The sequence below is a fragment of the Miscanthus floridulus genome, chromosome 8 (assembly GCF_019320115.1).
Source record: "Miscanthus floridulus cultivar M001 chromosome 8, ASM1932011v1, whole genome shotgun sequence".
Taxonomy (NCBI): Eukaryota; Viridiplantae; Streptophyta; class Magnoliopsida; order Poales; family Poaceae; genus Miscanthus; species Miscanthus floridulus.
The window spans coordinates 57,667,185-57,809,383 of NC_089587.1; the positions used below are offsets into that span (position 1 = coordinate 57,667,185).

At 49.3% G+C, this 142,199-nt stretch overlaps 9 protein-coding genes and 1 long non-coding RNA gene across 17 annotated transcripts in view; 2 read left to right on the forward strand and 8 right to left on the reverse strand.

The window, feature by feature from the left end:
- Window positions 1-1,433: 1,433 nt before the first annotated feature.
- LOC136472179 (berberine bridge enzyme-like D-2) lies at window positions 1,434-3,171 on the reverse strand. Its single transcript, XM_066469914.1, has one exon. The coding sequence runs from the start codon at window positions 3,110-3,112 to the stop codon at window positions 1,466-1,468; it is 1,647 nt and encodes a 548-aa protein (XP_066326011.1). The 5' UTR covers window positions 3,113-3,171; the 3' UTR covers window positions 1,434-1,465.
- Window positions 3,172-20,103: 16,932 nt separating this feature from the next.
- LOC136469132 (berberine bridge enzyme-like D-2) lies at window positions 20,104-21,699 on the reverse strand. Its single transcript, XM_066467448.1, has one exon. The coding sequence runs from the start codon at window positions 21,697-21,699 to the stop codon at window positions 20,104-20,106; it is 1,596 nt and encodes a 531-aa protein (XP_066323545.1).
- An 8,198-nt stretch (window positions 21,700-29,897) lies between these two features.
- Window positions 29,898-31,799, reverse strand: LOC136472180 (berberine bridge enzyme-like C-1). Its single transcript, XM_066469915.1, has one exon. It carries the CDS (start codon window positions 31,628-31,630, stop codon window positions 30,005-30,007), a length of 1,626 nt encoding a protein of 541 aa, XP_066326012.1. The 5' UTR covers window positions 31,631-31,799; the 3' UTR covers window positions 29,898-30,004.
- A 139-nt stretch (window positions 31,800-31,938) lies between these two features.
- On the reverse strand, window positions 31,939-60,812 carry LOC136472181 (uncharacterized). Of its 8 annotated transcripts, XR_010762288.1 has the most exons (6): window positions 60,232-60,812; window positions 59,904-60,119; window positions 57,387-57,431; window positions 42,789-42,833; window positions 32,143-32,233; window positions 31,939-32,059 (listed from the first exon to the last, which is right to left on the reverse strand). It is a non-coding gene; the product is annotated as an uncharacterized lncRNA (long non-coding RNA). The 8 variants fall into 8 exon arrangements; XR_010762293.1 differs by lacking the exon at window positions 57,387-57,431; XR_010762291.1 differs by lacking the exons at window positions 31,939-32,059; window positions 32,143-32,233 and adding an exon at window positions 39,177-39,775.
- Window positions 60,813-65,171: 4,359 nt separating this feature from the next.
- LOC136472183 (uncharacterized) lies at window positions 65,172-65,516 on the reverse strand. Its single transcript, XM_066469916.1, has one exon. The coding sequence runs from the start codon at window positions 65,514-65,516 to the stop codon at window positions 65,172-65,174; it is 345 nt and encodes a 114-aa protein (XP_066326013.1).
- Window positions 65,517-100,254: 34,738 nt separating this feature from the next.
- On the reverse strand, window positions 100,255-101,977 carry LOC136472184 (berberine bridge enzyme-like D-2). Its single transcript, XM_066469917.1, has one exon. The coding sequence runs from the start codon at window positions 101,918-101,920 to the stop codon at window positions 100,298-100,300; it is 1,623 nt and encodes a 540-aa protein (XP_066326014.1). The 5' UTR covers window positions 101,921-101,977; the 3' UTR covers window positions 100,255-100,297.
- Window positions 101,978-107,775: 5,798 nt separating this feature from the next.
- LOC136472185 (uncharacterized) lies at window positions 107,776-110,379 on the reverse strand. Its single transcript, XM_066469919.1, has one exon. The coding sequence runs from the start codon at window positions 110,212-110,214 to the stop codon at window positions 107,776-107,778; it is 2,439 nt and encodes an 812-aa protein (XP_066326016.1). The 5' UTR covers window positions 110,215-110,379.
- A 963-nt stretch (window positions 110,380-111,342) lies between these two features.
- Window positions 111,343-113,391, reverse strand: LOC136472186 (berberine bridge enzyme-like D-1). The gene has a single exon (XM_066469920.1). It carries the CDS (start codon window positions 113,349-113,351, stop codon window positions 111,612-111,614), a length of 1,740 nt encoding a protein of 579 aa, XP_066326017.1. The 5' UTR covers window positions 113,352-113,391; the 3' UTR covers window positions 111,343-111,611.
- Window positions 113,392-133,152: 19,761 nt separating this feature from the next.
- Window positions 133,153-138,076, forward strand: LOC136472187 (uncharacterized). The gene is made up of 9 exons (XM_066469921.1): window positions 133,153-133,403; window positions 133,506-133,752; window positions 135,499-135,648; window positions 136,387-136,444; window positions 136,540-136,698; window positions 136,864-136,896; window positions 137,124-137,215; window positions 137,308-137,367; window positions 137,456-138,076. Exons 1-9 carry the CDS (start codon window positions 133,264-133,266, stop codon window positions 137,705-137,707), a joined length of 1,191 nt encoding a protein of 396 aa, XP_066326018.1. The 5' UTR covers window positions 133,153-133,263; the 3' UTR covers window positions 137,708-138,076.
- A 3,026-nt stretch (window positions 138,077-141,102) lies between these two features.
- Window positions 141,103-142,199, forward strand: part of LOC136472188 (uncharacterized) — a 2,989-nt gene continuing 1,892 nt past the window's right edge. Inside the window, exon 1 of the mRNA XM_066469922.1 lies at window positions 141,103-141,814. Within this exon, the coding sequence (XP_066326019.1) occupies window positions 141,272-141,814 (543 nt within the window). The 5' untranslated portion in view covers window positions 141,103-141,271. The remainder of the gene's footprint in view (window positions 141,815-142,199) is intronic.

The window sequence follows — 142,199 nt, forward strand, 5'->3', positions numbered from 1 at the left end:
CACATAAAGGTCAGAAAGACGCCGACGGGTCAAACCGTCAAAGTCAGACACTTAGCCTCCAAGATTCCACATCTGTCGTCGTCACAGGGCTATGATACATGGATTAGTTTACTTCTAGATTCTCTCACTAAGGGTTGAGCCAGAAATTATACAGAGGTGGTGGCCGAAAAAAACAACCTGTAAAAATTGAGTGCCGCTCAACCGATTATGTTTTTCATAATGATCATCTTAGTTAATTCATGGACTTGACACGGTTACTCTTATTTTTTTATATGTATTCTAGAATTAAGGGTCTATTCTTTCGATGGTAGACGACATATCCATCGAAGGCTCTATGGTGACTTCATAAATCTGAGTCTTTCGGAGATCTACCGGTTTAGTCTTTCGGGGATCTACCGGCCTAGTCTTTCGAATGTGTTCGTAGGGATGATCTAGTTGTGTTTTGTTTGATTTTATTATCTACTCCCTCCATCCCATAAAAAGTGATGCCGGAATTCGTGGTGGTTTAAGTTTGACTAGGTCTATAGAAAATATTAGTAATATTTATATCTCTAAATAAGTTTACTATATAAATATATTTAACGATCTATGTAATGATACTAATTATGTACCATAAACATTAATATTTTCTTATATATATTTGGTCAAACTGAAAATATTTGACTTTTAAAAAATGAGAACTACACTTTTTATTGGACGAAACAAGTAGAGGATATTAATAGGTATATATGACAATAATTTATTGTATTCTTCCACTAAATATAAATAAAAAATATAAGATTATACTAATAAAAATACTTCTTGTCACATGTTTTTTTTTTGGGGGGGGGGGGGGGGGGGGACACTACCCTGGCCGCAAAGCTCCGGTGAAACCCTACCGCGCCTGTGGCGGCCTCCTTCCCCCCTCTCCCCGCCGCCATGGCCATTCTTCGCCCTAGCCCCAACTTGGCCCGGTCGCCTCCTTCGTCGCCCGCTCCATCGACGTCACCGCCGCATCCACCTCATCGCTGTCTCTCCCGTCCCCACCGCCTGGCCTGCTTGCCTCCTCAAAACTCTTTTTTTAGGATGCTAGAAGTGGGGAAGAAGAGAGGGAGAGCTTGGGAGCAGGGTCGCGTCATCGCGTTAGAGCGTGACGAGTCGCGTGATAGAGTTTGCGTAAAACTATGCAATCAATCTAGGAAGGCATAAATAAACTACTCAAAAAGTTATTTGAGTAATTAACCATGGAAGTCATAACACGTTATGCAGGTATGCTTTGCCAATGTCGTTACTATGGCCTCTAAGACACAACATCTTCCTATGCTGCCATTTTCCTAAATATAATCCAGAGATGTTCACGTAGTTCAAGCAACAGCAGTGACATGTTCAAAACTGACTCAACTGAAAATCCAGAGATCAGGCAGAAATTTTGCACTTTATTTTTGGCATGCGCACATTGTTAACTACGTGACAAATTATGTACAGCTTACAAAGGAGGAATGCTTTGTGCATTGTTGAACACATTGCCGGGGTCCACCGCCGTCTTTGCCCTGACCAACCGGTCGAAATTGTCCCCGAAGTAGGCGGCGCCCCACGAGGAGCGCGCGCGCGCCACCGCCGCCTCCGACGACCCTCCCGCGGGGGCTGTCCAGTTGTCGGCGCCGAGGTCGAGGTCCAGGTAGTTGACGTACGCGGCCCGGGGGTCCTTGGACACGTGGGGCGCCATGAACGCGTAGAGCGACCGGAGCCACCCCACGCAGTACTCGCCGGCGGCGGCGGCGCGGCCACCGAGGTCGTCGTCCCAGTACACCTGGTACTGCACGCCGTACAGGGTCCCGGCGCGGTGGGGGCATGGCGTGTCGCCGCTCCCGATCCGGGCCATGGCGCCGCCGTAGGGGTCCAGGATCACGTACCCGCCCCCCTGCCCCTGCCGCGGCGGGCCCGTGGAGAGGTACCGGACGATGCCCGCCATGGCGCGCCGCGAGATCGGCGACCGCACGTAGTCGGACTTGCCCTTGGAGTACTGCTTCGACCCCAGCAGGCGGTTCGGAAGGTCGGCCGCCGTGTCGAGGCCGGCGAACTGCGCGGTCGCGTCCAGCCAGCTCGTTTCGGCGACCTCTGACTCGGTCAGCCCGAGCTCTGGGAAGCTTTGACGCAGCGCTGACAGAGCACGGTGCTTTGGTCCTAGCACTTGTCCGGAGAACGAGACGGAGACTTTGCCATCCGACGACGACGACGACCCGAGGCCGCCGGTCGGGAGGTACACGGAGAGGTAGAAGTCGTCGGGGAGACTGGGCGCCACGAACTGCCACCTGTGGATCAGCCCGGCGACGAGCTCGACCGGACCGGACCGGCCCACCGAGAAGACGGTGACGTTGCGAGGGACCGGGACGAGCCGGAGCTTCCATGCGTACACCACGCCCCAGCTCCCGCCGCCGCCGCCTCGGATGGCCCAGAACACGTCGGCGCCCATCGTGATCCGGTCGAGGGCCCTGCCGTCCGCGTCGACGAGCACCGCGTCCAGCACGTTGTCGGCGGCGAGCCCGAACTTGCGCGACAGCAGCCCGAAGCCGCCGCCGGAGACGATGCCGCCCAGGCCGATGGTCGAGCAGGAGCCGGCCGAGAACGCCAGGGACCGGCTGGACCGCCCCACGGCGTAGTACAGCTCGCCCAGCGTCGCGCCGGACTCGGCCCACGCCGTGGCCGAGCCCGCGTCGACGCGAACGCGGTTCAGGTTGGCGAGGTCGATCACCACGAAGGGCACGCGGTTCTCCGTCGTGTACGACAGGCCCTCGTAGCTGTGCCCGCCGCTGCGCACGCGGATCGCCAGCGAGCTGTTCCGCGCGCAGAGGACGGCGCGCTGGAGGTCCTGCTTGGACGCCGGGAGCACCACGGCGGCCGGCTTGCCGACGTCGGGGAGCGCGAACCGGAGGTTGCTGATGGAGGAGTTGAGGATCGCGGCGTAGCTCGGAGACGTCGGGAGGGTGAAGTTGGTGACGCCATGGGAGACGAGGCAGGAGGAGAGGCTTCGTGATGCGCCATCGTCGGCGCCAGCGGCACAGCACGATGTGCTTCGATGGAGTGAAAGGAAGATGGAAACCAGGACCAGGAGAGCTGCAATGGAGCAGCTCATGGGGAGAGAGCTGGGAGAGTGAGCTTGAGAGTGAGTGAGAGTGACTTGATGAAGCGTGCAACGAAGACTTCACTGAATGAATGACTCCAGTACCAGTATTGGAATTGCATATCAGCATAAAGCTCGATCGTGAGGCCATGGAGGTCGCTCTCATGGAAGTGGGTTTGAGCCGTGGTGGCAGCTTCCTGACCAGTTTTCGTGTTCAGTGGAGTTCAGAACATGCAGAAGCAAAACACAAGCTGCTAAAAATCTGAACTTGGGAGAGATCGATAGTGGCACAGATCAGACATGCAAATTGCGAGCTGAAATTTTGGGAGAGGTTGTTTGAGCAGTGCTGCTGCATCATCAGCCACACAACAAAACACAAGAACATTCATGTTCTCTGCCTTTCATAGAGTGGCCGGAAGAGGCAGTCATGGAGAGCTGCGATGGCGCGGTCATAGGAGAAACAAGGGAGTCAACATCAGTGAAAGTGATATGGTGAACCGTACGTGCAACAAAAATATTGTATTACTAACTGAAAATTTATTTGTGAACAAGGTTTTAAGGAAGATTTGACCTCAGTATATTGGATCTGTGCAGCCCGTGACGCCCGGGCCTCAAGGGCTCAAGGAGGTCACTCATGAAAATGGGGGATCGTCTCTTTGATTTGAGTGGTTGCGGCTCTCTGCTCCAGGACTGGCGTGTGCGTGTGCGTATTCAGTGGAGTTCAGAAAAAAAGTTCTGATTTGCATATCCAACATTTCTACCAGACCAGGATATTTGAACCCATATTTGAATGCATATGCCTAGTTTTTTTTTGTTTGCAGTTTTGGTTTAAAGATGAAACCTGAAAGAAAAGAGAAAAGAAGTGCACTTGCTGGGTTGGATGCTGATTACGTAGATGGGACATGCATCAAAACAATTCCTTCTTGGAGTTAAAAGGAGATTTCCCTCCTAATTTAGTTTTGTTATTAGCTTTAGTAGATGATGACACTTCTCTCGCATTACGGCCTGTTCGGGAGGCCGTAAACGATCGTGGATTATTTACTGCTGGCTGGTTTGGTGTGAGAGAAAAACACTGTTGCCAGCTGGAAATTTACGATCGTTTATGAGCAAGCGAACAGGCTGTAGTAGCTCGTGCATCAAAGACAGAAATATTTTGCTAATAACATTGTTTAACTCAAGTTCTTTATTTTAAAACACATCAAATTATACAATACTAGTCTATCAACCCGTGCTCCGCACGGGCTAGAATGTTAAGAGATATATATCATTTAATATATTTGACTAAGTATTTTTATATTAAATTACATGTTTTATCATTATTTCCTTTCTATAAAATAGACATAATAGATACTTCGTAGTCTATATACATTTATCATAAACTTATTAATTACTTTTTTTGCAAGGGACTGACTTAAACATTTTTCATTGGTCTCGTTCGGCTTGCTAAAACTTAGCTGAAATTGGCTGAAAAACACTGTTCTGGCTGAAATGTTGTGAGAGAAAAATACTGTTTCGACTGAAAAAAGAAGTCGAACAAGCCGGATTTAAGGTAAGCCGAACGGGGCTATCTCATATTTTTACTTTGCATGACACTTCTGGATATATTAAATATGGAATTCGTTTGAATCCTTGCCATTAACTACGATGGCCCTTGTTGCGTCACATATCTTATGAAGTCATGAATCTAAAATTTTTATTTTTTTAAAAAAATATTCTTAGTGACTGCTATAGTTTTTATCCTGAAATTAAAACTCTTATGCTTATTGTATCTTTTATTACTCTCCTTTTTGCACTTTTTAAAACTAAGGATTTTAGTCTGTAGTATGTTCTTAAATACTAAGAAATCATTTAAAATCTGCACCATGTCACTTAAGATAAGCGATAGAGCATGAAGTGAGATCTTGGATGGGGGTAGTAGGGCTAACCTCAAGAGAAATTTAATACTTGAGTCTTATAATGATCTCCGGCACTTCTCAAGATGATTGAAGTTTCCTATCAAGAAATTAATGTGTAGTTATGGTTATACTATCAATATAGAGGGATCACACATTTAGTTAAAACATATAAATATATCTAAACTAGCAGCCTATAATGTATGTGGTTAGTAATATGGTTTTAAACAATTTGTTAGTATCATTAGTATATGAGTTGTTAAGGGAATATTTTATTTGTGATGAAATATAACATAAATATTTACCGCTCATGCATGCTAGCACGACTTGTATCCTTACTTCAATCAAATCTTAGTATATTAAAATTGATAGAAGTGGCAACGTAGAAACATATACATGATCTATGGTTATTTAAATAATTCTTTTAATAGAAGACGTTGATAATTTTAAGATGTAGATATGAGAAGTTAATTATTTTTTCTGACAATGAGATGAAAATTGGGTTACATAGATTACCTATTGTAATAGGAGTACATGGGTAATTAGATGCAAATTTAGATCTACTTTAGATCATGTTTCTTAATGCATATGTGGGTGGTTTAAATATAGAGTGATGGGTTACTTTATGTTCTTTTACCCAATAACAAATGTGGGTAATTATTTAAAAAATATAATAGATCCGATAGCTATTATTACCATCAATAGTGATTATTAGGTTATATCAAATTAATGGTCACGTGTTTCTAATTTTTGTGAGAACTTCTAGGATGATCTATCTTTTGTTTTTTCTATCGTGTATCGTGAGGATTAATGTGGAGGCACTTTTAGTTAGAATTCTAGTATTTATCTTTTTTTAGCATGATATGTATTTAATCTTAAGATATATAAACTCTTGGTGCATCATCTCTCTCTGTGACTTCATGAATCATAGTTTAGATTTTGACTTTTAATTGAGTTGTGCAATTTTTCCACATGTCAAGTAGAAACTCTAGTATTTTTTTATCTTTTATTCAATTTTTTATTATAAAGAGTTTAGACCCTAGTATTATTATTTTCCACATGTTACTTAAGTTGAAACTCATATTGCACCCTGCCAACTGAACTTGTTGAATTGGTTATACCACGTGATTATATGAGTGTAGTATTGTTTTATATATCATAGAGTTTTAAAATCAAATTAGCAATATTGATATGACACAATGTTTCAATTAAAATGTCTAAACTTATTTATAGTAATCACGAATGAAATTGATTATCATGGAGTATTAATATAATTTAAAGTGAATTGTCAGAGTTATGTTATTGCTATGTGGTTTGTTAATTAAATATTTTCCGTTCTTCATAATTATTAAAACAAAAATTTATTCTGATGTATATATGTTCACTTGGTATACATGGTGAAACATAACATTATGGTAATTTTATGGTTGTGAAGTTTGTAATTTGTCTCGTACTTTATGGATGTTGATTTATTTTTTGTAATAGCATATATTAGTATTTACATGTAGACGTGACAGATATTTTTGTTTATTTTTTATAATGGCTGAGGTAGATACAAATATAAAGGTAATACTTTGTGTCGGTGCAGAAAGTGACCAACACGTAAATATTTGTAGTTCTGTCGTACGTTGTGATTGAAGATGGTCTAGCACTAAATGACACAGGGTTTATACTGGTTCAGGCAACGTGACCTACGTCCAGTTTGAGTCGGTCGGTGACTTTATTCCTGAGCCCAGGTGCTCGAAGTTTGCAGTGGGGTTACAAACGAGAAGGAGAAAAATAGGGGGTACAAGAGGTCCGGTCAGACTCTGGTTAGAGGGACCGAGAGCGACGGGAGCCCCGCTATGTGCTAAGTGTTCGAGCTGTGCTCGTGGTTTGAACCTGGCGATTCTGCTGTTGTGTACTAGTGAACTTGATCGATCTAATGAATCTAAATGATTTTTTCTGTTGGAAGACAACGCATCCCTTTTTATAGATGAAGGGGATGGCCTTACAAGTGAGAGGGAGGGAGTACGTTCGCTGCTAAGTCTTGCTGCCCACGCCGGCGGGTACAAGACGATGGTAGGCACCCATAATACTGTTGAATGTCAGATGCACGTGGGAGATTGCATCGTCTTCTTCGGGTATGGCAGACGTCGAAGCCTGCCACACTGTTGATACTTGGAGACATGTAAGGGGTTTTACTATGTTCACCTGGTACGGTTAATGGCAGCGCCCACAACACTGTTGATGCCCAGAGGCATATGGGGGAGCCTTACCGTATGGGAGTTAATGGCGCCCATAATACTGTAGGGGAAAATGTCGGCGCCTACAACACTGCTTGATTCTATCATGCTAGGAGGGTCGTAGGATACTGCCTGGCAGGTGCGCAGGGTACGGTCTCTGGTATTGCGGCTTGACTTGTGTGCCCTGCCTTACTTACTCCGTCCGTTCCCTGGTTCTTACTGAGCGGGCGTCCCCGATCGGTTGGTTCTAGTCGGCTCTGATCGTGCCAGTCAGAGAAGAGTAGTGAGCAGGGGTTTGGAGCATGCCTGGTCGGAGACGCGGGTCGGAGTCAAAAGCGGTGTTTGGACCAGGCCTTCCGGTCGGAGAGGCCGTCCAGAGGTGGGCTAGAGACTGAAGTAAGCGCTCCGTTCGAAGAGGCAGGCCAGAGTCAGAAGCGGGCGCCGTTCCTCCTCGGCTTGGCCTTCCGGTTGGTGATTGGATCGCCCTTCTGGCCTATCGTTTAGGCTCTTGGGCCGGCCCAAGAGCTGCGTGTTTGTTCGTAGCATTTGTCTGCGGGGCCGAACCTTTGCAGGAAAGCCGGTTCATGAGGGACCCTGGGTTTATGAATCCGACAGGAGCCCCTGAGCCCCCGGCGATTCGGGTAGAATCGCTAGGGGGATTTTTTTGTTTTCATGGCGGGTGCGCACGAGCGCGCCCATGGGTGTAGCCCTCGAGCCCCCGAGTGATTCAGGCAGAATCATCTGGGGGGTTTCGTGTTGCTAGCGGGGGAAGTTTTTTCGTTTTGTTAGTGGGTGCGCGCGAGCGCACCCGTGAGTGTAGCCCCCGAGCCCTCGGGTGATTCGGGCAGAATCGTCTGGAGGGTTTTTTTTCAACGGGCGTGTGTGCGTGTTTTTTAGTTGAGACAGAGTCGTCAACCAAGGGGTCATTGTGCAGCCAAGGCGGTTAGTTTTGGTATCGAGCGAGGTTGAGCTCGTGGATCTTGGCGTCGGTGCGCGCCGTGGGATCGGGCGAGGTAGTTAATTTAGGGATCGTACGAGATGGAGCTCGCGGGTCCTGGCATCGGTGCGTGCCGTGGGATCAGGTGAGTCAGAGTCATGGATCCTGGCCTCGGTGCAGCCCGCGCAGCCGAGGTAGTTAGTCAGTTAGTTTAGGGATCGGGTGAGGCGTAGCTCGTGGATCCTGATGGGGCGAGTTTGGGGTCGCAGACCCAGGCGTTTGGTGTGCAGTTGAAGCATAGCCGAGGGATGGGGCGAGTTCAGGATCGTAGACCCTAGCGTTTGGTGTCTTGAGCCCCTGAGCCCCGTTGGGCTTGGTAGGGGTTGGTTTTGAGTTTTGTGTGTTACCCCATCCTCGGTTTCTCATAACCAGAGGGGCTGAGTTTTGTCGCTTGCCTCGATCGCTCGGGCTTGAGTGACACGCTCGGTGAGCTCGCTAATAGGTATGATCGAGTGGAATCTAGGTCCGTCGTTCATGACGGGGTCGGCATAGTCCTCTTGTGACATTCCACTGCTCCTTTACCTATGACCCGACAGATGCCTGGGTCATTCCAGAGACTGACCCGGGTGGCCTACTGGTCTCCCCTCGATAGAGATTCTGTGGGCTTGATAGGAGGTTTAGGATCGAACGAGAAGGTTGAGATGACCCTGTCTTCTTTGGGGCAGACTGGGCGAGGGTCGCACGGGGTTCATCTGCGTTTTCTCCCCTAGCTCTATTTGACGTAGGCCGGCCTTTGAACCCTGGTCGGTCATTGCTCATGTTGAATGAGGCAACTACCACTTCGTGATGTAACACGGAGCATTGTGATGCATTTCGCTGCATGTGCGATGCTTTAGTTCCTGAGCCCCTAGGCGATTTAGGGCCTGAATTGTCTGGGGGCACGGGCATATGGAATGAATGCATGTATGAATGTATGAATGATTATATAAAGAAATAGCTAGGGTCGGTAGTGTTACCTTGATGACTCGAGTGACGGGGTTTGAAGAGCTCCAATCAGAAATGTCCGACATGGACTCGTGCTCATTGTTCATGATGGAGTTGGCATGGCCTACATGGGGCATCCCTTTGTTCCTTACCTGTCTCTCGGTGTGTTTTTCTAAGCCGTTCGATCGACTTAGGAAGCCCGATGGTCTCTCCTGGGGGAGATCCTGTTGTTTTGGTTTTTTCCAAGTCCCGCCTGGGGAGGCGGAGAGCCACCTGCGCATGGTGATGCTTTGGTTTTTGCGCCCGACGTGTGGTAGTGGTGGGCCATACCCAGGCCACATCCTGTCTGACTAGGTGTTGTTTCGTCTGACCAGGCATCGTTCTGTCGGTCAGTGTGCGTCCCATTGGTCAGGGTGCATCCCATCGTTTCCCATCCACATTGAATGGGGGAAGGGAGAGAGTTTTTTCGCTCTGATCCTTTGCCTTTCTTCGGCTGTCGCATTTCCTCTTTAAATAGGGGGAGGTAGAGGGCTTTTTGTGGCAGTCCTTTGCCTGTTCTCCAAATATTGCCTATCCTCCTTGTTCCTACTCACCGAGAGTGCCTGTATGCAGCGGTGGTTCCTAAGTGAGAGAGAGGGTAAGCGAGGGGGAGGACTTACAGATCCTTTCATGAATTCAGAGCGTGATGTCGAGATGGAGGCTGCCCGAGGTGGCGCTGGCCGTCTTTGCCTGTGATGGAGTGGCTTCTACCAAAGGAGGTGGCATGCTGGATTCATCTGCGAGGCCTTTTTCAGGATGGAGCCGTGTGTGGATTTCTTTCGGTGGATCTTCACCGGGCGAGCCTTATCGGAGGGGAAGTTGCCCAGGATCATGCTGGTGGAGGGTTCCATGCCTGTAGCTGCTCTGGTTGGCCAGTTCATATAGTTTGATGAGATCTCTTCCAGCCATGGTGGCCATACCTCGGTAGCGGCGTCCCTACCCAGGAGCTACCTCGACTACATGAGAAGGTCAGGAGCTCGATGCTCTTCTACTGAGCATCTATGGGTGCGACGCCCTTGAGGTACCCGTTGTGCTCGCTAAAGTCAAGGGAATGGAATCGGGTGGGTCCCTTGAGGTACCCGTTGCGCTTGTTGAAGTCAAGGGAGTGAAACCGGGTGGGGCCCTTTGTGGCGGTGGTTATGTACGACGGTGTGTGCCGTGGCCTCTCCTTTGGCGTCAGGTGATGTCATCGAGCGGCTGCAATAGTATTTGGAGTAGAACTAGTTAGAAAATGTAACAGTTGAGTTCGTGGGTGAGCCCTCGTGTGAATAGTGTTTGTATCAATGAATATATCAGTTCTATTTTTGTGGCAGAACCACTATCCGTTCCTTGTTTTTTATCCTAGCATAGCTTTTGTTTTTATCCTTTCTTTTTCGCACCTACCCATTAGTTTCGTAGGCTGCAATTTTTAAGAACCTGGGCATGGCCCACCGGGCTCGGCTGCTCATAACCGTAGGTCGTGGTGGGTGCGTTCGGTTAGGAGTAAGAACAAAGTTACGTAGGGCAATCAAAGGAATGGAATGCCCTTTTTTTGGGGACAAAGTTGTTACCATGTGATAGTAAAAGAGAGAGGTAGTATTTAGTATTGTACCCTCATGGAGCCCCCAAGCGACCTGGGCTAAAAGTGTTCGGGCTGGGGTGCTTTACAGGAGCAAGTGTTGACTAAAAAGCGGTAAGACCAAATTTAGGGGGAAAACGACATAGTTGTTCAATGTTCCAAGTGTTGGTGAGAACGTTGCCATCGTCCTCCTCTAGTCGTTAGGTGCCTGGCCGGATCACTTCGGCCACCATATAGGGTCCTTCCCATGGTGGAGAGAGTTTGTGTTTTTCCTTCGTTGATTGGGTCCTCTAGAGTATGAGATCACCGACTTCGAGTATCCTCCCCCTGATCTTCCTTTCATGGTACCTACGGAGAGTTTGCTGGTAGCGAGTGGAGCGGATGACGGTTGTCTCGTGGGCCTCTTTGAGCAGGTCAGCTGCGTCTTGTTTAGCCTCCGTGGCTCGGTTGTGGTCGAAAGCCTTCACTCTTGGGGCACCATGGTCGAGGTCAAAGGGTAGCACTGCCTCAGCTCTGTAGGCCAGGAAGAAGGGTGTGAACCCTGTGGATCGGTTTGGGGTTATTCTCAGGCTCCAGAGGATCGCTAGGACCTCTGCAACCCATCGGCGTACTTGTTGAGTCGGTCGAAGATGCATGGCTTAAGTCCTTGGAGGACCATGCCATTGGCACGCTCGACCTGACCGTTAGTACGTGGATGTCCGACTAAGGCCTAGTCGATCCTGATGTCGTATCCATCACTGAAGTCTAGGAACTTCTTTCTGGTGAAGTTAGTCCCATGGTCAATGATGATACAGTTAGGGACGCCAAACCGATAGATGATGTTGAGGAAGAATTTGACCGCCTCTTCCGAGCGGATGTTGGTGATGGGCTTGGCCTCTATCCATTTGGTGAACTTGTCGACTGCTATGAGTAGGTGAGTGAAGCCATCTAGGCCCTTTTTGTGGGGTCCTACCATGTCGAGGCCCCAGACCATGAATGGCCAGGTGATGGGGATAGTTTGAATTTCCTATGCTAGTAGATGAGTTTGCCGAGCATAGAATTGGGATCTCTCACACCTGTGGATGACCTCCTTCGCATCTCGTAGTGCGGTGGGCCAATAAAAACATTGGTGAAAGGCTTTTCTAACCTGCGACCTCAGGGCCGCATGATGTCTGTAGATCCCGGCATGGACCTCGAGGAGGAGCTGCTTCCCCTGGTTGGTGGGGATGCACTTCATGAGCACCCCCGATGGACTCCATTTGTAGAGTTCATCACCGAGCGCGACGAAGGTCTTGGTGCGTTGAGTGATCCGTTGGGCTTCAATCCTTTTAGGCGGAAGAACCTACTCAAGGAGTTAGGCGAGCAGCGGCGCTCACCAGTCGGTTTGATTGAGTGCCAATACAGCGACGACAGCGAGTGACGTCGTTATAGAGGCACTGGGGTTGGAGCCCCCGAGCGCCAGCTTGGCATCGGAGTCGGAGCCCCCGAGTTCTGGCTTGGTGTCATGGTGTGTCTGGATCGGTCCTTCTAGGACATGGGCGGACGGCTCGTGGAGATCGTTGATGAAGACCCCACTTGGGGACGGATCCCGCCTGGAGGTCAATTTTGTGAGAAAATCGGTGGCATCGTTGTCCTTTTGGGAGACGTGAAGCAGCTCGATTCCCTAGAATTTGTCCTCGAGCTTGCACACCTCTTGGCAGTATGCCACCATGAGGGGGCTTTTGCAGGAGGACTCCTTCATGACCTGATCGACGACCAGCTCTGAGTCGCCACGAACGTAGAGTCATGTAGCACCAAGTTCGATGGCGTTGCGTAGTCCATTGATGAGGGCCTCATACTCTATGGTGTTGTTTGAGGCTAAAAAGTGGAGGCGGATGGCATAGCGGAGCCTACTCCCATCTGGGGAGATTAGAACCACTCCAGCCCCCGATCTGGGTGCCATGACGGACCCATTGAAGTACATTATCCAGTACTCGTGGGTGACGTCTGTGGTCGATAGCTAGACCTCCGTCCATTTGGCAACAAAATCCATGAGAGCTTGAGACTTAATGGCGGTACGGGGGATATACCTGATGTCGTGGCCCATGAATTCGAGTGCCCACTTTGAGATCCATCCTGTAGCGTCACGGTTACGGATGATGTCTCCGAGCAGGTATGAGGTGATGACCATAACTTTGTGATCGGTGAAGTAGTGCAGGAGCTTTCGGGTCGCCCTCAGCACGGCGTATAGGAGCTTCTGCGCCTAGGAGTACCAGACCTTAGGGTCGGTGAGTACCTCCCCGATGAAGTATACAGGCCGCTGGACCTTAAGGTGGTGTCCTAGCTCCTCCCTTTCGACGACCATGGCGGTGCTTACCATGTGGTTGCCGGCCGTGACATAGAGGAGGAGGGGTTCTCCTCGTTTGGGAGCGACGAGGATTGGGGCCATCGTCAGGGACGCTTTGAGGCTCTCTAGAGCCTGCTAAGCTTCCTCAGTCCAGACGAAGGTGTCCGTCTTTTTGAGGAGCTTGTAGAGTGGCATCCCTCATTCGCCGAGCCGAGAGATGAACCAGCTCAGAGCGGCCAGACAGTCGATGAGCCTTTGCACGCCCTTGACGTTGCATATGGGACCCATGTTGGAAATGACCATGATTTTTTCAAGGTTGGCCTCGATGTCGCGCTTAGACACAATGTATCCTAGCAGCTTCCCCTTTGGAACCCAAAAAACACATTTCTTGGGATTCAATCTGATGTTGAACCTTCGGAGGTTCGCGAATGTTGCGGCCAAGTTTGCGATTAGGTCACAAGCTTGAGCCATTTTGACCACTATGTCATCAACATAGATGGCGATCGTTGGTCTTGGCCTCTTGGCTTGATCAGGCTGATCGAGCGAGTCGATTTGGTCGGCGAAGCATTGCTGCATGCACCTTTGGTAGGGGGCGCCAGCATTTTTTAGGCCGAAAGGCATGGTTACATAGCAGTATGAACCATATGGGGTGATGAACAAGGTTGCGAGCTGATCAGACTCTTTCATCGCAATCTGGTGATAGCCCGAGTAGGCATCTAGAAAGGAGAGGATCTCACAACCCGAGGTGGAGTCAACTATCTGGTCTATGCGCAGCAAAGGAAAGCGATCCTTTAGACACGCTTTGTTGAGGCCAGTATAATCAACGCACATTCTCCATTTCCTAGTCTTCTTTTTAACAAGAACAGGATTGGCAAGCCAGTCAAAGTGGAATACCTCTCTGATAAATTCGGTTGCTAGGAGTTTGGTGATTTCTTCATCTATGGCCCTGCACCTTTCATTGTCAAAACGGTGCAGGCATTGCTTAGCAGGCTTTGAGCCTGGAATGAGGCGTAGTGCATGCTCAGCGATGTCCTGTGGTATGCCTGGCATGTCGGATGGCTTCCATGCGAAGACATTACGATTGACGTGCAGGAAATCGATGAGCTTGCATTCCTATTTGGCTAGGAGCTGGGTCCCGATCCACACTATTTTGGTTCGGTTGGTGGGGTCGATTCCCACCGCCTTGGTTTCCTCGAGTGGGCAGAAGGCCGTCGAGGAGTTTGGTTTGTTGCAGTCTGGGACTGCTAGGGTTGATGACTCCCCGAGCCGCGGAAGCTCGGACGAGTTGATGACCGCGGTGGCAAGCTTGAAATGCTCGCGGTCGCACTTGAAGGCATGCGAAAAGGCGCTGCTCATGGTGATGACGCCATTCTATCTTGGCATCTTCAGCTTGAGGTAGGTGTAGTTGGGGATCGCCATGAATTTGGCGTAGCATGGCCGCCCCAAGATGGTGTGGTAGGACCCTGGAAAGTCCACCACTTCGAAGGTGAGGACCTCCAAGCGGAAGTTAGCTCGATTGCCAAACATGATGGGCAGGTCGATCTGCCCGAGCAGGTATGCCTGCGCTCCCGGGATCACCTCGTGGAAGGGAGAGCCCGCTAGGCGAAGTTCCGACCGGGGGATGCGCATGGCGTCGAGGGTGTCGACATAGAGGATGTTGTGGCCACTGCCTCTGTCCATCAACACCTTGGTGAGACACTTCTTATGAACGATGGGGTCGACAACGAGCGGGTAACATCCCAGTCTCATGATATGGGAGGGATGGTCCCTCTGATCGAAGGTGATCAGAGATTCCGACCAGCTAAGGATGAAGGGGACGTCCATCTCGGCGGCGCACGCCTCCCTATAGCGCACCTTGTGTTGGCGCTTGGACCAGGTGGTGTCGGATCCGCTAAAGATCATGATGCATTCCTTAGGGTTGCGGAAGCCATCTTCGTCCTTGCCCGCCGCGCCTCCTTTCTTGGTTGTCGCCTCTTTGCCATCTCCTTCTTTCGGCCCACCGGTCTATCATAGGAAATGTTTGAGGAGCTCGCAGTCCTTGTAGAGGTGTTTGACGGGGTAGGCGTGGTTGGTGCATGGGCTATCCATGAGCTTATTGAAGTGGTCAGGCAGTCCCTGTTGGGGCTGCTTGCCCGTGCGATCTGCCGCGGCGACCAACGCGTTGTTGTCCGATCGACGCTGATCCTTTTTGTTCTTCTTGCCCCTCTGTGTGGAGGGGCCCTCGTCTTGGTCCGTGCGCTTGGCATTGCCTTTGTCTCGGCCTCCATTGAAGACCGCTCCGATCGCCTCCTCGTTGGAGGCGTGGTTAGTGGTGACGTCGAGCAGGTCTCGGGTGGTATGGGGCCTCAGGCAGCCAAGCTTGTAGATCAGAGACTCACAGGTCGTCCCAGAGAGGAATGCGCTGATGACGTCCGCGTCGACGACATCAGGGAGGGAGTGGCATCATTGGGAGAACCTGCAGATGTCATCCCGCAGGACTCGCTAGGCTCCTGTTGGCAGCTCTTGTGGTCCTAGGTATTTCTAGGTCGGACATACGTCCCCTGGAAATTTTCGACGAAGACCCTCTTGAGGTCCGCCCAGTCGCGGATGCTGTCGTGCGGGAGGAATTCAAGCCATGCCCAAACATGTCATATGGGGAGATACTGAATGATGAAATAGACATCATCCACCCCTTTAGCTCGGTAGGCGAGCCAGAAATCTTTGAGCCAAATACCAGGGTTTGTCTCCCCGGTGTACTTGGTGATGTTGGTGGGCGGTCGGAAGCGCTGTGGGAACGGCACTCTCCGGATACGCCAGTCAAAGGCCCGTGGTCCTGGACCCTCAGGGCTGAGACTCCAGTCATCTGGCCGGCGACCATGCCTGGGGCATGTTTCACCGCTCCCCTCGATGGTTCGGCTAGGACCCGTGTCACCTGCCCTCATCGCCGCCCGGTGGATGTTATCATCATGCCGGGCCTGATGTCGGTTGCTGATGACGCTGTGAGCATCTTGGTGTGGACCGGGCCGTTCGCGTACTGGCGGTTGGTGTAGAGCAGGCGCTAGGTCGGACTGCGGCGTGGCCGCTGCCTCCCGAGCCATACTTGGTGGCTGTAGCGGCGAGCGGATGGAGCGATCCATCTGGCGCATCCCTACTCCTGTGGTGGGGAGAGAGGGCCTGTGTCGGAGTCGCGACGCGGAGCTTCCACCTATTGAACGGCGGTGGCTTCTACCAGCACCCGGAGGTTCCGGTAGACCACCCGCTCCTAGGGGTCGATGGGCTCGGGAATGCCGCACAGAAGCATTGTCGCAACAGCGATGTTCTTGCTAGCCCGAGCGAACTATGGGGGATCGTTCCCCTCGTTCATCATGTCGTGTTGGACCTGGCGGGCTCGACCCCAGGCGTCGCCCACCGGGTCATGCGCATGGGGCGCAACGTGCCGCACAGAGCACATTGGCGCAGGCGGCGACTGTTTCTGCCACCGTTGTTGTAGTTCCTTGGCATGCTCCTGCGCAAACGCGAGGGCCCCGCACGTGGGTCCAGAGGGGTGTGAGTCTGCACAGACTCCACAACCATAGGCGGCTGTCCTAGAGCGTCCACCATAGCGCACTCTTAGGACAGACGGTGGCTAGGTGCCACATCAACGATGCTGGAGCCGTCGCTCTCACCCTCGTCATTCAGGAGTTCGTGGAAAGTGCTAGGAGCATAGCTCGTCATTCCCACGAATTCGGATGTGAGAGGGGATGGCGCCAGCATCCTTTGGAGCCCCTGAGCGCACGCATCCGCAGGGGACACGAGGTCATAGGGGAACCGATCGTACGGTGTTCGTGGTGCGGTCAATACGGTCCCTCCGGATAATCGGTGGGAGATAGTAAATAGAGAGTTAATAACAGTATGCATATTACTCACAACGGGGTTTGAGCAGAGAGTTTGCTTGGAATGGAGTGCAGATGCCTCATCGTTGAAGTCATCATGCATCCCGGAACCGATGGAGGGCGCCCCTCCGACGGGCGCCGGAACGAGTGCCTCCTCGCGGAGATGTAGTATGCCGAGCCGGTCGGCTTCAAAGTCCAGGCTTCCGAAGAGGAAGGCCTAGGATGACTCGAAGACGGGTGGAACCCACATACCAATAGGTGGGAGTGCGGGAAACTCTAGTGAGCCAAAGCGAGTCGTATCGCCTGAGCCCATGATGGTGAAGGTGGCAGAAAAGTGGGCCATCCGATGACCAAAAAGTGTTGAACGTACAACATCTTCCCCACGGACGGCGCCAACTGTCGGTGCAGAAAGTGACCAACACGTAAATATTTATAGTTTTGCCGTACGTTGTGATCGGAGGTAGCCTAGCACTCAACGACACAGGGTTTATACTAGTTTAGGCAATGTGCCCTACGTCCAGTTTGAGTCGGTCGGTAACTTTATTCCTGAGCCCAGGTGCTCGAAGTTTGCAGTGGGGTTACAAACAAGAAGGAGAAAGATGGGGGGTACAAGAGGTCTGGTCGGACTCTGGTTAGAGGGACCGAGAGCGACAGGAGCCCTGCTATGTGCTAAGTGTTCGAGCGTGTGCTCGTGGTTTGACCCTAACGGTTCTGCAGTTGTGTACTAGTGAACTTGATCGATCTAATGAATCCGAATGAATTTTTATGTTGGAACAGAGCGCATCCCCTTTTATAGATAAAGGGGATGGCCTTACCAGTGAGAGGGAGGGAGTACGCTCACTGCTAAGTCTTGCTGCCCTCGCCGGTGGGTACAAGACGATGGTAGGCGCCCACAATACTGTTGAATGTCAGATGCACGTGGGAGATTACGTCGTCTTCTTTGGTTATGGCAGACGTCGGTGCCTGCCACACTGTTGATACCTAGAGACATGCAAGAGGTTTTACCATGTTCGCCTGGTATGATTAATGCCGACGCCCACAACACTGTTGATGCCCAGAGGCATGTGGGGGGAGCCTTACCGTATGGGAGTTAATGGCGCCCACAATACTGTAGGGGAAAATGTCAGCGCCTACAACACTGCTTGGATTCTGTTGTGCCAGGAGGGTCGTAGGGTACTGCTTGGCAGGTGTGCAGGGTACGGTCCCTGGTATTGCGGTTTGACTTGTGCGCCCTGCCTTATTTTCTCCGTCCGTTCCTTGGTCCTTATCGAGCAGGCGTCCTCGGTCGGTTGGTTCCAGTCGGCTCTGATCGCGCCAGTCAGAGAAGAGTAGTGAGCAGGGGTTTAGCGCATCCCTGGTCGGAGACGCAGGTCAGAGTCAGAAGCGGTGTTTGGGCTAGGCCTTCTAGTCGGAGAGGCCGTCTGGAGGCGAGCTGGAGACCGAAGCAAGCACTCCGGTTGAAGAGGCGGGCCGGAGTCGGAAGCGGGCGCCGTTCCTTCTCGGCCAGGCCTTCTGGTTGGTGATTGGATCACCCTTCTGACCTGTCATTTAGGCTCTTGGGCCGGCCCAAGAGCTACGCGTTTGATCGCAGTGTTTGTCTGCTGGGCTGAACCTTTGCAGGGAAGCCGGTCCATGAAGGACTCTGGGTTTATGAATCCGATACTTTGTATTATCTTTCATAATGACATATATGAGTAGGTTGAATGCAAATTTTTACTTTGTATTTAATTACAAATATGGACAATCTATAGAATCATTATGGTGTATTTTAAAGTATCTTTTATAATGGTAGATGCGGGTAATTTATAGATACAAAGTTAGACGGCTATTTTAAATTATCTTTCATAATAGCAAATGTGGGTAATTTAGATACAATATGAGGGGTTAATTTGAATTATATTTCAAAATGATAGATGTGGGTATTTTATATACAAATTATGGGGTAATGTTGAATTATTTTATATATTGGCAGAGGTGGTTAATTTAGATGCAAAATTAGGGGTTACTTTATGTACTTTCATAATGGTAGATATGAGTAATTTCTTTATATGAATTACAATAGATCCAATGGTTATTATCCGCAATGATGATTAGAGTCTAGCAAATTAAAGTCTAGATGATTCTGATTATGGTGAGAAAATCTAGGATTTATCTTTTTTCCTATCGCGTCTAGTGAGAATTAACGTGGTACTTCTATTGGGGCCTCTAATTAGTAAGGGACTTGCTAAAATTCGAATTTTAGCTTCATTTCAGGTGACGTTATTACATTTATTTTATGCTAAAATTATACCTTTAGTTTGTTGCAATTTATGTAGGCATAATGTGCATTTTTTTGGTTCTGAGAATAAAAAGCTGTTAGACAAAACCATAAACCCAACAAAATCTAATCTGTGTTGGCATAAAAATAATTAACGATTTACAATTGTTTCTGTAGTCAGACAAAGACAAAAATTCGATGTGTTATGATACAAAGACAAATAACAAATTATAAAAGTAACAATTTATTTGTACTATGTGGTTGTACAAGAGTGTTGCTTAAAATTTTCTTAAAATTCAGGACCTTGAAATATAGGAGAAGTGAACTAGTAGTAGTAAGATTCGTGTGGGTAATGTAAGAGCATCTTCACCAGATTTCTTATACTCTCTCTATCCCTTAAATAGGAAATATAACAGCCGCAACAAATCTGCTATCACATCTCATATCGCTAGGCCATGTTTGGCTTACCCCATATTCGGCTTGTTCGGCTTCTTTTTTCAGCCGGAACAGTATTTTTTAGCCAGTTTCAGCCAAGTTTCAGACCAGCGAACGGGGCCCTTTAGGAGATCTCATCAGTCTATCGCCATCTCTTCTAAAGAAAGGGAAAACCTCCTCTCCTAAATCAGGATGATGTTTTGGCAATCTGTTGGATCAACGGTGTCTTATATCCTAAAGTTACTTTTGAGAGATCTAGGTTATAGGGGCGAAGAAACAGAAGATCTGAAGGAGAGCAAGAAATTTTTGAAAAAAAAAGGAGAGCAAGAGTGCTCCGGCAGCAGTAACGGCGCACATGGCAGCAGCTCAGTGCCATGAAAACCAGGAGACAAGAACTGCAGCAAAATCTATCTGAAATTTGTAGACGAAAACTTAACTAACATAAACAACAAAATTGATCCATTCCTTTATGTTACCTTCTTAGTTACATGTCACTGCATTGCATATTTTGTGTCCTCTCTCACAAACTAGGAGGAATGCTCTGTGCATTGTTGAACACGTTTTCTGGATCGACCTTAGCCTTGGCGCGAACCAGCCGATCAAAGTTATGCAAAAAATAACGTTGGCCCCAGGACGCCGCCGCCTTCTGGCCCACCATAGCGTTATACGAGTAGGACGCTCCAATGCCCGTGGGCTCCGTCCAGTTGTCGGTGCCCAAATCGAGGTCCACGTAGTTGACGTAGGCGCCTCGCGGGTTGCTCGACACGTGCGGCGCCATGAACGCGTAGAACGCCCGCAGCCACGCCATGAACTCCCCGCCACGGCGGCCGTTGTCCGCCGCCGTCCAGTCGATCGCGTACTGGATGCTGTACAGGTACCCGGCGCGGTGCGGGAACGGCGTCTCGGTGCTCCCGATCCGCGCCATGACCGCGCCGTAGGGGTTCAGCTGGACGGACCCCGTCGTCGGCGCCCTGGACATGTACCGGGCGATCTCCACCATGTGTTCCTTCGAGATCGGCCCCTGCGAGTAGTCGGACTTCCTCTTCGCGTACTCTCCCACCCCGATCTGCCGGTCCGTGAGCTCGGCGACGGACTTGAGCTCGGCGAACTTCGCCGCCGACTCGAGCCAGCTCACCTCGGATAGCTCCGACTCGGCGAGGCCCAGCTCCGGGTAGGTCTGGTTCAGCACCGACAAGGCCTGCTGCTTCGGCACGAGGAACTGGCCGGTGAACGTCATGTTCAGGTTACCCGGGAAGTAGATCCTCGTCGAGATGTAGAACTCGTCGGGCAGGTGCGGCCCAACGTACTGCCACTTGTGGATCAGCGGGGCAATGAGGTCGGCCGGGCCGGTCCGTTCGCCGCTGAACACGGTGATCTTGTCGGGGACCGGGACAAGCCGGAGCGTCCAGGAGTAGACCACGCCGAAGCTGCCGCCGCCGCCGCCGCGGATGGCCCAGAACACGTCGCCGTCCATGGTCGCACGGGTCAGCGTGTTGCCGCTCGGGTCGATGAGGGTGGCGTCCAAGACGTTGTCGGCGGCGAGCCCGAACTTCCGCGACAGCAGCCCGAAGCCGCCGCCGGAGATGATGCCGCCAAGGCCGACGGTCGAGCAGGTCCCGCCGGGGAACGCGAGGGTCCGGTTGGACCGCCCCACCGCGTAGTAGAGCTCGCCGAGCGTCGTGCCGGACTCGGCCCAGACCGTGGCCGAGCCGGGGTCAACGTGGACACGGTTCAGGTTGGCGAGGTCAATCACCACGAAGGGCACGTGGTTCTCCGTCGTGTAGGAGAGGCCCTCGTAGCTGTGCCCGCCGCTGCGCACGCGGATCGCCAGCGAGGTGTTGCGCGCGCACACGACGGCGCGCTGGAGCTCCTGCTTGGACGCCGGGAACACCACGGCGGCCGGCTTGCCGACGCTGGGATTGTTCTCGAAGCGGAGGTACCTGATGGAGGAGCAGAGGAGCGGCGTGTAGCTTGGGGACGACGGGAGGGAGAAGTTGCTGACGCCGTTGGAGGTGAGGCAGGAGGATATGTCGTGCGGCGGCGGTGGGGGGCCGGCACCGGCGCCTCTGGCTGCAGTTGCAAAGAGATTGAGCGCAAGGACCGCTGCAGCCACCATGGTATGGATCATATCCATGATGGCAGCAGATACTCTGGTCGATCGATGCAGCAGGAGATGGATACATTTGGAATCATGGATGTGTATATAGTGCCCGTGTGTGTGTGTGTGAAGAAATGTGTATTTCGATGTTAAAGCTAATGCTAATTACTAGTGGTTTACGTTTATGACCCGTTCGCTTCACTGAAAAAACAAGCCGAAACACTGTTCTAACTGATTTGTCGTGTGAGAAAAACACTGTTCTACCTAAAAAAACAAGCTAAAAAGTACGTATTATAAGCGAACTGATCGATGCAGCATGAGATGGATACATGCATGGATGTATACACTCCCTCTGTCCTCAATTAACTGTCGCAGGTGGTTTTCACGGCAAAAAGTTTGACTCGATTTATAGAAATTATGTGCAACATTTATATCTCTAAATAAATTTATTAAAAAACTAAATTCAAATATTTGTCTAATGATATTAATTATGTACCATAAATATTAATATTTTTATATATATATTTAATCAAAGTTGTTTCTCGGAAAGTGAAAACGACAGATATTTAGAAACGGATGGAGTATATAACAACGCCCCGAGTGTTAGTGTGTGTGTGAAGAAATATGTATTTAGATACTAATTAAAGCTAATGTTAATTAATAGCGGTTTGTGTTTATATGCCAAAGATACACCTAGATATCTACTCTCTCTGTCCCATAAAAAGAGTTATTTTCGCTTTTTAAGAAGTTAACTATCTTTAACTTTGACCAAATATATATAACAAAATGTTAATATTTGTGTTACATAATTAGTATCATTGGATAAACATTTGAATATATTTTTATAATAAACTTATTTAGAGATAGAAATGTTGCTAATATTTTCTACAAATCTAGCCAAATTTAAGAAAGTTTGACCAGCACTGAATCCCATAGGAACTCTTTTTTATGTGACCGGAGGGAGTAATATCCAAATTGGCCTGATTGCATTAAGGTTGAAATTGATGCCTATGGACTCTGACTGAATCAGAACGTTTCCAAGATGCCATTTTTAATGGGGTTTAAATAAATCTGTTGCAGAATACACGGTAATAAATGCACTTCTCACTGAAGTGCAGAGGTAGTAATTTTACAAACTGTTTGGTTGACATATTTGTAACGTGATGGGTAATAGACGACGGTTAAATTATGTTTGTTTAAGTCCAGCCATAATCAGATATCACGATGGGACTGATACCAGCCTATTCAAACTTGTCACCGCTGGCACTCTCGAGTGCGAATCATTACCGTTGCCATTTACGTTACAGTTCATGAAGCAAACAGTTCGTTAGTGTGCTGTTTTCTCACCAAAATTTACTAGGATAATGTTTTGTGTACTCCTAAAGAAGCATGGATTGGCAGTAGACAGTGACGAACCCAGAAAAAAATTTAGAGGGGGCTGAATAAAAGAATATAGACTTTTTTATCTTCTCTTAACCTTAGCCCCTCCTACCTAATAATACATGTATGCATAAAATTTTAAGAGAGGACTTAGGAAAACTTCATGTGCTCAGGATCGGTAGGGGGGGCTGAAGCCCCACCGCTGGATTCGTCCATGGCAGTAGATGGATCCTTGCCTAGCTTACAAAAGAGTGAATTATATATGAATGCATTTGCTAACTCCAGTTTTAAAAATAATATCTTGTGATGGATACCATGGTATGGATCATATCCATGGTGGTAGACTGACTGATCGATGCAGCATGAGATGGATACATGGATGTAGCTATAGGAAAAAAAAACAAACTCATTTATAAACCTTACCGGGCAGGTTTTGTAGATAATCGAAATCAACCACACCAAACTCGTCTAGTGGCAAGTTCAAATCAAACCCTGTCCAAAAAAGAAGAAAGAAAATGAGAAACATTAGCACACGTTGTTGCTTTGAATATATAAAAAAGAACAAACGAACTGAGTACATTACCATATGTGGTGTGATCCTCCAATATTGCCTCATTGAGATCGAATGGAAGATTGTTGTCGTCATCTTCTTCTACACGAACGTTCAAATTGAATGGATTAGGTGGAGAAGAGGTAAGCCATGTCATTTAAGCAAGCAAGCAAGGAAGGCAAGGGAGGATGAAGCACTTGAAGCGTCGGACCTGCTGAGCATTTAAATAGATCAACCAAGGAACGAGGCGTCGGACCTGCTAAGCGAACATGCTGAGCGCACGCACAGTGGAAAAAACGAGCGCCAGTGCACTTAAACGCAAAAAAACGAACCAAACTAACGAGGCCAAACGCGCCTCATCGCGGCTGAACTCGCGCCAACGGCGAAAATCGAACGCTGGAACGCCTCCCTACCGCGAGTGCAAACGGCAAAATCACGCAGAAACCGCCCAAACGCAAGCGCCACGCCCAGCCGCAAACGCGAAAAAAACCGAGCCATGCAGCCAAAGCGCAAGCGCCACGCAGCAAATAGTGCCATGCAAAATCAAGCCATAGCAAAAAAAAAGGCATCCGTCAAGTTTTGAACTCGAGGCGCTGGACTTATGCCTCGATGCACTAACCGTCCGAGCTAAGGAACTTTCTCGTATGGAATGCACCCGTAACCCTATTTAATAGGGGCAGATAGGGAAAAATATCCCCTAATTAATCACTCCTTGGTAAGCACAATCATGTCCTAAACGACTTCTAAATCCTATACGGAGGGAGTATATATAATGCTCATGTGTGTGTGTGAAGAAATATGTATTTAGATACTAAAGCTAATGCTAATTAATAGCGGTCTGCGTTTATATGCCAAAGGATGAACCGAGATATCTAAATTCCAAATTAGCCTGATAGCATTAAGGTTGTGAAATTGACTCAGAACGTTTCCAAGATGCCATTTTAATGGGTATTAAATCTGTTGCAAAATAATAAGTGCACTTCTCACAGAAGTGCAGAGGTAGTAATTTTTAGTGTGCTGTGCTGTTTAATTTCTCACAAAAATTTACTAGGGTAATGTTTTGTGTACTCCTAAAGAAGCATGGAATGGAAGTAGATGGATGCTTGCCTTACAAAAGAATGAACCCAAATGCTTCATTACGAGTGTGCACGCTCGCGTCGTGCGGCACGCACACCATCTGGGCCGTCCGATGTTGTCTGGGTTTGGGGTTTGGGGCGTCCGATGCACGGGTTTGTGGGAGAACAGTGGAAGCCAAAACAAATTGCAGATGAACTCACCTGCCGCCGCCGCCAAAGAAGAAGAGAAGAAGGCCGCGACGTTAAGGTTTGGGATTTCAGGGATTTCCATGTTCTCTGGGCTTAGAAGGAATCTTCTGGGGAGGATGCTGGACCGGCGGTGGTGGTGGTCGAGACGGCGGCGGAGGGCTGGGCGGCGGGGGAGCCACCCGCCGAGCAGTGGGAGCGGTAGGTTGGGCGATGCCGGCGGTGAGGGCGTCCATCGGAGAAGAAGGGGAGAAGCTTGAGATTAGCATGGTGGCGGTGGTAGAGGTGGTGGCTCGCGCCGGAGCCTGGGAGGTGCTGGAGGTAGGGGCACTCACGCCGGATCTAGAGGAGAATCTTGGGATTAGCATGGTAGCGGTGGTGGAGGCGGCGACGCGTGCCGTCGGAGCCTGGGAGGTTGTGGAGGGGGGGGGGAAAGTCGCTCTGGATCTAGAGGTGAACCTTGGGATTAGCATGGCGGCGCACTGCTGGAGCCCGGGAGGTGGTGGAGGCGGGGGCCCTCGCGCCGGATCTAGAGCAGAAGCTTAGGTTAGGGTTGGGCATGGTCGAGGGTGGCGGCGGAGGCAACGTGGATGTCACCAGAGCCGGGTGGGGGTGAGGTGGCAGCGGGGGAGCGCGAGAGGAAGAAGAGAAGGTGCACACGAGGAAGAAGGACGCGTTCGGGTGAAAGAGGAGGCGTGCGGGCGTAGCTTTCTACGCCTAGGCACACGGGTTGTAGTAAGGTCCAAGAATGAATTATATATGAATGCATTTACTAACTCCATTTTTTTAAAAAGAATATCATTTATTGCATTCTACTAGCTAGACACTCTACAGTACATCACATGGATCCTCACTTTGATGGATAACATGGATCTCAATTCTTGTTGTCAACTGTGAGGAACTGAGGATGCATAATCTCAATGAATGGAAAGCAAGGATACCACTTATGCTATGGTAACGGTTTCACGGACTAGGATCACATTATTAATGTGCGATTGAACATGCATTTAGGGGAGTTTGTGACTTTTTCAATCTTTTCTTAATCACAAGTAGACAATAAACAAAATTGTTTTAGTTGTCACAACATGTATAGAAGTCTAATGGAATGACGTTCGTGCATTGTAGTTGTTGTACAATCATTTTATTTGGGCACTTTAATTGATGACAACCGTCACAAATGGTGTTTGTTTCTTGATTTCATTGTACCGTGTTCTACGCAACGGCCAACATTATGATCTCTATGTTGCATGTGTTTTGAAAGCGTTAATACGTTCTCCAACTTACATGTAAACTTTCTATTAGTGCCATAATATAAATTGCTACCATGCACTTAGTACCAAAAACATTTCATGAATTATTATATAGTTGGTTTCAACATGATAAGAAATTGTTGTTTGTGAGATTTTAGTTATTAGTAGCAACTTTGTTGAACATGACAATGAAAGAACAAGTTTCTAGAGAGAGACTATGTAGATTGTGTAACAATTTGTTCATATTCCATAACAACTTGTGTTGCACATCTAATACAACTTTTATGTAACAGCTTGTGTTTTTATATGTTGACGAAGCAACTTATTTATGCAGATATGGTGTAGCAAACTACTTTATATGTTTGGTAATTTGTAAATGAAATGTTAGCAATAAGTTATATTTAAAGTCAGGAAGCAATTTACATGGGAAATTTATTATCAACTTTTTAACATAAGCTAATAGTACCGATACACATAAGCTAATAGTACCGATACACATAAGTTGTTAGTGCAAATAAAATGACTCAAAACATATATAAAATACTTGTTTTGAAGATCTGGACACGAGGAGCATAATGGCCCACAGAGAAATGGAAACACATATTAGATGAGAGAGTAATGGTCATTATACAATGTCAAATTGAATTGACTAGAAAATGTCAGCTACATGATGTCCACTATGGAGTCTTAACTACGATCATGTTAGGGGAGGGTGTGACCCTTTTGTCTTTTCCTAGTCACAAGTAGACAAAAAATATATTCTTTTTGAGGTTGACACAACACGCAATAGGGAAGTCAGGTAGAATATGACATTAGCACATTGCATTTGTTGTACAATTATTATTTGGGCATTTTAAGTGATGACAACTTTCATATGATGTCCGTTCTCGATTTCATTGTATCGTTATGCGATGAGGCCAACATCATAACCGTGTTAGAAATTGGGGTACCCACAATGGTATAGATAGCTTGCTCTCTATAATTTTGTCCACATCAACTATAGAGTACACAATAGATTAATCCTCCAATAGGTTGACTGTAACAAATATTCCAATGTTTTATGGCCCCCACGTGTCAGTTTGTTTTAAAGGGTGGTTAACAAACATTCCAATATTTCTAGTGTTTGTTGTTTACGTACTGAACAACTTAGTTCTTGGTTCTATTGATCACCATTTGATCCGGTGATGTATATGAATAGCACATCAGAGCAATGCTATAGTAGACCTTTTGGTATGTTGAAGATGCTATAAGTCCTCACTGGATGATTAGGTGAAGGATTTATTCAAGGCACCAAATCATCCGATGTTGCCTACGCTTGCACCGCGTTGCCTAATGGCTAGCTCTTCTTAGTGGCTTATTATATGTTCTCTATTTCATTTTGATCCATCTATGATCCCTAGCTTGGATAGACACATCTTGGATATTATTTTGCTAGAGGAGAGCGTATTAGTGATTTGCAATTTCTTTGGTTGAAGATTAAGACGTGTTTAGTGCAAGTAGGTAGCAAGTGTGCATCTTTCTAGGGTCGTTCTTGATCAAGTGAAGCTAGAATTATTTTACTCCTGGTTATTTCCATCACCTAGATAGCTTGTTGATTGTGGCTCGACGATCTTCCTCTTGTTAGAGATGGTTAGAAGGCCCAAAAGGCTTTGTGCTTAGTTTGGGACCCACCAATCTAGGGATGGAGAATGGGTACCCTTGGTGGAGCTTTGGCCTTGGTGACCCAAGGGAGCTTAACCCTTAGTCAGTGCTATAACACAGACTATTTTTATTGCTAGTTTATTTTGTGCTTGTGTGTGCTTGAAGTACATGATTGAGTATTGTAGCTCTTTGTTCTCAAACTAACATTATATGTTTACTTTCTTACACCCAAGGACATAATGCTAGTGTGATCTTTCAATCAAGGACGTAGCTTAGTATATTGGACCTATGAACCTTGTCTTAGTATGTTTTTATCACAAGTACTATATCTTAATATAAGATAGGTTTGGACGAAGGGCGAAGTAGGTTAGGTTAAGGTTCTAAAAAATTGTGCTTTAAATTTTAGAGCACAATCCAACCCCCTGGCCATTTGATCCTTTCACACATATTATCTTATACCGTGAAGTAAGATGATACAAAACTCCACAAATACGAACATTCAGTCACAAATAGAAGGCAAGCATGCATCTAAAGTATCTCACATGTCTCTAAAAGTCTGCTAATTCTAAAGCATCTCACATGTACCTGAAGTCTACTAATTCTCCATTGGTAGCGCTCCATGAGACGCTCAGCGTGTGTGACAACCAAACGCCCCCACTCCACTCTTTTGCAAAAGCCCCAGGAATCCCATTGAGAGAAGCGGGGGGGGGGGGGGGGGGGGGCAGGGGGACCTGAAAATAGTAGCTTTACCCGTCTCCCTCTCGATCTCATTGGTCCAGTGTGGCTCCCTGTTTGATTTTCTCTGGCACTGGCAAGGTTGGCGTGGTGCGGGGTGATGGTGGCGTGAGACGAGAAGGAGAGAGGAGAGACAGAGCCATGGCGAAGGCGACGGGGGATGGGGAGGGTCGTGCCGACAGTAGCCTAGCGTGACAAGTACCGAGCGTATGGTGGAAGAAGAAGGTGGAAGGAGGCGTGCACCCGGTGGAGAAGAAGACATGTGGTGGAGAAGATAAGTTGGAGAGAGAAGACAAACCAGAAGTAAAATAAGTGAAGAAAAAATAAAGAAAGAAAAGAAAAAAGAGAAAAAAAGAAAGAAAAAAAATATAATGGTATTAAAGACATTTCATCTTTTTTCAACAACTAGGGAACCTATTTTACCAAACATTTTTCTAACCAGTGAAGCTGGAGCCAGAAAAAAGATTCCTTTGGTTGGGCTTCCCAACCTGCTTTGGCTTCCTAAAAAACCAAAAGTCAACCAAAGGCACAAACTTTCTCCTATGTTCTACAAAGAAAGCAACTTTTCCATAGTACAAATGTCACATAACCTAGTTACCTGCTTCTAGCGGTTGTGGAGTTCAAGTTTTCTAAAAAATTACCCACCTGCCGCTGGTTATAATGTCTATCGTCTCATTTTTTCAATCCCTCCCCCAATCCGTGTGAGAAACAACGGCCATCGGCGGCGATGGAGAAGGACTCTGTGCGGCGGATGAGGTTGCGCTGCGAGGAGGTGAGGAACGAGTCCTAGTCGCTGTCCACCGCCAGCAGCATGTGGCTGGAGGAGCACGCGGAGGCCGCCTCCACCACCATTGGCGGAGGCATGGTCACGAGCATGGGCCTTGTGCCGGCACCTCTAGGGAGGACGCGGCGGTGGTGTTGTAGGTGAAGCAGAGCAGCGAGCCGGAGCGAAACATCCTAGGTCCCAGAGCTAACTGCTTGCAGCGGGCTCATCTAGGCATGGATGACAGACGGGAGCACACCGGAGAAGATGAGGGAGAGAGAAGAGATTGAAATGTGGGGTCACGAATGACATGTGGGGCCACTAACAACATTTTTTTTTGGAAGCCACAATTGTTCAACCAAATCGCTTTCAGCTTTCTCACAGCCCACAATCAACAAGAGCTTTTTCACAGCCCAAAACCGCTTTTTTCATAAGCCGTAGTTCAACCAAACACACCCAAAGTTGTTTCATGCTAGATGTTGGTTTAGCTGGAGTTAGAGCACTACCAAATGGACCCATACATAATGTCTAAGGCTATGCTTCAAACAGAGGACACGACATCACATACACCATTGTGCCGGCCTGGCACCAGATCGACCAAGGGTAGATAAAACTAGTGAAGTTCGGAGAACATGAACATCTCAACAACCGCACCAATATGATATTTGAAGACCTGAACCGTACCATTCTCCAACCAGAAAATTATTCATCCAATTATTGTCATAATAATCACTGCTATATATTACGAGTCTAAAGGAGGAATGCTTTGTGCATTGTTGAACACATTTCCAGGATCAACCTTAGTCTTGGCCCGAACCAACCTTCCAAAATTCAATAAGAAATACCGCTCGCCCCATGACGCCGCATGTCCCACAGAGCCATAGGACGTTCCACCGGTCGCGTTCATCCAGTCATTGGTGCCCAAATCAAGGTCCAAGTAGTTCACATACGCAGCCCGCGGGTTCTTCGTCACGTAAGGCGCCATGAAAGCATAGAACGACCGGAGCCATCCGATGTACTCATCCGCACGATCGACATCCGACGCTTTCCACGAGACGCCATACTGGATGCTGTACAGGTACCCAGCACGGTGAGGGAAAGGCGTCACGGTGCTCCCGATCCTCGCCATGGCGCCGCCGTAGGGATCCAGCTGGATGGACCCCTCCGGCGGCCCGGCTGTCGCCATGAACCGCAGGATTTTCACCGCGTCCCGCATCGAGATCGGTGCCTGGACGTAGTCGGACTTGCTCTTCGAGAACTGCCCCACTCCGGGCTGACGGCTCGTGAGGTCGGCGACGGTGCTCAGGCCGGCGAACTTCACCGCCGACTCGAGCCAGCTCACCTCGGAGAGCTCCGACTCGGCGAGCCCCAGCTCCGGGAAGGTCTGGCTCAGCACCGCCATGGCAAGACGCTTCGGCCCGACGACCTGGCCGGTGAACGACATGGAGTGGTTGCCGTTCGACGATGACCCTGTGGGAATGTACGTCGAGAGGTAGAACTCGTCGGGGAGGCTCGGCGCCACGTACTGCCACCTGTGCATCAGCCCGGCGATAAGCTCGGCCGGGCCGGTGCGGCCGACGCTGAACACGGTGATGTTGTCGGGGACCGGGACGAGCCGGACCTTCCACGCGTACACCACGCCCCAACTGCCTCCGCCGCCGCCGCGGATGGCCCAGAACACATCGGGGTGCATGGTGTCACGGGTGAGCGTGTCGCCGCTCGCGGTGATGAGAACGGCGTCCAGCACGTTGTCGGCGGAGAGCCCGAACTTCCTCGACAGCAGGCCGAACCCGCCGCCGGCCGTGTGCCCGCCCATGCCGACCGTGGCGCACGACCCGGCGGAGAAGGCTAGCGTCCGGTTCGATAGGCCAACCGCGTGGTACACCTCGCCCAGCGTCGCGCCGGACTCGACCCAGGCCGTGGCGGTGCCCGGGTCGACGTCGACATGGTTCAGGTTGGACAGGTCGATCACCACGAAGGGAACGTGGTTCTCCGTGGTGTAGGAGAGGCCCTCGTAGCTGTGCCCGCCGCTGCGGACGCGGATCGCCAGAGAGGTGTTGCGCGCGCAGAGGACGGCGCGCTGGAGGTCGCGCTTGGTGGACGGGAGCACGACGGCGGCCAGCTTGCCGACGCTCGGGAGCGCGAAGCGGAGGTTCCGGATGGAGGAGTCGAGGAGCGACGTGTAGCTCGGGGATGTTGGGAGGGAGAAGTTCGTGACGCCATTGGAGAGCAGGCACGAGGAGATGCCTGCTGCTGCTGCTGCTGCTGCTGGTGACGACGACGACGACTGAGCGCTGCTGGCGCGTGTGGCTGAAACTCCAAAGAGGTGGAGGAGAGCAAGGGCTGCTGCAGCTGCCATCGTGTTCATCGTCAGGGCGCGGATTGTTGCAACAGCAGACGGATACGAGGGTGTAATATATACTAATAATAATGTAAGAAATTTGTTGCCCAGAAAGAGAAAGCCATGATCGAGTTGTCGACGTCAATTCTGGCGGACTTTTCCTACGCAACGATTCACCGGATATCTGGATTGCTGTTCTCGCTGGAATGCACATGCACGTCGCAAACCGCAGCCTCTGGTCAAAGAAAAAGGCTTCCAAGATGCAATTTTTACAAGAGAGACAGAGATACCATTTATTAGCGTACTGTTACATAAAGAGCCATGGAAGAACTAGTTGTACATACGTTCGCCAAAATATGAGAAAATACACGTGAATGCATTTTGTGTCTTTATGCCGAAAATAAACAAAGCGTTGACTTCTAGCTCCAGTTTATGTGTTGTGTCATCACGTTCGTCCTTATATCAGAAATGAAATGGAGTTAAAAGTGGAGCAAATAATTACTGCGAGACTAGTAGCATATATGTACATGATAAAGTACCTTTGCAAAAGCGCCTTAAGCAGATGGGGTGGTCTCTCTGATCAGATGGCAAAGCACCAGCAGTAATGCAAACGCACCAAGTGCATGTATCCTGGGCGAGTATTTATAACACACTATGAGATTCCTACCATGAGATGCTGAGTAAGTGCACAAATTAAGCATGAAGTAGAGATCGCTATTGACGGTTGCCTTGTGTTCGCAGGAAAGGCAGGTTTGGGAGAATGGCCCCATGGCCTTGGCCTCCATGTCGGCTCCCCCGCACCACCATCGTCCATGATCGTGCCGACCTCGCACCACTTGCTACGGTGTCGGCCATCCCAGCGCGACTTAGTTTTGATTACGTGGAGGCGGAGGACCTTGTAGTCGCCGGACGGCACGGCACGGCCAAAGCTGTAGTCATTCACGGCGGTCGACGACGACTCGATCGTCCCACCAGGGGACGAGGGGATAGTTGGTGCCGACGACGGTGCACTACGCCAGATTTGCACATCACTACTGGCATCATCACTGTCGGATTTGTGAAAACCGACAATGATGTACCTTCACTGTCACTGCTGGTTATGAGCTTAAAAATAAAAAAATGATTAGGGTTGCGCTAAAACTAGCAGTAAAGGACCACATCACTGCCGGTTTGTGGTTTGAACCGGTAGTGTTTTGACGGCCACTCATCACTGTCGGTTTAAGCCAAGAGCCGACAGTGATTGTGCTCTATCACTGTCGGTTCTAGCCAAGAATCGACGGTGATAAGCCTATAACACAAAAAAGGCTGCAGCCGTCCTCTCCTTCCTCCTCTCTTCCACCCCGAGAACAGAGGCGCGCGTTTGGACCCTTCCCTCTATTATTGCGGCTGCTTTTCACCATGAAGCTAGTGCTTGGATTTTGAAGAATAGCTTGATCTTTTTACTTTAAGGTTAGTAACAAACATCCACTCCTTTGATTTTGTTGCTTAATTAGCTTTGTTGTGATGGCTATATTGCTTGATTCTCATTCTAGTTCTTTCTCCATTCTAGAGAGCACTTTTCCAATTGAATATTTGTGCAAGGCTCAAATTGTGGTGAATCCATCGTCCAAACGGTTGGCGTCTATGAACACATTTAAATTCCTAGCTAATTATTTAATGGTGGTCAAGATCATCATTGTTAGTATGTGATGCTATAATTAGTTCTTAGAAGTAAAGTAGAATAGATGTTCTTCATTATTGCGCAATAATTGTTTTTTACTATGATTTTCAATTTACAGGACCGGGGCTACCGATTTCAATTTTTCAATAATTAGTGTACAATAATGTTTTTCAAAAATGGTACTTTCCAGCTACAATTGTTGTTCATGAAGCTCGATTTCTTATTAATTCTTTATAATTACTGTCTCAGTATTTTTTTGTGCAGAGATGGATCGAGAATGGATGCATCTGTCCCGAATGGACAAGCGGTACATGCATGATGTCAGCCAGTTTATCACCGATGCTAAAGCCCATGTTGGGAATGGGAACCCTGTCTTCTACCCATGCAAAGATTGCAAGAATCATAGAAACTTTCATCAAATTGAGTCTATATGATCGCACTTGATTACCAGGGGGTTCATGCCAAACTATACGATATAGACTATGCATAGTGAGGTTGGTGTGAATGTTCTGCAGGAAAACGATGGTGATGTGGACATGCCTGACGTAGCCATCCACGATGCTGACGAGAAACCAGGTGTCAATACGGAACCTATGGCCATAGTTAATAATGTGTTTAGGAACACGCGAGCTGACGACACTGAGGATAACGATGGTATTTCTCAGCTGCTACGTAATGTAGAGACCAGATGTCTTAGTGAAAGACAGCTGAGAAAGCTAGAGAAAATGAGACAAGATGGCAAAACACCATTGTATATGAATTGTCCAATGAGCAAACTGAAAGCCGACATCATGCTGTTAGAGTTCAAATCGACAAAACGGATTGAGCGATAAAGACTTCGATCGGTTGCTAGGTATAATAAGGAAAATGCTCCCAGAAAAAAATGAGTTACCAGAAAAGACAAACTTGGCCAAGCAAATGATCTGCCCCATCGGCCTCAAGGTTGAAAAAATCCACGCGTGTTCTAATGATTGCATATTGTACCGTGAAGAAAAATACAAAGACTTGGACAAGTGCCCCAAGTGTGAAGCTCACGGTACAAGAAAGGGCTGTCAGATGAGGGTACCAAGACCAGAGGAGGTCCCGTAAAGGTCGTTTGGTATTTCCCTATAGCTCCCCGGGTGCATAGACCGTTTGCATGTGCAAAGTCAGCCAAGCTGTTGTGCTGACATGGCGAAGAGCGTAAGAAATACAATGATGAGGCACCCCGCCGATGGGCATGATTGGAGGACTATCAATACTATGTTCTATAAGGACATTGGTGGAGAGGTAAGGCACCTTTGGTTTGCTTTGAGCATAGATGGGATGAATCCTTTTGACCAGGTTAGAAGCAATCATAGCACCTGGCCAGTGACGCTCTGTATATACAACCTTCCACCTTGAGTCTATATGAAGCGGTCGTACATCCAGATGCCACTACTAATCCAAGGGCCAAGACAACATGTGAATAACATCGATGTGTTTCTAGAACCAGTGATCGATGAACTAGTGGAGATATTTGAAAAGGGTGTGCCGGATGTTTGGGACGAGTACAAAAAGGAACATGTTACAATCAAAGGAGTACTTATCGCTACAATCACCGACCTACCAGGTCGAGGTTTGTTGTCCGGAGAGAAGACAAAAGGCTATACTGGATGTGTCGAGTGCTTGGACGACACTGATGCGGTAAATCTACCAAATAACTCAAAGATATTTTATATGGGACACCGTAGGTTTCTACCTAAGGATCACCCTTACCGCAAGAACAGAAAAGATTTCAACGGTACTATTGAGAAACGCTTAGCTCCAAAATATCGAGACGGGCCTGCGATACTTCGAGAACTCAACAAACTGGAGGTTGTCCTTGGGAAGGGGGACAATGCAGTAGCAGCGCCTGATGGGAGCGTTTGGAAGAAAAAATTGGTTTTCTAGAAACTACCTTATTGACCATTTCTGAGTGTACGCCACTGTCTTGATCCCATGCACATCACTAAAAACATGTCCGCTAACACTCTTAACACCTTGATGGACACCGGGAGGATATCGAAGGATTCACTAGCCACACGCCTAGACATGCAACACTTGGAAATCAAGAAGGAGCTGCATCCCATGGAGCTAGAGAATGGCCAGTTTAAACTTCCAGTTGCATCATGTACATTGAAGAAGGGAGAAAAGCGTGTGCTTATTTCTTTCTTCAATGAACTCAAAGTCCCGACGGGCTACTGTGGAAACCCGAAGAGGCTAGTGAACATGAGAGAACTCAAGTTAAACTATAGCCCTATGAAGGCCCATGACTGTTATGTCATTATGACTCAGCTGCTCCCTGTTGCCCTGTGTGGTATCCTCCCCCTAAAGGTCCACGCCCCAATCATAAAACATTGTTCGTTCTTCAACGCGATCTCAAAAAAGGTCATTGATGTGTCCACGCTAGAGTAGCTGCAATGGGACATAGCCGAAACTCTCGTTAGGCTTGAGATGCATTTCCCACCGACTTACTTTGATATCTCATTACATCTGCTCATTCATCTTGTTGACCAAATTAGAGCCCTTACCCTAATGTACCTGCATCAGATGTTCCCTTTCGAAAGATTGATGAAAGTTTTCAGAAGGTATGTTAGAAACAGATTCAGGCCAGAAGGGGCATGGTTGAAGAATGGTCAACGGAGGAGGCCATTGAGTTTTGCACATATTATATGGACATCAAATGGGTCAGAGTTCCAGAATCTCGTCATAAGGGAAGACTACGCGGCAAAGGAACGATTGGGGAAAATCTGTTACAATAGACGACCCTGTTTCTTTTAGACAGGCACAGTTCGCTGTTCTCCAGCAAGCCGAGGGTGTGATGCCATACATTGACGAGCATAGGTAATCGCTGCAAACTCTGTATACGAGCAGGTCATAGGTTTGGCTAGATAAAAAATTTAAGGAGGAATTTGTCAACTGGTTGTGACGTCGCTTGCTTGAAATAAAGTTGGGTAATCAATTGGATGCCTTAGCCAAGGGACCTTCGAGTACATATCTTAAGTACCAAGGGTATGAGATCAATGGATTCACATTTTACATAAAAAAGCAAGATGGAAAGAGCACATACCAAAATTGTGGTGTTTGTTTTGATGCTCACGACGAAAACGGCAACGTGCAGGCGACATACTATGGTTTCATAGAGGAGATATAGGAGCTAGCCTATGGTCCATTGAAGGCAGCTCTTTTTTGCTGCTAGTGGGTCTGGCTCGAGGAAATCAACACTGACAGCGAAGGGTTCACTACCGTTGATCTCACTAAGACCGTATACAGAGACGACACCTTCGTCCTTGCAAGAGATGTTATGCAAGTCTTCTATGCAAGGGACAACAAGACAAAAGGGAGGCTAAAAGTAGTCCTAAAAGGAAAAATGAAGATTATCGGTGTCGATGGAGTGACGGACGAAGAAGACTACAGGGGTTATCAGGAAATGCCTCCATTTAGGACGAACGTACCCCTACCTATCCTTCAAGAGGGTGACGAACCTGCTTACATACAGCTTGATCACAATGAGGCTCTCATCGTTGATACACCTAAAGATAGTTAGATTATTATTAACTATGTAATCATTATGCATTAAACATATTATATATATAAACTATGTAATCATTATGCATTAAACATATTATATATATATGAACATACGCTATTAGTAGTTGTCCGTAGCCAAAACTAACCACGATCATGTCACAGCCATGACTCATTGTCGCCTGTTACCCCGTCACCGAAGAACAGATCGGCAACAAGAAGCGGCTGATATCGCTGGGATGGGAGAGCCGCATGATCCGACAAACGGTGATGGTGTCAATCAGGACAGTGAGAACGAGCAGCCATGGACCCCGTTCGGCCTGCTCGATCTGGGTCAAAATGACCAAGATGGCCAGGTAACTTTGGTGTCATGTGACTATGTAGCCACACAAGCTAATCAATTGAGAGGGTCCTAGCTTACTTGGTGTCTCTAGCAGGAGCCTCCACCAGCCGAGGAGCCAGAGGGTTCGGGTAGCAGGAAGGCCAGATCCAAGCGAGGCATGTCAAAGATTCCTGTTGGTAGGAATGCACACTGACACATTACTGAGTTCGATGAATTTGGGGATCCACTCTCACCGCCTATAGCTTTGACCAAATACAAGACTATCCTCGGATTACTTATTAGGGACTTCATCCCGATTAGGTACAGAAAGTGGATTGAGAAAGATGATGACCCGTGGAGGGTTCCCGAAAGTGAGAAGGATTACATATAGGATATCAAGATCTCAGAGTATTTTACTTTCCCAACGGAGCATGACAAGGAGTTAGTCAAGAAATAAACAAAAGAAATCATGGGGACATGCTTCAAGAATTTCAATGGGACATTGTACAAGAATTTTGTCCTCCAAAATAAAGAGCCAGATTTCGATGGTGGACAGTTTAGCAAGCAGAAGGACTTCTAGTAGGATTTCAAGGAATACAGGTTATCCGAGAAGTACTTAGAACTGAGTAGGAAGAATAAGGAGAACTCGCAGAAAGCGATGAATCCTCATCATCTCGGCTCTCGTGGCTACGCTAAAAAGATGCTAGAATTTGAAGCAGAACTTAAAAAGATGGATCGCCTTGCTGAGGAAGGCGTTTAGGTTGAGACCGTCGATTGGGAGCCAAGATCGGTCTGTATGGGGAGGAATGTAAGCTACGCAGAGGACGGGAACTTTAGCTCCACAAATCAACCCATAAGCAAACTCATCCAGAGGATCTCCTAGGTAACTGAGGAGGTGAAGCAAGGGACTCGCACTTCTAATAGGGAGAAAGATGTGCTCACCCAAGCACTCGGAACCAAGGAGCACCCTAGTCGCACTAGAGGAACCGGTGTTGTTCCTTGGAAACTAGCATCCTCCCAAGAATCTAACACTTCCCGGAGCCGCTCGAGGAGTAGAGCGGGTCAGGAGGCAAAGTATTTGAGGCGACTAAAAGAGATGGAGGAAAGAATGGACGCACGGATTGAGGCGGCTGTTGAAGCACGAGTCCAGCAAATTTTGTTGTCCAAGGGGTCAGGAGTACCACAAAACTCTACTCCTACTGCCTTTAGCCCACAGTTTAGGGGTCGCAGCAGCTGCGGATCGACCCCGCTCGATGAAGAAGATGCGAATGTGTCTCATCCGATGGATGGCATCACTGAACCCATCAATATCAAGTTGTACATTCATTAGGAATGGACAAATGACAAGGTGGCGCTCGGCCAGGCCTGGCCTATGGGAGATGGGACCATTAATGGCCGCCCAATTCCACAGGGGTACGCTCGTGTCACCATTGATAGAATACTTGATAAGAAGTATAACAAGATACACATTGAGTACCCCGTAGCGGAAGACAGGCCGAAACTTGGTCATAACAAGGGTTCTCAAGCGGCCTGGCACAAGCGCTTCATTAAGCTTGACCACCAATTGTCCTCTGATGATGAGGACGATTGCAAGTCTTCGCCCACCCACGATGATCACTCACCATCTCCCAACAGAGATCACTCCCCTACTCATCCCTTGCCATCACCCCCAAGAAGACAGAGGTGTCCTTCTATTCCTCCTTGTCCGACTTCATCTTCATCAACCCCAAGAAAAGAGAAGACTCCTCCTCCTCCTTTTCCATCTTCATCAGCCCTGAGAAAATAGAATTCTCGTCATCATCCTCCTTCACCTCCACCTCAGCCCAAAACAAGATCAAAGGCATCCTCGCAGTCGCAGAAAAGGTCCTTAGATTCAGTCGCTAATGCTCCCAAAGTGGACCAACAAAAAAGAAAAAGGTCGTTCAGTAGCAGTGTTACAAATTTGATGGAAAGAAAATTTACAACACACATCTCGAAAGAAGATTGTATTAGTTTCTTCAATCTATGTGCCTCACTACCTCTGTTTTTGTTGAAGTCCGAATTTGAAAGGCAAACACATAATCAGTATGCTACAACAAGAGCCGATGAAATACATAATGAAGATTTAAGGAAGATACAGAAGTTCGTCGAAGACAACCCTGAATTAACCATGTAAGAGGCCGCGACCATCTATTATGATGTACAAGGGACGGCAACACCGGCAATGAAGTATGAAAGGGGCAATCTTTTGGTTCCCGATCACGAGTATAAAAATTTGACAACATATATACGCCAGTTGCATGAATATTACATGGCTCAAACAACAGAGACAGAGGACTTTGGTTTTGAGGTTATTATCCGTTCGCCACATGTTTTTAATTATCCTGAAGAAGAGAAATTCGATGTCGAGTGGGAGTGCTTGTTCCAGCTATACCAGAAACGCTCTCTCGATACACAAATGTTGATGTTATGGACTAAGTGAGTACCCTACACGCACAATATTACAATTAACTACTCTCTCGGGACATAAATTGTTAACTTTTGAGCGCTTCCCGTGATTTTATGTAGGTGTATAGCAAAATTTTGCATTCTAAAAAGCAAATGGGATAACATAGGCTTCTTGGACCCCTTGCGAGTCAATGAGAAGACATGTTTAGGCCTTCATGAATGTGACATGGAAGACCTGAAACAGAAATTGATTGTTGTTATCGACGAATTCAAGATGAAGAACAAAACCCACATACTTCTAGCCTACAACTGCGAGTATGTGTTTTCGGCTTTTAATTTTATGCTTTTTTTATTAAGATTATTCGATAATTAGGATTCTGTGATTGCAGCCACCATTTTGTATTCATTTGTGTTAATCTTACCAAAAATCTGATCGAGGTGTGGGACTCAAAGAAAAAATCATTTTATCATTTGGATACACTGGTGGCAGTGCTGAATTAGTAAGCGATCCTAATAACATATTATTTTCTAATCACACATACCACTTTCTAACGTTTCTCTTTTTAATGTTGCTCAGTGTCCGAAGAAGACATATCGGTGGAACACAGGTCCCATTCAAGGTTGTCGAAATGGAGAGGAAGTACCTAAAACAGCCGACAGAAAACAATGAATGCGGGTCTTATATAATATGGGCAATGCTTCGCTACATTAGTGGGAAATCAGAAGAAGCCGATAAGTTGGTATGTATAATCCCCATTTTATTTATGTCTGCTAATCATTCAACAAAATGATTTACTGATTCCTCTTTGGATATCATCTTTTTTGAACGACAGCGCAAGAAATATAACCACGAAAGGTAGTTAGACATAGAGATCGTAGCGCTGCAATCGAAGCTGTCAAAATTCATCTTAGCCAAGGTATTAGAAAAAGATGGAGTATTTTTCATTGCACAATCCGTGAAGTTCAAGAACCAGTATAGCCTAGAGTGGCTCGCCAGATTATTGTAAGAAGACCGAGAAACATTGCACAATCTGTGAAGTCCAAGAATATTTCTTTTTTATTTTAAGGGATCGAGATCTTGATAAGAACATTTGAACTGTAATCGTAGCATTTGTAATGTTTAATATTGATGGACCTGTCGTCTAGGTAGCGTATATAAAGCGAAACCCGATTCCATGAAAAAATATAAATTAAAATAAATTATAAAACAATAAAATGCGAACGTGACATTACTGTCGGTTAGTAGAAAACCGGCAGTGTTGTCGTAAACATCACTGTCGGTTAGCAACAAACTGGTAGTGATGGCACTATCGGCTGGAGCCACAAACCGGCAGCGTTGGCTTAGCCATCACTGTCGGTTCTTGTCACAAACCGTCAGTGATTCGTACGATAACATTGCCGGTTCAAACACAAACCGACTGTGTTGGTGGAAATGAACTCTACCGGGTGGTCTTATGAACCGACGGTGTTGGTGGAACTGAACTCCGCCGATTGTGTAAAGAACCGGCAGTAAAGTTGAAGAACACTGCCAGTTTTTAGGAACCGACAGTGATAGCTTACCCTCATCATTGTCGGTATGGTTGTGCCGGTTCAAAATCCGGTAGTGATGGGATATTTTGAACCGGTAGTGAAGTGCAATTATGACGTAGTGGTGAGGTCGCGCCCAGACGCCGGATGGATGATCATGGCACCAAGCTCCATCCTGTCATCGACGAAGATGAGGTTGAGCTTTCGACGAAGATGAGGTTGAGCCGCGTCGGCGCCAGCAATGCTGGGCCCTGACGTCGAACACCCTGTGGACGTTGCCGATCGACGTCGTCCAGGTCCAGCAGGCGCAGCTCGAGCTCTGGTGCGGATCCGAACACATGGCGACGATGAGGGGGCCGGAGAGGCCGCGGGATCTCCGTGCGGCGAGGAAGGCCGGGACGGAGATGAGGGCACGCCAGGCCTTGCACACGCACTGGAACCGACGCAGGCCCTTCACCGGCACCCTGATCAACAGCACCTCTGACTCTGAGATGATGTCCTGCGGCAGTGAGAAGCCGCCGTCGTCGCGTTTGCATAGCTTTGACTGCATCTGCATTGTTGCTGCGCTCGTAGGGTTGGTCGCCCACAGCTAGCAGGCAGCAGCAGCCACCACCTGGTCGAGGGCCTCCGATCCTTTCCTTCCTCTGTACTTCGATGAGTCTGTCTAGGATATACTAGAAATCATGCGCGGTGTTGCCGCGCCCTGCCTGTGTCTGGGCCAGACTGCATACTATTGTGTGAGTCCATTTGGAGACTATATGTTGTCTTTGCCACGTAGTAATAGAATGGATTGCATACATTCTGACGTGTACGTGTACGACCTGACTAAGGAGATCATTCTAAAAAAAAAGTATGATGTGCCTAACTGCCTATATGAACTTGAAGAGAGGAAAAAGAAGTTCAAAATATACAATAAGATAGTGTAGTGATTCAGAAAAACAAGTGAAGAACTCAGTGATAACCAAAGCAGACGTGTCAACATCTCATGAATCTGATTTTGTATATGCTGCAGCATATACACGATCGATACCACGGGGTACCACATGGTCATACACAAAGAAGTTGCTAGAACTCCTATAATGACTGCAGCATATGCAATGGCTACAGAATTCTCCTCTTCCAATTCTGTCTTTTGTTTAGAAATTGTGTAAGACGGGAAAAATCAGAACATGCTCTTTTGGGTATGTATCCCTTTACTAAGTTTCGGAACTATGGAGATTGGAGAATAGGATAAGCATGATACAGGGAACTGCTGCCAGCGATACTATTTTTAGGTTTTTTTTTTTCAATTGTTAGTTTAGCATATTGGAAGGTTTCAATTAAATATGAAATGAGTTCCAATTGGTTAAATTTTGGTAGGTCTTGGTGCACTTTTTTTTTCTTATATAGAGATAACCAATTTTAAAAAGCTTCTCTTACTGTTGCTCTATTTCTACAGCTGAGAAGGAAATTTTGGAACTGTTTGCGTGGCTGTAGTTGTAGAAAACAAAAGGATCATGCCTATAGGCTATAGCAGTGGGCAGTGGCTGCAGTTCTGAAGCTTTTAAAACAAAGTAAAATATTTAACTACACAGATTAGCCAAATCATTTACAGAAGGAGAGATAGTAGCCTAGCTAAAATCCAAATTAGGAGAAGTCGATGAGTTGAGAAAGTTATGTGGAGAGCTTTAGCAATCAGCACCAAATATAGCAGAAGAAAGATGGAGGTATAGTAGACTTGCCTGCCTTATAGTTCAGAGCCAGGATGTTGCAATGGAAGAGAATGTCTGAAATAGTATATAAGGCAAATATTACATGCTGTTTGAGTTTAAATTCAAAGCTTTCAGCAGAGCCAAACATGGTTGTATTAAATTGCTCAAGTAAAACACGTTTTTTTTCACTGATATGACCCATTTTTCTCTGCTTTGATAGTTATTAGAGCTGAGTTGGACATGATAACTCAGGTACCTTTAGCATGATTCAGGATAACATCTAGCACCAAATGAATACCTTTTTTATTTTTAGAAAATAAATAGCCAACCCAAGAGGAATAGGGATAGAGAAAATTATGGTGAGCACTGTAACTGTAAAGAGATAGAAAACTAAAAGGTTCTGTTGTGATAGTCTAGGATTTACTCTCAAATAATCCTAGATGTAGCTGGCTCCATAATCTCTTTACAGGCATTTTATCAAACACATGCTGTGCATAGTAAGAGAGAAGAAATAGGCAAACATAGGCGCGACTTTGCCGCGCCCTCATCAGAGAATAGCCCAAGTTCGTCATGAATCAGATAACACATGTTTTATTGATCTGAGTGATAATTTATTTTATGATTACGGATGCAAGAGATGATGTTAGATTCTTTTTTTCCCTTATTGCAGTCCTTTCAATTACATAGGATCGAACTTTGAACAGGATTTAAGTGAATTTTGAATGTGTGCATGATTTTACTATAAGGAAGAAGCCTACTTTGTACAACTCACTATGTGTTTTATAATTGTACCCAAAAGCACTAAACAAATAGTCAGTCATCGCATTCACTGTGCTCTGAACAGATTGAGATAATATGGTGTTGCCGTCAGGGAAGGAGAACTGAGCATACGCCGCGCCCTGCCTGTGTCTGGGCCAGACTGCATACTGTTGTGTGAGTCCATTTGGAGACTATATGTTGTCTTCGCCACGTAGTAATAGAATGGATTGCATACGTACTGACGTGTACGTGTACGACCTGATTAAGGAGATCATTCTAAAAAAAAGTATGATGTGCCTAACTGCCTATATGAACTTGAAGAGAGGAAAAAGAAGTTCAAAATATATGATAAGATAGTGTAGTGATTCAGAAAAACAAGTGAAGAACTCAGTGATAACCAAAGCAGACGTGTCAACATCTCATGAATCTGGTTTTGTATATGTTGCAGCATATACACGATCGATACCACGGGGTACCACATGGACATACACAAAGAATTTGCTAGAACTCCTATAATGACTGCAGCATATGCAATGGCTATAGAATTCTTCTCTTCCAATTCTGTCTTTTGTTTAGAAATTGTGTAAGACGGGAAAAATCAGAACGTGCTCTTTTGGGTTTGTATCCCTATACTAAGTTTCGGAACTATGGAAATTGGAGAATAGGATAAGCATGATACAGGGAACTGCAGCCAGCGATACTATTTTTATTTTTACTTGTTTTTTTTTCAATTGTTAGTTTAGCATATTGGAAGGTTTCAATTAAATATGAAGTGAGTTCCAATTGGTTAAATTTTGGTAGGTCTTGGTGCACTTTTTTTTCTTATATAGAGATAACCAATTTTAAAAAGCTTCTCTTACTGTTGCTCTATTTCTACAGCTGAGAAGGAAATTTTGGAACTGTTCGCGTGGCTGTAGTTGTAGAAAACAAAAGGATCATGCCTATAGGCTATAGCAGTGGGCAGTGGCTGCAGTTCTGAAGCTTTTAAAACAAAGTAAAATATTTAACTACACAGATTAGCCAAATCATTTATAGGAGAGAGATAGTAGCCCGGCTAAAATCCAAATTAGGAGAAGTCGATGAGTTGAGAAAGTTATGTGGAGAGCTTTAGCAATCAGCACCAAATATAACAGAAGAAAGATGGAGGTATAGTAGACTTGCCTGCCTTATAGTTCAGAGCCAGGATGTTGCAATGGAAGAGAATGTCTGAAATAGTATATACGGCAAATATTACATGCTCTTTGAGTTTAAATTCAAAGCTTTCAGCAGAGCCAAACATGGTTGTATTAAATTGCTCAAGTAAAACACGTTTTTTTTCACTGATATGACCCATTTTTCTCTGCTTTGATAGTTATTAGAGCTGAGTTGGACATGATAACTCAGGTACCTTTAGCATGATTCAGGATAACATCTAGCACCAAATGATTACCTTTTTTATTTTTAGAAAATAAATAGCCAACCCAAGAGGAATAGGGATAGAGAAAATTATGGTGAGCACTGTAACTGTAAAGAGATAGAAAACTAAAAGGTTCTGTTGTGATAGTCTAGGATTTACTCTCAAATAATCCTAGATGTAGCTAGCTCCATAATCTCTTTACAGGCATTTTATCAAACACATGCTGTGCATAGTAAGAGAGAAGAAATAGGCAAACATAGGCGCGGCTTTGCTGCGCCCTCATCAGAGAATAGCCCATGTTCGTCATGAATCAGATAACACATGTATTATTGATCTGAGTGATAATTTATTTTATGATTACGGATGCAAGAGATGATGTTAGATTCTTTTTTTTTCCATTATTGCAGTCCTTTGAATTACATAGGATCGAACTTTGAACAGGATTTAAGTGAATTTTGAATGTGTGCATGATTTTACTATAAGGAAGAAGCCTACTTTGTACAACTCACTATGTGTTTTATAATTGTATCCAAAAGCACTAAACAAATAGTCAGTCATCGCATTCACTGTGCTCTGAACAGATTGAGATAATATGGTGTGGCCGTCGGGGAAGGAGAACTGAGCATACGCCGCGCCCTGCCTGTGTCTGGGCCAGACTGCATACTGTTGTGTGAGTCCATTTGGAGACTATATGTTGTCTTCGCCACGGAGTAATAGAATGGATTGCATACGTGCTGACGTGTACGTGTACAACCTGATTAAGGAGATCATTCTCAAAAAAAAAAGTATGATGTGCCTAACTGCCTATATGAACTTGAAGAGAGGAAAAAGATGTTCAAAATATACGATAAGATAGTGTAGTGATTCAGAAAAACAAGTCAAGAACTCAGTGATAACCAAAGCAGACGTGTCAACATCTCATGAATCTGATTTTGTATATGTTGCAGCATATACACGATCGATACCACGGGGTACCACATGGACATACACAAAGAAGTTGCTAGAACTCCTATAATGACTGCAGCATATGCAATGGCTACAGAATTCTTCTCTTCCAATTCTGTCTTTTGTTTAGAAATTGTGTAAGACGGGAAAAATCGGAACGTGCTCTTTTGGGTATGTATCCCTATACTAAGTTTCGGAACTATGGAAATTGGAGAATAGGATAAGCATGATACAGGGAACTACAACTAGAGATACTATTTTTATTTTTACTTGGTTTTTTTTTTCAATTGTTAGTTTAGCATATTGGAAGGTTTCAATTAAATATGAAATGAGTTCCAATTGGTTAAATTTTGGTAGGTCTTGGTGCACTTTTTTTTCTTATATAGAGATAACCAATTTTAAAAAGCTTCTCTTACTGTTGCTCTATTTCTACAACTGAGAAGAAAATTTTGGAACTGTTCGCGTGGCTGTAGTTGTAGAAAACAAAAGGATCATGCCTATAGGCTATAGCAGTGGGCAGTGGCTGCAGTTCTGAAGCTTTTAAAACAAAGTAAAATATTTAACTACACAGATTAGCCAAATCATTTATAGAAGGAGAGAGATAGTAGCCCAGCTAAAATCCAAATTAGGAGAAGTCGATGAGTTGAGAAAGTTATGTGGAGAGCTTTAGCAATCAGCACCAAATATAACAGAAGAAAGATGGAGGTATAGTAGACTTGCCTGCCTTATAGTTCAGAGCCAGGATGTTGCAATGGAAGAGAATGTCTGAAATAGTATATAAGGCAAATATTACATGCTCTTTGAGTTTAAATTCAAAGCTTTCAGCAGAGTCAAACATGGTTGTATTAAATTGCTCAAGTAAAACACGTTTTTTTTTCACTGATATGACCCATTTTTCTCTGCTTTGATAGTTATTAGAGCTGAGTTGGACATGATAACTCAGGTACCTTTAGCATGATTCAGGATAACATCTAGCACCAAATGATTACCTTTTTTATTTTTAGAAAATAAATAGCCAACCCAAGAGGAATAGGGATAGAGAAAATTATGGTGAGCACTGTAACTGTAAAGAGATAGAAAACTAAAAGGTTCTGTTGTGATAGTCTAGGATTTACTCTCAAATAATCCTAGATGTAGCTAGCTCCATAATCTCTTTACAGGCATTTTATCAAACACATGCTGTGCATAGTAAGAGAGAAGAAATAGGCAAACATAGGCGCGACTTTGCCGCGCCCTCATCAGAGAATAGCCCATGTTCGTCATGAATCAGATAACACATGTTTTATTGATCTGAGTGATAATTTATTTTATGATTACGGATGCAAGAGATGATGTTAGATTCTTTTTTTCCCTTATTGCAGTCCTTTGAATTACATAGGATCGAACTTTGAACAGGATTTAAGTGAATTTTGAATGTGTGCATGATTTTACTATAAGGAAGAAGCCTACTTTGTACAACTCACTATGTGTTTTATAATTGTACCCAAAAGCACTAAACAAATAGTCAGTCATCGCATTCACTGTGCTCTGAACAGATTGAGATAATATGGTGTTGCCGTCAGGGAAGGAGAACTGAGCATACGCCGCGCCCTGCCTGTGTCTGGGCCAGACTGCATACTGTTGTGTGAGTCCATTTGGAGACTATATGTTGTCTTCGCCACGTAGTAATAGAATGGATTGCATACGTACTGACGTGTACGTGTACGACCTGATTAAGGAGATCATTCTAAAAAAAAGTATGATGTGCCTAACTGCCTATATGAACTTGAAGAGAGGAAAAAGAAGTTCAAAATATACGATAAGATAGTGTAGTGATTCAGAAAAACAAGTGAAGAACTCAGTGATAACCAAAGCAGACGTGTCAACATCTCATGAATCTGGTTTTGTATATGTTGCAGCATATACACGATCGATACCACGGGGTACCACATGGACATACACAAAGAATTTGCTAGAACTCCTATAATGACTGCAGCATATGCAATGGCTATAGAATTCTTCTCTTCCAATTCTGTCTTTTGTTTAGAAATTGTGTAAGACGGGAAAAATCAGAACGTGCTCTTTTGGGTTTGTATCCCTATACTAAGTTTCGGAACTATGGAAATTGGAGAATAGGATAAGCATGATACAGGGAACTGCAGCCAGCGATACTATTTTTATTTTTACTTGTTTTTTTTTCAATTGTTAGTTTAGCATATTGGAAGGTTTCAATTAAATATGAAGTGAGTTCCAATTGGTTAAATTTTGGTAGGTCTTGGTGCACTTTTTTTTCTTATATAGAGATAACCAATTTTAAAAAGCTTCTCTTACTGTTGCTCTATTTCTACAGCTGAGAAGGAAATTTTGGAACTGTTCGCGTGGCTGTAGTTGTAGAAAACAAAAGGATCATGCCTATAGGCTATAGCAGTGGGCAGTGGCTGCAGTTCTGAAGCTTTTAAAACAAAGTAAAATATTTAACTACACAGATTAGCCAAATCATTTATAGAAGGAGAGAGATAGTAGCCCGGCTAAAATCCAAATTAGGAGAAGTCGATGAGTTGAGAAAGTTATGTGGAGAGCTTTAGCAATCAGCACCAAATATAACAGAAGAAAGATGGAGGTATAGTAGACTTGCCTGCCTTATAGTTCAGAGCCAGGATGTTGCAATGGAAGAGAATGTCTGAAATAGTATATAAGGCAAATATTACATGCTCTTTGAGTTTAAATTCAAAGCTTTCAGCAGAGCCAAACATGGTTGTATTAAATTGCTCAAGTAAAACACGTTTTTTTTCACTGATATGACCCATTTTTCTCTGCTTTGATAGTTATTAGAGCTGAGTTGGACATGATAACTCAGGTACCTTTAGCATGATTCAGGATAACATCTAGCACCAAATGATTACCTTTTTTATTTTTAGAAAATAAATAGCCAACCCAAGAGGAATAGGGATAGAGAAAATTATGGTGAGCACTGTAACTGTAAAGAGATAGAAAACTAAAAGGTTCTGTTGTGATAGTCTAGGATTTACTCTCAAATAATCCTAGATGTAGCTAGCTCCATAATCTCTTTACAGGCATTTTATCAAACACATGCTGTGCATAGTAAGAGAGAAGAAATAGGCAAACATAGGCGCGGCTTTGCTGCGCCCTCATCAGAGAATAGCCCATGTTCGTCATGAATCAGATAACACATGTATTATTGATCTGAGTGATAATTTATTTTATGATTACGGATGCAAGAGATGATGTTAGATTCTTTTTTTTTCCATTATTGCAGTCCTTTGAATTACATAGGATCGAACTTTGAACAGGATTTAAGTGAATTTTGAATGTGTGCATGATTTTACTATAAGGAAGAAGCCTACTTTGTACAACTCACTATGTGTTTTATAATTGTATCCAAAAGCACTAAACAAATAGTCAGTCATCGCATTCACTGTGCTCTGAACAGATTGAGATAATATGGTGTGGCCGTCGGGGAAGGAGAACTGAGCATACGCCGCGCCCTGCCTGTGTCTGGGCCAGACTGCATACTGTTGTGTGAGTCCATTTGGAGACTATATGTTGTCTTCGCCACGGAGTAATAGAATGGATTGCATACGTGCTGACGTGTACGTGTACAACCTGATTAAGGAGATCATTCTCAAAAAAAAAGTATGATGTGCCTAACTGCCTATATGAACTTGAAGAGAGGAAAAAGATGTTCAAAATATACGATAAGATAGTGTAGTGATTCAGAAAAACAAGTCAAGAACTCAGTGATAACCAAAGCAGACGTGTCAACATCTCATGAATCTGATTTTGTATATGTTGCAGCATATACACGATCGATACCACGGGGTACCACATGGACATACACAAAGAAGTTGCTAGAACTCCTATAATGACTGCAGCATATGCAATGGCTACAGAATTCTTCTCTTCCAATTCTGTCTTTTGTTTAGAAATTGTGTAAGACGGGAAAAATCGGAACGTGCTCTTTTGGGTATGTATCCCTATACTAAGTTTCGGAACTATGGAAATTGGAGAATAGGATAAGCATGATACAGGGAACTACAACTAGAGACACTATTTTTATTTTTACTTGGTTTTTTTTTTCAATTGTTAGTTTAGCATATTGGAAGGTTTCAATTAAATATGAAATGAGTTCCAATTGGTTAAATTTTGGTAGGTCTTGGTGCACTTTTTTTTCTTATATAGAGATAACCAATTTTAAAAAGCTTCTCTTACTGTTGCTCTATTTCTACAACTGAGAAGAAAATTTTGGAACTGTTCGCGTGGCTGTAGTTGTAGAAAACAAAAGGATCATGCCTATAGGCTATAGCAGTGGGCAGTGGCTGCAGTTCTGAAGCTTTTAAAACAAAGTAAAATATTTAACTACACAGATTAGCCAAATCATTTATAGAAGGAGAGAGATAGTAGCTGTCATGTGCGGGCGCACGTACGCCAGGCGCAGGCGAGCCCGCGACGTGCGCCGGGATGCCGAGCGCGCGGCCAGGGCGCAGGAAGGGCAGGCGCAGGCGAGTGGCTAGGAGGAAAATTAGCACTTGATTAGTTGTTTCCCTTGTTAGTTATTTCCTTGTTAAGATTAGTCCTACAATTAAGGAGAGACTTCTCCTTCTGTTGGCCGAGAGCCTTATATGCATTGTACCCGGAACCATTTGGGATTAAGCAAGAAGTTATCCCTAATCTCTCTCTCCCTCTACTAAGCCTGCGGTAGAGGGGTATAACCTCACCGGAGAAGACGGCCGACGGCTACGAACTACGTAGCCGAGGTCCGGCCAGCCGAGGGCCCTACGCCCTTGACAACCTGGTATCACGATCTAGACGGTCCTCGCCCACCCGCTCCAACCACTCTTCCGCATCTGCCCACCAGCCGCCGCCGCCGCCGCCGCCGTCACCACCAGCCGCCTCCGTAACCATGGCCCAACCCACGATCGCCGACGTGCTCGCCGAGTTGAGGGCCCTCAGCACGGACGTGAACACGCTGAAGTCTGACATGGCCGCCATGAAGGACAAGTCCTCCTCGTCGTCGGAGAACGGCGGCGGGCATCGCCCGGACGGGCAGCGCGACCACGACTCGTTCATCAAGCACAAAAAGTGGGACTTCCCCCGCTTCGATGGCACCGTCGATCCGATGCTGTTCATCAACAAATGCGAGTCGTACTTCCGCCACCACCGCACCATGGGAGAAGAACGCGTTCGGATGGCATCTTACCATCTGGATGACGTCGCGCAGCTGTGGTACAACCAGCTCGAGGAAGATGATGGCGCCCCGTCTTGGGGCCGGTTCAAGGACCTCCTGAATGAGAGGTTCGGGCCCCCTCTCCGCTCCGCCCCAATGTTCGAGCTCTCCGAGTGCCGGCGCACCGGAACAGTGGAGGAGTACTCCAATCGGTTCCAAGCACTCCTGCCCCGCGCCGGGCGGCTTGACGAGGCTCAGCGGGTGCAACTCTTCACCGGCGGCCTCCTTCCGCCTCTGAGTCACGCGGTGCGCATCCACAATCCTCACACGCTCGCCGCCGCGATGAGCTTGGCGCGTCAAGTGGAGCTCATGGAGATGGACAGGCCACCTCAGGCCCCGGTCCGGGCCGGCGCGCGCGGTCTGCTGCCGCCGCCAACGCCTCGCCAAGCTCTTCCCGCACCGCCTCAACAGCTGGCGCTTCCTGCGCCTCCGGCGGTTGCCGACCAGGGACGCCGCGAGGGCAACCAGCGGCGCCTCTCCACAGCGGAGCAGGCGGAACGTCGCCGCCTTGGCCTCTGTTTTAACTGTGACGAAAAGTACTCTCGTGGCCATAATAGGTTTTGCAAGCGGATTTTCTTCGTGGAAGGGGTGGAGATTGATGACACCGAAGACGCCGCTGACGCTGGGGACAAGGACGCCCCCTGCTTCTCCCTGCAGGCGGTGGCCGGTGTGTCCATGACGGACACCATGCAGCTCGCGGTGACACTGGGGGCCGCCTCGCTCGTCGCTCTCCTCGACTCCGGCAGCACCCACAATTTCATCTCCGAGGAGGCCGCGCGGCGCTCAGAGCTGCCTCTCCGCCAACGCCCCCGCCTCACGGCCATGGTCGCAAATGGCGAGAAGATCACCTGCGCCGGCGTCATCCGCGACGCGCCACTGCTCATCGCCGGTGTCGCGTTCCCGGCGGATCTCTTCGTCATGCCCCTGGCCGGGTACGACATCGTCCTCGGCACCAAGTGGCTCGGCGCGCTGGGGCCCATTGTGTGGGATTTGGCCAGCCGGCGCATGTCTTTTCAGCATGGGGGTCGCACCGTCTCCTGGGCTGGGCTGGCCACGGCGGCAGGCCCGGCGGCACGCGCCCTGTTCGCGGGCGAGCCGCTCCTGGAGGCCCTCCTCGACGCGTTTGCAGGGGTCTTTGCCACTCCGACTGGCCTCCCCCCCAAGCGCGCCCATGATCACCGCATCCTGCTGAAGCCCGATGCGCCGCCGGTGGCCGTACGGCCCTATCGGTACCCGGCTGCCCACAAGGATGAATTGGAGCGGCAGTGTGCCGCCATGATCGAACAAGGGATCGTCCGCCGCAGCGACTCCCCGTTCTCGTCGCCGGTCCTCCTAGTGAAGAAGCCCGACGGGTCCTGGCGCTTCTGCGTCGACTACCGGGCACTGAACGCCATGACGGTCAAAGACGCCTTCCCGATCCCGGTGGTGGATGAGCTGTTGGATGAGCTCAACGGCGCCAAATTCTTCTCCAAGCTAGACCTGCGGTCGGGGTACCACCAGGTCCGCATGCGGCCCGAGGACATCCACAAGACGGCGTTCCGCACGCATGACGGCCTGTACGAGTTCCTAGTTATGGCGTTCGGACTCTGCAACGCACCGGCCACATTCCAAGCCTTGATGAACGACGTTCTCCGGCCATTCCTCCGTCGCTTCGTCCTCGTATTTTTTGACGATATCTTGATCTACAGCAGGACATGGGCGGATCACTTGCGGCACTTGCGTGCTGTCCTCGACGAGCTCCGCCGCCACCAGCTCTTCGTCAAGCGCACCAAATGCTCCTTCGGTGCCTCCGCCGTCGCCTACCTCGGCCACGTGATCTCCGCTGCGGGCGTCGCCATGGACCCGGCCAAGGTGCAGGCTATCCATGACTGGCCGGCGCCGTGCTCCGCCCGTGCTGTTCGTGGATTCCTCGGACTCGCGGGGTACTACCGCAAGTTCGTGCATAACTATGGCACGGTGGCCGCGCCCCTCACGGCGTTGCTCAAAAAGGATGGCTTCGCATGGGACGACGCAGCAGCCGCGGCGTTCTCGGCGCTCAAAGCGGCGGTCACGTCGGCCCCCGTCCTCGCCATGCCTGACTTCGCCAAGCTGTTCGTCGTCGAGTGCGACGCGTCGACGGTCGGTTTTGGGGCGGTACTAGTCCAGGAGGGACACCCGGTGGCGTACTTCAGTCGGCCAGTGGCACCGCGTCACCGCGCCCTGGCCGCCTACGAGCGCGAGCTCATTGGCCTGGTTCAGGCGGTCCGGCATTGGAGGCCCTATCTGTGGGGGCGTCGATTCCTCGTCAAGACGGACCACTACAGCTTGAAATACCTCCTCGACCAGCGCCTCGCCACGATGCCACAGCACCACTGGGTCGGCAAGCTCCTGGGCTTCGACTTCACCGTGGAGTACCGCTCCGGGGCCACTAACACCGTCGCCGACGCCCTGTCCCGCCGCGACAACGAGGAGGGCGAGCTGCTAGCCATTTCGGCGCCCCAGTTCGACTTCATCGAGCGCCTCCGCCATGCCCAGGCCACCGATCCGGTGCTGGTCGCCATCCACGACGAACTCCGTGCGGGCACCCGCGCCGCGCCGTGGGCCATCACCGATGGCATGGTCGCCCTGGCGGGCCGCCTCTACATTCCGCCCGCTTCGCCGCTCCTCCAGGAGATCCTGTCCGCGGTCCACGACGACGGTCATGAAGGAGTTCATCGTACGCTGCACTGCCTGCGGCGTGATTTTCATTTCCCCAACATGCGTCGTTTGGTGCAGGAATTTGTGAAGGCGTGCGCCACGTGCCAGAAGTACAAGACAGACCACTTGAGGCCGGCCGGGCTGCTCCAGCCGCTGCCCATCCCGTCCAGCGTGTGGGCCGACATTGGCATTGATTTCATCGAAGCGCTGCCCCGGGCGCAGGGCAAGACAGTCATCCTCTCCGTCGTCGATCGCTTCAGCAAGTACTGCCACTTCATTCCGCTGGCGCACCCCTACACCGCCGAATCCGTCGCCCAAGTGTTCTTCGGCGACATCGTCCGCCTTCATGGCGTTCCGCAGTCCATCGTCTCGGACCGCGACCCGGTGTTCACGTCGGCGTTCTGGACCGAGCTCATGCGCCTCACTGGCACCAAGCTCTTCATGTCGTCGGCCTTTCACCCACAGACGGATGGCCAGACGGAGGCCGCCAACAGGGTGATCGTCATGTACCTCCGCTGTTTCACCGGCGACCGTCCTCGACAGTGGCTTCGCTGGCTCCCATGGGCCGAGTACACCTACAACACGGCTTTCCAAACATCGCTCCGGGAGACGCCGTTCCGCGTGGTCTATGGCCGCGATCCGCCGACCATCCGCTCTTATGAGCCTGGCGAGACGCGCATAGCCGCTGTTGCCCAGGAGATGGAGGACCGCGCGGCCTTCCTCGACGACGTCCGCTACCGCCTCGAACAGGCCCAGGCGGCCCAGAAGCGTGTCTACGACCAGCACCATCGTCCGGTGGCCTACCAAGTTGGTGACTGGGCACTTCTCCGGCTCCGGCAGCGCCCAGCAACGTCCCTGCCACGTACCACCACCGGCAAGCTCAAGCCCCGGTTCGTCGGGCCATATCGCGTCGTGGAGGTCATCAACGCCGTGGCTGTTCGGCTCGAGCTTCCCCCGGGGGCCCGCCTCCACGATGTGTTCCACGTGGGAGTGCTCAAGAAGTTCTTTGGGCCGCCGCCTGAAACGCCCCCGGCGCTGCCTCCAACTCACAACGGCGCTGTGGTGCCGGTGCCTGCTGCTGTCACAGCAGGCCGCCTGGCTCGCGGGGTACGGCAGGTGCTGGTCCAGTGGCAAGATGAGCCGGCTGCATCGGCTAGCTGGGAGGACTACGACGACTTCCGGGCTCGGTTTCCTGATTTTCAGCTCGAGGACGAGCTGGTCTTCGACGGCGGGAGAGATGTCATGTGCGGGCGCACGTACGCCAGGCGCAGGCGAGCCCGCGACGTGCGCCGGGATGCCGAGCGCGCGGCCAGGGCGCAGGAAGGGCAGGCGCAGGCGAGTGGCTAGGAGGAAAATTAGCACTTGATTAGTTGTTTCCCTTGTTAGTTATTTCCTTGTTAAGATTAGTCCTACAATTAAGGAGAGACTTCTCCTTCTGTTGGCCGAGAGCCTTATATGCATTGTACCCGGAACCATTTGGGATTAAGCAAGAAGTTATCCCTAATCTCTCTCTCCCTCTACTAAGCCTGTGGTAGAGGGGTATAACCTCACCGGAGAAGACGGCCGACGGCTACGAACTACGTAGCCGAGGTCCGGCCAGCCGAGGGCCCTACGCCCTTGACAGTAGCCCAGCTAAAATCCAAATTAGGAGAAGTCGATGAGTTGAGAAAGTTATGTGGAGAGCTTTAGCAATCAGCACCAAATATAGCAGAAGAAAGATGGAGGTATAGTAGACTTGCCTGCCTTATAGTTCAGAGCCAGGATGTTGCAATGGAAGAGAATGTCTGAAATAGTATATAAGGCAAATAATACATGCTCTTTGAGTTTAAATTCAAAGCTTTCAGCAGAGCCAAACATGGTTGTATTAAATTGCTCAAGTAAAACACGTTTTTTTTTCACTGATATGACCCATTTTTCTCTGCTTTGATAGTTATTAGAGCTGAGTTGGACATGATAACTCAGGTACCTTTAGCATGATTCAGGATAACATCTAGCACCAAATGAATACCTTTTTTTATTTTTAGAAAATAAATAGCCAACCCAAGAGGAATAGGGATAGAGAAAATTATGGTGAGCACTGTAACTGTAAAGAGATAGAAAACTCAAAGGTTCTGTTGTGATAGTCTAGGATTTACTCTCAAATAATCCTAGATGTAGCTGGCTCCATAATCTCTTTACAGGCATTTTATCAAACACATGCTGTGCATAGTAAGAGAGAAGAAATAGGCAAACATAGGCGCGGCTTTGCCGCGCCCTCATCAGAGAATAGCCCATGTTCGTCATGAATCAGATAACACATGTTTTATTGATCTGAGTGATAATTTATTTTATGATTACGGATGCAAGAGATGATGTTAGATTCTTTTTTTCCATTGTTGCAGTCCTTTGAATTACATAGGATCGAACTTTGAACAGGATTTAAGTGAATTTTGAATGTGTGCATGATTTTACTATAAGGAAGAAGCCTACTTTGTACAACTCACTATGTGTTTTATAATTGTATCCAAAAGCACTAAACAAATAGTCAGTCATCGCATTCACTGTGCTCTGAACAGATTGAGATAATATGGTGTTGCCGTCGGGGAAGGAGAACTGAGCATACGCCGCGCCCTGCCTGTGTCTGGGCCAGACTGCATACTGTTGTGTGAGTCCATTTGGAGACTATATGTTGTCTTCGCCACGGAGTAATAGAATGGATTGCATACGTGCTGACGTGTACGTGTACAACCTGATTAAGGAGATCATTCTCAAAAAAAAATTATGATGTGCCTAACTGCCTATATGAACTTGAAGAGAGGAAAAAGAAGTTCAAAATATACGATTTGATAGTGTAGTGATTCAGAAAAACAAGTCAAGAACTCAGTGATAACCAAAGCAGACGTGTCAACATCTCATGAATCTGATTTTGTATATGTTGTAGCATATACACGATCGATACCACGGGGTACCACATGGACATACACAAAGAAGTTGCTAGAACTCCTATAATGACTGCAGCATATGCAATGGCTACAGAATTCTTCTCTTCCAATTCTGTCTTTTGTTTAGAAATTGTGTAAGACGGGAAAAATCAGAGCGTGCTCATTTGGGTATGTATCCCTATACTAAGTTTCTGAACTATGGAGATTGGAGAATAGGATAAGCATGATATAGGGAACTGCAGCCAGAGATACTATTTTTATTTTTACTTTGTTTTTTTTCAATTGTTAGTTTAGCATATTGGAAGGTTTCAATTAAATATGAAATGAGTTCCAATTGGTTAAATTTTGGTAGGTCTTGGTGCACTTTTTTTCTTATATAGAGATAACCAATTTTAAAAAGCTTCTCTTACTCTTGCTCTATTTCTACAACTGAGAAGGAAATTTTGGAACTGTTTGCGTGGCTGTAGTTGTAGAAAACAAAAGGATCATGCCTATAGGCTATAGCAGTGGGCAGTGGCTATAGTTCTGAAGCTTTTAAAACAAAGTAAAAAAATTAACTACACAGATTAGCCAAATCATTTACTGAAGGAGAGAGATAGTAGCCTAGCTAAAATCCAAATTAGGAGAAGTCGACGAGTTGAGAAAGTTATGTGGAGAGCTTTAGCAATCAGCATAGCAGAAGAAAGATGGAGGTATAGTAGACTTGCCTGCCTTATAGTTCAGAGTCAGGATGTTGCAATGGAAGAGAATGTCTGAAATAGTATATAAGGCAAATATTACATGCTGTTTGAGTTTAAATTCAAAGCTTTCAGCAGAGCCAAACATGGTTGTATTAAATTGCTCAAGTAAAACATGCTTTTTTTCACTGATATGACCCATTTTTCTCTGCTTTGATAGTTATTAGAGCTGAGTTGGACATGATAACTCAGGTACCTTTAGCATGATTCAGGATAACATCTAGCACCAAATGAACTTTGCTGCTCAGGATATACATCTGCACAGATTAGCCAAATCTTTGCTACACATAGGCAGTGCTAAATTGGAGTATCTACTTGTATGGATTTCAGCAGTATCTTTTCTATTTTTAGAAAATAAATAGCCAACCCAAGAGGAATAGGGATAGAGAAAATTATGGTGAGCACTGTAACTGTAAAGAGATAGAAAACTAAAAGTTTCTGTTGTGATAGTCTAGGATTTACTCTCAAATAATTCTAGATGTAGCTGGCTCCATAATCTCTTTACAGGCATTTTATCAAACACATGCTGTGCATAGTAAGAGAGAAGAAATAGGCAAACATAGGCACGGCTTTGCGGCGCCCTCATCAGAGAATAGCCCATGTTCGTCATGAATCAGATAACACATGTTTTATTGATCTGAGTGATAATTTATTTTATGATTACGGATGTAAGAGATGATGTTAGATTCTTTTTTTTCCTTATTGCAGTCCTTTGAATTACATAGGATTGAACTTTGAACAGGATTTAAGTGAATTTTGAATGTGTGCATGATTTTACATAGGATTGAATTACACATGGTTTTTATTGACTTGGAGAAGGCTTATGATAAAATACCAAGGAATGTTATGTGGTGGGCTTTGGACAAACATAAAGTCCCAACGAAGTACGTCGGGCTCATTAAGGACATGTACAACAATGTTGTGACTAGAGTTCGAACAAGTGATGGAGACACGGATGACTTCCCGATTAGGATAGGACTACATCAAGGGTCAGCTTTGAGCCCTTATTTGTTTGCTTTAGTGATGGATGAGGTCACAAGGGACATACAAGGGGACATCCCTTGGTGTATGCTTTTCGCGGACGATGTAGTGCTAGTTGATGAAAGCCGGATAGGAGTGAACCAGAAACTGGAGTTATGGCGGGAGACTTTGGAGTCCAAAGGTTTTAGACTCAGTAGAACTAAAACTGAGTATATGAGATGTGACTTCGGCACTGCTACTCGGGAGGAGGAAGATGTTAGTTTGGAAGGTCAAGTAGTGCCTAGGAAGGATACCTTTCGATATTTAGGATCAATGCTACAGAGGGACGGGGATATTGATGAAGATGTTAGCCATAGAATCAAAGCAGGGTGGATGAAGTGGCGGCAAGCGTCTGGTGTCCTATGTGACAAGGGTACCACAGAAGCTAAAAGGCAAGTTTTATAGGACGGCGATTAGACCTGCTATGTTGTATGGTGCAGAATGTTGGCCTACGAAAAGACGACATGTTCAACAGCTAAGTGTCGCGGAAATGCGTATGTTGCGTTGGATTTGCGGTCATACTAGAAGGGATCGAGTTCGGAACGATGATATACGTGAGAGATTAGGGGTAGCGCCAATTGAAGAAAAGCTTGTCCAACACCGGTTGAGATGGTTTGGACATGTGCAACGGAGACCTCCAGATGCACCGGTGCGTAGTGGAATCCTAAGTCAGGATAGTAACGTGAAGAGAGGCAGAGGAAGACCGAAGTTGACTTGGGTAGAGGCAATAAAAGGAGACTTGAAAGGATGGAATATACCCAAAGACTTAGCCTTAGATAGGAGTGCTTGGAAGACAGCTATTCACGTGCCTGAACCTTGATTGCTTCTGATGGGTTTCAACTCTAGCCTACCCCAACTTGTTTGGGACTTAAAGGCTTTGTTGTTGTTGTTGTTGCATGATTTTACTATAAGGAAGAAGCCTGCTTTGTACAACTCACTATGTGTTTTATAATTGTATCCAAAAGCACTAAACAAATAGTCAGTCATCGCATTCACTGTGCTCTGAACAGATTGAGATAATATGGTGTTGCCGTCGGGGAAGGAGAACTGAGCATATATGGACTTATAAGTAGCAAAATGGTATCTGTGTGACAATGAGAAACCTATGTCTACAAAAAATTTCATGTCCATCAGATTGTAAACTCTCTGATGGAAGATTAAAATACCTTCCAAAATAATGGTATTTGATGCAATGGCCTAGCAAAATGAAATTAGGTTGGGCGCTTAGTTAGGAAAAGGGTTGTGAAGTTTATTAGCTTACAATTACACGAGTTCTTACTTTTAAACATGACAGTAAAAATCCAAATTTTGTAGTTATATTGGTATTGAATTATTGATCGAAATAAACAAAAACCTACAAGTACATTGACATCTGACAACTGACAAGATGTATAGTATCATCATAATTCTATCATACAAGAAACACAATTGACGATAACCACGTAAATGCAATGAATACAGTATTACCGGTGGAGGATTTGAGAGGAGCTGCTCCTGATGGAGGATTGGGGCCTCTCCAGCGGACTGCAGTAATCAGGCGGCCATGGATGGGGACTGCGGTTGGGGGATCTTCCTCTGTTTCTGGATCAATCAGCCATTCGTGAGATGAAGCAGCCGAATCACTATCAGATAACTCGTTTTGCTTCTATCTGCAGGGATCGGAAGATAATGTGGCCAATAGATCTGCAAAAATTAGAAGCGAGCCCACCTCCATGGATCAGAAGCAAAGGAACAGACAAAACACGAGAGAAGGACAGATAAACAATTGGGAAAAATGGAACTAATCGTCCCCCACCTCCATGGATCAGAAGCGAGCCCGATCCCTCTGTCGTCCTGTACAAGATCTGTCGCCACCCGTATGGACTGTATCTACTGGCTTTCTCCATGGATGTTTCTGCCGCCACATGAGGATAGGGGCCGACGCCACGGACCACATGGAGGATCGAAGAAGTGGTAGGAGTGGCCTGAAGCCATCTCGGCGTGGTCGGCGTGGCCACGCTCCTTGTTGAAAGCCCTGCGCCAGCGCTCGTACAGGGCCGACACGGCTTCGTCCGACTCCACGTCCCTGTCCGTCGGGGTCTTGGCGTCGTCCGGTGAGTTCGCGTAGTTGGCGGCGCGGGCGAAGCGGCTGGGAGGATCGGCGCATGAGTGGCGGGCCGCTGTGGCTACGGCGCCGACCGCACGCGCGGAGCGGGAGGCCGCCGCGGCGGCGCGAGACGCGAGTGAGGAGCCTGCAGGGCCACGGTGGTGGGCGCATCCGGCTGCAGGGCCGCGCTCGGCTCGCCCGCGGCCGTGGGGCTGCGCCGCCTCGCTGGTGGCTGGCGCCCGTGCCGCCGCTCGGTGAGATGGACGAGGCCGAGTGAGAGGAGGCCTGGACTGCGGGTTCAACTAAAGTTTGAGGGTTTTTTTGAAAAATGACCGTGGCTCGTTCGATCTGGGCTGTCCGCGCGTCCGATCGAACGGCCAGAAAAAGCACACGACGTGGCCACGCTGCCTGCCGAGCTTTTGGAGGCAGGATTCATATGTACTAGTCCATGACGCGCGCCATCGCGCGCACCGGCAAATCACCTGGTTAAGGCGCAGGAAAAAATATGTTTAATCTTTGGATGGAAACAATATTAGGATTTTAATGTAGACTGGTGAAAGGGCGCGCAAGAAAGGCACAGGAAGATGATAACTCACCAAAACGATGAACTGACTTGGAAGGTGTTCTCTACGGATTGAGAAAGTGTTGCCCTTAGATAAGCAAGGGAGCCCAACCTAAATAAATACGGACATATATATCATAATTGGATCGGAAAATATCATGGAGAAATAAATCTCTTCTGATTTCACTATGTTCTTTTTTAGGACACACGATAGATCAAAGAACTAACTGACTGTAAATTTTGTCACAATTTTCTTTTCGGACAGCAAATGCACATTGTCTAATATGTGAAATACGTTGCATCATTTTAGACAGGAAACACCTCTGTAGAACCTAAAATTTACAAATTTCTTGAAAAATAGGGAGGACTGAGAAAGAAGAAGGATGTGAACATATCAATGATCAAGGAACATGATCAGTGTTGTGTCTAGCAGAAATCATTGTCATTCCCAGGATAACATGTAAGAAAGGCAGAGAAAGAGGATAACTCACCAAAATGATGATCTGAACTTGGAAGGTGTTCTCTATAGGTTCGAGAAAATACTGCCCCTAGATCAGCAAGAGAGCCCAACCTAGAAAATATAGACATATCATAATTGAATCGGAAAATATCATGGAGATCTAAACAGTAAAAAAAAGAACATGAGAAGGCAATCTACCAAGGATAATACCTCTGAATCCACAATAAATAGACAGCCTTTGGCAGCATGGTAAAATGCTGAAGGTGGGTGCAAGAATTTGACTGACTCAAACTCTTAATCCTCAAAGTTCACGGAAGATCCAATATGCAAAGTGGAGGAAAATGGCAATTCATCATTCTGCATGGATGTAAACCTTGTGGTCATATAAATAAAATCTTAAGTAAAGGTAACAGGAAGCTATGCTTGCATAATCTAGAATTATCCCATGGCTGTTGCTAATGATGATCCTATGCTGGTTACTGTCAGAGATAAAAATGCGATCCCCACCTTCATCAACTGATATGCATGGTTCAGCACATTGAACTATAGACTATCACTTTTCCGGTACATATAAGTTTACTTTCACAAGGAACAGAGCATTCATAGGCACACCTACATAGACGACCAAACCACAACTTTATAAATAGGCAGATGCATAATAGCAATCAAGGAATCGTGATGGTATCATCTGTAGTAAAATGACCACATGTCACAAACATTTGGGAATTGGGACCTGTACATACAATCTATCCGATTAAATAGGAGCAAACTGAAATGCACTGGCTGACAAGGGAAAGCAGCCTAAAGAGGGATTTTTACCTTTGGCGATTCAGGAAGTAGCGATAGCCTGCATGAAAATTCCACTCTGTAGCTAAGAGCTTGCATTAGCACCTCAAAAGAAGATGATAAATGCAGTTGACAAAGATAAAATTCAGAATTTGCTATTAACAAACAAAAGATAGCAAAGGGATTTTTACCTTTGGCGGTTCAGGAAGCAGCGATAGTCTGCGTGAAAATTCCGCTCTCTAGTTAAGAGCTTGCATTAGCACCTAGAATATGATAAATGCAGTTCCCAAAGATAAAATTCAGAAGTTGTTATTAACAAACAAAAGATAGCAAAGGCTAACTATTTTTATTAAGCAAAGATCTCCCAATCTAGGGAATTAGCGGGAGCTCTCTGCACTAGGTACGCTCTTTTTTAAAGATCTCCCAATCCATCACCTTTTATTGCACAGACGGTACATCTATGATTGCTGTGCAAATTAATCTAGCAGAAACGAATGGCTTTTAGGCCTCCATAAAGCAACTCTAAATTAAATAATGTCCATGCTCAACAAAGATGCCTGAACAATCTGATAGGAATAACATAGCAAATGAATATCTAGCATATTGCTTTAGGGAAGATGGGAAGGTAAAACACAGCCTAGAAGCTGCTGAAACACAACTGGAAAATGTTATCATTTGTTTTTAATGTTTCCATTACGGAAAAAGGCAATTACTTCAGTTGTTTTCTCCCATAATCGAGGCTTCTCATGCAAACCATATGCTACAGTTACTGAGGTATTACCTGATCTTCTTTTTTCCTGGACGCAGCACTGGACGTTAAGTGCACAATTACATAATGAAAATATGAAACATTACTAATTCAAATTGATCTATTTATGAAGGTCAAGAAGAGAAGACGCAAGTACCTGCACCAAACTGATGTGCTGGGAACCCATGCTAGGCTGAATCTAACACACACCAATCTGTCATGGACATAGAAACCCTAGAGTAGAAATCGAGACTAAAATCGGAGAAGGTCGCTAGGGTTTCACGGATCACAGTAGCAGAAGAGGACCGGCGGAAAGAGACAGCGCCGGGGGTGCATGCCGTCGGCGGCCACCGGTGGGGGTCGCGGGCGGCCCGCCTGTGCGGCCCGAGGGGGCGTGGAGGAGGAGAAGGACGGCCGCCGCCGTGCCGAGGGCGGCCACCGCACGGCCGCCCTGCCTGTGCCCACGTCAGGAGAGATGGGGAGAGAGAGGGAGGGGAAGAGTAGAGGATGTTGGGACTCACCAGCGCGGGGAACGGAGGGGGAGGGGGCCGCCGGCACGCCGTCGCCGTGGTCATCGTCGCCTCGGGAGAGATCGAGAGCGAGAGATGACGGAGAGAGAAACGGTTTTTTTTTTGCCGGAGGAGAAGCAGAAGTTGAGCAATATATTTGCCTGGCCGGATTCCAACGAGAAGTCGAAGCGGAAGTCGAGCAATATATTTGCTTGGTTGGATTCCAACGAGAAGTCGAAAAAGCAGAGTAGAAGCCTCAGAAGCAGGAGAAGCCGCCACCGGTGGAATCTATTTCAAGAGATCTAGGCCCTCAAACGGCAAGACCGGACGGTTGCAGGAATTTCGGGTGACGTGGACACGGCTTTCATCGGCCAAAGCAAACTGGCTTAATGATAGTGTGTGTGTGTGTGTGTGTATATATATATATATATATATATATACATATATATATATATATATACATATATATATATATAGTATAAGATGCCCCCAACAAACAGATTCGTTGGAGCTTCTGTTAGGCGAGATTTGTTTTGATCTCTAGAAACTCTCTCCCGTAAAATAATCGGCTCAACAACCATAAAATATCTACTGGTAAAATTAATACAAGCTTGCCGGAGTTACAGTTGGCCACAAATATAAAGGAAGGGAGAATTTGTTGAAATATGAACATGAGTCGATAAGTCTAGTTGCACCAAGTCGAGTCCCTGCTCTTTCCTGGCATGAACTCCACTTGGTGAGTGGCATTAATTGTAGGACGAGATTTTGGCATATCAAAATATTTATACATGTGTTCTTACTTAAGAGAAAAGGAAATTTTCATAAGATAACAATAGTATACTTATCAAATATGGGGTATATTAAAAATATTTTGGGCTGCAAGAAGTTGATTAATTAGTGCACAGTTTGATTAATCCAAATGGGCTCAACGTATAGAGCCCATGCATGGCCCATCCAAATAGTCTCTTTGGCTTGCCAAGAGCACCAGGCCCATGATGAACCTTTGAATAAAATAATTAGTGTATTGCTAATTAAGCCCATTGCATACGTGCGTGTACAAAGACGATACATGGTGCATTTGTTTTCTTTCTTTTTCTTAATTTCCAGAGGCAGACGTGGATCCCGTCTAGTCTCTGATTAACACTGGTGTTATTGTAGAGGCCTGCGCTGAGGTTATATACCTTGTAAATAAAGTCCAATCGTTAATCTCTGCAAAGCTTTCCTGTAGCAGTCTGCTAGCTTGCAGAGATGGATGAACGTATGTAGTGGTACTTCGCCAAAAACAATCGTCACTTAAATCACGAGTAGTCGAGTACCATTCGTTACAACTCGGTTATTCAAAAATTAGCACTAGTAGCTCCAGGTCGTACAAACTTGTTGGGTAATCGTAAAATACACGTAGATGCATGGCAGCAGCAGTACGTACGTACGTTTATGTGTATGTATATACGTTGGATGGAGATTGCAGGTAGAGCAAGGTGTAATTGGTACATGTGTAGTCCGGTCGTCTGAACCATCAATCCGATGTGTGTGGACTATATATGGACATGCATGCAGGCTGGCAGCCAGCAGTGGCCGTCTCTGCTACCGGCACCAGTCGTTGCAGTTGTCGGACTTGCAGCGCTGGTAGCACACGCCCCACTGGAAGAGGTTGTTGACGAGGCACTTCACCCGGCACGTCGCCTCGCAGATCTGGCAGTCGATGCTGCTCACCAGCTTCCGCGTGCCGCCGCCGCCACCACCTCCTCCCCCGCCTCGCGAGCCGCCGCCGCCTCGAGTGGTGCCATTGCCGTCGCCTTCCGCTTCGATCGCCGCCGCGGCCTCCACGGGCGCCTGCGCGGCCGCGGGCGCCGGCAGGAGCAGCAGCACGCAGATCGCTCCGGCCTTCACGGCGGCGGCCGCCGGCGGCCAGCATGTATGGCGGCCCATGGATATGCGCTGGTACATACGTAGTGTCTAGCTGGGACAGAGGTTGATGATGCGCGCGAGACGACGATGTATTTTATGGCGGGCCGGCCGGCTTGTTGAATTGTGGCAGGAGGACGATGGAGGGACTGATTTGTACTTGTACGTGCAGTGACCGTTGCATGCGCTGTGCGTGATGGCAGCGGCCGGCCCTGTGTTGGTGCCCGGTGGTTGGGTCATGGCATTGTCATTCTTCCCTGCCCCTGCCCCTGCCCCTCCTCATTTTGGAAGTGCTTAGTGTTAATCACTGCAGCTTTAGCACTAGCTTAGGCCACGAAGTTTGCTTGACTGTTCGTTGTTTGACAGAACTACAAAAGTAATAACAAACCAAGAAAACAAAAACTTGTACGGTTTGTTTACGAACCTAGTCATTTTTTTTAAAATTATAGTTCACTTAGGTTTTCGCCCTGTTCTTCAACACTATTTCAGCAGTATTTTTCAGCGAATGAACGATGTTTTTCTCTCACAACAAATCAGTATAAGCAGTAGCATAAGATAAATTTCAACGAAGCGGTCTCAATGATTTTTTTAAAAAAACTTTAACTAAATTCGTAGAAAAACATATCAACATCTAGAACGTCAAATTGGTTTAGTTAAAACTAAAATTCTTCATGAAAGATGTTTTGATAGAGCATTTATCTGAACTTCTAAATGTTAATACATTTGAAAAAAAAACTTAATCAAAGTTAGAAAATTTTGGTATACAGAAAAATTAAATTATAATTTGGAACGGAACAAGAGTATAAAAGTGCTCTCGGAGGCATTGTTGTTGTAGCAATGGTCGGTTAGGGTGCCTCATCATGCCATGGAGACAAGAGAAAACAATGCCTGATGCTAGCTAGGAAGATATATGGCAAAAAGCGAAAAGACAGAAAAATAAAAGACTTGATATGATCGATTCGGGATGTGTCAATCGGCCATGGCTAGGAGATCCCCGACGTCGTCAGCGAGTTGTGACGACACTCAAACTGAAACTCGGACATCTTGTTGATGAGCTGGCCGGTGGACGTGCCACACGCCCATACCATACCTCACGGACATCAGCCGGGCAGAGCTCCGCCCGAACTTCGCTGTAAAAGTGGAGTTGGTCAACGCCGCCACGCCATCGAGGAGTGCAGACCACAGATCCGGCCAGAGGGGCGGTGGATCCAGACCCCAAGGCCAAGGATCTGGCCGCGGCCACATCGGAACCGAGCCCGCCGGTCAGACCGCCGCCGCCGCTTGAAACAACATCGGGCTCGAGAAGAAAAATTGCGGAGACAAGGCAGCTCTGCCAGCCACAAGCTCTGGCGGCGGCAAGGCGATAGGAGAGATGGAGGGCCCTGGTGCGGCGACGGAGCTGCGTGCCGCCCGTGTCGCCGCAAGGGGCCTGGCGCCTGCGCTGAGACGCAGAAGGACGGATAGGACGCTTATTTGCGTCTCGCATCGGCTCCCACTCAAAATGTGTCGCTCGTTTGCATAGTCCGTTGGAGATTGATTTGAGCAGATAAAACACTGTGAACGACCCATTTTTGGTTTGGGTCACACTATGCCTACTCTGTTGGAGTCAGTCTAAGGCACACTACGGCCTGTTTGATACGGATTTTTCTCGATTTCACAAAGTTGTTTTTGAGCTTCTCCTACCAAACAGGTTGTCGGGTATCAATATTAGGGTACCCGAAGAGGAGGAGCTAATGACCGTCAACATTGATGCATCCGCACGATCGAGAGCGCGACTACACCGCTTACCGGGTCACTCCTCGTCCGTCTCAAGCTAACTCCCGAGGGCTGGCTCCGCCTCGCCCAACGTCTGAGGGCAGACTCCGTCTCGCCCGACCCCCGAGGGCCGGCTTCGCCTCGCCCGACGTCTACGCGCTGCTCCTTCATAACTACGAGCGCAGATAAGGCAAGGCACTCAAGTCAACCGTAATATCGAGGACCATACCCTACACACCTGCAGGAAGGTACCGTCAGGATATGACAAGATGGGCACTTTAAGCCCTTTCAGGCATGTCAGAGCCCAAACAGTGTTGTAGGCGCCGATTTTTGTCTTACAGTGTTGTGGGCACCGCCATTTGCCCTCGGGCGCGGACCCTAATGGAAGCATACGACAACCAGTACGGTCCAAGAGAAAACTCTCATCATCTACAGTAATAGACGTGCGGTCACTATGCCATCTGCTCCCCATGGGTCGCGGATCAGAACCCTGGTCCATCGCGCCGACCGTCGGAGCAGGATGGGACGTGACCACTTGCTGACAAAGCTGGAACATGGCATCATCAGCGGACAGACGCCCAGCGTGGCCCTATCAGGATCAGCGGACATGCACCCAGCATGGAGCTACCCCTGGCACCGTCTGCCGTGTTAGCGGGGCTCGCTCAGAGGAAAAGGAAGACACGGCATCTTTGAAGGACCTCCTTTGCCTCTGGTTTTTCTTCTTTCTCCTATCTGTAATCCTTGCTTCCCCTTGGTCTATGAAAGGGAAGGCAGGAAACCCCACTAAGGGGACCGATCGATTCAACACACCATGCACCACATCACACATAGCTGAACAACAACCAAGCTCCCAGCACCCATTCGACCTTTCCATTAGAGACTTGAGACCATTTCCCTCTCTCGCCCGTTTGTAACCCCTACTACGAACTTTTTGGTGCTAATAACATGAGCAACAGCCACGAACTGGACGTAGGGACATTCTGCCCGAACCAGTATAAACCTTGTGTCCATTTAGCATACCATCCGGGTCAGACGCACAATAGCACAAATTTACTCATTGGTGTTTACTCGAAACACCGACAGCTGGCGCGCCAGGTAGGGGACCTTTGCATGTTCCGACATTAACATTAGGCCACAGATGGCTAGCCAAGATATCAGCTAGGTCCTGGGTGTACACGTGCGCTTTGGGGACTGGACTTCATCGTCTTGGTGGGAGGAGAGTTGGCATTGGGTCACGTCGCCATCCAACCTCTCCCCTCCATCAGCCTTGACTACGGGAGGCTTGAGCGCTAGCTCGGCATCTCCCTTGGACCCTAGTCGTCTAGGGAGGACCTACGCTGCCTCGCCTTCTCTAACACCAACGCCCTAGCGTGGCTCGCTGGAGGGGGACCCCTCTCTCCGAAACACCTCATACGGAGCGCCCCGACAGTGCTTTCGTTCAATCTCTGCAACGCCACGGTGACCATTAGCCACCTTGTGGCACAACACGTGGTCCCACCTCCCACGAACGATGAGTTCATGGGGGTGAACACGTCACAGAGTCTTTCCATGACCTCCTGGCAGAGGAGCCAGAGCCAGAGTCGCCCTCTACCTCCGACTCCAGTAGGGGAAGCCATCATCCCTCCGGTGAATGTTTCATGATGGGTGTCCCCGAGGGACACGTCGAAAGCGTTCGCGAGGAGGAGGCTACCCTGGTGAACAACCTCGACGACAAGGCCGAGGGGGAGACAGCGGCCCCACCTCGCATGCGGGTGGAGCAGCTAAAAGCCCAACACCGAGAGATAGAGGAAGCACGGCTCTAGCTCGAGCAGGAATGCGTAGAGTCCGATCGAGAAATCGAGCACCATGGAGGCAGTGGGCGAGCACGCGCCATGGCCCGCGACATGAACTGAAGGATCATCGATGACGATGAAGCCCTTCCTCGCTTTGCTTGGGCAAGCCAGAACATCGACGCTATGGTGGCCTTGCTCCATGGTCTTCTAGAGGCCACGACGCCCAAGGATCGATGGGCCCACCATGAGATTTGCACGCTGCTCAAGTGTGTGGTGGCGCAGCAGGCCAAAAGCTCATTGTCTCGATGATGCGAGCTCGATGCCAGCCCGCGCACGCCCTCGGAGCACCCCAGCAGGGACGCGTCGGTCCACCAGGAGCCACAAGGAAGCAGGTAGTGCACCACGGTCCTGGTGCGTCAGTGTCTCGGCCACAATCATGACGCACACAACACCCTCGATGCTTGTAGACGTGCCTACGACGACCCGAGAGAGGGAGCCAGCTATGGCTACCACCCTCGTCATGGCGGACACTACGACACATCCTCAACGCTGCCTTCCCGCCAAGGTATCGGCCACCAACCAATATCCCAAAGTACTCTAGGGAAACAAACCTTAGACTATGGCTCGAAGACTATTGGCTTGCCTGCCAAGCCAGTGGTGTGAATAATGATGATTTCATTATCCACAACCTTCCAATGTTCTTGGCCGATTTGGCACGAGCGTGGTTGGAACACCTGCCGTCTAACAGAATCTAGAGTTGGATGGACCTAAAGAAGATCTTTATGGGGAACTTCTAGGGCACATACAAGTGCCCTGGGAACCCATGGGACCTCAAGAACTACTAATAGAAGGCTAGTGAAACTCTCTATGGGTACATCTGATGCTTCTCCTAGCAGTGCAACGAGCTGCCTAACGTCGTTGATGCCGACGTTACAGGAGCTTTCCTATTTGGGACCACCTGCGAGTCTCTAGTTCATAAGCTAGGATGCAAGGGCTCGTGAACCACTAAGGAACTCCTGGACATCGCCACCAGCCATGCCTCTAGAGAAGAAGCGGTTGGAGCGATCTTCGATCGTCTCGATGGCAAGGCAAGGCGGGACGAGGACGCCAACGAAGGCGCCTCCAATTGTTCCACCAAAAGGAAGAACAAGAAGCAACGGTGCGAGGGCTTGCTCATGGCCGCCACTGACCGCAGGGGTGGTCAAAAGCCCACGGAGGGCACTCCGAACCATTTCAAAAAAAAACTTGAGGGGCCATGCCCGAACCATGCCTTCCCAATCAAGCATCTGTACAAGGACTACAGCCTCATGAGGCGGTTCTTGTCCGGAGGCTCCAACAATGGAGAGCACGGGAAGGACCCTGACCCCACCATGGACAACACCGAGGGGAAGGACGGTGGCTTTCCAACACCAGATGGCTATCTCATGATCTTCAGAGGATCGGCGGCCTACGACTCCAAACGCCGTCAGAAGGTAATACGCCACGAGGTCTATATGACCGAACCGACCACACTTGCCTTTCTCCGGTGGTCAGAGTCTGCCATAACCTTTGATCAGATCGACCACCTAGAGAGTGTCCTGCATCCGAAGAGATATCCACTCGTGGTTGACCCGATCATCAGCACAAGGTGGCTCACCAAAGTACTGATGGATGGGGGCAGCGGCCTCAACATCATGTATGCTAAGACACTCGACGAAATGGGCATCGACCAGACACGCATCCGCCCAACCGGAGCACCTTTTCACGGCGTCGTGCCTGGAAAGCAGGCTGTGCCACTTGGCAGATCGATCTACCCGTTATCTTCGGGGATTCATCCAATTATAGGACAAAAACTCTCACCTTCGAGGTGGTTGGGTTTCTTGAACCTACCATGCCATCCTAGGATGTCCATGCTATGCAAAGTTCATGGCCATCCCCAACTATACCTACCTTAAACTAAAGATACCAGGCTCGACGAAGTCATCACCATTGGAACCTCCTTCCAGTGCACCTATGAGTGCGAGGTTGAGTGTTGTGATCACGCCGCAACAATCATCGCCTCTGGAAAGCTCGTCGCCATCAAGAAGGAGGTCGCCGAAGAAGCGCCCCACCCCAAGAAGTCAAGCCACCGGAAGGCTCCAAAGAAGTCCTCATAGATCCCAGCAGCCCTGAGGGCAAAGTGGTGCACATTGGCACCATGCTTTCCTCTAAATAGGAAAACACACTCGTCGACTTCCTCTGCGCCAACAAAGATATCTTTGCGTGGAAACCCTCGGACATGCCAGGCAATCCAAGGAAAGTCACCGAGCATGGCTTGAAGATCCACCCAGGCTCCAAGCCGGTGAAACAGCGCCCGCGTCGCTTCGACAAGGGGAAACGTAGGACCATCGGCGAGGAGATCGCAAAGCTTTTGGTGATCGAATTCATCAAGGAAGTGTACCACCCAGAGTGGTTAGCCAATCCTGTTCTTGCACGAAAAAAGAGTGGGAAATGGAGGATGTGTGTTGGCTACATGGGTCTCAACAAGGCATGCCCAAAGGATCCATTTCCTTTGCTACGCATAGACCAAATAGTCGACTCTACTTCGGGGTGCGAAACCCTCTGCTTCCTTGATGCGTACTTCGGGTACCATCAAATCGCGATGAAAGAGTCTGACCAGCTCGTGACATCTTTCATCACCCTCTTCGGATCGTTCTGCTATGTCACATGCCATTTGGTCTGAAGAACACTAGGGCCACATACCAGCATTGTATGCTCAAGTGTTTCAGGGACCTCATTGGGCAGATCATTGAGGCCTACGTCGATGACATCATGGTCAAGTCTAAATGGGCTGACCACCTCATAGCCAATCTTGAGTAGACCTTTGCAAAACTCTGAGCAAACGGCATCAAACTCAATCCTGAGAAATGCATTTTCAGGGTCCTGAGGGGCATGCTGCTTGGTTTCATCGTCTCCAAGCATGGCATCGAAGCCAACCCAGAGAAGATCTCAACTATTACAAGGATGGGCCCTATTTAGAACATAAAGGGGGTACACCAAGTTATATGGTGCCTCACCGCACTCAGTCGCTTCATCTCACACCTCAGCGAACAAGGTCTCCCCCTTTATTGACTTCTGAAGAAGGCTGACCACTTCGAATGGAAATCCGAGGCCCAGGAGGCACTTGACATGGTCAAGCAGCTTCTAACGAAGGCCCTAATCCTAGTTTCTCCTACCAATGGAGAACCCCTCTTGCTTTACATTATGGCCACCACGCAAGTGGTTAGCGCCACCCTGGTGGTGGAGCGGGAAGAAGAGGGGCACGCCCTCAAAGTATAGTGCCCTATGTACTTCATCAGTGAGGTCCTATCTGACTTAAAGGCACACTATCCCCAAATCCAAAAGCTTCTGTATGTTGTTCTCATCACCAAGAGCAAGCTACGTCACTACTTTGAGTCACATCCGGTGATGGTCGTGACGTCCTTCCCCCTCGGCGAGGTCATCCAAAATCAGGATGCCAATGGAAGAACCACAAAATGGGCACTTGAGCTGATGGGTTAGGGCATTATGTATGCCTCTTGGACGGCCATCAAGTCCTAGGTGTTGGCTGATTTCATCGCGAAATGGACTGAGGTCCAAATGCCACCAACGGTCGTCGACCAAGAATACTAGATGATGTGCTTCGACGGTTCGCTGGTGAAGAAGGGCACCGACGTAGGGCTAGTCTTCATGTCACCCCTTGGGGTATGAATGAGGTACATAGTCCGTATCCATTTCCCCTCCTCCAACAATGTGGCCGAATATGAGGCACTCATCAACGGCCTGTGCATTGCCATCGAGTTGGGCATCCGACGCCTCGATGTTCGAGGAGATTCCCAGCTAGTTGTCGACCAATTCATGAAGGAGTCAAGCTACCACGATGCCAAGATGGCCGCATACTACCAAGAAGTCTGCTGGCTAGAGGACAAGTTTGACAGCCTCGAGCTCAATCACATCCCCAGGTGCCTCAACAAGGCGGCCGACGCACTAGCAAAAGCAACATCCGGCCGAGAGCCGGTGCTAATGGGTGTCTTCACCAGTGACCAGCACAAGCCCTTGGTTCATCACGAGAGGTTAGAACAAGGCGGTGACGATCCATCCAATCTAGGCTCGGGGGCTGACCAACCGTCGTCTACATCCGGCACCGAAGTCATGAAGCTCAAAGAGGACCCAGCGACAGAGCCTGACCCTCTAGACGACTAGAGGATGCTATACCTTGACTACCTCCTCCATGACACACTACTGACAGACAGGATGGAGGCTTGATGGCTTGCACGTTGTGCCAAGCCATTTGTCCTTGTGAAGGGCGAACTCTACAAGCGAAGCTACATTGGGATCCTGCAGCGCTACATCCCCTTCGAACAAGGGAAGTGTTTGCTGAGCAATATCCACGGTGGGGTCTGCGATCACCATGCCGCGCCCAGAACCCTAGTTAGAAATGCATTTTGACAGGGCTTCTATTGGCCTACCGTGGTAGCCGATGTTGAGCAAATCATACGCATCTACGAATGGTGTTAGTACTACCTTCGGCAGACTCACCTACCGGCCCAAGCACTCCAGACGATCCCCATCACCTAGCCATTCACAGTCTAGGGACTCGATCTGGTTGGACCACTCAAAAAGGCACCTGAGAGCTACACCCACTTGCTTGACACCATAGACAAGTTTACAAAGTGGATAGAAGCTCGACCAATTTCCATGATCAAATCCGAGTAGGCCATGCTATTCTTCCTCGACATCATCCATCGCTTTAGAATCCCAAACTCCATCATCACGGACAATGGCACATAGTTCACTGGCAAGAAGTTCCTCTGATTTTGCGATGAACATCACATCTGCATCGATTAGGCCTCCATAGCACACCCCCAGACCAACGGGCAGGTAGAACGCGCAAACGGCATGGTCCTACAGGGCTTCAATCCTAGGATCTTCAACAGGTTGAACAAATTCGGCACATGCTGGGTCACCGATCTTCCTTCAGTACTGTAGAGCCTGAGGACAACCCCTAGTCGAGCCACCGGCTACATGCCCTTCTTCATTGTCTATGGCTTCGAGGCCATCCTCCCAACCGACCTCGACTATGGAGCACTAAGGATCAGGGCATATGATGAACAGGGAGCCAAGGCATCCCATGAGGATGCCATCAACCAGCTGGACAAATTGCGCGATGTCGCCCTCCTCTGCTCGGCCAAGTACCAACAGGCATTATGATGGTACCATAGCCAATGAGTGCGGGGCCAAGCCTTCAACCATTGGGGACCTGGTCCTCTGCCTCATACAGAGCAACAAGGACCGCCACAAGCCCTCCCTACCATGAGAGGGACCATACGTTGTTGCAGAGGTGCTCCGTCTAGGCGCCTATAAGCTTAAGAACATTGACGGCAAAGTCTTCACCAATGCCTGGAACATCGAGCAACTACGTTGCTTTTACCCCTAATAAATGCACACTTTTCCTTATTAGTTTCGTTATCTAAACTCTCCGATCCTTCATGACATCCGACCCCAACAACGACAAGGGGTCAGGCCTCACTCAGGGGCTGATATGAGCATATCTATCTGGCAAACATTTTCCATAGGACAAACTTGTCTCAATAGGTAACACGAGTCGATCAAACGGCTTGGTCACTAACGAGAAATGAGTGAGGAGCAGACTGGGTCACGCTCATATCCGGTAAACCCATCACTCTTACCATCAAGGTAATACTGGTGCCCGGGTCGATCGAACGGCTCCAAGACACCACCAAGAGACAAGCATCCTCACTTACTTACTTTACATATTAATTCATTACCAAGCCTCTGACCCCAACAACGGCAGAGGGTCAGGAATTGCTCGGGGGCTAGCAAGGGTGTCTATTCGCTAGATGTTCTCTTTGCCCGACCCTCCTTATGTTTAAAAAACTAGAGGCACAGTGTGCGGGTGCAAACTTTGAGTAAGCCTGGTCGGACCGCTAGGACCCTATGCCCTAGTGGCTACGGTGTTTTTTTATCCACCAGCACAATCAGAGTCCTTGTCTCTGCACTCCAAACCTTAACCTCCACCTTCTTGGGAAGGATTTGGAGGGGCCTACCTATGGAATCTCCATCAAGGAGAGGCTGTTAGGTCGCCCAAATTGATCGAAAGGCTTGGGCCACTGCCAAATAATAGATACGAAAGAATGGGAGGCTCATGCAGGTTACACCGGTTTCATCACGAACGTCGGACCCAGACCCTCGCACGGACATATCTGGTAAGAACTCCCAGAACTTGTCACTCGTGCCATTGATGTAACATTACTGATCCCCACTATTTCTTTATATAATTATTCATACACTTATCTCATACAATCCAAGCATCACATATGCGATTGATGCATCATAATGCTTCGCGTCGCATCACGAAGCGGTAGTCGTCGCATTCGATATGAGCGGTAATCGACCAAGGTTCAAAGGTCAGCCTACGAAGGGCTCGAGGCTGCCTCATGTCAAATAGAGCCAAAGGAGAAAAACCAAGATGAGCCCCAACGGCCTTGCTCGACCCCGCTCAGAAGCGGACAGGGACATCTTGACCTTTTTCGTTCGATTCTAACCTCGAGCCAAGCCCATAGAATCTCCATCGAGGAGAGGCCAACGGGCCACCTGAGCCTATCGAATGGCTCGGGCATCTGTCGGGAGGCGGGTTAAGAAGTAGTGGAACGCCACATGAGGGCTCTACCGACCTCGTTAGCGAATGACTGATCTGGATTCCACTCGAACATGCCCGTTAGCTAGCTCACTGAGTGCGACACTCGAGCCGTTGAGGCAAGTGTCGTTAGCTCAGCCCCTTCGGTTGTAGAAACCGAGGACGGGGTGACACATGAAACATGGTCGATCCCTATCGAACCCCACAGGGCTTGGGGGCTCAAGCCGCCCAATCCTAATCAAAAGATCGAGGTTCAAAGGCCAGCTCACGGAGGGGCCGAGGTTGCCTCATGTCGAACAAAGAGCTAGGGGAAAACATAGATGAGCCTCAGCGGCCTGTGCCCATCTCGCATAGAAGCGGACAAGGTCATCTCAACCTTCTCGTTCGATCCTAGCCTCTAGCCAAGCCCATAGAATCCCCATTGAGGGGGAATCTATTGAAAGGCAGGTTAAGGAGTAATAGAATGCCACACGAGGGCTTTGCCAACCCCATCACAAATGACGAAACCGGATTTTGTTCAAACATGCCTGTTAGCAAGCTCACCGAGCACATCACTTGAGTCACCGAGGCAAGTAATAGTAACTCAACCCCTCTAGTTGCGAAAACCATGGATGGGGTGACAGTCACAAAAACATGCCGACCCTCAACCGAATCCCCGCCATGCGTGGGAGCTCAAGGAAGGTTGGACTTGCAAGGAGACCTAATGCACGGTCACAGAATGATATCTAAGATCCTAGGGGGAGGGTACGTACAAATACAAGAGTTGCATTCACCTAAGTTTTGCTATCCTCCCCTCGATTTTTAGTTACATCCAACCCTAACAACGGCAAGGGGTCGGATCTCACTCGGGGGCTAATAAAGGTATAAGTATACCTTTTCTAAAATAGTCGCTGCGTCAGACCTCTTCTTCATGCTAAGCCCAGTGGCAAGGTTTGTGGAAACGAATAATTGATCATGTCTGGTTGGTCTACAAAACACCTACGCCTCGGCGGCTACGGTGTCTTTGCTCGCCAGCGTGATCGAAGTTCTCCCCTTGCACCTTGGGCCCTACGATCTTAATGAACAAAAGGGTTGGAATACGTGAGCCTTCTCTTTTTGCATACAAAAAGGGAAGGAAACAAATTCAATCAAACAAAACAAATGACAAAATTGTTTTTATGATACATAAGATCGACAATTGTCCAAAGAGTATAATGACGTTCATTTGAATTCACCCAACCTAATTGACTAACTAGCCCCTCGGGGGAAGAACTATGTCTTCAACTCTGTCCGCTAGGTCCCGCGCAAGAGGAGCCACCATCATCTCTATCTCATCCAGCTCGAAGGCTTCGTAGCCAGGCGTGAAGCCAAGGATCATTGTCTCCAAGTCAATACTTTCCGTGTAGTGAGAGGGGGTGATGGCGAAGGCTTGGGTGATTCTAGAACAAAGAGCTTCCCTCTCGAGCTGGCACACTCGCGCCATGATATCTATGGCATGGGCCACAAGCAAGCTGGCCCCTCTGGCCACGCCACCTCTAGGTCGTCGCAGACCACTCCGAGGGCAGCACGTAGGAGATCATGCTCGTCGCTCTCCGCCTGAAGGCTCCTCCACACCTCAGTGAGCTCTGTGGCTAGCCTAGTGGAGACGCTCTCAGCCTCTAGCCTTCGGGTTATTGTGGTTCCAATCTTGGCCTAGAGGGAGCCGATCCTCTACTGCGCCTCATCGTGCTCTCAGATGGCCTAGTCGCACTCCCCATGGGCCATGCAGTGCTCGAAGCATAGCCTCTCTGTGGTCTAGCGCAGTGCATCTCACTCCTTGCGTAGCCATACAACCACCTTGACATCTAGGTTCACCCTCTGCTACACGGCAGTGAACCTCTCCTCGGCTCCCATCTTGAGCTCCCGCTCCTTCTTTGCCTTGGCCAGGAGGTCGAGGATCCACTGGTAGGCCTCAGTGTCCCTCTAGAGCAGCTCATCCCGCTCCTTCTAGACTCTAGTGGCCTCCTCATCATCATGTCATGCCCTCGCTGATAGTTCCTCAAATGCCTTCTCGGCCTCCTCTACGTCGCGTCGGGCCTCGGCCTCCCAGAGCCGGAGACTAGCTGCCTCCTCGGCCAGGGGAGTCAGCTCAGCCACCCTCTATTCGGCGGCAATGAGCTGGGTGGACACATCCCCACGTAGCTAAGCCATGTCGATGAGGCAGTCCCAGCTCTCCTTCTACTCGCGAAGGAACCAGGATTTCTCCCGGCTGCGAGCGATAAGGGACTGAAAAATATGATGGTTAGAACACAAAAATACATGAAGAAAGAAGAGGGAGAAAGGCAAGATTAAATGATTACCTAGCCAGTGGGAATGACTATGTTGCGTAGGGCGCCCCTAGCCTAGTTCAGAGCTTCCAGCATGGCCAAGATCCCCTCGTTGAGACTCTCCCGCTCTATGCTCTCGGTAGCATCATCGAGCGAGAAGAGTGTCGACGACGGGTCTTGCGGATCTATCCACTGCACCAGAGGATCGCCCCGCACGGGCGAGTGGCTGCCTCCCGACACCAAGGCCAAGGGCAACCCCTCGTTGGTCCTCTCTACCACTGCCATGATGCTCGGGGACCCCTCGGCTGTGTCCCCCTCCATTTGGCCCATACCGAGAGCCATCATTTGGGCCACTAGAGGTGCGGGTCATGCCGCTGCCTCGGGCACCACCATAGTGGTGTCCGGCCGCGGCCTGCCTGTCATGGCCACCACAACTTCTACCTGCCTTGGCGAGGCCTTGTTCGACTGTGTCATGCCCACCAGGGTCGACACCATGAGCGCAGTCGAAAGCTCCGACCGACACATCATCGGCAGCAGCACTGCCTCCATCGCTGGTTCTTCAGTGACCTCCGAGGGCGTACTTCAAGCTCCCATATCCGCTTGTCCCGCTGAGGGCACGGGCACCACCACGGGCAATGCTTGACTGGCCAACGAAGCAGTAACATCGGCGTGGCTCCAGCCCAAAACGGGTGTGACGTCGGCCGACGTCCGCCGCCTCGCCTACATGGCAACACTCTTCTTGGGCGCCAACGCCAAAAAGTTGCCCCGTCTTAGTTTGCTGCAAGAAACAAAAGGCGTAAGTCATGCTAAAATAGAGAAGAACAGAGAAAAACAGAGGAGTCAATGACTTACACAGGCATTGTTGGGCAGAGGATGCCTTTGGGGGATGAACCCCTAGGTCCTTGCTCCACCTCATAGAGGCAGGGCCGTTTTGAGCCCACCCCTGCTCCCGGGCAGAGGGGCTCGCCTCCCTTGCATCCCAAGGCACGATGACAGAGCCACCCCCCTCCATTAGCACCTCAGGCATAGCATCAGATCCGCCCGCCTTGGTTGGCTCTTGGGGCGCAACAGCGAAACCACCCCCCTCCATTGGCACCTTGGGCATGGCGGAAGATCCGCTCGCCCCTGCTGGCTCTTCAGGTGCGGCGGCGGGGCCACCCCCTCCGCTGGAACCTCGGGTGTGGTAGTGGATCTGCCTGCTCCTGCTGCTTCCAAGGACAGGCCAATGATCTAGCAGCCTCCTCCAGCCTCACAGACTTGCCTCCCCCTGCATGGAACAGGAAGAGTCCCTACAAGGATGAGTGGATACCTATCAGCGTATCCTTGCTCTCTAGGTCATCCCACTCGGTGTTGGCAATTACCTCATCGTCTTCCTCATTGTTGTCATCGTCATTGTCTGTGTCCTCCCCTCGCTCCCATGCCCATAGCTTATGCTGCTTCTTCCTCCTCTCATCCACCTTCGCCTTCCACTACCGCTCGGCCATGGCGTGGTTGGCCGCCATCATGGACGGGTCCTTTAGCAGTGAAACCGAGTGATTTGTAAGGACAAGTCTCTTCGACTGGTCCCCTTACCTCAATATCAGCATCAAGAGGTCAAGAGTTCAATTAAAAAGAAGGCACGAGGAAAGAAAACTTACAAAGACGATGTACCCCAGTTCTGGCCGCATTAGGGGTGCCTCGACATAGGATACACAAAATTGAGGACAGCGCCGGTGTTGTCCCGCGGAGGCTCCATCGCCTCCTTGATGTGTTATGCCACTTTGGAGGGGGAGAGCGCTCCCTCGGTGAGCGCTATCCCATCGAGTGATGCCCTAGGTGCCATCGTGTGCAGGGGAAGCATGCGCCTCATCAGCGGTTCCACCCTCTACATGTGGTAGGCACCGATGATTCCTGACCCCTTCACGTCCCTCTCCTTTAGGATTCGGATGGTGGCAAGATGGTCTTAGATTCCCTTCTTGTCTTTCTTCGGGACTCCCCACTTCCTCCATGAGTCCGGGACCTCTTTGATGAGGCACCCGGTGAACTTTAGCAAGGGGGCGGCTACGTCATTCTTGACATAGAACCAATACGAATGCCACCCCTTGTTGGAGGTCGACAGACATATTGGTGGGTACTTGCTGACCCGGTTGTTGCAGAGCTAAATGCTGGCGCATCTCATCGGCACGTTCAGCTCCAGCTTCTTCTCCCACTTCTTTAGGAGGGTGACGGTGAACAAGTACTACCACAGGTCAAAGTGGGGACTAATCCCTAGGAATCCCTCACACAGGGCGATGAATGCCGCAATGTGCTGGATTCTGTTGGGATTAAGGTGCTACAGCTCTACCTTGTAGTAGTGCAGCAATCCCCAAAGAAACTTGTGCGCAAGGGTGGTGAATCTCCGCTCATGGAAGTGAGCGAAGAACACAACGTAGCCATCGGGAGGCGACGGCGCATCCTCATCACTGGGCAGCCGCCACTCCTCGATGGCGGTCCACATGCAAAGAAGACCGTGGTGAACGAGGCCCTCTAGGCATTGGAGGGTGATATTGGAGTGGCACCATGGCTCCATTGGAGGATTGGGGTGGGTGGATGCAAAATCGACGATGGCTGAGACATGGATGTGGGAGGCTCAGGTAATTGGCGGTGGAGGTTGTAGATGCAAAGGCAAGGAGGCAAAGTAAGAAACCCTAGGGGCGAACCCTTTGGTTTTATAGGGGCAACGGATGCGAGGAAAGCAACTATCTGCCTGTATCTGCATGCCTACCATGATCTGCCACCACGTCACGTCACAGGATATGCGCCCGCAATCCCTATCCTTTCCCTCCGAAGACGCATCGTATGTTTTGCTAGACTAGGACTCTTTACCAGCAAAAGGGATATGGGTCCAAAAGTGTTTCTCTAGCCCGCCTAGGCCTAGGAGTTCAAGGGCTGGCCCATCAATAGTTTTGACGGTCGTCCCAAGGCACCCTTACGACAAGGATGTGCTCACAAGTGGCCAAAACTCAGGCGCATGAGCTTCACAGGAGGCTCAGCCCATGATTGAGTCTCAGCCGGGCTAACCTTGGCCGGATCCCCTTGAACAGGATGCCAGGATCCCAATTGAGCTATCTAGCTAACAAACCATCAAGTCTCACGAACATACCCATGAAGGGTCTGACCTCGGTGAAGAAGAAATCGCCATCTTTTGGGCACACTATGGGCGACAATAGAGGGCCAGGGCTCTCAGAATCCTCTCTTTTGGAAAACCCTCCGAAGGAGTATCCTACTCCTCCGTAGGCTCGGGGGCTACACCCACTGGGTGTGCTCACCCGCACTCGCTGGCGAGTCAAAAAATCCCCTAGGCAATTCTACTCGAATCGCCTAGAGGCTCAGGGGCTACTGTCAAGGACCAATATTAGGGTACTCAGAGAGAAGGAGCTAATGACCGTCAATATTGATTCATCCGCACAATCGAGAGCATGACTACACCACTTACTGGGTCACTCCTCATACGTCCATTGAGACCATGGGCCCCGCCTCAAGCTGACTCCCGAGGGCTGGCTTTGCCTCACCCGATGTCTGAGGGCAGACTTCGTCTTGCCTGACCCCCAAGGGCCGGCTTTGCCTCGCTCGACGTCCGGGGGCTGGCTCCACCTCGCTCGATGTCTGAGGGCAGACTTCGTCTCACCTGACCCTCAAGGGCAGGCTCCACCTTGCCCAATGTCCAAGGGCTGGCTCCGCCTCGCCCGATGTCCGGGGGCTGGCTTAGCCTCACCCGACATCTACGCGCTGCTCCTTCATAACTACGCGCGCAGATAAGGCAAGGCACTCAAGTCAATCACAATATCGAGGACCATACCCTACATGCCTATAGGAAGGTACCATCAGGATATGACAAGACGGGCACTTTGAGCCCTTCCAGGCATGTCAGAGCCCAAATAGTGTTGTAGGCACCGACATTTGTCTTACAGTGTTGTGGGCGTTGCCATTTGCCCTCAGGCCACTGTCGACGAAATATGGTCGGCAGTCTACCTAGGGGTATGCCCAAGGTAGTAGATTATCGGCAGACAGATGCACAAGCTACAAGCAAGATGGTGACGCAAGACAGACACGAGGTTTTATCTAGGTTCGGCCGCCGTGAAGGCGTAATACCTACGTCCTACGTCTGATTGTATTACTGTATGTCAATGAGATATGTTTTTGAGAGGGGTCCCCTGCCCGCCTTATATAGTCTAAGGGGCAGGGTTACAGATCTAGGAACTAATCCTAACCACTTACAATTGTCATAGGTGGCCGGATAAGGATTCATATTCTAACCGACCAGGATCTTGCTTGATCTCCAAATCAGCCTTGATTCCTTGCACAGGATTCCGAACAGATTGGCCAGGCCGCGTGTCGTCTTCTAGTAGGCCAGACCCCCTAGTCTAGGCCGGCCTAAGCCTAGCCGTAAGGGTATAGGGGTTAATACCCCCACAGCTAGTCCCCGAGCACCATGTATTATGCTGCGACATGCCATTCAATCTCCTTCGGCTAATGCGATCCGTCTTCATGTCATCTCCAACTGGTTGAAACATTGACCAAGTGAATGTGCCAGTATTCTGGTCAGAATAGAGAGCAGTAGACCACGATTATAACTGAAGATTCCGGTTGTCCGAAGAATGCATGGTGCTCTAAAGAAAAAAGAAAAAGATTTCTTTCCTGATGAAGTGTGCCCACTTGTATTTCTGAAAAGAAATGTAAGCAACCCTTGTATAGTAGTAGTTATAGCCAACAGTCAGGGAGTAGTGGTCAAAAAACAAGCACATTCACCGTAAGGTGAAGTGTGCCCACTTAGTCCCCAAGCCTGGTAGTAGGTGACGTAGGCACATGGTGCCAGGGTCTAAAAAGAATTCCTAGTTAAGTTGAGAATCCAATCATCATACAGGCGATACGAGATGCACTGGCAGGTGCATCGTACTGATGTAGTCCCTGAGCTTGCTGGAAGGCGAGGTATGAGCCTTGTAGCAAGGTCTAAGTGAGAAAAAATAAATGCCTCTCAACTGTAAGCGAGTATCGATCACATGTAGCCAAGGAGAGCGGTCTCCGAGCAATGTTCGGAGAGTGGTTGGGGTAGCCCCTGAGCACGAGAGTGGTCAGAACGGTCCCCGAGCACGATGGTGGTCTGGATAGTCCCCGAGCACGATAGTGGTATGGACAGTCCCCAAGCACGATGGTGGCCTAGACAGTCCTCGAGCACAGGGATAGTCGCGATAGTCCCCGAGCACAAGAAGTGTGGCAAAAAACCATATGCCACTTATACTATTATTTTATGTATTTATTTATTTATTTACTTGCTCTATCAAGTCCAATCTGACACATCTGGTCAAAAAAGTAGATGGATATAGCATGTCATACTGCCTTTTTGTCTTGTCAAGCAAATAGTTGCGTGGCACCTGTCTGTAGGTGCGTCAGCGTGGGCCCTCCCACACTAGCAATGAAGAGGCGCATATATTGGCATAGATCTCGAGGCTGTGAAAACAACCATCTACGGCGCGTGCGCACGTCTCCCAAGAATCTCGGGCAGACAAAACGGCATAACTCTTGGGTTAAATACAATATAGGATAGGTAAGTTACTTTTTACTGAACCCCATTGCCATTCGGAGCCGCAGCCTTCTTCTTCCTCTCGCCAACCCTAATACCTCCAAAATCACCACCAATCAATCCTCCGCCATTTCCTCATTCATCAGCAAGGCCAGATTCATGGCAAAAAGTGATGCGCAGAAGAAAGCAGGAGTCATGGCGAAGGAATGGTGGAAATCGAGAAGCAACGAGCAGACCATTGAAGACCTCATCACCATGGGGGTACTCCACAACAAGAAGCTCACAGGATGGCATGCGTCGGAGGGCGAGGGGTACCCTGATCCACAACTAGGTGAGATTGTGGTGTTCGAAGACTTCTTTAAGCAAGGATTTGGGGTTCCGGTACATCCTTTTCTTCAGGGGCTCTGTCTTTACTATGAGATTGGGATTTGCAATCTGCATCCCAACTCGATCCTCCTTGTCGCCACTTTCATACATCTTTGCGAAGCATATGGCGGCTTCCAGCCCCATTTTGATTTTTTCCGCCATCTTTTCTGTCTGCGGAAGAAAGGAAACAACAGTTCAAAGATAGCCGGGGGTGTGTACCTCAATCTCTGTGACGGCATGAAAGCCCAGTACCTGCACTGCCCATGGAACACGTCGCTAGACAACTGGTACAAGAAATGGTTCTACATCCATGAAGAGCCGAACACGATTACACTATGCGACATGGGGTACATTCCGGAGAAGAGGACAAGCTAGTCGGAGAAACCCGAGCACCTAGAACAGATTCCAAAAATATTTGGATTGATCCTGTGGAAAAAATTGGATGGTCCGAGCTTGGTCGGGAGCTTCATCAGCCGACGGATCTAGCCCTGCTAGAGGAGAGTACATCCTGGCTATGAATATCAAGGTAGCGCGGACCCGACGAGGACGAGGCAGGGGGCGCTTGACAAAATCGAAGTCAAAGCCAGAATTGGAGAGCTATTTAACTTAGCTAATCCAAATTATGCCAGATTGAGCGACATCAAGCACGCTTTCAAGCTTGCCCGACCTCCCCCAAAGGTAACTCATCTTGCCCTGTACCCGTAGTCTTATATTGCGGTAGGAAAAGCGAAAACTTATTGTGTGCACTCATTTTTGTTGCCTAGGTTAATGGTCGAGATAGAGCGATAGTGTTTGTGTCGCCACCCCCTGGAGTGGAGTGGCCACAAGGAGCTAGTCCCACCACCCAGACCAGTGTCGATATCGAGGACGAGGACGTCGACTGGGTGGTGCTCGAAGCTGGAGAGGAGGCAGCGGCCCTAGCCGCTGGTAAGCAGCCGGCTACCCCCAAACAGTCAAAGAAGAGATCAGCAACCTCCCTGCTCACCGAGGGGGCGCTAAATATTAATGAGCCCAATGAAGGCCCGGAGGAGAGACCGGCTAGCAAGCGTCGACAGGCGATTTTTGCCTGGTCAGACGATGATGCAGAGGAGGGAGAGGATGCAGACACCTTTCGACTTGTCCCTCGAAAGAGGAGGAAACAACTAGAGTTGATGGGGCAAGGTGTCTCCTCCACGCCTATGGGACCCACATCATCGACGTCGGTGAAGGATGTAGCCAGGTCGACCTTGGGAGTACCTGGGCAAGGAACACGATCGGCGATGGAAGCGACAACCTGACCGAGCACACCACCGACCACTGCAGCGCAAAGGACAAGCGACGGAGGGGTCGAGCACCAAGGCCCAGCGACAGTGCTAGATGTAGAGGGAGACCAGGAGTCACCCACACAGCACGTGGAGCAAGTATGGCCGAAGAGACGCGCCTTTGCCACATTATTCCGCGCTTCTAACATGTAAGTATTTGTAACCTTATTATAAGTTAGCAATTTGCTTTTAATATGATTGCTTTCTGAACTTATCACGGATGTACTAGCTCGGCGTCCACCGAAAATCCAAACTAGCTAGCTGGAAGTGGCGTGGCGCCGCCAATAAGTGCAGAGCAGACTGCCCAGTGGCTGACCATCGAGGAACCCATAGTAGAAGATCCGTCGGGGCCTCAGCAAACAAACAGTCAGACAACAGTCCCTGAGCAGACGGTCGAGGAAAGAGCCGAGCCGAGCACGAGTGCTCTGAGCGCTAAACCTGCTGAGGGCAACACCTTAGCGACAAGGGTAACAGAACAGACCGAGGACCAGCGGCTGGAGGTGAGAGCACAGACCACGTTTGTCGACGCTGTAGCCTGTGGGAAGGCCATGGTGATCGCAGAAGCTGCTGACGCTGGACCAGCACCGAGACCCGGAGAAGAGCTCGAAGAGGACGAAGTGGAGGAGGTCCTGGGCCATCTACAGGACAAGCGACAACATGTGTATGTGTCGCGTTGGTAGAATGACCAATGGGTTGTCCATAAGGAAATCCCAGAGGTCGAAGAAACCAAGAAAGTTGAACGGGTGGTGAAACGGCTGGTGACAGAGGTGCAGGTAAGCTTCGCTTTACCCCCTGATCTTGCTTTCTAGTCACAGTTGTCTTACTTAGCGATCTGCACATAGGACTTAATGAAGACCGCAAGGTACCGCAAGAAATGCTTCGACTAGATCGAGGGGATCGCTGCAAGCAACAAGGAGCTGACGACGGAGGTGGAACGCTTGCGCCAGCAACTTGAAGCCACCAACCATGAAAAGATGGTGCAAGAGTCCCAAAACTAGAACCTGGTCGTCTAGCTCGGTAATAAAGAGCGGGAAAGAACAAGTAAGTAGCCACTTTATCACAACGACTGCTGACAAGTGCTGTTGCGTTGTTGGTAGTAATAGTTGTAGTGCAGGCTTAGAAGCCGAAGTGGTCTGTCTCCGAGAGGAGAACAGTCGTGCGGTCATGGAGTGTGATCACCTGAAAGAGGACAACAGAAAACTGGCGTAGGACTAGTCGCAGCTCCGGGACCACACGACCAAGATGATAGAGGAGCTGATAGGTAAGTTTTCCAAACCCCTTTGCTCATTTTTGTTGCCTACCGTAGTTTGGCGTAATGTAGCGTCTTAACAGCATGTGCGGTTTGCAGTTATAAAAATCAATGCGAAGAAGCATCTGGAGGCCGTGATAAAAGACCGTGACGGCTGGAAGGCGCAATGCCAAGAGATCACCAATAATTGTGACACCTAGAAAAACCGGTGCCAGGAGGTGGCAACGGGCATTTTGCCGGTCCTTAACCTCATCGATCCCGTGCTAGCAGAGGATGTGCCAAGGATGCCACAGCTGGGATTGATCGAGAGATGCCAAAGGGCATAGGGATGGTTCTAGGAGTTCGTGAAGGAGGCGGGAGAGTACACAGGCACACATGTGCTAAGCATGGTATGTGCTCACTACCCCTTGATCGATCTCAAGCGCCTGGAGGCTGGATACCCGAAGGAGGTAGATCCAGTCAAAGCTGAGGAGCTACGGATGACTCAGCTGGACTTGTTGGCAAAGATAATTGGCGATATTAACCTGTGTGGAGGTGCGACACCACCCGTACAAGGAACACCATCAACAAGTCGGCTGGGAGCGCCATCATTTTCAAGCCAACCGGCGAAGCCTACGGTCTCGACCAGCCAGGCATCGGCGGGGCCATCTTCTTCAGCTCGATCAGTACCAGAGTCCCCGAGACCCTTGCAAGATGTCAGGCCCAACGAGCAGTAGGTGCTGTGTGCCCCAACCAGCCAATAGTATAGGCTATATCTATAGAAGAAGATATAGTTGTGTTATTGTAAACTTGAACCTTTTCAAGCAAGCATGTAATAACGTAACTATATATCAGCATAAGCTTGTTTGTTTTGTAGAAAACGTGTTTAAGCTCGGATATCGTGTTGGTGTAACTAAGTTAGAACGTGTTAGCGTTCTATTCAGTTGTACCAGTTTAGTCGACACGTCATCCTGAAAGGTTTGTATGGCCCTGGTTTGTCTTGTGGTCGGAGTGTGAGGTGCGTAGCTTGTGCACACGTAGAAACACACAAGTCAAACCAGAGAGCACCTGCCGATCACCCGTAGCGTAGAGAGCGGATCCCATACATGCATCGGGAGGAACCAAAGACAGGGCCTGCTCCGAAAACCCGAGAAGGAATGGTGGTCGGTTTTAACTGGTTGAGTTAGAATAACAATAGACTTCGAAGTGACACATTAGAGTGGTCGAAGAAATCATAATAGCTTTATTGAATTAAATCAAAAGTACAAGAGGGGTACATATCTTAGTAGTTAAGCATAGAAACGCCTAAGCTTGTCGATGTGCCATGAATTGGGTACGTCGGTACCGTCTAGGTGAGCTAACCTGTAAGATGTTGGTCGTGTAACCTCCTTGATCATGAAGGGCCCTTCCTATGGGGTTGCGAGTTTGTGGACGCTAGCCTGATTCGTCTTCCACTTCAGGACCAGGTCCCCAACCACGAAGAATCGCTCCTTGATGTTCTTATTATAGTACCTATGCAAAACAGCAAGGTATTTGGCTGTACGTACGCAAGAATCGAGCTGCTTCTCTTCTACACTATTCACTTCTAGCTCCCATACTTCATTGGCCTTGTCTTCGTCGAAGTTCTCTACCCGTGCTGATCTGAAGGCTATATCTGCTGGGAGCACTACCTTAGTGCCATAAACCATAAAGTATGGTGATACGCCGGTGTTGCGACTGAGCTGGGTTCTGAGGCCCCAGACCATGGCTGGTAACTCTTTGAGCCATCTTCCAGGAGCTTTGTCATTTTCTCTGTACATCCTCTTCTTAAGTGCATCCAAGATCATACCATTTTCCTGCTCGACCTGTCCATTAGCTCTAGGGTGCGCCACCGAGACGTATTTTACTACTATGCTCCTTTCATCGCAGAAGTCCCAAAAAGCGTTCCCGGTGAACTGAGTACCCAGATCAGTGATGATGCTGTTGGGTATGCCAAAGCGGTGGATGACCTGGTCGATGAATGCAACAACCTTTTCTGAAGATGCCTTGACCAGGGGCATGTACTCTATCCACTTGGATAATTTGTTGATCAGCACAAAGACGCATGTAAATTTCTCAGGGGCCGGTTTGAAAGGCCCAATCATATCCAGTCCCTAGCATGCGAAGGGCCAAGAGGCTGGTATTGTCTAAATCTCGTGTGCAGGTACGTGGATTCTCTAGGCGAAGAACCGACAACCTTCACAATGGTGGACCAGCTTCTCTGCATCGGCTATGGCTGACGGCCAATAGAACCCTGCTCAGAAAGCCTTGCCAACCAGCATTCTCGAGGCCATATGGTTGCCACAGGAGCCAGAGTGGATTTGATCTAGGAGATGTTCACCATCCTCCTGGGTTATACACTTCATCAATATTTCCTCCTTCGTGTTCTTGCGCCACAATTTGTCATCGACGAGCAGATACTGCTTACTACGGCGCATCAGGCATTCGTTTTCTGTCCGATCAGTGTAACCGCTACCATCTGTCAGGTACTTGATGAAAGGTACTCTCTAGTTAGGCTCCTTAGTGGTCGGAGGTGGTTCGGTGGTGTTTGACGCCGAAACCGTAGCCACCAATAGCTGGTCTGGAGGCTTGTCGACCGTGGGATCTTCTTCTTCGATGGAAGGCGTGAGCAGGTCTTGAACAAATACGCCATGTGGGACTTTGGCTCGGGATGATCCTAACTTTGACAGCGCATCTGCTGCTTGATTTTTGTCCCGGACCACATGTGTGTACTTGATGCCATAGAACTTGCCTTCCAGCTTTCTGATCGATTTGCAGTATGCATCCATCTTTTCACTGGTCGTATCCTAGTCCTTGTTGAGTTGGTTGATGACCAGAGCTGAGTCCCCGTAGACATAGAGATGTTTGACACCGAGCTCGACCGCAATGCGCAGACCATGTAGGCATGCTTCATACTCGGCGACGTTATTAGACGCCGAGAAATAAATCCTGAGGATGTATCGGAGCTGCTCCTTGGATGGTGATATGAAAAGGACTCCTGCTCCTATGCCATCGATGTTGAGAGAGCCATCGAAGTACATCTTCTAATACTTGGCGGGCCCCTGAGAGGCAGGTGTGCTTAAGTCTGTCCACTCGATGATGAAATCGACAAGTGCCTAAGACTTGATTGTAGTACGGCTTGCAAATTCCAAGGAGAAAGGGCATAGCTCCATTGCCCATTTGATGATGCGCCCATTTGCATCCTTGTTGCGAATGATGTCTGCCAGAGGATACTCAATCATGACCACCACTCGATATCCGTCGAAGTAGTGTTTCAACTTTTGGGATGTGATTATTATGGCGTAGATCAGTTTCTGAATCTATGGGTACCTGGTCTTGGATTCATTGAGCACCTCACTGATGAAATAAATTGGTCGCTGTACCTTGTAGACATGGCTGGGCTCGTCGCGCTCGACCACCATGGCAGTGGAGACCACTCGATTAGTTGCCGCAATGTAAAGCAGGAGGGTTTCATCTTCTCTGGGAGCAGTGAGGACCAGAGGTGATGTAAGGAATTGTTTTAGCTATGTAAAGGCAGCATCTGCTTCCTCCGACCACTCAAACTTCTCGGATGCTTTGAGCAGCTTGAAAAACGGTAGTCCTTTTTTGCCTAATCTTGATATGAAATGACTTAGGCAGCCATGCATCCGGTAAGCTTCTGAACATCTTTCACCTTTTTGGGTGGCTTCATGTCCAAGACAGCTTTTACCTTCTCTGGGTTAGGGCGTATGCCATCGTGACTGACGACGTTGCCGAGCAATATACCAGATGGAACACCAAAGATACACTTCTTTGGGTTTAATTTCCATTGGAATGTGTTAAGAGCTGCAAAGGTACGTTCGAGGTTGTCAACAAGGGTATATGCTTCCTTGGTTTTAACAACTACATCATCAACATAAGCCTCGACGAGGTCGTCTTTTATCTCGTCGTTGAGGCAGGCCTGTATGGCGCGTTGGTAGGTAGCCCCGGTGTTCTTGAGCCCAAACGACATGGTCGTGTAGCAGTAAGCGCCGAAGGGCGTGATGAAGGATGTCTTGATCTGGTCATTCTTTTTGAGAGCGATCTGGTGATAACCAGAGTAGCAATCGAGAAAGGAAAGCAACTCGCAACCGGCAGTTGAATCTACGACCTCGTCTATGCGAAGTAAGCCGAAAGGGTCTTTAGGGCAGTGTTTGTTGAGATCAGTGTAATCAACGCACATTCTCCATTCATTATTCTTTTTGCGTACAAGAACCGGGTTGGCTAACCACTCTAGATGATACACTTCTTTGATAAATCCGGCTACCAAAAGCCGTGTAACTTCTAGCCTAATAGCCTCCTTTTTGTCGCGAGCGAACCGTCATAGCTTCTGCTTGATAGGTTTGGCCTTGCTATCGACATTTAAGGAGTGCTCGATCAAGTTCCAAGGTACACTGGGCATGTCAGTGGGTTTCCATGCGAACACACTCACGTTGCTCCTCAAGAACCTGATGAGCGTGTCTTCCTATTTAGGATCCAGGTTGGCCCCGATAAGGGCCGTTTTGCTGGGATCACCGTCAACCAGCTGGATCGCTTTGTGCTCCTTAGACTTGATGTTCTTGCGTGGGGCCTCGAGCTCTGGGATCTCCAGGTGGTCGGTTGGGGTCTTCTTGGCATCGAGCGTGGTCTCGGCCATGCAAATAGAGAGGTCATGAGCCTCTGCTATTTTGAAGCTATCATCCTCGTAGGTATAAGCTGCGTATATGTTGCCCCTGAGAGTTAGAACCCCTTTCTCAGTAGGCATCTTGAGCACCAAATACCTGTAGTGAGGTATGGTCATGAACTTGGTGAGCGCTGGTCGACCAAGGATAGCATGGTAGGTGCCTTCGAAGTCAGCGACCACGAAGTTGACGTAGTCGGTGCAGAAGTGGTCCGAGGTACCAAATTGCACAGGTAGCGTGATCTGCTCGAGAGGTGTGGAGCTCTGTCCGAGGAGAACACCCCAGAACTGTGCCTCATATGGCTTGAGATTAGCCTGGGTTATCTTTAGGGCTGGCAAACTATTCTTGAACAGTATATCGATGGAACTGCCGTCGTCAATCAGCACTCTGTCGAACTGAACCTTGTTGATACAAGGATCAAGAACCAAAGGGAAATGTCCTGGCTCAGGTATTGCAGCCCATTGGTCCTTTCTGCTGAAGGAGATCTCGTGGTGAGACCAAGGAGGGAGCCGTGGATCGGCGATGAGGTTATCGGCATTGGCCACGTTCAAGCAAGCGCGGGCGAGCAGCTTGCGTTCTCGTTTGGTCTCGATGGACACTTTGCCCCTAATGATGGTGTGGACACGATCAGTTGGCTTGACATACTTGTGATGGGGATCTACGTCTTCATCGTCGCTGTCCTCATTACGCTGCTCCCCTGCGTCGTTAGGCTTATCGGATGTATCCGGAGCCTGTTGGCGCGTGTAGATAGATTTGAGAACACGGCAATTCTCCATAGTATGGTTTGACTTGGGATGGAGCTGGCAGGGTCCTTTCAATGCTTTGGCGTAGCCTTCTTCGTAGTTGCGATGTCTGCCACCTTTTTAATGGTGTTGACCTCACCGCCGTCTTCCTGAGCACGCTTGCCCCTATAATCGTCACGGCGATTACGCCGCTGATTACGCTGGTCACGGTGGTCACGGGAATCGTTGCGCTGGTTGCGGCGATCAAAATTGTTGTTCCGACCATGGTTGCTACGGTAGTTGTCGCGGTGTGGGGGGTGGTCGGAGCATGGAATCCTTGCTGCTTCTTCGATGATTATCTTTTTAGCATCATCAGCATCCGCATATTTTTTAGCAGTGGCCAGGACCGCTGTGACTGATTCAGGTCTCTTGCGGAGGAGCTTGTCCCTTAGGGCATCGTGGAAGCGGAGACTAGTGATGAAAGCCTCGATTGCCTCGTTGTTAGAGATTGACGGGACCTTGATGCGCATCTCCGAGAAGCGTCGAACATACTCGCGTAGTGGCTCATCTTTGCGATCTCGAATCCGCTGTAGATCATATTTGTTGTTGGGTTGCTCGCAAGTAGCAATAAAGTTGTTGATGAATGCTTGCTTGAGCTCTTGCCAAGAATCAAAGTAGTTCGCCAGCAAGCTGACCAGCCATTGGTGGCCTGCATGGCCGACGGCGATTGGGAAGTAATTAGACATGACGTGCTCTTCGACCATGGCTGATCTGCATGCGGTTTCGTAGAGCATGACCCATAATTCGGGGTTTTCCTTGCCATCGTACTTCTGAAGTTTTTCAAGCTTGAAGTTCTTGGGCCATATGACTTGGCGAAGATGTGGAGTAAACTGCTTCAAACCCAGAGGGCCGTGGGTAGTATCATATTCCATACGGCGATAGCTTTCATGGGATGCACGATCGTTGGCTCTTTGGTTAATGCGATCGCGCAGATTGTGTTCTCTAAGGGAATGGCGGAGATCATTATTGCCATCACGGTGATCCCGATTGCCACCCTAGTTAACCCTACGACCATGGTTATCATGGCGATTGTCGCGGTTGTCTCGATGGTTGTCGTCTCGGTAGTCACGGCGGTTGTCGTCCCGGTAGTCGTGGCGGTTGTCATCCCGACCACCATCATGACCGCTGTTTCCGCCTTGACGGTTGTCTGATGGGTTGTTGTTGCGCGAGCCACGTTGGTTGGGTGGCTATGAGCGACTTGAGTACTGGCGGCTGTGGCATGATTTGACTGAGACGGATGGAGCCCGGGCTTGATTTACAATCTCTGTGGTCTAGGCCATAGCAGCCGTTAGGTAAGCTTGTATATCATCACGAACTGCCTAGATTTCCAGGGTATTAGGTAGTCATTGCATTGTCGCCATAGCAACAGCTACGTTGGCGCTTGGAGTCCTGAAGACCTGCTTGTCCCCCACCTTGTCAAAGGCATTGTTAAGGTCGCGTGGCTAGACCCTTATGCGTCGTGCCTCCTCTTCTGCTTCGGCTTCGACTTGTCAGCGATTAAATCAGTCAATATTGCGTGCTTCGTGTGCTAGCCTTTCTTGTTCTGTTTCGCCAACTGCCGGTGGTTCATCATTACTGACAACATTGATCAAGTCTCCTCGCCTTGGTGGGAAGGATGGGAATCGTGGGAACCCCAGGGCATGGTCTAGGATATCCAGATCGTATTCAACGCCTTCATTGTCATGATGCTAGAGCTTGGTGTGGATGGAGCCATTAGATGCGATGCCGGACGGGGAGCTTGAGCCATCCTCTTAAACTGTGTGAACCGATCCTTCCTGATACTCCTCAATCCGGACCATGTTGATGAAGTTGCGCAGGCCGTAGGGCTGAGCCTGGTAGTTCTCCATCGAGGCTTCGCACTCAGAGAGCTGGAGACCCATCACGAGGGCTGGTCGGCGATGAACGAAGCGCCCTTTAGGAGTGATGTGACCATGAGATCCGTACTGAGTCATGTAGGATGACTGGCCCGAGCTGGTCGGGTAGATCTATTGTGGGTAGTGGTTACCTACTCATTAGGTTGACTTTGAATCAAACTTACCAGAGCTAGGGTTTCAGCGAGTTTGGTGCTGACCTGATCGATGGAGTCGAGCAGGTCGGTGTTGTCGATCTGCCTCCCTTTGTAGCGAGGAAGCGGATGATGGGTTGTCGGCGTGGCTGAAGACGATGCTGGCGTGGCCAGAGCCAGATCCACTATGGTCGGAGCCGTGGCCGATGCAGGTGAAGCAGTGGTCGACGTAGATTGAATCCGCGCCTCCTCCGTGGTCATGGCGATGAAGTCGTCGGAGCCAGTGGTCCAGGTGATCTGGCCGATGGTGAACGTGGGGCCGTTCGGCGTAGCCATGGAATCAGGGATGATGACCATCTTGTTCGTCTGGAGAGCAGTACGCACACCACCTACCTGGCGTGCCACTGTCGACAAAATATGGTCGGCAGTCTACCTAGGGGTATGCCCAAGGTAGAAGATTATCGGCAAACAGATGCGCAAGCTACAAACAAGATGGTGACGCAAGACAGACATGAGGTTTTATCCAGGTTTGGCCACCGTGAAGGCGTAATACCTACGTCCTGTGTCTGATTGTATTGCTGTATGTCAATGAGAGATGTTTTTGAGAGGGGTCCCCTGCCCACCTTATATAGTCTAGGGGGCAGGGTTACAGATCTAGAAACTAATCCTAACCAGTTACAATTGCCATAGGTGGCCGGATAAGGATTCCTATTCTAACCGACCAGGATCTTGCTTGATCTCCAAATCTGCCTTGATTCCTTGGGCGGGACTCCGAATAGATTGGTCGGGCCACGCGTCGTCTTCTAGTGGGCTAGACCCCCTGGTCCGAGCCGGCCCAAGCCTAGCCGTAAGGGTATAGGGGTTAATACCCCCACAGGTGCGGACCCTAATGGAAGCATACCACAACCACTATGGTCTAGGAGGAAACTCGCATCATCTACAGTAACGAACATTCAGTCACTGTGTCGTCTGCTCCCCATAGGGTCGTGGATCAGAACCCTAGTCCGTCGCACCGACCACCGGAAGAGGGATGGGACGTGACCACTTGCTGACAAAGCCGAAACATGGCGTCATCAATGGACAGACACCCAGCGTGGCCCTATTAGGATCAGCAGACATGCACCCAGCATGGAGCTACCCTTGGCACCGTCTGCCGTGTCAGCGGGGCTCGCTCAGAGCAAAAGGAAGACCCAGCATCTTTGAAGGATCTCCTTTGCCTTTGGTTTTTCTCGTTTCTCCCATCTATAATCCTTGCTTCCCCTTGGTCTATAAAAGAGAAGGAAGGAAACCCCACTAAGAGGACCGATGGATTCTACACACCACGCACCACATCACACATAGCTAAACAGCAACCAAGCTCTCAGCACCCATTCGACCTTTCCATCAGAGACTTGGGACCTTTCCCTCTCTCGCCCGTTTGTAACTCCTACTATGAACTTTTTGGTGCTAATAACACGAGCAACAGCCATGAACTGGACGTAGGGATATTCTACCCGAACCAGTATAACCCTTGTGTCTATTTAGCACACCATCCGGGTCAGACGCGTAATAACACAAATTTACTCGTTGGTGTTTACTCGAAACACCGACACATGCCTTTTGAAAATAGCTTCTCCTTAGAACTATTTTTGGCTCTTCTCGGCACAAGAACCGAGATAAAGCTAAAAATACTATTTTCTTATAGCTTTCTCTCTGCTATATTCCCTGAGAAGTTATTTTAGTAAACATTTTTTAGAAACAACTTTAGCTTCACTAGTGAAGCCGCATTATAAAACCAAAGCTAAAAAACTACATAACAAAGCGGGAATGTTTCTTTGCTTGAAAGTGCAAGCTAGGCAAGCAAGAAGGAAAAGATGACCTGACAAAAATAGCGATTACTACTTGCCTGGTAACTTAGCTAGCACTGGCCCTTAGCTTATCAGTCTATTTGAATGTTACTTCAATAGTAGTTGTATATATTTCATTAAACTGTATTACTTAATAGGGTATGTCTCCGCTTTAGGTGATTGATGGTTTGGTTAACCATCAGTCACCATCAAGGACCATTAGATCAAGATCTAACAAACACAGTATGTTCTTCTTCCTCCCGCTCCACCTTGTCCTCGCCCCCGCTGCCACCCACCGCCCCACCATGGGCGCTAGGGTTCGTCGGAGCTCCGGCGAGCTAGGGTCGCGACCCTAGCTCGCTAGAGCTCCGATGAACCCTAGCGCTCGCGGTGGCTGCCTTCTTCCCCTCCCCCTCTGGCCATGGCGAGCGCCCCCAGCCCCTCCCTGGCTTGGCCGCCGCTAGGGCCCCTAAGCTGCCCGGCCTTCTTTCGCACCGCTTGGCCGACCTGCCTTCCTCCGGCTGGTCGGGCCCTTCTATACCCACCAGAGTTGGGAAGGAGAGGGGGAAAGACCGATAGAACCCTAGCATGGAGATCCAGGAGGATGAGGAAGAGGGGGAGGAGGACGACGACGACGTACCTCACCAGATCCACCATGGTCACCGCCTGATCTGCCCAAAGCCGTCATCCATGGCACGGTGGGGCGCGCGAGGAGCGGGGAGGAGCTCACCGGGCACCGCAAAGAGAGAGAGAGAGAGGGAGGGAGGGAGGGAGATAGAAGACGAAGACGCTTACGGGCGGTGTGGGCGCGAGTTGGAGGCGAGCGGGCGAGATGTGTGGGCGACCGGTGGAGTATTTCTGTACTTAATATCATGTTTACTCTTTGTTGGATCGGTTGGAAAAATATCTACATAGTTAGCACCATGTGCACATTGATTTGTAAAAATCAGATGGGAGAGAAGTGGGAAAATATCCACACTAACCCTATACATTGATTTGTATATATATCAATGGAGAGAAGCCAGTCCATGCTTTCGTTCTTATCATTTTCCCCTCCAGTACACATATATACATTAAACTGGATAGGACTCATTTATGTCCCTTGTTTTCTCCACCTGAGCTGCACACATCCACCAAGAATTGTAGCAAACTAGTACAAATCGCGCGCAAGCGTGCGGAGGCGATGAAAGCGTAGTCGATGCAAGGTATCTAGATATATCTTCAGGGTGTGTATAGTACATATATGTTGTTGAAGTCTGCAACAAGCCAAGGATGCTATATATTACATGTGGTGGTAGCTTGTATGTTACATTATGTATAACTGAGTTGCTGATGGTTTTATGCGATTCTTCTTAGTACTTCGGTTCATGATAAGAGAGGTCACTGGTGAATGAGCCTGTGCTTTGCTAACCAGATGAGTCTGGCCATATATAGTACATTAGATGTATGTAGCTAGAATAGAGTGTTAGTTTTTTGTAACAATAATGTTTCACCTAAGTTGTGCAAGCGCACGCAATACGGTCGTAGTTGAACCAAGCCCTACGAATAGTTTATAGCTAGAATCGGATTATAGAAAATGTTTCACCTAAGTTTTCATAGTATCTTATTAAGTAACCTACGAAATTGAGAATGGGTGATAAGGTAGCAAGGTGTTTCATATTGCATTGGGCAATAGATTTAGTGCAACTTTAAAGAATGTGATGTATTTTAGGTGCACTATACCTAGTGACCACAAAGTGGACCGTCATCTGCCAGCAATATGTGATTCGTTATTGTAGAGTTCATAGGAGATTTTGTTTGTAATGTGTTAGGATAAAGTTCAGTTAAGTCAAGGGGTTGTAGAAGTCGCTGGTTACATGTCTTGTATAATGTAATTGAATTCTATAATGGTAGGTATCTCCATACAACGATTCTGTGTGGTGAAGGTCTTCTATGATTGCATTGTGGATGGAGCTGGTTTTTGTTGTCTTGTACCATATTGGCCCGATGTTGAGAAGGACTCAATCCTGTGTTGTTTTCTTCACACCTAAACTTGTAGTGTGTAGAATGGCAGGAAGGTTCGCTATATGCGCGAATACCCAGTATGTGAAGTTGATGTGTGTAAAAGTGATCTATGGTATATCACATAAGTCTACCAATAGACGTCACACTATTGTGTTGCTATAGAGATGTCCTGGAATTCTACAGATTTGAATCTCTATACTTTGGTTGATCGGTGTTTTTGCTAAAGGATTCTGCATCTGCCATGTGATGGCATTGAAATTGTTGTTCCCTAAGTTTGTGAACTGACTATTTAGTGGGACTATGGTGGAGTCCATGTCATTAGGGTGAGGATGAAGCTGAATACATTATGAAATCCTTTGGATAGGATGAGAACATAGGTTGTTGACATGGGTGCTTGTATGAGGAAGTCTGGGTCGTATCATGAAATATCATGCAAGTGGGTGGTAACCTGAAATTGATGTTGGGTTGCCTCTTGGATAGTCTATGGGAAGATGTCATTTTAGGCATGTTTTGTAAACTTTGCAACAATAGCGTGCTCTCCAACTGCATAGCTCTGATGAAGGTGTTGTCGTCTTCTTCCACTATTGTGAGGTTGGGGTATTGGTAGCTGAACATTTTTTACCTATATTCTGGTATTTCTGTAAATAAGTTTGATATAGAAAAGGTTAGAGCATAGCTGCTGATTTTTGCATGGAAGACTGATATACTATGATGTTATGTAGATAACCTCAACTATGTACGAAGTTATGATATACTACGCAGATAACTTGAGTTGTGTGTTGTAGATCATAGACTATTCAGTCGAAACTAAAACTATATTGCAGTAATGAACAAAACCAATGGGCCAGTCTGATAGGGAACTAGAAGAAAGAAGCAGTTTATTGGCTAATGGATTACTAACATCTATGTTTTCAATGACACACACAAATTTTGTTGTTTTTCTCAATGTTCACATATGTAAATGAACTTCGAGAACCAAAATGTCTAAACATGATTTTCCTCATGTGCAAAAGAATACATGTGAGGGGATAATTTTAGGGACAAATGTTGTAGGAAAGTAAGAGTACAAATTCATAGATGTGTTGAACAAGTCTCTTGGTCGAAAGTAACAGAAAAAATCATCACTCTCATTTATAAGCACCTCAGACGTTTGTAATGCGCAGGGATGGGTGGCAATGGCAGCCAACATGGTGATGGGTTGCTAATCATAATCAATAGCCTTTGCATGGACTAGAGACAAATGCACCAATATCACAGATTCAACAACTTCTAGAATTATTTAGTGATGAAGTAAATGGTAAATCCCGTTTCAACAGGCGAAGAAAGAAGCTTGGCACACAATGGTTCAAGTGACCAAAGGTATGTATTTTGTGGATTGATGGGAAGTTAATCTAGATTAGGAGTTAGCACTGATGTTGCAAAGAAGGTAGTAATAATAATTGAGCCCTCCATACTCATGAGTCTATGAAATGAGGAATAATTTCATGAAATGATCAATCTGAGTCAGTCATTGGGACGGTCTGCGTGAGAGGGGGCGTTGGTTGGGGTGAATGATGGGCATCGGTGTTGGGGGCTGACCGTTGAGTGGGGGAGGGGGTGCGATGCAGCTGAAAACCCTATGTTTGGTTTTGGTAATCGTGACAACTAGTGGACAAAGCGATACTCTAGTGTTGTGTATGAGATAGGTTATGTAACATTCCGTGTTTTTATGTAATATAAAAATACCAACTTTTAAAAAAATTTGTGCAATGTGTGTGTGGCATGTAATGTGTAGTCAACTTAATTCAAACCCCCTTTTCATCCTGATTTCAAAATCACAACTTCAAATTTTTTACAACGAGACAGCACCTTCGTCATGTTGTTAACTCTATCAAAAACATGGTAAAGGAAATTTCTCAAACAAAATATTTCCAAATAAACTAAAATTGAGTTGAATCCAAGCCCCGCTCAAATTCAACCTACATACCTCACGCACAATTTCTATTTGTTTCTAAAATGAAACTCTAACTCTCTCTCTCTCTCTCTCTCAACTTTTTCAAAAGTGGACATTATAATTAATTGGTGCACTTTATATAATTTAGTTGCATGTGTGTTTGGATTTTCTTCGGGTCTCGTTTGGACTTTAAGCACTTTTTAGAATCTTTCCCATTCCTTCATGAAAACCCCCCTCCTATCCTAAACAGGCCAAAAGGCCACGACAACAACCGTATGAGTCGTGGCGCTGAGCTCTAGCCACGTCAGCGACACATCGCCAGCCACGCCACCCCTGACCTCCATCCTCGGCGCTATGGCTTGTGGCACCGAGACATGTTACCTCGGCGCCGTAGGCCATGGCGCCGAGCCCAGGGTCCAAAGACGGGTTTACGTCGCCCAAGGGTATACATGTGAATTTTTGAAGAAAAAAGGGTTAAATTGAAAAAAAACGGTGACAACTCTAGCAATATGAGCTTTGGAGACCAAAACATTACTCCTCCACAGCAAATTGTTTCCATTTTTATTGTTGGTGTAAGTACATGCAATGACAAGTTCAGTGCTTTTCCATTTTTATTGTTGGTGTAAGTACATGCAATGACAAGTTCAGTGCTCTCTATCATCTAAAATATAAAGGAGGAATGCTTTGTGCATTGTTGAACACATTTCCAGGATCAACCTTAGTCTTGGCCTGAACCAACCTGTCAAAATTCATGAGGAAATATCGCTCGCCCCATGACGCCGCATGTTCCACGGAGCCATTGGACGTTCCACCGGTCGCATTCATCCAGTCGTTGGTGCCCAAATCAAGGTCCAAGTAGTTCACATATGCAGCTCGTGGGTTCTTTGACACGTAGGACGCCATGAAAGCGTAGAACGACCGAAGCCACTCTACATAACCGTCTGAACGATCCATATCCGATGCATTCCAAGTCACTGCATACTGGATGCTGTACAGGTATCCAGCACGGTGAGGAAACGGCGTGTCGGTGCTCCCTATCCGCGCCATGGCCCCACCGTAGGGGTCCAGCTGGATGGACGATCCCGCCGGCCCCGTCAACAAGTACTGGACGATCCTGATCGTGTCCTGCATCGAGATCGGCGCCTGCACGTAGTCGGACTTCCTCTTCGCGTACTCCCCCACTCCAGGCTGCCGGTTCGTGAGGCTCGCGACTGAGCTGACGCCGGCGAACTTCACCGCCGACTCGAGCCAGCTCACCTCAGAAAGCTCTGACTCGGCGAGGCCCAGCTCGGGGAAGCTCTGGTTCAGCACCGACATGGCTAGCTGCTTCGGTCCAAGAACCTGGCCGGTGAATGACATGGAGATGTTACCGTCCGATGATGACCTCGCCGGAATTAACGTTGAGAGGTAGAACTCGTCGGGGAGACTAGGCCCAACGTACTGCCACCTGTGCATCAGCCCGGCGATGAGCTCGACCGGACCGGATCGCGCAACGCTGAACACGGTGACGTTGTCGGGGACCGGGACGAGCCGGAGCTTCCAAGCGTACACCACGCCCCAGCTCCCTCCGCCGCCGCCTCGGATGGCCCAGAACACGTCGTCGTCCATGGTGTCACGGGTGAAGGAGCTCCCGTTCGGAGCGATGAAGACCGCGTCCAGGACGTTGTCGGCGGCGAGCCCGAATTTCCTGGACAGCAGGCCGAACCCGCCGCCGGCGGTGTGCCCGCCCATGCCGACGGTCGCGCACGACCCGGCGGAGAACGCCAGGGTCCGGTTTGACAGCCCCACGGCGTGGTAGACCTCGCCCAGCGTCGCGCCGGACTCGACCCAGGCCGTGGCGGTGCCCGTGTCGACGTCGACATGGTTCAGGTTGGACAGGTCGATCACCACGAAGGGCACGTGGTTCTCCGTGGTGTAGGAGAGGCCCTCGTAGCTGTGCCCGCCGCTGCGGACGCGGATCGCCAGCGAGGTGGCGCGCGCGCAGAGCACGGCGCGCTGGAGGTCGCGCTTGGTGGACGGGAGCACCACGGCCGCCGGCTTGCCGACGCTCGGGAGCTCGAAGCGGAGGTTCCGGATGGAGGAGTCCAGGAGCGGCGTGTAGCTTGGGGATGTTGGGAGGGAGAAGTTGGTGACGCCGTTGGAGAGCAGGCAGAAGGAGATGCCGGAAGGTGGTGCTGGTGATGGTGACTGTGCACTTGCCCGTGTGGCTCCTGCGATTGCAAAGAGAAAGAGAGCATGAGCAAGAGCTACCGTGTGCATCGTCATGGGGGGTTGATGCATGGACGCTCGGTCGGCTTGATGCAGCAGATGGATGCATGGATGCGTATATAATGTGAGAAGAAATCTGTTGCCCAGTAAGCCTAGAGCATGGATGTCGACAATAACGTACTAATTCTGGAAGACTTTTAGTTTCCGAATGAATGCATAGTTGTATACCACACCAAGTTAAGCTAGCCGCATATCTGTATTCCAGAATATAATGCGTGGAAAGTCGCAAACTGCTGCCTCGACCTGGTCAAATCGAAAGGCTTCCGAGAAGCAACTTTGACCACGGAATTTATTGGTGTGTACGGCTAATATAAGACTTGTCAAGAGTCATGAGTGCAGGTAAATGTTGAACAAAGAGAAGAAAATTACATGTGAATGTATTAATTTATGGATGCCGATATCGGTCCATTTCATGCATGCGTCCTAGACGACCTGCCGTAAATTATCCAGAAAGAAAACGTATAAAAAATATTGACTTCAAACTGGAGTTTATGTGTTGTCGTCATCAGTCATCGATGACGTGCAGAGAAGTGATATGCATACTTGCATAGACGTACGTAAGTGTTGTACTGTTGTACAAGGCTGAATATGTTGCTCATATGAATTGCATGGACCAACTGGCTGCCTAGCTAGTCAGATTGTGAGACTCTCTCATGCCTCTACGGTTACAAACGACGGCGTGGCCGCAGGTAGCCCGTCCCGCGGCGGCCCATTTTCTGCATTGTTTTGCGGCTTGCGCGGCGGCCCGCATGCAGTCCCGCCAGGAAAGCTGCAGCGCGCCGCTGGTGCTGCGTCCAACTGTCCAAGGAAGGAAAGGCGGTGTGGTGACGCGCGTGGGCACTGTGTATGGGAAGGAGGTGGAGTTGAGCCGGAGGTCTCCTTGAACGAATTTGAGCAGCTGTGCACGGTGGCGTCGGTAGCGACGTTGGTGACTCGCGGACGTGCATGTTGGTGCTGTTGGAGCACGAAGCTACTGCCATGTTCGTCTGAACTTAATTGGTTTATAAACCGTATTTTTTCAGTTAATAAACAGTATTTTCTCTGTGACGCGCTCTTGCCCTGGCCGTCCGCGGAGCCTATCTAGACCAGGCCGCCGTTGCAGGTGATCCAGAGCGCGCTGCCCGTCAGCCCATGGACAGCGTGTCATTGCGGCCTGCCGTCCACGTGACGGTCAGGTTGGGAACGATGGCGAGCCACTCACGTACATCTGCATGACCCAAGTGGATGCACTGCTTTCAATGTGTTCGACACAGTGCTCAAGAGGACAGCAGACTCAGGGTGTGGTGGCTGGTTTGCCCATTGTGCTCTGCCCACAACAACAAGAAGAAGCCAGATTTCCTCGTCTACCTTCATTGTTTGGTTTGGTTTGTACAAATGACGTGGAGTATAGCAATTAGCTTTCCACATGTTTTCAGTTTCTTGAGGTTGACCACTTGTTTAATTTCTATTGGTTGGATCATTTTTCGTCTGATGTGTTTGTATTACATTCGTTCATTTCAATTAATTTATATGCTATATTATTTTTGTGAAGAACTATGGCATTTTACAATTTAATATAGAATTGAAGATGGTGGTCAAAGTGGTGTGAAATTGTGAAGATATATATGATCTTTCAGTTATTGGATGCTCTTATTTGGGTCTTTCTAACCACAATATTCTGCATGTTGCCTGTGTTAAACATAGAAGTGTGTAATCTATGTTTAGTAAGAGATCATCTATATTTGGAGCTGTGTCTCCTGATTGTCATGTCCCAATGGTCACGCTTGTAACCTTCCATGTATGCGATCTTCTATATATATGAGTGGTCATGACCCATAGAGGTCATCCAGCGCCAATTACATTAACATGGTATCAGAGCCAGCTTTCTTCTAAATCAATGTCGACATCATCTTCTACCTCCTCCTCCACCACCTCCGCCTCCACTTCCAGTCTCTCCTCTGCCACTACCTTTGCCCTGATCTGGATCGCCTAGCCTTGCGTGAACAATACCATGGTGGAGAAACGGTTCAAGCTGGCAACGGGGCAGGTTTGCAAATTATGCATATTGGTTCTTGTTCTCTTAATACTGCTACTCGTCCTCTTGATTTACATAATGTTCTCCACGTACCTGATATCTCTAAACACCTTCTTTCAGTTCATAAACTATCACGTGACAATAATGTATTTTTTGAATTTCATCCCTATCATTTTCTTGTAAAGGACCAAGCAACGAAACAAGTGCTTCTGGAAGGAAAGTGTGAATCCGGCCTCTATCCCATAAAGCCGTCCGATGTTGAATTCTTCAAACAAGCACTTGTCAGTGTCAAGGCATCCCCAGATCAGTGGCATGCTCGTCTTGGCCACCCCTCTACCCCAGTCATGCGGTCCATTTTGAGTTTGAATAATCTTCCATACATCAAGGAGTCGAGTCCCTCAGTTTGTAATGCATGTCAATTAGGCAAGAGTCATCAACTCCCCTATACTCATGCCATTCATCGTTCTACATCGCCTCTTGAACTTGTTTTTTCAGATGTGTGGGGCCCTGCCCCTAAATCTGTTGGTGGATACAAATACTACATAAGCTTTATTGATGATTTTAGTAAATTTACGTGGATATATTTGATGCATGACTGGACTGAGGCTCAACACATTTTCTTGCAATTTCAAGCACATGTAGAACGCCTCCTTGATACTAAAATTAAATGCGTCCAATCCGATTGGGGCGGGGAGTACCAAAAACTTCATACTCAATTTTTCGATCCCTTGGCATAGCCCATCGTGTTTCCTGCCCACATACTCACCAACAAAATGGATCGGCTGAACGCAAGCATCGTCATATAGTTGAAACTGGCCTTGCTCTCCTAGCTCATGCCTCCATACCGATTAAATTTTGGGACGAGGCCTTCCTCACAGCCACTTATCTCATCAATAGATTGCCCACTCGAGTCTTTGATAATTTGTGCCCTCTAGAACGCCTCCTCAAAACTCCACCGAATTATTCCATGCTCCGTATATTTGGTTGCGCATGTTGGCCCAATTTGCGACCTTACAACCAGCACAAACTTTCCTTTCGATCCAAAGTCTGCGTGTTCTTGGGATATAGTGGTCTTCACAAGGGATACAAATGTCTTGATATGGATTCTGGACGTGTGTATGTGTCCCGTGATGTTATATTTGATGAAACACTTTTTCCTTTCTCCACTTATCCTTCATCCAACGTTGCACCTAATCAGGACAGTGGCAGTTTTAATTTGAACAATTACGATATGCATATGTTTCCTGCTAACCCTGTGAATGCAGCCCCTCAACATGCAGCAGGTCCCGGGATGCCTGAAACCTCACCAGGATTGGCGCCGACACTCCCTGCCTCTCCCGTGTCCCCTACGGCACGCACAGAGGCTGCTGCTGGGATGTCATCTGCCGGCCCATCATCACCAGCATCGCGGCAAACTACGTCACCGAGTGTCCGGCTTGAGGCCGTGCACGACTCAGAGGTTCCTGCACCAGCTCCTCCTGCCCACAAGTATGGCACGCGCTTAAGCCACAACATCCAGAAGCCGAAGGTTCGTACTGACGGCACGGTTACTTATTCTGTCATTCGGACTTCAGATACAGAGCCTACATCGCATGTTACTGCTATGGCACACCCCCTTTGGAGGTCAGCAATGAATGATGAATTTCAAGCACTTGTCAAGAACAAGACTTGGCATCTGGCTCCTCCACGTGCTGGCCTTAATGTCATTGATTGCAAGTGGATTTTCAAACTGAAGCACAAAGCTGATGGCTCCGTTGATCGCTATAAAGCATGATTGGTCGCCAAGGGCTTCAAGCAGCAGTATGGAGTTGATTATGATGATACATTCAGCCCGGTAGTGAAACCTACCACTATTCGAGTCTTATTGTCTCTTGCAGTCTCCCGTGGTTGGTTTCTTCGACAGATTGATATTCAAAATGCATTCTTACATGGCCATCTTCAAGAGGACGTCTATATGAAACAGCTACTTGGTTTTGTTGACTCGTCTCATCCTACTTATCTTTGCAAGTTGGACAAGTCATTATATGGCCTCAAGCAGGCCCCGCGTGCCTGGTTTTCTCATCTTAGTACCAAACTATTACAACTGGGGTTTCAGGCTTCTAAGGCTGATGTTTCTCTTTTCATGTTCAACAAAGGTGGCCTTCAGATGTATATTCTCATCTATGTTGATGATATTATTATTATGAGCTCTTCGTCATCGGCTATGGATTGTCTACTCATTCAACTTGAAGCTGAGTTTGTGGTGAAAGATCTTGGCACTCTTGGATATTTTCTTGGCATTGAAGTACATCATACTTCTACTGGCCACATCTTGAGACAACACAAATACATCCAAGACCTGCTGCAGCGCACAAATATGGCCTCCTCTAATAGTGTTCCGACACTTATGCTTCCCAACGACAAGTTACTCTTAAAAGGTGGTGACCCTCTCTCAGCTGAAGATACTACACGCTATCGCAGTGTTGTTGGAGCTCTCCAATATTTGTCTTTCACTCGCCCCGATATCTCCTTCTCTGTCAACCAGGTATGCCAATTTCTGTCAGCACCAACGACGGCTCATTGGGCGGCAGTAAAACGCATACTGCGTTATCTTCATTCCACGTCTGATATGGGGCTATGCATCACTAAATATGGGTCTTTATTGCTAAGTGCGTTCTCTGATGTCGATTGGGCCGGGAACCCAGATGATCGGCGCAGTATAGGTGGCTATGCTATTTTCTTTGGTGGCAATCTGGTTTCTTGGAGCTCTCACAAACAACCAACTGTTTCTCGCTCAAGCACAGAGGCTGAATACAAGGCCGTCGCTAATGCTACCGCTGAAGTAATATGGATACAAGTGTTGCTAAGGGAACTTGGGATCTCTCAGCTTCGGCCACCATCCCTATGGTGTGACAACATTGGTGCCACTTATCTCTCTGCCAATCCCATTTTTCATCGTCGCACGAAGCATGTCGAGGTTGATTATCATTTTGTTCGTGAACGTGTTGCCTCTCGCCAACTCGACGTTCGCTTCATCTCATCAAAGGACCAGGTGGCCGACATCATGACTAAGCCGCTCCCGGTTACTCCCTACTACAATTTACGGTGCAATCTGAACCTAGTCTATCACTGTCCAGATTGAGGGGGGTGTTAAACATAGAAGTGTGTAATCTATATTTAGTAAGAGATCATCTATATTTGGAGCTGTGTCTCCTGATTGCCGTGTCCCATTGGTCACGCTTGTAACCTTCCATGTATGCGATCTTCTATATATATGAGTGGTCATGACCCATAGAGGTCATCCAGCGCCAATTACATTAACAGCCTGATCATTTTGAATTGGTATTGTATTTATATTCTTTGTTGTAACTATTATATATATCAGTGTGTGCTAGTAAAATTTTTAGCCTTTGATTATTTAGCCCCCCTTATCCCATTCCTGGATCCGCCACTAGCTTCAGCCTTCAGTTGTTTAAACAAGCTCACAAAAACATCCATTTATTACCAACATAAACTCGACCAACAAATGGCAAACTAAGCACTAAATTTATTTGAAGACATACACCCATATTTGCCCAAGATTTCCCTTTGTTTTTGTCTCCAACATAGGACAAAGCCCATTTCATAAAACCAGTGGCGTAGCCAGGATTTGTAGCTATGGTGGTCCATTGTCTAAATTTTTTTAACCGCTATAAATTTAACTTGTCAGTACACAAGTATATGAATTACAAAATACAATTAAGGGAAAAAGGACATATAGAGTTCATAAAATAGATGAGTACAACTTTCTTAACGTAGAATTGATCGAAATATTACATACCTATAATAGTTGAAGAAGAATATGTCACTACTTCTTCTTCTTCTTGTCAGGCCTTCACCTTCTAATAGCCATAAAAGTGTTGATGATCTCTTCTTCACTCAATTGTAAGAAGATATCCCGCTTAATAAAAGTCACTAGACAATCATCGAGAAGGCTATCACCCATCTTATTTCTCAACTTATTCTTGATAAAGGTCATTGCAGAAAATATTCTTTCAACACTTGCAGTAGCCACTGGTAGAAGCAATACCAATTTGATAAGTAAATAGACCCAATGATAAACTTTATCCCTCTTTGTTTCAATAAGTTTTACTGAGAGGTCAATAAGATTGTTTAGGCCTTTGAACATTTCATCTTTCCTCATGTCATCAATAAAAGTTTCAAGTTGTAGATCGAGTCTTAGCAAGTCAGAGCTTGAAAAATCATTAGGGTAAAATTTAGCAAGTCTATGTATCTTGTTTGCATCAAAAGAAGCGAAGGAATCTGCTGGATTCAAAGCAGCCATACAAGTAAGCAACTCCATATTTACCTCATCAAACCGGCTGTCAAGCTCTTGACTAATTTTATCAATGACTCCAATATATATTTCTCTTCTGAATTGATCATCATTTGTTTGGTCCTGAGCAAAACGTGCTGATCTTCCATATGGCACATAATTATGTTGCATTTCAGGAACTTGAATGCCATATTTGTTGCAAAATATTGTAACCCTTTGAAGAAATGAAACCCACCCTTCAAACCTCATTTGTTGCATTTTACTCTTTGTCAAACGAACAAGTGACATTGCATTAAGGATATCTTGGTCTTTTCTTTGCAAACACTCAGACAATTCATTTGTATGTCCAAGAATGTCAAGCATCAAATGAGCACTGAAAACGAAATCAAATGACTCAAACACTCCAACCACAGTATGTATTTTTGGCCATTCACCCCTTTGTGAAGTATCTTGTCCAAGAGCTATGAGTACATCACGAATTGTGGGATACATAGCAATCATGTTGACCACAGTTTTATAATGAGAGCCCCACCGAGTGTCACCAGGTCTAGGCAGCCCCATCTCTTGATCTAACCCACTTCCAGATTCTAGTATACCACACTCAAGTGCTTTCATGACATTGGCATATTGGTGATGTCGAAGCATGTCATGACGCTTACAAGAACTACCAACAATATTTAGCAAGAGGGATACTTGATCAAAAAACCACACATAATCATCATTGTCTTTGGCAACAGCAACAAGAACTAATTGGAGTTGATGTGCAAAACAATGAACATAATAAGCAGATGGTGATTCTTTCATAATCAAGGTTTTCAGCCCTTTAATCTCTCCTTTCATGTTACTAGCCCTATCGTAGCCTTGACCACGGATTTGAGTTATAGTCAAACCATGACTAACTAGTAATAATTGAATTACTTCCTTAAGTAATGATGAAGTAGTATCATCTACATGAACAATTCCAAGAAACCGCTCACACGGCCTTCCTGATTTATCAACATAACGCAAGCAAAGGGCTAGTTGTTCTTTAGGAGAGACATCACTAGACTCATCAGCTAAAATTGTATAGTGATCTTCACCAATTTTCTTAATGATTTGATCTCTAGTCTCCATTGCACAGCATTGAATAATTTCTTTTTGTATGTCTGGGCTAGTCAAAGTGCAATTACCTGGAGCATTCTTCAATACGAACTTATCCACCTCTTCATTATTTGTTGCAAGCCACTTCAAAAGCTCAATGAAGTTTCCTCTGTTGCTAGACTCTTCACTTTCATCATGCCCACGGAATGCTAACCCTTGCTGCAAAAGAAACCTCAAACATCTAAGTGAATAAGTCAACCTGATCTTGTAGAGACGCCACTCCTCATTATCCACCTTCATAATTTTATCATCAATTGCTCCATGGGGAGTCATAAATAAGTTGTATCTTTCTTGAGCTGCATTGTGAGCACTTGTTACACCACCCACATGTAAATCAAGTGCATCATTTCTATTCCAAGTTCTCCAGCCACCTTCAATAAATGCAGATTTCTTAGTTTTCTCCTTTGCAAACAAGTAGCACACAAAGCAAAATGCTGCTTCCTTCTTGATACTATATTCAATCCAAGGATATTTATAAAACCATATAGGATTGAATTGCCGGTCCCTATGTCCAATTTTTCTACTTTCAAATTCATGAGCATAAGGTTGGTATGGGCCTTTAATGATATAAGATCGTCGAACTGCATCTTGATCATTGACAGGATAATTTGCAATGGGCTGTCTTTCCCCTGGATCAAGTGGAAGTCGACTAATATCATAAACTGGTGGACTTGGAGTTGGAGGCATTGGAGTTGGAGCCACATTTTCTTCAATCACTCTATCTTCATCCGGTCCATCTTCTTGTTCTTCAATTTCCTCTTCTGGAACAGCTGCACCCAGTGAAGGAGATGGAGAAGAAGCCTTCTTCTTTGATTCATATTTCTGAAAAAGAGAGGTGATATCACCACTCCTCTTCATTTTCAACAAATCTGTAAGAGAAATAAGCAAGCCCAATGTTTCAATTAAATATTTAAATTATTTCAGTGCTACAATAAAATTTTAAAATTGAGATGAAATAGAAATTAAATTATTTCTATGTACGGGGTACCGTTGGCAGTAGCACTGTAGCAGATGCAATACTTGTCGTGAATTGAATTGAAGTTGAATCGTAGATTGTTGATTATCTCCTATTATCACTTTAGCGGTTTAGGGCTTAATCACTTGATACAGAGAGAGAGAGAGAGAGAGAGAAACATCATAGAACTCGAGCAAAGAAGAAAGGATATCAAGATTCAAGATGGTTGTGCGTTGCTACTTGCTAGCCTTACCTCTGATTTCGACGTCTAGCCAGGCGGCGGACGGCGGTTGCTCTGCTGCTGCAAATACAGATCGAGTATGACTTTGGACGGTTGGAGTCAGAACTCAGAAGACGTGCAAGTCGCGGAGACGCGGACGTCACTTGGACTTCGTCGCTCAGGCTCAATCGGGATCCGGCAGCAGAAGCACATAGGCCACTTTGGGCCAAATCTGCAGGATGGTCACCCTGTCCACCTGTAGCTCCGCCCCTGCATAAAACACGTCCTGCTTTTGAAGTGCAGATCAGAAACACGTCCAGTACCCCTAAGGGTGGACCGTTGGACAGTTCAAAAAAAAAGGTGGACCTGTGGAGACATGTCACTTTCCCAAGCTCGAATGAAGCCCATGGGCCTATCTTGTAGCATTAGTGGGCCTTTCAGATGTCCAAACTTCAACAGGGCAAGGAAAGTTTAGCGCGCAACAGCCAACAGCTCAAAAGTTACTACTCCTACTAAGTACTAACACGTTACCATCAGATCTCTGAGAGTTCAGATTGGCCATGATGCCTTTAACATGACATATATAGGCCTCTTAATAATTGTTATTAACTTGTGATTATACGCTGGACCAGAAAAAATAGACCTCTGCTAATTTGCAGCATCAGGAAAGCAGAGAGAGAGAGAGAGAGAGAGAGAGAGAGAGAGAGAGAGAGAGAGAGAGAGAGAGAGAGTACGCTACTAATCAATCTTGCAGTTGCACCAATACAAAAGTTCATGTGATCGTTATCAACAAGGACACTAACACTGGCGAAAGCATACCTTCTGATCAAGAGATTGACGTGACCTTGGTCACTTCATCAAAATACCTAACAATCTCTCGTTTTCTGCTCCCTCTAGCTAGATTCAATAATACAAATCCAAACCACCTCTCTCCAACAAAATAAATGCAACAACTCGTCCTTCTCGGACGGCACCGTGAAAGCAACACGCCAAAATATGAAATCAAAACACCGCACCCACATATTTGTATGCATGTATTGTAAATATAAAGTTAAACTATATATATGCGTGATGTGTGCTCTAGCTATCGTGCGTGCTTCCATTGGATGTGACCTTGGGCGAGATGCCACGTGTGCTCCTAGTCATGCCCTGGGCGCCTCCAAGTGGCGGGATACTCTGCGCGTTGCGAAACACGTTCTCTGGGTCGATCAGTGTCTTTGCTCGAACCAGTCGGTCGTAGTTTCCCAAAAAGTACCTCTCGCCCCACGCCCGTGCCGCCTCCACTTCTGGGTTCGGGCTCTCATCGGCGGCGCCGCCAGCTCCGTGGCCGAACCAGTTGTTGGTTCCAAGATCAAGGTCCATGTAGTTTATGTACGCGGTTCGTGGCTTTTTTGGCACATACTCTCCCATGAAGTCGTAGAACCGGCGCAACCAATCCATGTACTCCTCCTTGTGATCATCGTCATCAGCCATCCATTCGATTAGGTATTGGATGCCATGGATGTTACCTTTGCGATGCGGGAACGGGAGATCACCGGACCCGACCCGATCCATGGCGCCACCGTACGGGTCCAAGATGACGTACGCCTTGGGCTGCTCCGACAAGAGTCCAATGGCTCTGACCAGCTGGTCCAGGGTCATCGGACGGCGCACGTAGTCCGACTTGGCCTTGAAGTAGTTCTTGTGGTGGAGCACCCGGTCCGTGAGGTCCGACACCGTGCTCCCCTCGGGCAGACCCGAGAAGAACACCACGGATTCGATCCAGCTCATCTCTCGCGGGTCCAGATCCGACAGCCCGATCTCCGGGAACCTTGCCGTCAGTATCTGCAGCGCCTCGTGGGCCGGTCCGAGGTACAGCCCCTTGAACGTGACGGAGATGCCGGTCCGGTTCAGTTTCTTCAGCTCCGGCAAGCCCGCGCCGACGAACGCGGAGACGTAGAACTCGTCGGGCAGCCACGGCGCGACGTGCTGCCACGTCGACACCAGCGACGCCACCGACCGGACGGAGCCCGGGCGGTTGACGACGAACGCGGTGACGCGCTCGGGGACCGCGCTGAGCCGGACGCGCCACGCGTACACGGCGCCCCAGGTGCCGCCCCCGCCGCCGCGGATCGCCCAGAACACGTCCTCGCCCATCCCCGCGCGGCTCAGGACGCGCCCCGCGGCGTCGACTAGCACGGCGTCCACGACGTTGTCGGCCGCCAGGCCGAACTTGCGGGACAGCAGGCCGAACCCTCCGCCCGCGATGTGCCCGCCCGAGCCGACCGTCGGGCACGACCCCGCGGAGAACGCGAGCGCCGGGCCGCTCGCCGCCGCCACGGCGTGGTACGTCTGCCCCAGCGTGGCGCCGGACTGCACCCACGCGGTGCCGGCGCGGCGGTCAGCGTCGACGTGGACGTCGACGCGGTCGAGCGCGGCGAGGTCGACGACGGCGAACGCGCTGCTGCGGTCGTCGTCTTCCTCGGTGGTGGTGGTGTAGGAGAGGCCCTCGTAGCTGTGCCCCCCGCTGCGGAGGCGCAGCACCAGCCCCGCCGCCCGCGCGCACCGCATGGAGTCGCGGAGCTCCTGGAGCGACGCCGGGACCACCACGGCCGCAGGCTTGGGCGCGCCCGCGCCCGCGAATCGGAGGTTCTGGACGGACACGAGGAGCGCGGCGGCGTACGCGGGAGACTGCCGCGTCGTGACGTTGCCCACGCCGGCCGCGGCCAGGCACGCCGTGAATAAGCTCCCGTCGTCGCCGATGCCGTCGTCGACGACGCCGCCTGCTTGCACGACGAAGAGGCGGAGGAGCACGAGAGAGAGCAGGGCGAGGGTCGCCATGGCGCGTGGAGAAGGTACTACACCTACACTACACTACACCCGGTGGAGCTGAGCCAGAGGAATGTGGGGTTTTATACACGCCACTTATGATCACCGAGGTTTTGTTGGCATGCGCGCTGTTAATCGAGGAGGGAAAAGTTGCAGAATGCGACGCACGGCGGGCTGATTTATTAAGAGCAATAGTTCCTAACAAAGTGAGTAATCGTTAGCTTCTTTTGTTAGCGCGTGGCCGGCAAGACGTACGGCGTTGTCTGATTCTTCTGCACTAGTTCTAACACCTTGCAATAGTTGTCTGATCTTGCAACCTCGCAGCCGTGTACAGTAACTAGTAGAGGAAAAATCGGATAAGGTAGCATAGGACAACATTGCAGTTGGTTAGTGATCTACGTAACGTAACTCGGTGGCCGTCAGGTAGTTTCTGTCGTCGCCACACCTTCAGACCTGCTGCTTCTTTGCTACGTACTGTTCGTCGTCGCAACTCGCAACATTGTGCACGCCTGCACGGACTGTCGACGTAAAAAAAAAGGACAATACATAGTTCTAGTTGAATGAAGCATCACCAGGTTTTTCGATCTCAGCTAGGGAGGAACAGGGACAGGCAGAGTCCAATCGTAGCAGGTGGCGATGGCGAGAGAGACGAACGACAAATTAGGAGAGCGGCCGAGTGGGTCGGTCGAAACGGTGTGCGGCTGTGCGCGGGGTTTTGCTGGGTTTAAGTTTAATTCCCAGGGCGCCGGCGCTGCGGACGGCCTGCGGGTCGATCACTCGGATAACTCTTTGGCAGGCCGCCGTCTGCCGTCGCCTGCTTCTTTCTTATTATTTCGGAACGAAGCCTGCCGGCCGGCCGGCCGGCCCAAAGCCAATTACTTGCTCTTCGTCGTGGATGGTGGCGATAAGATGGCTATCGAGAAGAAGTTCCTTTCCTCCCCCAACTAAAGTCATTTTCTATGCAGAGATGGATGGTGGCGTGTGAGTGTGTGACGACGAAGATCGTGGCGATCATCTAGATCTGGCTCGACAGCAGCTTCAATCCGCCCCACATTCCCGTCACAGACGATGCAGAGCCGGCGGTTGTTTGTATATTCGTTGTTATCCAGTGTCCTTAATTGGCCTTCATGCCAAAATACTACTAAATATGGTTCTTTCCTTTGCTCAGAGTAAGTACAAGGGATGAGTTCCTTCCTTCAAGGTGACAAAACACTTCAGTTTGGACATGCATATTTGTTTGATCCTAGCATTCTTATATATGATCTCAGCACCACTTATAGACAAATCAGTACACGCATTTCCAAATTGTCACCGGCTCCAAAACTAAACATGCACAACAAGCTCGTACTAAATAAAGCTAAGACCTCTCACTGGTGATTCCACTTTCCACAGCCCACAGGGTTGTGGCTTCTGACGTTGCAACTCTTTGCGCATTATACCTACACATATGAACCGTTTGGCTCCTGAAACTCCAGATGGCAAGGCGTGAGTTTATCAGCAGCATCAGCTAGCACAGTGATAAAAACCCCTTCATTGACAGTCGGCATCACCACGTACAGTACAGGCTCGACGAGTCCGCCGACTCCGGCAACGGCATCGGCATAGGCTTGAAGTTGAAGTTGCTCTGGAACAAAAATTGCTCCTTCTGTTTGTACAGAGCTTCTCGCATCTAGTCATGCTGACACCTGACAGGCGACAGAGACCGTAGCCCTCCTCAACTGTTACCTGAAGTGCTGAACGTATAGGCAAATTTGTGGAAAAACTCTATGAGCTACTGCAAAATAGCTGCACCTGTAGATGACATGCTCCCCGTGGACCCCAGTCTCCTGCCATGTGTGACCCTGCTCAGGTCAAATTTCCAGCAGCTCAGTGTCCTGGAGTCCAAACATAAACCCTGTAGGCCACAACTAAGTCTGTGTTTGGTGCGGTTTCTGGTGCTCCGGCTCTGCTACTGTAGCAGAGCCGGGAGAAGCATCCCTTCGGCAGCGCTTCTGGCTCTCCTCTGGGCTGCGCAGGAGCCGGAGCCTTTTTCTTGGTCGCTACTTACCCTGGGCATTCGGTTAACTGAAACCGTTCGGTTCGGTTCCTCGGTTCTTTATAAAATTCGGTTAGCGTAAAACTGGAACCGATCGGTTAGCTAGAAAACTTGGAACCGAGGAAATTCGGTCTCGATTAGTTCGGTTCGGTTTCGGTTAGAACCGAACTAACCGAGCCATACATACATCAGCTAAACAGAAGGGAAGAAAAGAAGAAAAATGAAAACCGAGCCATACATTACATCAGCCATACAGTTCGGTTCTTTTGCTATTGGGCCAATATGTATAGATTCGGTTCTTCGGTTCTGTTCGGTTAACCGAGGTTTGGAACCGAATTACCCAATATTATTTCAGTTCCTGAGAACTAGGAACCGAACTTTTCGGTTTCGGTTAATTCGGTTTCGGTTCTGGTTATTTCGGTTTGGTTCTCGGTTCTCGATTATTTTTTCCCAGAGTTAGTCGCTACAGGATTGTGCAGGAAGTAACAGGGACGAAGGAGCCGAAGCCGAGCACGCAGGAGCCCAAACAAACGGCCCCTAAAATTTTGCTTCCTCTCGTTCCTGAATAACCATTGCCTTATTTAAAGCCATTTTCAGTTGTTAGATATTGACATTTCCACTTTCCACGTTGGACTTAGTTAAATCCTGTCGGTGTTTTGGACCGGGGGGTCCTCAACCAACTAGTGAATTTGTTCTGCGTGTTCCCGATTCCGGATGGTGATGCAAAGAGACACAAGGTTTATACTGGTTCGGGCAATTCGTGCCCTACGTCCAGTCTGGGAGATTGATCTTGTATTCCTTGCACCGAAGTACTTGTAGTAGGGGGTTACAAGCTAGGTGAGAGAGGGGGCTAGCCCCAGGTCTTGGCGAGGAGTGATGTGGGCTGCTTGAGACGTTGCTCTCAAGCGGCAGGGAAGTGTGCGTGTTACAGGGTGTTGTTCTTCGTGAGAACCTGTCTCCTCCTTCTAAATGGCCCAAGTCATTTCCTTTTATAGTTGAAGGGAGGACAAGGACAGTACATGTGCTAACTATACGGTGTCGTGCAAACAGAGGCAGCGTGTCCGAGCCCTGTAGCCTATTCCTGTGGCGGTGTGGTCGTCGGAGTGGTCCGTCCTTGGAGCGCTGGGGCGACGTGTTGGTCACATTAGATCCTGCGCGTCATGGGAGCTCCTGGGCTGCCTCAGAGCGGGTGCGGTGGTCAGTGTGCGGGTCGCTGTGGATCGACTGTGCGCGAGGCCGAGGCTCGGTTGGTGCCGAGGCTGAACCGCGGTGGGGGGTCTCGACATACGCGAATCCCGAGATAGCCGAGACCCTGGCGTAGAGTGTCGAGGCCTGGAGGGAGCGGTCGATCTGGTACACTGGTTCGGAGGCGATGACGACCCGGGCCAGACTTCCCATGCCACGTTGTCTCCGGGGCGGGGATTGCGGGGCACAGTGCGGGCGCTGATCGTGGGCACAGCGCCAGAATACAGTGGCCGGTAATCCTCGCCGCGCCCTGTCTCAGCCGGTATGGTGTTGATGCGACTCCTTGTCCCGTCGGCTACTCCGTGGTGTCGAGCCGCCATCCAGCTGAGATCGTGGGAGTGGTTGACGCATTAATGGGACGTGACATGTTGTCGGGAAGACCGGTCGAGGCGGGGGCGACGGGCTATTGACAAGCCGGCCTCGAGCGATACGGAGAATGGCTGTTTCATTCGAGGTTGTGCGCACGGGGCCTCGGGCGAGACGGAGATTGGGCTCCTTGCCGAGGCCTCTCGTGAGAGGCCTCGCGCGAGGCGGAGATTGCGTCAGGACGCCGAGACTTCCCGCGCGAGGCCTGAGGCGAGGCGGAGAGCCTAGTGGGCTCGGACGGGGCTGGTGATGAGCCCATGGCTTACCCTCTATCTTTGTTGTTGATGGGATTTAAGTGACCCTTTCGGTGTACGCTCGGGGTACCCCGTTTTATGGTACCCGACAGTAGCCCCCCGAGCCTCAGGGGGAGTGGGTGCACTCTCCCTGAGGGTTTGTCAAGACTTGGCTTGCAGCCGCTCCCGTAGGGATTGTGTTTTGCTTCTTGAGGTTTCAGTGGGTGCGCGCGAGCGCACCCACCTGGTGTAGCCCCCGAGGCCCTGGAGGAGTGGAGTCACTCCTCCAGGGGCTTTTTTTGTTTTTTGAGTAAGGAGTTTTTATCGTATTTGCCGAGCCCATAAGTGCGAGTTCGGGTCGCGGGGTCTCGGTAAGGTTGCAGGAAGAGCCCCCTAGCCTCTGCACGGAGCAAGAGATCCATCAGGGGTTCCCCTGGCTTTTTGTACGACCCTCACGCTTCCTTTTTGCTCGGAAGGAGGGGTGGAATGTGCCAGGCTACCCTCGGTGGGCACGAGCATTGGCACTTCCGGTGAGCTGTTATCGGGTAAGTCCGAGTGGAGGCCCGTGCCCTGTTCGCTAGGGGATGGCTAGCGGTCTAGAGACACACTCCAAGAGTACCAAAGGGTTTCTCTAGTGGGTGCCGAGGCCATTCGCTGGGCCTCAGTGGCTCGGTGCCTCCCTACGGTGGGATCCCATTCAGAGACCTCCCTGCCGGTCTCGGACATGACTTGGGATGCCCCGAGCGACTGTTTGCTCAGGCCTCGGCCATTTGTGGGCTCGCCCAAAGTCGTCCCTGACTCTGTTGCCCTAGGGCGGCTGTCGAAACCTCAGGGGGCCCAGCCTTCGAACCCCTGGACCATAATGGGCTCGGTGCCTTTTATCGTATTTGTAACGAAACTTCTAGCTCGGGCTTAGGTCGTTTGTCTTTGTCTTGGGTGCAGGAGGAGCCCCCAAGCCTCTGCTCAGAGCGAGAGGGCGGTCAGGGGGTCCCCTGGCTTTTTTGTACGACCCTCACATATCCTTTTCGTTCAGACGGAGGAGTTATTTGCCGAGCCCATTCGGGTGCGAACCAGAGCCGCTGGGTCTCGATAAGGTTGCAGGAAGAGCCCCCTAGCCTCTGCACGGAGTGAGAGGGCCATCGAGAGCTCCCCTGGCTTTTTATACGCCCCTCGCGTGTGAGGGTTTATTTGCCGAGGCCCCTTTGGGCACGAGCCTGGGTCGCGGGGTCTCGACAAGGTTGCAGGAAGAGCCTCCTAGCCTCTGCACGGAGCAAGAGGTCCGTCAGGGGTTCCCCTGGCTTTTTGTACGACTCTCGTGCTTCCTTTTTGCTCGGAAGGAGGGGTTGTCTCGCCGAGCCCCCTCAAGTGCGAACTGGGGTCGCTAGGTCTTGGCAAGGTTGCAGGAAGAGCCCCCTAGCCTCTGCACGGGGCAAGAGGTCCGTCGAGGGTTCCCCTAGCTTTTTTGTACGACCCTCACACTTCCTTTTTGCTCGGAAGGAGGGGTGGAATGTGCCAGGCTACCCTAGGTGGGCACGAGCGTTGGCACTTCCGATGAGCTGTTATCGGGTAAGTCCGAGTGGAGGCCCGTGCCCCATTTGCTAGGGGATGGCTAGCGGTCCAGAGACGCACTCCAAAAGTATCGGAGGGTTTCTCTAGTGGGTGCCGAGGCCGTTCGCTGGGCCTCGGTGGCTCGGTGCCTCCCTACGGTGGGATCCCATTCGGAGACCTCCCTACCGGTCTTGGACACGACTTAGGGCGTCCCAAGCGTTTCGCTTGCTTGGGCCTTAGCCCCATATAGGCTCGCCCACAGCCGTCCCTGACTCTGTTGTCCTAGGGCGGCTATTGAAACCCCTAGGGGCCCAGCCTTCGAACCCCTAGACCGTAATAGGCTCAGAGCCCGGTTCCTTCATCTGAAAGGAATAGGGCGGGGGGAATATCTTCCCCATCGGCTCGGCAACGGGTGGTGCGCCTTTTGAGGCGGTTCCCTAGGGAGGCGAAACAACACCTGCTGCCGTAGTGGCCGAGCGCGACGTGGTGGATGGGACGTAACTATTCCCGCAATTAATGAGAAAGAAGTGGGCACGTGGGCGGTAAAATTGGATCGTGGCTAACCGCGCCGGATCGAGGGGAAACTTCCCTGATTTCATCGCCCGTCCATTTCGCCTTCACCCTGCATAAATACTCAAAGAGTCTCGCCCCTCCTCACCTTACCTTGACTGCGTTAGCTCTGCCTCCATCGAGCCGTCACTAGAGCAGCGAGTGCCGGGAAGAAGAAGGGAGAAGAGCGAGCTAGGGAGAAAGCGAGACAGAGCGAGAGAGAGAGAGAGAGGAAAACTCACTGCCGCATTCGATCCCTCCACCGCATCCATGGCCGGCGACATCGTTGTCATCGAGGCAGACCCCTAGGATCCATCGGACGTCACCGAGGAGATGCTTCAGTCGCTCGTCGATGGCGGACTCCTTCGTCCGGTGATGGACCCCAATAGGCCGGAGTGGATCGCTCCGTCGGGCGAGCCGGAGCCGAGGCCTCGTGACGGTTACGTCGTGAGCTTTGTCTCCTTTCACGAGCGCGGCCTCGGCGTCCCGGCGGATCGGTTCATGCGGGCGCTCCTGCACTACTATGGCGTAGAGCTCCACAACTTCAACCCCAACTCCATCGCATAGGCGGCCATCTTCGTTGCTGTCTACGAGGGGTACTTGGGGATTGCTCCCCATTGGGAGTTATGGCTCCATCTCTTCCGGGCGGGGCACACCACTAAGCTGACGGGCACGTCGGGCATGAGGAAAGCGACGAGGGCCGGCGGCTGCACTCTCCAAGTGCGCCAGGACCGCCAGCACCTCTACATCCTGGCCCAGCTCATGTCATCCAATCGCCGATGGTACACGAGCTGGTTCTACCTTCGCAATGACGATGGAGGACTTCCCCCCTACACTGGGCGGATTGTGGGGAGCTACCCAGAGAGGTGGAAGTACGGCGTCCCGAGGGAGGATCAGCGCAAGCTGCAGCTACTTCTGGAGGGGCTGGAGAGGCTACGAGGCCGTGGCCTTACCGTGGCTGTGGTCGTGGCTGCCTTCCACCGCCGGAGGGTGCTGCCGCTAATGGCTCGACGGTGGCGTCTGTTCGAGATGAGGCCGAGTGAGCCCAATGAGGGCATCCGAATGTCCTCCTCCGCCCTTTCCGATAAGGAAATTCTTCGTCGAGTGGGGGAGATGGTAGAGGCGAAGCTGAGGGGCAGCAACTTGACCCCCATCGCGATGCGACCGTCATGGGGGTTCCTCTCGCTAGTAAGTCGTGCACCGCTATAGCCCCTGAGCCTCCTCCGTTTCTCCTTACCTCTTGTTCCCTTATGCACGTTCGCCGTTCCTACAGGGGATGAGGGACATGCGCTCCTCTCCGCCGCCCGTTCCCGAGGACGCGAGGCGACGGGCGATCAACCGGGCGCACGCCGAGGCGCAGAAAAAATGGAAAGACACCAAGGCAGCGAAGCGCACGAAGAAGATCCTCGCGCGCAAGGAGCTGGACAAGCGTCGCCATCAATAAAGGAAGGATGGTCTCCTGTTGGAGGAATCCCCGTCGCCTCGGATGGGGATGACGAGAGCGAGATGGGGCGGGGTCCCCTGGACCATCTCCTAGACGTAGGGGAGATGGTGCCCAGGGCATCGGCCAGCAGCCCGGTGCTCCCAGGAGGAGGAGGAGAAGCAGACCCGGGGTCGGTAATTGCCCGCTCTGGGGCTAAGTCCGACACGGCCGAGGCTCGGGCGTTGGGCAAACACGCTGTCAGCCTGGTGGGCTCGGCCACGGCAGTGGAGCAAGTGGCGGCGGAGGCGACGCAACTGCCCCCGCAGAGGACCGAGGGGGCGCCGGGGTCCGTTGAGGACCAACCGGCACCAATAGACACAGAGGCCATGCCTCTGCCGCCGCCACCGCCTTTGCGAACAAGGGTCACCGTGGCGAAGCGGTTGCCGCCCCGCTCGAGGTAGGTGTATTTTTGGTGGGGTTGTAGTGCCTTCCGTTCGTTCTTCTATCGTGTGCTGACCCTGTGATCGTCTTGTCCTTAGCCGGAAGCGGCCTGCGGAGGTGCCTACCTTGGCACCCCTTAAAGCGCTCAAGGTTAACCCTGGCTCCACTGCCCACTAGGTGGTGGAGGCGCAAGCCGCCCTGCATCGTGGCGCGGCGTCGGCGAGGGCCAACCCGAAGGAGCTGGCCACTCAAGGAGGGGTTGTCGAGGTGGCCCTGACATAGGAAGGGGAGGCAGCGCCTCCACCCTGCGGTAGCGAGGCCCATGGGTCGGATGCAGCCGAGGTTCCCTTGGTCGCCGAGACCACCGGGACCGAGGTCCCTGGGGTTTCACAGGCTGGGGCGACGGAGACTGCGGCGCCCGGGACCATCGAGGCCGCTGCAGCGGGCGTCGGAGCCCTCGCGACCGCCGAGGCCACGGTGGCGGAGGCCGGAGCCCCTGAGACCACCGAGGCCACGATGGCGGAGGCCGGGGCCCCCGGGACCACCGGGGCCACAATGGTAGAGGCCAGAGCCCCCGAGACCACCGACGCTGATGTGATCGTGGTGGGGTTGCTGGCCTAGGAAGTGGAGATGAAGGCGGCGGAAGCCTTGGCGGCACCCTTGGTTCAAGGCCCACCGCCATTGCGGGAGAGCACCCAGGAGGTGGAGATTCTTCCGATCTCCTCCGACGATACTTCCCGAGCATAGGAGATCACCGGCGCCGAGGTGGCCGATGTCGTGGAACAGCCGGTTCCAACCCCGGGCGAGGGAAGCTTGGCCCTCGCGTAGGTGCGACCCGAGCCCCACGGGTGGAACCACCCGCGTGTCCTGTGGCAAAGCTGAGACGATCCTGAGGCAGAGCCTCTGTTTGCCTTGAGGACACGGCCAAGGGCGGTCGCTGGGACACGTTCGAGCAGTACCGCTAGCTGGCGGAGCGGTCTCTACGGACGGCGCTGTCCATGGTGGCCAACGATTTGCCTGGAGTCGCCCAGGTTCGTGCTTTCTTTTCCCATGCGGTGGTCTTTTTCCGAGTTTTCTTTGTAGGGATTGACCCCTGTTCTGTTTCCCCCAGGAGCTGGAGACCCGATCTCTTGGGAAGTCGGTCTTCCTCCGCTAGGAGAGGGATGTCTGGGACCAGCTTCAGCGGCAGAAGGGCCTTCTTGCAGGCTCCAACAAGCTCCTATCGGCGCGGAGCGTGGAGGTGGGGGACCTCTGCCTTCATTGTGCCAACACGAAGGTCGAGGTGACCATGGCCTAGGAACAGCTCGCCCCTCTGGTGGCGTGGGTCAAGGAGCTAGAGGAGGAGCCCACCCACGTGGCCAGTGATCGGGATGCCTTCAGGGCTCGAGCCGTAGAAGCTACGGCCTCAGCCACGGCTCTTGCTGGGCAGCTAGGGGTGGAACAGAATGCGCACCAGCTGACGAAAGGCGCTTTGGATGAGGCCCTTACAGCGGCTGAGGCCTCGCGAACCGAGGCTGTGGTTTGGAGGGGAACGACCGAGGGTGAGTCCTAGTCCCTTGGTTTTATTCGCTTTTTCTTATGTTCGTTCCCTAACTTCCTCATGTGATGCAGAGCTGGGGAGTGAAGCTTCCAGGGCGGCCGAGGCTTCTCGGGTCGAGGCTCAGTGCCTGAAGGAGAAAGCCGAGGCCTTTCGGGTCGAGGCCCGACACTAGGAGCTTAAGGCCAAGGGTGAGTTCCGTAGGCTTCCGTCCTTATTTAGCTTGTTTTTCCCCTCGCTCAACCCCGTTCCATTTTCTGTGGTGCAGAGTCGGAGGCGGAGGTTACCCAGGTAGCCGAGGCTTCTAGCACGGTGCAGACGGTGCTCGAGACCGAGATTAGGGAGCACGAGGCGCTAAAGAGCGCCGCCTGTGCCACCTGTGAGGCCCTGGTGGTCGAGGGGGTTCAGTTAGGCAGCTCCCTTGGGAGCCGTCTGATTGCGTTGAGCAGTCAAGTGCGTGAGTGGCTCCGAGGAGCGCTGCATACGGGCGTCAAGCGCGCACTAGCCGTCATCGCCTCGCACTATGTTGGTGTCGACCTTCAAGCCATCAGCGATGGCTACGTCTTGCCCGATGATGATGATGAGGCCGATGAGGTGGTGACGAAGCTGTTGGAGGCGGCGGAAGGCCCTGGCACTGCGCTGGCTACGATGTTTGAAGAGGAGGTGGTCCCTCCCCCGCCGTCTGCCGATGCCGGAGGTGCTAAGCCTTGACCTGGGCCCAAGCGGCCATGTAAATAGAGTAGGAATTAACTATGTATCGTAACGTTTGTGGCCGTGGAGGCCTTTCTTTGGAAGTATTCGTGTTTCTTTAATCGTTTGTCTTGTATTTCCGAGCCTCTGCCCTCTTGTTGTCTCCGATCTGATTTCTTTGCAAAAAACCTCTTTGGAGCCTGAGCCGTCCCTGGGGCGAAAGGTGGTGAGGGAGCGCCGTAGCCCGGAGGCTTAGGCCATCTCGCGACTCAACCGACCTTTTGGCCCAGAGATGAGCTTTTGGTCCTTGGGTTTTCCGCAACCGATTCGTCAGAGCGTGCTAGAGGGTTTGGCGTAGGAATTTTTTCGAAAAACGACTAGAAAATGGTGCGTGGGACTTTAGGGGGAATCCCCCATCTAGCCCCTGAGGGAGATTCGGTTCTGTGGAGGCAGAGCCAAGTCTCCCTTATAATGTCAGCGTATTGCCAAGACCATCGATAGGCTCGAGGAATTTCTTGAGAGATTAGAACAACTAAAAAACGGGTTTTAATTGTATTCCGAGAAACAATATATACAATGCTTGGAATTTTAAGGATAAAAGCGACGTAGCTGTTCTATGTTCCAAGCGTTGGTAAAGATTTCACCCTTTTCATTGGCTAGCTTGTAGGTCCTAGGCTTCAGCACTTGGGCGATGATGTACGGTCCTTCCCATGGCGGGGTCAGCTTGTGGTGGCCCTTGTTGCTCTGTGCTAGCCTCAACACCAGGTCGCCTACCTTCAAGTCTCGGCCTCGGATGCACCAGGTGTGATAGCGCCGTAGGGTCTGCTGGTATTTAGCCGAGTGCAGCAGCGCGACGTATCGGGCTTCCTCCAGTCGGTCGAGGGCATCTTCTCGGGTGGTGCGGTTGCTTTGTTCGTTATAGGCCTGTAGCCTTAGGGAACCATATTCCAAGTTAGTGGGGAGGATGGCCTCGGCCCCATAGACTAGGAAGAAAGGCGTGAACCCTGTGGCTCGACTTAGGGTGTTCCTCAGGCTCTAGATGACCGATGGGAGTTCGGCGAGCCATTTCTTGCCAAACTTCTTCAACCGGTTGTAAATTCTTGGCTTGAGGCCTTGTAGGATCATGCCGTTGGCACGTTCTACTTGGTCGTTGGTCCTTGAGTGTCCTACGGCCGACCAGGCCACATGGATGTGGTGGTCATCGCAAAACGTCAAGAATTTTTTGTCGGTGAACTGTGTCCCATTGTCGGTGATGATGGTGTTAGGGACCCCGGACCTGTGGATAATATCAGTGAAGAACAACACTGCTTGCTCGGATTTGATTCGATTGATTGGACGAGCCTCAATCCATTTGGAGAACTTGTCGATTGATACTAGTAGATGGGTGTAGCCCCCGGGGGCCTTTTGCAGAGGCCCGACCATGTAGAGCCCCCACACAGCGAACGGCCATGTGATGGGGATGGTTTGGAGGGCCAGGGCCAGGAGATGTGTCTACCGAGCGTAGTACTAGCATCCTTCGCAGGAGCGTACTAGCTTGGTGGCATCAGCGACCGCCGTCGGCCAGTAGAACCCTTGGCGGAAAGCGTTTCCCACGAGCGTCCGAGGCGCCGCATGGTGCCCGAGTCCCAAAGCAGGGCTCGGCCTGCCTTGGTGGTGATGCATTGTTGAAGGACACTGGAGGGACTTCGCCTGTACAATTCGTCATTGCAGAGGACGTAAGTCTTGGCTCGGCGCGCAAGCCATCGGGCTTCGGTCCTGTCACTAGGAAGCTCCCCCTGATCAAGCCAATCAAGGAACGGGATTCGCCAATCCACGTCTTGGTCGGTCTGGGGAGCTTCGGTGTTGACTTCCATGACCTCAGGCTTGGTCGAGAGAGTTTCAGCAGCAGAGGGGGCGTCGAGCCCCGTCGTGGGTTCGACAGGTGGGCCCTCCTCTGTTACTAAGGTGTAGTCAATGGAAGGTTTGTGGAGGTCCCTGGCAAAGACGTTCGGGGGGATCGAAGCTCATGCCGAGGCCATCTTTGCCAGTTCGTCGGCGGCCTCGTTGTACTTCCACGCGATGTGGTTTAGTTCGAGACCGTCGAACTTGTCTTCTAGGCGATGTACCAACTTGCAGTAAGCCTTCATTTTGGGGTCGAGGCAATTTGACTCCTTCATGACTTGATCGACGACGAGCTGCGAGTCGCCCCGGACGTCGAGACGCCGTACCCCAAGTTCGATGGCAACTTGCAAGCCGTTGACGAGGGCCTCGTACTCGGCCACGTTGTTGGAGGCGGCGAAGTGGAGCCGCACCATGTAGCGCATGTGTACTCCGAGGGGCGAGACGAAGAGGAGACCCGCACCTGCCCTGGTCTTCATCAGAGACCCATCGAAGTACATGGTCCAGCATTCTATCTAGACTTGAGCAGGTGGTAATTGGGTGTCGGTCCACTCAGTCACAAAATCGGCCAAGACCGGAGACTTAATCGCTTTCCGAGGGGCAAAAGTCAAGGCCTCCCCCATAAGCTCGACAGCCCACTTGGCTATCCTGCCTGAGGCTTCCCGGTTATGGACTATCTATCCCAAGGGGAAAGACGAGACCACGGTCATTGGGTGGGACTCGAAGTAGTGACGCAGCTTGCGCCGGGCCAAGACTATGGCGTAGACCAGCTTCTGGATGTGGGGCTAACGTGTTTTGGTCTCGGAGAGCACTTCGCTGATGAAGTAAATAGGTCGTTGGGTGGGTAGAGCATGCCCCTCTTCCTGCCTTTCTACTACTATGGTAGCACTAACCACTTGGGTCGTTGCGGCGACGTAGAGTAAGAGGGCCTCATCCCTGGCCGAGGGTACTAGGACGGGAGGATTTGTGAGCAGCGCTTTGAGTCTGTCGAGGGCTTCTTCGGCCTCGGGGGTCCAAGAAAAACGCTCGGATTTTCTCAAGAGTCGGTACAAAGGCAAGCCTTTTTCACCGAGGCGCGAGATGAAGCGGCTCAGGGCCGTAAGGCATCCCATGACCCTCTGCACTCCCTTGAGGTCTCTAATTGGTCCCATGCTGGTTATGGCCGAGACCTTCTCTGGGTTGGCTTCGATGCCACGTTCCGAGACTATGAATCCCAAGAGCATGCCTCGGGGGACCCCGAACATACACTTCTCGGGATTGAGCTTGATGCCCTTCTCTCTAAGGCATTTGAAGGCTATCCTCAAGTCGTCGATGAGATCCTCGGCCTTTCTAGTCTTGACCATGATGTCGTCCACATAGGCCTCAATGGTTTGCCCAATGTGGTCACCAAAGACCTGGGTCATGCACCGCTGGTACGTGGCCCTACGTTTCTGAGGCCGAAAGGCATAGTCACGTAGCAGTACATGCCGAATGGGGTGATGAAAGAAGTCGCAAGCTGGTCGGACTCTTTCATCTTGATTTGATGGTAACCAGAATACGCATCAAGGAAAGACAGGGTCTCGCACCCCGCAGTGGAGTCAACGATCTGATCGATTCGGGGTAATGGAAAGGGGACTTTTGGACAGGCTTTATTCAAACCGGTGTAGTCTACACACATCCTCCATTTCCCATTTTTCTTCCTAACTAACACGGGGTTAGCCAACCACTCTGGGTGGGACACCTCCTTGATGAACCCTGCCGCTAAGAGTTTCCACACCTCCTCGCCGATGGCCCTATGCTTTTCCTCGTTGAATTAGCGCAGGCGTTGCTTCACCGGTCTAGAGCCGGCCCGGATGTCCAAGGCGTGCTCGGCGACCTCCCTCGATATGCCCGGCATGTCCAAGGGACTCCATGCGAATATGTCGGCATTCGTACGGAGGAAGTCGACGAGCATGCTTCCTGTTTGATGTCGAGGGTGGCGTTGATCCTCAGCGCCCGGTCGTCGAGGCAGGCGGGGTCGACCGGGACGAGCTTGATGGCCTCCGTGGGCTCGAACACCCCTGCACGACGCTTGGAGTCAGGCGCCTCGCCACTGAGTTGGTCGAGGTTGGCGATGAGGGTCTCGGCCTCCACGAGAGCCTCGACGTACTCGATGCACTCGACGTCGCAGTCATATGCATGTTTGTACGTGGACTCAATCGTGATGATACCGCTGGGGCCTGGCATCTTGAGCTTGAGGTAGGTATAGTTGGGGACTGCCATGAACTTGGCGTAGCACGGCCGCCCCAGGATGGCGTGGTAGGTTCCCCCAAACCCGACCACCTCGAAGGTAAGGACTTCCTTGCGGTAGTTGCCCGAGGGGTCGCATGCGTTTCCCTGGCATGATGCCGTGGAAGGGTGCGGCGTCACCTCGGAGCCTTGATCGGTCAATCTCCAAGAGCTCTAGGGTGTTGGCATAGAGGATATTAAGGCCACTGCCTCCGTCCATCAACACCTTGGAGAGTCGGGTGTTGCCGATGATCGGGTCGACAACAAGTGGGTACTGCCCGGGATTCGGAACATGGTTGGGGTGGTCATCTCGATCAAAGGTGATCGCCTCCTGAGACCAGTCGAGGTACCGAGGAGTGGCCACCTTGACCAAGAAGACCTCTCAGTGTTCCCTCTTTCGTTGCCGCGTCGTAAGACACGCCGAGGGTCCGCCGAAGATCATGAAGGCGTTGTGTACCTTGGGGAACCCGTCATCCTTGTCATCGTCCCGGTCGCCGGCACCCTTCTGCTCGGTGTCGTTGTCGGGGAGCTCGAGCCTAGCGTAGTAATGCCGCAGCATGGAGCAATCCTTGAGGACGTGCTTTACCGGGCCTTGGTGGTAAGGGCAGGGTTTCTTAAGCATGTCGTCGAAAGGTCTGTGGCCCCTGGGGCCTCGGGGATTCTTGCGTTCTGCGGCCATGACCAGATTGGCCTTGAGGATGGCCCGCTTCCCCTGGCGATCCTTTTTCTTTCTTTTGGGGAGGTGGGGAACCGAGGCCTCAGGGGCCTCATCTCTCTGCTTCCCCTTGGCATCGTTCTCGGGGAAGATGGCCCCTACAGCCTCTTCGCCCGAGGCGAAGTTGGTGGCGATGTTGAGGAGCACGGCAGCCGAGCGCAGCACGTTCCGGCCTAATTCTCGGACCAAGTCTCGGCAGGTGGTGCCAGAGAGAAAAGCCTGGATGATCTCTAAGTCGCCGACGCTGGGCAACTCGGTGCACTGTTTAGAGAAGCGCCGGATGAAGTCTCGGAGAGACTCGTCTGGTTTCTGGCGATAGCTCTTAAGGTCCCAGGAGTTTCCAGGGCGCACGTATGTGCCCTGGAAATTCTCGACGAAGATCCGAACCAAGTCGCGCCAGTCGTGGATCTGAGAAGGAGGAAGGTGCTCGAGCCAGGCTCGCGCCGAGTCTGACAGGAGTAAGGGGAGGTTGCGGATGATGAGCAGGTCATCATCCGCGCCGCCTAGCTAACAAGCCAGGCGGTAATCGGCGAGCCAGAGCTCGAGGTTGGTCTCGCCGCTATACTTTGTGAGGTTGGCTGGCTGGCGAAACTGGGCTGGAAACTGAGCATTGCGGATGGCTCTGCTGAAGACTCGGGGCCGGGCGGTTCGGGAGAAGGACTACGGTCCTCTCCACTGTCGTAGCGGCCGCCCTGATGCGGATGGTAGCCTCAGGCGGGCCCTTCACTATCGTGGCGCCGTCGTCGACCGACCACCGTGTGGTCACCCTACGCCTCACGTCGGTTATCGAGGCGATCGTGGACCGGGGGGACCCTATCAATTGTCAGCACCCAAGCGGGCTTGGGATGAACCGAGGCCTCCCTATCCTGCTGATGCGGTGCTAAGGGGAGGTCCGAGACGGCACCGCGCCGCCGGGAGGCGAAACTCTCGGCCTACTGCACCACGGTGGTCTCGAGGAGATCCCGGAGCTCGCCGCAAACCCGTCGTCCTTATGTGGTGGAGGGCTCGGGCATCGCGCGCACTAGCATTGCCGTAGCCACGACATTCTGGCTAGCGCGATTGAAGATTGGGGGACGATCATCCCCTTCATCGTCGTTGATGCGGTGGTGGACGTCGCGAGCCCGTCGCTGGGCTCCTCCGCCATCACCGCGGCCTTGCTGCTCCTGCTTGAGAGTGCTTCAGAGCTGTTGCAGAAGGAGTCGATCTTGCTCGACCTTGGCCTGAAGCTCGCGGAGTTGCTCCAGGTTGGGGCGTCGAAATTGTCCGAGGGCAAGATTCTCGTTCCATGCTGCTGGTGGGACAATGCGTGAAGGCGTAGCATCGCCCGTTCCCTGATGAAGCGGAGTGCGGTTGTCTGCCCCCTCGTCCTCATCGCCCATGCTTGGCATCCCAAGTCCGACGTGGAAGCACTCACGAGTGGGATCGTAAGTACTTTCATCATCGGAATCGGAGTAGCCAAAGCAATAGTCACTTGCAGCCAAGAAGCGGCGTATGGTTTCGCGGTCGTGGAGGTCGGAGAAATCTGCTCCGACCCATGCCTCGTCCTCCTCCGAGGAGTCGGCATGGGTGTGGGTCGACGCGGTGGTGTCGAAGTTGAGAGCGAAGCGCTGGCGGCGCTCCGAGAGATCCACGTGAGCGGAAGCATAGGCATAAGCATAAGAGGCGGCAGCATTTCTCAACCCAAAGGGGTATGGAGAGTGCCGTCGCCGGGCTCTGCTCCGCCGGAGTTGGCTCCTTAGGGAGTGGTGGAGCGGAGCTTGATGTCGGGGCGTCGCCGGGTGCCACCGGCGTCTTTCCCTTGTCTAGGCTCAGGCTAGACAGATCCCCAACCAGGGACCCTGCGCCAACAGCTGGTCGTAGGCTACCGGTGGAGAGCGGCGAGTCGCCCTGGGTTCGCGTAGCATCGGGGTGATTCTGCTCGCATCGTGCCCGACGAGCGCGGCGAGAGCGGCCACCCGGGCGCCGCCTACGCCTGGGCTACCGGTGCGTGACGTCGTCATCGGTAGGCGGGGCTCGGGGTGTGAGAAGTACCATGTCGTACTCGTGCCCTAGAGACATGAACTCTAGGCTCCCAAACCGCACCACCGTGCCGAGACGCAGCGGTCGTACGGGGTCTGCCATCCAGAACTTGTTGGGATGACGAAGCTGACATGTAGAGGCCCCTACCTGGCGCGCCAACTGTCGGTGTTTTGGACCGAGGGGTCCTCAACCAACTAGTGAATTTGTTCTGCGTGTTCCCGATTCTAGATGGTGATGCAAAGAGACACAAGGTTTATACTGGTTCGGGCAATTCGTGCCCTACGTCCAGTCTGGGAGATTGATCTTGTATTCCTTGCACCAAAGTGCTTGTAGTAGGGGGTTACAAGCTAGGTGAGAGAGGGGGCTAGCCCCAGGTCTCGCGCGAGGAGTGATGTGGGCTGCTTGAGACGTTGCTCTCAAGCGGCAGGGAAGTGTGCGTGTTACAGGGTGTTGTTCTTTGTGAGAACCTATCTCCTCCTTCTAAATGGCCCAAGTCCTTTCCTTTTATAGTTGAAGGGAGGATAAGGACAGTACATGTGCTAACTATACGGCGTCGTGCAAACAGAGGCGGCGTGTCCGAGCCCTGTAGCCTGTTCCTATGGCGGTGTGGTCGTCGGAGTGGTCCGTCCTTGGAGCGCTGGGGCGACGTGTTGGTCACATCAGATCCTGCGCATCATGAGAGCTCCTGGGCTGCCTCGGAGCGGGTGCGGTGGTCAGTGTGCGGGTCGCTGTGGATCGATTGTGCGTGAGGCCGAGGCTCGGTTGGCGCCGAGGCTGAACCGCGGTGGGGAGTCTCGGCAGATGCGAATCTCGAGATAGCCGAGACCCTGGCGTAGAGTGCCGAGGCCTGGAGGGAGCGGTCGATCTGGTACACTGGTTCGGAGGCGATGACGACCCGGGCCAGACTTCCCATGCCGTGTTGTCTCCGGGCGGGGATTGCGGGGCACAGTGCGGGTGCTGATCGTGGGCACAGCGCCAGAATACAGTGGCCGGTAATCCTCGCCGCGCCCTGTCTCAGCCGGTATGGTGTTGATGCGACTCCTTGTCCCGTCGGCTACTCCGTGGTGTTGAGCCGCCGTCCGGCTGAGATCGTGGGAGTGGTTGACGCATTAATGGGACGTGACATGTTGTCGGGAAGACCGGTCGAGGCGGGGGCGACGGGCTATTGATAAGCCGGCCTCGAGCGATACGGAGAATGGCTGTCTCATTCGAGGTTGTACGCACGGGGCCTCGGGCGAGACGGAGATTGGGCTCCTTGCCGAGGCCTCCCGTGAGAGGCCTCGTGCGAGGCGGAGATTGCGTCAGGACGCCGAGACTTCCCGCGCGAGGCCTGAGGCGAGGCGGAGAGCCTGGTGGGCTCGGACGGGGCTGGTGATGAGCCCATGGCTTACCCTCTATCTTTGTTGTTGATGGGATTTAAGTGACCCTTTTGGTATACGCTCGGGGTACCCCGTTTTATGGTACCCGACAAATCCAGTCTATTCTGTCGTGTTCTTCATGTGCTTCAACTGCAGGGTCATCACGCTGAGGTGCTAGAATGATTGAAACAATAAAAAATGCCACCAATTTTCCCAATGCAGGCCTGTTTACTGTCAGGAGTAGTACTAGTAGTACATGCTCAACCACAAGGCATGGATATTAGACAAAAGGGTTTTTGATAAAGAACTATATTATAGATATCAGATGATCAGTGCAGCACGCATATACTGATGCTTGCTACAATTCCCATCAAATACACAGCTCCCAAATATTTTAGCATGGGAAAATGATCCTTCATCCAACAATGTCACTGTATCAGCTTTATGTGATGGCACAACAGCGACCCCCTGGTTGCTGCTAAAAAGATGTGGATGCTAACTATGCAAAACTGCAAAGTTACTGTATTCAAGAGTGATCAAGGTGAACTAAACATGTGGCAGTGGTTTAAGAAAATGATCCACCATCTATGCACCAAATAAGCCAATTGATTGCGAACTCCGCATATCGATCAACAAGGATTTTTCAAGTCTCTTCCTCATTAATTCCAAGTTCCTGCCCTTTCTTTCAGTTAAGGAAAAAAAAATTCAAGTCTCAAGGGAAGAGAAAAGTGCAAGAGGTAACATTGATCGCACCAGGCTCCAGCGCGCGCTGCGGCCTGCGGGCGTGTTCTCGGCCCATCTAAAGAGCATACTATATAAAACAGATGTGTTGGGCTGCACGTTAATATGCTGGCCCAAAATGGAATTTGTTTGTTGCCAAAATGAAAAAAAAAGGAGAAGGAAAGAAATCTGACGCCGAGAATCCACTGAAGTTGAACTCACAAAGGAGTTGCACGTGCAATTGGACCTTAAAACATCGGAAGACATCTAAGGGCTTGTTCGTTTCATAATTCCTAACCGGAATGATTCAATGATTTGTACTAATTTTGAGGAGTTGGATTATTTCGGGTGCATTCGAGAAAACCGAACAACCCCTAAAGCTTCCTTCTTCCAGAATATGGATAAGATTTTCGCTCATCGTCAAAAGGTACTAGGAGTGGACAAAAACAAAAACAGTTCCTCTAGTCTGGGCTTTTTTTATTACAGGTATACATCTCCACTTAACAAGTCTTAATAAATTTAAAGTAATAAATCTTAAATAAGGAAAAATTAAAGACAAAAAACATTGGAAACATTTCTTGAGACGGCTTAATCTATCCGAATAAATTTCTAAAAAACATTTTTTGTGGATTTGATATCTACAGTACCATGTACCATTTATTTATTTACCTATATTTCTGCATACCAAAAATTGCTGCCTCCTTCGGCCAGTATACCACCCTGTTTCTTGCTACAGAAGTCTGTCGCAACGCATCTTGGAACACAAGTTGGTCCGGCCATCGTAATTGCTACGGGCACATAGCGAAACACCCGGCCTTTATTACCTTCCAGTTCAGAAGCCTCCCTTCTCCGTTCTCCCCCCTTTTCAGCCCGAATCCATCTCCGCGCCGCCGCCGCCGCCGCCGTTGCCGACGACGACGATGGCAAGCCTACTCCGGCGATCCGCAGTACCCGCGCGCCAGCTCCTCCTCCTCCCGCGCCACCTCGCCGCCGCAGCCGGCTCCGCCCCCGCCTCGTCCCGCTCCTTCTCCCGCTTCCACCCCCGCGACGACAGCTCTATGTAAGTAAAACCCTACCCACTTCCCCCCCATTCTCCGCCCAACCATCTGCAATGCAATTTAAGACTGACGTGACGCCCCTGGACGCGTGCTACTCTCATCAGGTTCGACCCGCCGGAGCCGCCGGTGAACTGGGGCGTGAGCATAGTCCCGGAGAAGAAGGCTTTCGTCATCGAGAGGTTCGGGAAGTATCTTAAGACGCTCGGCTCCGGGTTCCACCTCCTGATCCCCGCCGTCGACCGTATCGCCTACGTGCACTCGCTCAAGGAGGAGACCATCCCCATCCCCCACCAGAACGCCATCACCAGGGACAACGTCACCATACAGATCGACAGCGTCATCTATGTCAAGGTAATACTGCCTGCCTCCCCTTGTTCGCCTGTGCCTGTGCGGTCTCCATACAGATTGTTGAGTGTTGCAGTTGTTGCCGGTAGATCAGGGATGGGTGTGGATGTGATGCTTCATATGGTAAAAGTTAGTGTCGACTGGATTGATGCAGCTTGTGATTTGCCTGGTGTAGTATTGGCTCCTGGGTTTAGTTAATTGAACTTGCAATTGAAGATGGTAGGACACTGTGATGCATTAAGGATGTTTTCTATGTGGATTTCAGGATTTCCTGTTTTCTGATTTCTGATTTGGTTAGTGTAGTAGATAGAGTCGAAGGACTTTGTGTTGTGAAGCCTACATACTACATACTGAAATTTCGGTTTCCAATCTTATTTTGCATGCATTAGTTGACACTGTAGGTCTCCCTTCAATACCTGACTTATCTCTGCAACATATGGTGATGCTATTTTATAAATCCCAGGACAAAAATATTTAGGTTGTATGACCATTCGCAAAGCAAAGCTCAAGTTATTTTCACATGATGATTCAATATCTCCTTGAATACGGAATTCAGGATAAGGCATCATGTTGTTGATAGCACATTGCCACTTTGCCTAGTATGAGTTGGATAGTTATTATGGAATTCATTGTAATCATTGTAATGCCTGGGACAACGGATGCAGATTGACACTCTTGTGTGCTCTTTTGTATGGGTTCGATGATATTATACCCTTCTGGCTGCACTACATTGTAGATGGTACCACCCTTGGTCGTCGAGATCAATGCCTAGGCACATTCTCAATGACTGTAGCAAGTTCAAGATGCCGCACAATTCCCATGCATGAACATCTTGAAGATGTTCCTAATTTTTTGGATAAAATATGGTATTTGATTTACACCTTCAGATGTTTCCTTGTTTGGAATCAAAGCTTTTTCAGGGATGTAGAACCATGATGGTGTGGCACATAATTTACTGCTTCACTGTCCTGGTGACAAAAATTTACACAATTTTTTGTAGAACTCAGCATAGCCTTGTGTTCAGAAATGGGTATTTTTTATGATTTGGTTAGTTTGCTTCCAGGTGGATCATACTGGTTTTAGTGCTTCCATAGATATATGCATCTAATCAAAACCCAACTCAGTGTCAATTTTTTTTATGGGAAAGATGTATGTGATGATGAGTTTTTGTGATTGTAAACATGGTGCTTATTTCCTTGTGATATAATGTTTGTTGGACCAATCTTTGTTTATTTTGGTTAGCTGCTGAGTTTTTTCATTTGTGGTATTTTGTGTCATTTGAGGTAGAGTGGCTGTTTGGCCCTAATGCTTAATTCTGGTTTTGTTTTATTCCATAGGATAGCAAACATTATATTTGACACAGGAACTTATGAATGGATGTACTCCCTCAGTTCCAGATTATAAGATGTCTTAGCTTTTCTAGATACATTATTTTGACTATGTATCTATACATAGTGTATATCTAAGTGCATAGCAAAAGCTATGTATCTAGAAAAGCCAAAATGTCTTATAATTTGGAATGGAGGGAGTATAATTCAATCCATTCTGTTTTGATGTAATGTCACTATCCATCTGTGTTTTTTTGTAAGTCCTTTAAGCATTACTGTGGTAAGTGCATGTGTTATTCTTAGTACCATCGAGTCGTGTGACCTGCATGCTCTTGGTCAGATTTGGAAATTCATCTAAAGTGAAGTTGTGTATTCAGGCTTTGGAGTGCTGAGCGAAAACTCATTATTTTGTTGAATTTTGCAGATCATGGACCCCTACCTTGCTTCCTATGGTGTGGAGAATCCAATCTACGCTGTCCTACAACTTGCACAAACAACCATGAGAAGTGAACTTGGGAAGATAACCTTAGACAAGACTTTTGAGGAGAGAGATGCATTAAATGAGAAAATTGTGGTATGGATTCTTATTCCCATCTTGACTTCTTTGTTCAACTTTCCATACCATACATTTGGGGTGGGAAAACAATTAAAATGCATTAGGTTTTGTACTCTTTTGATTAATAAACTCTCCATATTGTTTCTGTATTACCATCCATGTAATATTTTTGGATCATATGAAGAGATCATCGAAATTGGTATCCTAGTGGAAATATGCTGTGTTGAATAGATTCTCTTGACAGGAAAGTGAATGCCATTGCATTAGATGATCTCTATGAGGGTCAATGATTTACCAAATTATGATATAGTCTATTTGAAACATATGGAAGCAGTTGCAATTTTAACATGTTATTAGTTTGGCTCCTTGTTTGTATGGTAGAAGTAACAGGATGGCTAAGCTTAACCTGATCATCCTAGCTTTCAACAACAGCTATTTGTATAATCATGTTTATTTAAGCTACTGTTTGAAGAAACTTGTAAATTTGTCGATAAATTATGATTGCTTTACCATTGAACATTTGTACTGTTGATTATGATTTTGTGTCATGTTTACAATGAAAGGCCCATTGATAGTCCAAACAATCTGAAGAAGCAATAAACCTGACTACAAAAAGCTTCTTAGATGTGGTAGCTGTTGTTCCTCTCTCTCTGATATCTGAGTGTTTCTTTGTCTCTCTTTGTTCATCAGACATGCAAGTATTTCTGTTGGCTACCACTAAACATCTGGCTAATGTTTTCTGTCAATTGTCTGCAGAGTGCCATCAATGAGGCAGCCACAGATTGGGGCCTGAAGTGTATCCGCTATGAGATCAGTATGTCGTTTTTTTTCCTGTTTAATCATTTGAGTTATAATACATGCATTGTTTCAAATGTCATTGTTTCTAATGTTTTAAATTTGACAATGCAGGGGACATAACTCCTCCAACAGGGATCAAGCAGGCTATGGAGATGCAGGCTGAAGCAGAAAGGAGAAAGCGCGCCCAAATCCTCGAGTCCGAAGGGAAGAAACAGGCCCAAATCCTTGAATCCGAAGGGAAAAAAACTGCCCAGATCCTTGAATCTGAAGGTGATGACTGCACAAACCTTTTTTTCTTTTTAGCTTAATATGTGGTTTTAATTCTACATACTGAAATATGATATGATGGCCTTTAACGTCTTCCGCATTTGAGAGATGTATTTGATTTGATATATGGGGGGTTGAACTCTTAACATATTTCATTTGTTGTACCAGGAGCTATGTTGGATCTAGCAAACCGTGCTAAGGGTATGTGACATTCCACACACCTTATTACCATGTTCTCATTTTTTTTTGGTAAACCCGTTCAGCATGCATTATTCCACCACTGTTTTACCTTATTTGATGATGGCTATTGGTGCTGTTTAGTTAAATTGAACATTGTAAATATTTGCAATTTGTTTTCTTCTAAAGGATCTTGCATTTCTTTATTCCCCCCATCATTAGAATTTACTTATTCTGGCTATCGCCACCAGGTGCGGCCGAAGCAATTCTTGCCAAGTCAGAAGCTACTGCTCGTGGAATGAGATTGGTTTCAGATGCGATGACAACTGAAGGCAGTGCCAAGGTATTGAGTGTTCTTGACCATCAAAATGGTACTAAGTACTAACTACAACATTTGTGCTCTTAAATGCTAACAATGTTATATTTCTGTGCTAGGCTGCTAGCCTAAAACTTGCAGAGCAATACATCGAAGCATTCTCAAATCTGGCACAAAAGGTGAGATTGTCATAGTTCTGTTACTCTTCTTTATGTCCAGCTCCTTCTGTGAATTTGAAATTGCTGATGTTTTCTTTTTCAAATCCAGACAAATACAATGCTCCTTCCAGGTGACAGTGCCAGCCCAGCATCTTTCGTGGCCCAGGCGATGAAGACGTATGAGCATATCCATTCCCACAACCAGGCATTAAAGAGCCACCCCCAGATAGAAGAGCTGGAGGAATCAGGAGAGATCAGTCCTGCTGCCCCATCTTCTGAGGCGAGCACGATGCCACCACTCATTGAGGAAGCAGACTCTAACCAGACCTTCACGCTGCAACGCCCCAAGAACAAGAAGTGAGCTTCGCTTGAGTGCTTGAAGTCCTTTTCTTTGTCTCTATTGTTCTGCAACATGAGAGCGTCACTGAGAAACACCAGTAGGTTTAGTTTTCTTTAATCTGAGAGAGCTGATGTGCGGCGGAGAAGCAATAGACCCCTAGGCATTTCGTTTCTGGGAGCTAAATGCGACCCGGATAGAGAGATTTTGATTCTGGTGAAGGTTATACTTTGGTTCCTTCTTATTAGATGGAAGTTTGTAAAAAGGCAAGGTTATTTTAATGGTGGTAAAACAAATCGCACACGATGGCAAATGCTTTAGTTCATGGTTACTGTTGCTCTGGTTTTGCCCAGTTCACTCAACATGTTATTTCTTGCTTGCTGAGCTAGGCTACATATGTTTATCTGTGAAACCTGGTTTGATCAATATCTCTGCCCTGTTCGCTTAAAGTACTATAGAGAAAAATACTGTTTGTTGGCTGAAAAAGTACGGCTTATAAGCCAAGCGAACGTGGCGTTGCAGTGGTGCTACGAATACTGTTTTTGCATCATTTTCACTGTTTCTGATGTGAATTCCGGAGAGGGAAAATAATTACATAACTGGCTCGCTGAGACGACATGTCAAGATGGTTTACATCATCATGCTTAGAAAATGACATTGGCGTTCTGCCGCTATAATACCTTTTGACTACCTCTTAGCTCTTACTAGGACCTGTTTGCCATATTTGTTAAACTTTATTCACCTGTAATAGTTTAGACATGCATCTCTTTGCACAAAGGAAACCATATGAAAACTTTAACACCGGTAAAATAGTGTCTGGATAATCGTAGCAGGCTAGCAGCGTCGGCTCGGTGAGCTCGTGCGGCCGCCTGGGCTAGTGGGCCGGGCTCGGAATGCCGTCGCAACGGATCCTTCCCAATTGAGTTCTCAGCAGGCAGCAGGCGACGGCGGTGCCAGTGGCATCACATAGGCGTCGTCTTTGGAAGCTCGCGCTCGTTCAGTCTGCGGCGATCGCCGTGAGGAAGGTGGGGGCATTCAAGTTTGTGGTGTCCATGGCGAAGGAAGGCAGTCAGTGGCGAAGGAAGGCAGTCAGGAGGAGGGTGTTGGCGCGGCGATTGGAGAGCGTCACATCTGCTTGCCAATGAAGGGCAACAGTTTCGTGGGACTGTACGCCAGTTGCGACCACAAAGTTGGCGAGTAGGCCAACGTGGGAGGCGCCCACAGAGTTGGCGATGTGGCCGACGTGGGAGGTGGTGGCTAGTAGATTTGCGTTGTCGAGGTGACCTGCGTGGTATGGCGATGGGGTGGTCCTACACAGCGGCGGCTGTTTTCGACACAAGGAGGCGTTCTGACTGGCAGCTGAAGGACGTGTGTGGCACTTCTACCTTTGACGAGGCAGCTAGGTCCTGAAAGCTACAATGTGCGTGCTTGGATTTTGGTGAATGGGATCGGCTTGGTGAGCGCTAGAGGCAGCTTCTCATGCGTTTGGTTTGGCTGCTTGCAGCGGGCTACGGCGGCTAGCCCTATTTGGCGGTGTCTAATCCGGTGTGGTACATCATCTTGACAGGCGGCGCAAGCGGATCCGGTTGCGGGAAGGCGGCTTGCAGCGACCTACGGCGGCTAGTCCTGCTTGGCAGCAGGTTAGCCCAATGCGGATCATCGTCGGTAATGATGGCGCGAGCGGTGACAACTGTGTTTTCGCCCTGACGTCCTTAGTCGTCGGGGGGGGGGGGGGGGGTGCAGTGTGGTGGTTTGGAGTTTATGGTGGTTCTTTTTTTCTTTTTTCTGAGTTGAGCTTCAGTGTTGTGCAGTTCGTGTCAATGTCCCAATCCGATCGACTAGAGTTATTTTTTTCTTTTTGTTGAGTTTATTTTCTTGCGTGATTGTTGGTCATTATTGTACCGTTGTGCCCACTTTCGGTTTATTTTCTTTTTAATATAATCTGCAGCTTTCCAGCCTGATTCGTTTAAAAAAAAGAATAGTCTTCTTCAACCATTATCAACCCCTGAACATGCTGGCAAAGTATTTCAACCGATTTCATTATAGGTTTGCCCAAATCAAGTCATTATTCTTTCGTTATTGTTGTTGTGGACAGATTCTCTAAGTATGCACAAATTTCTAGCATTAGTGCATCCTTTTACTGCCTAAGCTAGTCAGCAGCTCAAGCATACATGATACATGCATATATATAAGCTTCATGGTCTCCCACAGTCTATTGCCATTGATTAAGAACGAATTTTCATTAGTCATTTTTTGCAACAACTCTTTAGACTCTCAAATATATACTCAGTTGAATATGAGCCGTGCATATCATCCTCAACCTAATAGGCAAATGGAAAGAGTTAGTCAATGTTTAGAAGCGTACTTGCGAAGTTTTCTCACTCATATACCCTGTTTGAAACTCTATATGGTCATCCTCTGAAACATTTCGGCGTCAATGGTGTTGAAGTGTGTGTAGTACCTAATCTTCATGAGTGGTGGTTCCGCATGTACAGTAGTCAATGAGGCCACCCCCAACGCGCCACGCTGTACAGTAGTCCCATCTGCCACCGAAGCACTCAAGGTCTAGATCAGCATGAGTGGTGGTTCCGCAGAGCATCACCTGCAGGAGCAACTATAGCTTGGTCTAACGAGATGCAGAAGCACCAGCTGTGGCTTGCGTTGTGGAATAGAATCCTGACATGGGCAGTCTACTTTAGCTAAAAGTTGAAGCAAATTTTCTGCTACAAGTGCAGACTCCTGGGACCATAAAAGAGTAGAAGTGTTAGCCTGCGTTAGGAACATTGATAGCCTCAAGCCTCCAACATCTAACATGGCAATGACTTTTATCTGAGACCACCGTCTTTGTTAGCCTGCGTTGGGCGTGCTATGAGAGGAAACTGATGACCAAATTTAGGAGCTACACTAGCCTACGTAAACATCAAATGTCATAGCCATTGGGGCGTGATGGTAGCCCAGCACGCCATCGGACGACTAAGGCCTCTGTTTGAACAACTAGTTAACTAATTTTTAGTCTCTATATATAAGTATCCAAATAGGCGGACTAATTGTTAGTTCATTAGTCCTGAACTAATTGTTAGTTCACTGATCTACTTTTAGGAGCTAATAGAACAGTTGTTAGTTCTAATTCATCCAAACCAGCCTATTTGGCCTGCTCACGACAGTGGATTCACTCGTGCTAGACGCCCCGTGGGCTCGGTGAGCTCGTGCGGTCGCCTGGGCTAGTGGGCCGGGCTCGGAATGCCGTCGCAACGGATCCTTCCCAATTGAGTTCGCAGCAGGCAGCAGGCGAGGCCGTATTGGCCAGCTGGACAGGATTGGTTGGAGCGCCAGCTGGCCGCCTCGTCTCCGCGCCCAGGAAATGGACCCGCATGTCAGTGGAAGGAGGCCACGCCCACGTTGCGAGTCCAGAACCAGAAGCCATGGCCTTGAAATACCCCGCCTCCGCCGCCTTGGCGTGGTGCCCAAACGACGCAACCGTCCTGCTCTGCCAACGAACACCTGCTCTGCTCTCGCCGCTCCCTCCCATTCCGAATCCCCTCCCCGCAACAGCCCGGCGGTCATCTGCCCCACCACCACCACCAGGCGATGGATCTCTTCCCCGACGGGGCCTTCGTGCTGCTGGAGAGCCGCGTGACAGGCAAGTACGTCCACGCCGATGGGGACTGGGAGAGGGTCTCCCTGCGCCCGAACGGCCCCGTCCCATCCCTGAACGCGGTGTGGCGGGTGGAGCACTGGGTCTCGCCGGACCAGGGGAACACCTTCGTCCTCCTCCAGAACGCCGCCTACGGCCGCTACCTCTCGTTCTCGATGCGGAAGGCGCAGACCGGCCACCGTGGCCGCCGCACCACCCAGATGGACCGCAGCGAGCCCAACGTGCTGCAGAACCTCAACGCCTACCCGTGGATGTGGACGGTCGAGAGGCTGAACCCCCCCGACCAGGACTACGTCAGCCTGCGCTACTTCACCTGCTACCTCCGCGCCAACGGCAGGTACCTCCCCTGGAACATCCGCGTCACCGCCGACGTCGATCCAGACGCCCCCAGGGTCACCACCATGATGCACTGGACGGTTCACCAAGTCGCAGCGAGCCCGGTACCGCAACCCCTTCCGCTTACACTTGAGGATCAGGTGCGTGGCTTCGCCATCCTTTCTCCTTCCTTGCATTGCGTTGCGTTGGAATGCAACTGTCCTCGATCGGCTAGCTTTACTTGGAACACCAATCATGGATGCGTTGGTTTTGATTTTCGCTTTCCCAGTTCCCAAAAGTCTGATTACTGCATCGCAATCTTTGCGTTTATCCTTGCCTGAGTCTGAAACTGTTCGTTTCTTCCGATACAAGACTACTGAACCTGTTAATTCTTGCTGACAAGTTTTAAATCCGATGCCCAGGAAACATTAAAATCCACAAATTACTGTGTATTCTAGATTGTGGTCCCCGCGCTTTACGAATTTATCTGTCATCCATTATTTCTGAGTCGAATCATGGTACGGACTCCATTGGAGCACTTTGTTA

Bases quoted from the DNA above. Each gene is read 5' to 3' on its own strand.
- LOC136472179 (XM_066469914.1), bottom strand. From the start codon at position 3,112: ATGAGCTGCTCCATTGCAGCTCTCCTGGTCCTGGTTTCCATCTTCCTT.
- LOC136472187 (XM_066469921.1), top strand. From the start codon at position 133,264: ATGGCAAGCCTACTCCGGCGATCCGCAGTACCCGCGCGCCAGCTCCTC. The intron at 133,404-133,505 runs GTAAGTAAAACC...TACTCTCATCAG, and splicing joins CCCCGCGACGACAGCTCTAT to GTTCGACCCGCCGGAGCCGC. The intron at 136,897-137,123 runs GTATGTGACATT...TATCGCCACCAG, and splicing joins TCTAGCAAACCGTGCTAAGG to GTGCGGCCGAAGCAATTCTT.
- LOC136472184 (XM_066469917.1), bottom strand. From the start codon at position 101,920: ATGCATCAACCCCCCATGACGATGCACACGGTAGCTCTTGCTCATGCT.
- LOC136469132 (XM_066467448.1), bottom strand. From the start codon at position 21,699: ATGGTGGCTGCAGCGGTCCTTGCGCTCAATCTCTTTGCAACTGCAGCC.
- LOC136472180 (XM_066469915.1), bottom strand. From the start codon at position 31,630: ATGAACACGATGGCAGCTGCAGCAGCCCTTGCTCTCCTCCACCTCTTT.
- LOC136472186 (XM_066469920.1), bottom strand. From the start codon at position 113,351: ATGGCGACCCTCGCCCTGCTCTCTCTCGTGCTCCTCCGCCTCTTCGTC.
- LOC136472183 (XM_066469916.1), bottom strand. From the start codon at position 65,516: ATGGGCCGCCATACATGCTGGCCGCCGGCGGCCGCCGCCGTGAAGGCC.
- LOC136472185 (XM_066469919.1), bottom strand. From the start codon at position 110,214: ATGAAGAGGAGTGGTGATATCACCTCTCTTTTTCAGAAATATGAATCA.